The sequence below is a fragment of the Scomber japonicus genome, chromosome 11, assembly GCF_027409825.1.
Source record: "Scomber japonicus isolate fScoJap1 chromosome 11, fScoJap1.pri, whole genome shotgun sequence".
NCBI lineage: Eukaryota > Metazoa > Chordata > Actinopteri > Scombriformes > Scombridae > Scomber > Scomber japonicus.
The window spans coordinates 16,908,091-17,042,336 of NC_070588.1; the positions used below are offsets into that span (position 1 = coordinate 16,908,091).

At 38.4% G+C, this 134,246-nt stretch overlaps 6 protein-coding genes across 6 annotated transcripts; 4 read left to right on the top strand and 2 right to left on the bottom strand.

The window, feature by feature from the left end:
- The first annotated feature begins 25,703 nt into the window (after positions 1–25,703).
- LOC128367718 (potassium voltage-gated channel subfamily H member 7) lies at positions 25,704–60,522 on the top strand. The gene is made up of 17 exons (XM_053328329.1): positions 25,704–25,779; positions 26,159–26,389; positions 36,764–36,919; positions 40,486–40,488; positions 43,540–43,977; positions 44,791–45,002; positions 46,630–47,055; positions 49,304–49,703; positions 49,935–50,134; positions 50,303–50,305; positions 51,701–51,953; positions 54,087–54,292; positions 54,760–54,847; positions 55,015–55,185; positions 56,770–56,926; positions 59,348–59,528; positions 60,232–60,522. Exons 1-17 carry the CDS (start codon positions 25,704–25,706, stop codon positions 60,520–60,522), a joined length of 3,492 nt encoding a protein of 1,163 aa, XP_053184304.1.
- Positions 60,523–65,438: 4,916 nt separating this feature from the next.
- ifih1 (interferon induced with helicase C domain 1) lies at positions 65,439–78,006 on the top strand. Its single transcript, XM_053328509.1, has 16 exons — positions 65,439–65,947; positions 67,313–67,484; positions 68,317–68,424; positions 68,870–68,935; positions 70,758–70,984; positions 71,683–71,893; positions 72,930–73,147; positions 74,218–74,319; positions 74,422–74,545; positions 74,643–74,858; positions 75,551–75,807; positions 75,901–76,050; positions 76,153–76,314; positions 76,407–76,600; positions 76,758–76,851; positions 77,413–78,006. The coding sequence occupies exons 1-16, from the start codon at positions 65,510–65,512 to the stop codon at positions 77,611–77,613; spliced, it is 2,940 nt and encodes a 979-aa protein (XP_053184484.1). The 5' UTR covers positions 65,439–65,509; the 3' UTR covers positions 77,614–78,006.
- Positions 78,007–78,806: 800 nt separating this feature from the next.
- On the top strand, positions 78,807–86,449 carry fap (fibroblast activation protein, alpha). Its single transcript, XM_053329169.1, has 26 exons — positions 78,807–78,840; positions 78,987–79,100; positions 79,546–79,635; positions 79,737–79,831; positions 79,939–80,013; positions 80,130–80,182; positions 80,337–80,409; positions 80,646–80,766; positions 80,868–81,022; positions 81,240–81,337; positions 81,462–81,591; positions 81,729–81,767; positions 81,851–81,949; positions 82,044–82,114; positions 82,237–82,290; positions 82,576–82,700; positions 82,871–82,921; positions 83,672–83,770; positions 84,035–84,104; positions 84,205–84,399; positions 84,514–84,568; positions 84,658–84,757; positions 85,371–85,429; positions 85,515–85,587; positions 85,778–85,851; positions 86,031–86,449. Exons 1-26 carry the CDS (start codon positions 78,807–78,809, stop codon positions 86,130–86,132), a joined length of 2,304 nt encoding a protein of 767 aa, XP_053185144.1. The 3' UTR covers positions 86,133–86,449.
- An 868-nt stretch (positions 86,450–87,317) lies between these two features.
- gcgb (glucagon b) lies at positions 87,318–89,674 on the top strand. The gene is made up of 4 exons (XM_053329250.1): positions 87,318–87,578; positions 87,667–87,772; positions 88,744–88,899; positions 89,135–89,674. Exons 1-4 carry the CDS (start codon positions 87,488–87,490, stop codon positions 89,253–89,255), a joined length of 474 nt encoding a protein of 157 aa, XP_053185225.1. The 5' UTR covers positions 87,318–87,487; the 3' UTR covers positions 89,256–89,674.
- A 3,565-nt stretch (positions 89,675–93,239) lies between these two features.
- Positions 93,240–114,092, bottom strand: slc4a10b (solute carrier family 4 member 10b). The gene is made up of 25 exons (XM_053329170.1): positions 114,045–114,092; positions 112,927–112,968; positions 106,592–106,673; positions 104,383–104,532; positions 104,100–104,238; positions 103,436–103,596; positions 102,999–103,184; positions 101,194–101,279; positions 99,775–99,932; positions 99,529–99,616; positions 98,902–99,048; positions 98,716–98,810; positions 97,697–97,871; positions 97,409–97,542; positions 96,835–97,080; positions 96,592–96,697; positions 96,044–96,205; positions 95,724–95,837; positions 95,459–95,620; positions 95,081–95,332; positions 94,892–94,960; positions 93,918–94,091; positions 93,610–93,729; positions 93,459–93,517; positions 93,240–93,315 (listed from the first exon to the last, which is right to left on the bottom strand). Exons 1-25 carry the CDS (start codon positions 114,090–114,092, stop codon positions 93,240–93,242), a joined length of 3,231 nt encoding a protein of 1,076 aa, XP_053185145.1.
- A 2,985-nt stretch (positions 114,093–117,077) lies between these two features.
- On the bottom strand, positions 117,078–120,878 carry tbr1b (T-box brain transcription factor 1b). The gene is made up of 6 exons (XM_053329249.1): positions 120,187–120,878; positions 119,756–119,910; positions 119,430–119,551; positions 119,067–119,225; positions 118,617–118,678; positions 117,078–117,918 (listed from the first exon to the last, which is right to left on the bottom strand). Exons 1-6 carry the CDS (start codon positions 120,876–120,878, stop codon positions 117,078–117,080), a joined length of 2,031 nt encoding a protein of 676 aa, XP_053185224.1.
- Positions 120,879–134,246: the final 13,368 nt, after the last annotated feature.

Below are 134,246 nucleotides of genomic sequence, written 5' to 3' on the forward strand. Positions count from 1 at the left end.
TATTTACTGTTGTTTATATGTATTTAATGGTTTATAAAATGGGAGAGGAAAAGAATTATGTAGTTGAATTCCTTGTTGTATAATATATAAGAATATATATAGACCAACTCTAGGAATAGGTCACAAAATATATCTTTGGTGCTCACTCTTGAGGGAAGTGGTTATATAGAGAGATTGTTACCCCTTATAAAGCTCTGGGTATTTTGATTGATGACTCCTTCAATTTTACGCCACATGTGCAGTACAAAGTTGTTTTTTTCTTTTAATGTAACATTTTACCTGTGCTGGGCTATGTTGATCTTTTAGGGATACCTCTGTTCAGTGTCTTCATATAGTTGACACAGCTTACCATGCTTCCTTGAGGTTCATTACTAATTGTAAATCTCTGACTCATCACTGTGAGTTATACTCATGGGTAGGATGACCTACTCTGGCCACCCGTATGCTTTTATATCAGTACACCTTTATATAAAAGACAATTCATGCTCTGCTACCATGCTACCTATGTGTTTTTATCAGACAGAAAGTGCCAGACAGTACTATTTGTGTTCTCAGGACTTCTTTATGCTTTCTGTCCCAAGTGCCTGTACGGAAATTGGAAGGGCATATGCGTATTCTGCACCTGTGTAATGGAATACATGAAGAAATTAATCTGATTAAACACATTTAAATCCAAAATGAAAGAATTAGAGGCAGATTTCCCTCACATGTTTTTAATTTATCTGCATTCCCAGAAATTTCTCTTTTTAACTGTGACTTTCCTTCTGCTTGTTTTTCTTATCTTTTTATGCATCTGTCTCCTTTTGTGTTTTCTGTCTGTAACTGTTTTTATTGTCTGTTGTTGCTCGTCTTGTCCATATCTCTTGGCCATATCTCCCGGTCTTAATCTCAATGGGACTCTTTTGCTTAAATAAAGGTTACATAAAAAATATATTTAAGAAATTGCCAAAAAAGTTGCCAAAAAAAGTTCAAGACTGTTATTATTTCCCTTCAATAAAATGCATTCAATTTTCAAATTCATTCATTCCTCCTCTTTAGGCTCACTCGCTTTAAAAAAAAATGCTTACACCTATGCAGCATCTTTAGCAATAACAAACTTCTACTACAGTAAAGAAAACAATCATGACAGGTGTGTTCTCCTCTTATTGAATGCAGTCTTTCTGCACGGTGAAGAGGGAGAATCCAAATATTCACAAAGTTTAGTGATGGAAGTATTTCTTCATGCAAAATAGATTTGGGGTTTAAAATGTAGTTAAGCTGCTTTATTTTAGAGAGTTAATGAAGGCTGGTCATTTTTGACCCTCAGGATAAGGGTTAAGACTACACAAGGGTTAAGTTGGAGCATACAGTGTTACATGTTAAGCACGCTTTCATTGTAGACTCTAGCAATGAACATTCCCACCTTGCATTCTGATACCAACAACCACTCACCACTCTGTCAACAGTTGCTGCAGTTTTGTTTTGTGCCTTAATTACAAATTTAACATCAGCAGTAATTCTTGTGTCAAGTGATGTCTAATATAACTAGCCAAACAACTGCTAATGAGATGCCACAATGTGGAAAAACTGATTAAAATTTACAAGTGATATCCAATGTGGATGATTCAATTTTTTTTAAGGAGCGCTAAATCAGATAGTTATGAATGAAAATCCTCAGAGACACTGGGAAATGAACACCCCCTTCACAAATTGTAGGGCAGAACAAAACCCAGAAATCAAATCGTAATTGGCTCAATCTTATAGTCCATCCTATATGTTGTGTCTTTACACTGACTGTGTGGCTTATTAGACTCTGTCTAGTTCAGTAAACACTGCACACTCCACACAGTAAAGATGGATGAGCAACACTCCTCGGTTACAACAGTCACATTTATTTAGAAACAGTAGGGAGAGAGTTGGAGGTGAGGAATAATTCCAGCCAGCGGTTGGTGCCCAGTTTGAAAAAGAGGAGGAGGACCACCATGGGGCACCTGACAGTGATGAAGAGCATGGGCACATGCTGGCAGATTCATCTTGAGCCACAGTGAGAGAGAGAGGAGGCGAGAGAGAGATAGGGTGGGGGTAAGAAAGAGAGGGAGGGCAGACAATGGCTGAACACAGGTTTAACAATAAAAACAGCATAGAGTGCCGTCTTTGAGGTCTGTTCTTCAGCAGCAACATGCAGGAACGAGTGAGGCAGAGAAGAATAGAAAAAAAAAGACACAGAGAGCTCAAGATTTTATGTGACTTACAAACTGATGCAGCGCTTTCAAAACATTAGCAGTTTCTTGTCTGGTGTTGGTCAATTACTTGTCACTCCACCATTCTTTTATTTCCCATTTCCTCCAGTGTGTCCCCTGTGTGATATTGTGATAGGGTTGATGCTGACTCTCTGTGGTCCTGCCAGCTGACAGACAGGAGTTGAGCGGTAAGCTGGGAATCCAGGGATGTAAACCAGTGCTTGCCTTTGATGACTGAGAGATGCTCCCTTCTAGTTTGTATTTATGTATTTATGTATTCAAGCTGCCCTCTACTGTTCGCTTTTTCAATGACATGAGATGGAACAAAAGGAAATCACTAAGTTTCTTGTCAAATCTCAACTGTTATATTGTAAAATTAGGAGCACAGGCACCCATGTTTGTTCCTTTGTTTGAAATATCCTTGCCGGCATCTCACCATATTTTGTTTTTATTTTCTCTTTTTTTTCATGTTAAGTATAGCTATGTTAAACTTATTTCACCATGCATCATGCTTACATAGTTATTTATAGAGCAATCAAAGCACATGTGAAGGGTCGTTATCGCTGTCTTTTCCAACACATCAGTAACAACAGGAATGAGTGATAATTGTGGTGAGCGGGGGTGGTGGAACTGAAGCTAATAGTATATGTAGCTGATTATGTACCTGTTTATAAAGCATTTAGTTTTTTAATTGAATTCAGCTTCAGTAAATCCTTGTTTCACACATATCATATGTATCTGACAGAAGTTAATAGTAAAATGCTGGACAATAGAACAATACAGTTTTAATGCATTCTGGCAAAGATACAACTGAAGTTTTTATTTTAATTTTTTTCTTTGATTCTTTTTTGTTTGTTTCTTTTTTCTTCTTCCACACGTTCTTTCTTATTTCATTTTATTCATCACTGACATGCACAATAGAAAAACCTTCCACAACCTCATTTATGCATATTTGATTTACAAAGAAGTCTATCTCCCCTCATTTTTTTACCATATCACCCTTTACCTTACTGTATGAAATGTTGCATTTTTTCCCCTATCTGACAATTAGATTATTACTGTGATTTTCAGAAATGTGCAAGCTGAATGATAATAAGTTTCTGAAATGCAAGTGGCCCATATGCTAACTAGGGCAACATATTTTCCCTTCACATTAACATATCATCTGAATTCAGTTACCTGACACAATTGCGGAGATCAACACAGTTGATGTGTCAGCTACATGTATGTGTTGGCTTGTAAAATCGGCTGCACTCAAAGTCAAGTGGATGTTAATGCCCTGCAGACCCGTCAGTCTGATTTCCCTCATAAAGCAGGAGCACTTTTGTGCAATAGCTCTTCTTACATCTTTTAAGAGAAAATTGTGGAATTTAACCTCCCAATATTATCTCTCCTTTTTTTCTTTGTGCAGGGAACAGGCGTATATCCACAAGGAATTTGGTACAGTCCACACAGTCAAGACGCTGATAATCCCAAGTCTTTGACTGCTGATAAGACGGCCAATTTAACATAATTATAAACCAGTATTATGAATAGTAACGATTCATTAATTCAGTACATAGAGGAAGATAATAATTCAAATCAAGCATTTACTCACAATTATCACTCTTGGTAATGATTTCATTAAATCCTGCTCAGTTTTTGGTATTATAAACATAATTGTCACACAGTAAAAAAACAGTTTAATGCAATATAATCGTAGAGTGTAAATTAAAGGATGTCTGTACTACATTAGAGAGGTGAGGCTGGCAAATCCCTCTCTCAAAACAAATGCTGTTGACCAACACTATTATTACCTCCACACTTAATTACTTTTTGCTTTTTGGTTTAATTGCTTCAATAAAAATAATCTATAACGCTTTTTTAATTACACTTTGGGAGTGACCTATGTAAAGAGAATTTTATTATGTGCGCACAATAATTACCCTGTCAGAGTCCAGTTAAGGGCTATTGTCTGGCTATCCTTTGCATAGCTGTTACTGGCATGACCAGCATGCCTAACTACCTATTTACCGAGCTCATAACTTTTTCAATAGTTGCGCAATATTCACAACACAAGCACTTTTAGGTGGTCCTGTTTTGTGTCAGATATTGGAGGAAGAGAACAGGAAGACAAAGTCAAAACTAGAATAGCAGCCTAAACTCAGTTCAAACACATTTGAACACTATTTGTGTGCAATTCTGTTTTTCAAGGTTTATGTAAAGAATTCCAGAAATGAAAGAAATAATGATCACCCATCACAGTATTATTATAGACTAACATACAATAACCGGTCCACACACATGTTTTTGATATAGAGTTTTTCAGCTACTAGATGTTTTTCTGCTTTTACATCATTTATAATTAGGAAATAATGAAATAATTTCATTTAAATGTCTGAGGATATTCTATGTTGTATGTATGTTGCTAATATTGTGCTAATATTTAGAGAATAATTGTGATGATTTGTCAATCTTTGAAATGGCATGCATCCTAAATGTTATCGTGCTTCATGATTGCTATTAGTCCCACTTGGTTGATCATGCAGTTCAAAAGCTGCACATGATCTGCAACTCATTTTCAGCATCTTTTGACAACTGCCCTGTTAGGGCACCACTCCACTATTTCCTCATCAGTGATTATAATAATAAAAACCCTGTCTTTAGCCAGTAACTCATGATAGCATGATAGCATCACTATATTTTGTACACTCTTATATTAAAAAAATAAAGAGGTTATGGGTATTATCATTAGTAAAAGTATATACTATGAACAGAAGCAACACGCAGCAGGTATCAAAGTAATTGTGTGTTTATTATTGTGGCTGTACATGTTCATTGGCCTCCCCTCCCCCGACTGGATGACAGGAGGCTGCCCCTTCCTTTGTATGGGTGGCCTTGTCAGTCCTCATCCAGTTCCCAGCAGCCGCTCCTCTAGCTCTCACTAGTAGGTTAACAGCAGCTCTGTGTACGAAATTGTGTATCTCCAAGACACACACACAAAAACAATTAATTAACAAAGCATGTGTTATTGTTGCTGTTTATGGGTACTTTACATATAGGATCTATTCACAATGTTCAGATTATTACAGTAAATGTCTGTCTAAGAATATCACGGTTACCCCTTTATTCTCTTTATACACTTTACACATATATTTTGGTTTATATCTATATATCATAGTTTCTGTCATGACACATATTTCTAAACACAAATGGATTCAAAACAAATATATATGTTAAAATAAAAAAAATTACAGTATTTTAATTACTATCCAAACATGTACATGATTATTTTGCTGGACCTCCATTCTTAGGATCTCGACTAATGCAGTAAAACTTTTAAACTTGCAAAAGAAACACTAAATACAATTTACAACATGCTTAAGCCGAGAATCATTATGATGATTTGAAGAGTTTGAGATATGACCCTGCTGTAACACCAGCACTGACCATGTTGAAAGCACACTTTCAGAGAAATTCACAATTTCCAGCTGCACTATATGATGGCCTCAGAAACATAAAGCCTCAAAGCAGATATATCGTCCTCAGAATCTCTGAGCAAGGGCTGAGTGGGGAGCAGTGGGACAGCCTAGGGACTGGGGGCCTTCTTCATGCTGGCTTGCCAAAGAGCCGCCCAAAGCATGGACAATTAGAGGGGTCCCTGGTGCCTCTTTGCTCTCTGTGCGCCTGGTGGGCTGTTCTGTAAGGCACCGGGGGGCTTGAGGAACTGACTGGGCTAGCTTGGCGGGCTGGGCCAGAGGCATAGAGCTGGGGGAGGCCTGATCTCAATAATCCCTTTGCCCCAAGAGGCTGTCACACCACTCACACTGCTGGAAGCTAGAATGGAAATGGACCGAGGGCTTTCTGAAGCTTTTACCTGCTAGAAGAACTCATCATTGAGAGACAGACAGACTGGGAGCTCACTGTAGTTCAAACACAGAGACAAGTTGTTTTTATAGAATTGAACCAATGCCTTTGATTTGACATGCAGCACTGTGAAACACAAGCTTCCTCATATTTATTATTTCATACACAAAAATCTGTAAATAGACTTTAAAAGTACATGTCTTCATTTGCACCACCATAAAAACTAAAAAGCATCATCTGTAGTATTTTACCTTCACCTCTCACGAGATGTGAGGCTCTTCTACTTAAAAAATGGAGAGGAAAAGAGCAGTAACCCTGTCGCAATTCTTTTCTCCAGTCATTCTCCACTTTCATTAATGTACAATTTCTTCTTGAAATTCCCTAGACCATGGCACAATCTATTGACCTGGTGGAATATATATAATGTAGAATCACCTTGTTGTACAACTTAAAGTGAGCTGTCCCATATGAATATGGCCACAGTCAAAACCATTGGCCTAATTAGAACGACATGCCTCCGAATGTGAGGGGAAACTTAGTGCAAATGGATAAAGGTCTTTCAGCACTGTGCCACTGGCTGTCTCAGTCCCTTAATGTATTACCACCTGCACCCGCAATCAGCACAGGAACATTAAAATGACTGCGATTCAGAGGAGACCAAGCTCCAAACTGGTGGGAAACACATGAGAGGTGATTTAAGATATTGGCTGTAATGAAGCTGACTGTTGGAAGGTCTGCTCTGAATATGATGGGGGAAATTAGGGGCAGGAACAGGTCATAGACGTACATATACGGGGGGCACAGCAGCAAATGAAATGCAGAGTAGAAGTCTACAGTCCAACGTGCTGTTTACTTCATGTCAGGTAAACATCAACTACGGTGAGCTTAGGGTGTCTGTGAAGATGATATAATCAATGTTTTGTGTTTGTTTTGCAGCAGCTCGAGTATATTGTGATGCTCCCTTCTTATCACCTCTGACTGCTCTCTTCCCCAACATCGGCCCTCCCCTTTATAGACTCCAACAAAAACAGAAACAAACAGCCTTTGGGTTTGAAAATAACACATTTTCTTCTTTAACAGTAGGAATATTTTCCTTTCTATGTTTCTAAGAAATATACTACATAAAAACACAAATGGCATAAAACAATCAGAAGTGTCCAAACATATTAGTTTATAGTGTGTAAAGGTAGAAAGCTCACTAGTGATGGGAAAAGGACAACCTATGAAGGAAGAGATAGAAGACAGGCAACATCTGGGTACGCTTTCTCAGACTGATGGCTGCTAACTGATCCTTGTGATTGTGATTGACAGGCACTGACCACCACTCTACTGGCCCTGGCTTCTCCACACTGCTGAGCACAGCAGGTAGTGTGAAGGCTCGCTGAGATTCCCAATAAAATGGACATTACAGGGATAAACAACAGCCGGCCTCACAGAGGTGAATGTTGGGCACGTAGCACTCCTCCATCACACAATGTACCAGGGTTCACTGACTCTGCACTGTTTCGGGATTGCAGAATATAGAGCCACACTCAGGCAAACATCTTATTGGAAAAGCTAAAATGGCCAGTGGTTCTTTCAAGGTGTGTTCTATGCTCGAACCAAGAGCTCACCGAATCAGAAAGTGCATTAACAGTGCTTCACAATGATGTTAAATATAGTTCTCATGTTTAAATCCACATAGAATTAGGTTAGAAAAAAAGAAGAAAAGCCTCCTTGCTTTAATTGTTTTGATAGGTGCAGCTGTTAAAAGCATGCTTTAAATAAGTGTTTGGTGTTTGTCCTTGAAAATGCTACACCACAATTCATGTGGTTTCCAAAACTAAAAGTGTATGCATAATGTAGGTTACATAAGTGTCGTCTGTATCCGGTAAATATTCCCACGAGCAATGAAAATAAAGGCTCAAAGCCATTTACATCCCTAATTTTCACATCCATTAAAGAGATGGATGCTTTGATACTATTGGAGTGTTTATCTGCGGTCTCTGGAGATTCATTAAAGTGAACACTCCTTGCAAAATATAATCTATTGCTTAATTAAACTTCCCAAATATGAAATTTGAACCCACATGTCTGGAGAGAAGTTACTGCTTTGTTGTTCCCTCATTTGCACAATATTTTAATGAATAAGTTGCTAAGATATATTGCCATTAGCATGTAAATAAAGCTTTTCCTCAAGCACTTAACAGCTTTGATTTGGATTATATGTGGGTTTTTTTGTGCTGGGTGAACCTCCCAAGAATAAGAATTCAAGCTCGCTGACTGCTTAGTAAATTTCACAGCTTCTAGCTCTGAAGCACATCATTACAATGTGTGAAATTTTAATCAGGGATGTTGTGAAGAAACAGCGATCAGCCAACGAACATAATTAATGTCCTCTGTCATAGAGATTATGATGGCAAATTTGAATGTGCAAGTGTTTTAAAGAGCAAGGGGAAATGCATTAACTAAATTACATAGCATGACATGAATGAGCCATCATGCTTTTCTGTCAGTTTATGTATGCACAGATATCCTTTATTATATAGGATGCCATTACTTCCCTTTTAATTGAACAGCATTTTGTTTGGTGCAGGCCTGCTGAACTTTGCATCAGGCATGCATAAATTTTATGCATGACTTACTCATACGTGTCACAATCAAAGCAGATTGGCAAAGAGCAAGATGCAACACATGACATAGCGTATATTAGTATACAGCAGACCAAAACAAGATAAAACAAAAAGCTGCTCAAATTAATACATTTCTAAATCCATCGTAAGTGTTGACAATGGAATTATGATAATAGCTGATCACACAAATGTAGTTGAAAATGTATGGATAAAATATTTGATTGCAATAACAAGCCACAATTTTAGTCTAAGAGTTGCTGTTGCCAGAACAGTTTGTTTTATAATTCTCACTTCCTCATTAAAATGCAAATTGTGCATATGCTTTCATTTTCCAGTACAATAATCCAGACTCAGACTGTTTATCCAATCAACTTCACTATAAAGAAAAGCCGGGGTTTACAGGGTGCTACTGCTAAGACCAGGCGTATGCACAGACACATGCACCCACTTGCCCTTATACGCACACGCACACGCACACCCTCACACAATATCACGATATCACACTCATATTCACATACACACACATGCACACACACATATATATATACACTCAAGGTACTTCAAAACTATACTTCAATGGAGCACAATCTGATACAGGTTTTAATGCAGATCCAGGAATATTTTTGCATTCCAGAAATCCTGTAAAATGGACTGTACTGTAAAAAGCAGTTAATCATTTCAAGAGTTCTAGCTCACAACCTTTCTATCAGTGGAATTCAAGGAAACAAGCAAAACTGGTCCAATACATAATCGCATACAGAGAGATAATGCTGCTAACTTATCCCAGTGGTCACATCGGGGGTGTCGTTAATGCTCCACTAATGTGACTACATGAGAGAGAGAGAGAGAGAGAGAGAGAGAGAGAGAGGGAGAGAGAGAGAGAGAGAGAGCTGTGAGGAAAGACTGCACACCTGGCAATGTGCCCAACAGTTGCCAGGGCCATACTCTCGTTTCTGTCACCAGCGTTTGTTTCACAAGCCTCCTAATCAATTGGAATGCAGCTCCTGAAATAGAGCTTGGCACCAGGCTCAACTCCTCTATTGTGCCTGCTGGTCAATGCTCAGAGAATACCACTTGTCACTCATGTCACTTTCCAATTTCCCTCCTTAAACAGGGTAAGCAGGAGGGGGGACATTAAACAAATTGTACATTCTTGGCCTGCCAGTTCGTAAGAAGAGGATTCCTTCTGTACAATAATTTACTTTGGTGTTGTTTGTGGCAAGTATTCTGCCAGGTGTGTGTCCTTTTGTGTTCAGTTGACAAGAAATGTTAATGAGATCAGAGCTGATGGCAGGGAGAATAAAAAGGACTGGTTGGGTTGGTTAGTGGACACTCCCAGTGAGGACAACTTGAAGAACTGCATTCATTCTAATTTACCTAAGACAGCACTGAGTGGGATCAGCACCCAAGTACACTGTCATTAATTTATTTGATACACTGTCAGGTGCTGGGAAGTAAATTGCCGTTTTCTCTCACAATGGATAAACAGTGGATAAAAAACTCCCAGCAGGAAACCTGGAGACTGATAGGCCATTTCCTCCATGACACGCCACTGCATCAGCCTCTGCATGTTGCCATGTGTTCCCCAACTAATCAAGGGCAGCCTGCCTCTCACAGTCTCTGTCTTGGCCTGCCAACAAATTCATCACTGGCTGGGTTAAACAGGAATAAAAACACATTAGTGTCATGTTAGACTGATAGAGAGAAGTGCCTGGATTGGTGCTCCACAATGGTAAAAGTCTGACTGCGTATTGATTTGTGCAACATAAATCTTGTTTTCTGTCTGCACTAGTGAATCAGTCTGACCCCCAGGGTTAACAAACATTGTAGAGGCTTTCAGCTGGCGTGTGAGCCAACAACGCTCATGCATTGCAATAGCCATGCCCCATCTTGTCATTTCTCAGCCCGCCTGGCTTTACTAATTGCTGGCAATCAACAGACAATATGATGAGGCTGAAAGAGGTGGTGGGTTTCTTGTGGTTTTTGGCTCTAACAAGGAGGTTTAAGGCTCCTGCAGCCAAAAACTATCAACAATGGATGTGAATTGGTCAGCAGGAGTCTGTGAGTTACAACCTGGATTAATTGGCATAAGGGGATCCAGCATGGCTAGCGCCAGATCACATTAAGCTGATGAGATCTGACTCAGTAAACTTTCACAAAGGCAAATCCCTCATTACAGTGACTGAACGACACTAAAGCATATAAACTTATCCACTTATCTATTACTCCACCACTAAATGCACAGTATTATATTATTTTAACTGCTGAACAATATACAATTACTTAGGAGACTTGGGCATAAGGGTTGTATTTATTTTTTACAAGTAGAGTATACTGTTTGCTTTTGTTGAACTGAAAGCAACAAAACAATCTACACAATATGTACTGTAGGTTGAGCAATATCAACACTGCAATATTTTGCTGGTCCCCTGTGACCACTTTTTGTTTTAATAAGTCACGGAGACATCAGGTGTTAAATAGTTTAATCTTTCAGTAGTATATGAAATCCATTTGTTTGTGGGCTTGGAAGATTACCATTGTGAAAGTAATTGCATTATTACAGGTGCTATCATTATCATTTATCTTTCTGACATTTAAAGACTTACTAAATGCCAAACTGTTCCTCAGAGACAGGAGCTTGATCCTACGTAATGCTTAAACACTTTTAATTACAAGATCTTTACATTCTAATGATGGTTAACGTCCATCTGCTAACTAAAGCTTGTGTGAATAACTTTGGATATTGTCTTGACAAAATCTGAAATGGTTTTTATCCTATTTATTTGAGCAATCTGCCTGAACAAGAGATGGAGTTAATTCCATGATATTGGATACACATGGGTCCTGTTGCAAATGCTTTGGAAGTTGTAAATGTTTACGAGTACAACTGGCTAACATTAATCAGTACGCCTGATGGGAGGGAGGTCTGTGTGTGTGTTTGTGTGTGTGTGTGTATGTGTTGGTCAGAGAGGGAAGGAGGGGAGTAGAGTAAGTTAAAGAGAGAGAGGATAACAGAATTAAAAAGCTAGATATAGAAAAGGGGGATGGCGTGTCTCTGGGGGCCTCCACACCAGTGCTCACCCTGCTGCCAGGCACGCTACACACACCAGAGACCTTATTTACCCAGTAGCCCCGAAGAGGCCTGGGCCCCAGATCTTATTTACTCAGAGCCTGGGCAACCATCAGGTGCTGAGGGGATCTGGCCAGCAGCAAAAGCAAATACCCCAGATCAAAACCAACCATGGAGGAAGAAAGGGGCGCTCAGCCAAAGTCCTGGTCAAGCACTAATGTTTACTCTTTGGTTTGAAGGGCTATGGATGGTCTCCATTTGAAGAACTCCAAATTGACACCCCTCTGCCTCACCCCAAACCCTTTGTATAAAAAAAAATCTGATGGCTACCACTGTCTCATATCCATATGTCTAGAGTACCTGCGGTAATATGGACTTCTCTCGTCTTTTAAACCAGCACTGCCACCGGTCTTCAGGATCAGACATGGTGTCGGGGGAAACAGAGATGAAGACGGAAAAAAAGCTCAGCTAATGACTAGCTCTTATGCATCAGTGCACTTACTAATGAGCTTCCAGGGAGAGGCTGGCAGAGCCAGAGCGAAGGCTGAGCCGGGATGTGAGAGGCCTGGGCCATCACTTCCCCGCTGTGATCCCTACCTTCCCACTCACAAGGAGCCCCGGCTCCCAGCCACTAATGAGTGTTAGAGGGAGAGTCCAAGCTCGCGTCCACCTGCCAGCCTTCAGAGCCCAGCCTGCTGCAAGACAGTAGGGGTCAGACGCATTCCTGAGCTCTTAATAATTTACATCATATTGATTTCCTCACTGTTAGACACTCTCACCTGCATGGGCTCTCACTCCCACTTTCTCTCTCTGCCTTTCTCTCCTTGAAATAAGCACATTCCATGATAGAGAGGGGTTAGAATGATACAAAAGCATGTAACTTTGCCCTGACTCCAAACCAGTTAAATACAACATTCAATTTAATAGCTTGTGGACAATGGCTGTGTCAGTAGGGACAGTGGGCACTTTGTGTATGTCAACTGTGGGAGCATGGACCTTAAAAATGGAAGACTTATATTGTACTTAACATTACCAAGTGAATCTGCTATGCATAAAAAAGGCGATGTACATCATTAAGTTTCTTTCACATGCCACACACATATGACACCAATTTTCCCTTATTTGCATGCAGTACATACTATAAATATATCACCATATTTTCAGTTTCAAAGGGACTAACTTCTGCAGAAATAAGTTATCAAACCTACGAAAAGGAGTCAAATCAAAAGGTGCAAAAATGCAAGAATGAAAATAAATTATGCAGTTTGCATTCTGCTTAACCTCTAATCAGACTCAGAGAAACGGACATTAGTATTCTCCCATTGTCGATATGATGATCTGTATACTCAATCCTTTAAATATTCATCAGCTTTGAACATAGGTTTGGCACCATTTTCCCCCCTCAAAAGAACAACTTTCTATCATCAGTGCCACACTTAAGAATGACTTTTAACACTGTCCACCTTCCTTCATTGGAGAGGCAGCTTCAAATTATACTTTCTCTGCTCCCTAACACAGATTTCTCACAGAGAATTAACTCCACTAGGATGATATAATTTACACAGTTATTCAAGTGCTTAGCCAGGCCTGAGGTGCATTTAAAATACATGCTCATGTAGTTGATAACCATCAATCTATGTATCTATTTATCATCTCCATCTGTATGTTTTTGTAACGTTCTGTTTCTGGCTCTGTCTGAATAGTTTTCACCCTGCTTCTGGCAAGCCTAGACAAGCTTATAACCTTCCTTTGTTAATTGTGGCAATCCAACACACACAGTGCCATTGGTTTGGTTTGTTCCAGCTGTTGAGATCAATCTAAAAGCGGCAGTCTGGAGAAACCTGAAATCCTAAAGTTTGAAATGAGTGTCAAGCCATAGAAGAATGCTTTTTTGCATGCATGTGCCATGATGCTTAGCCCTTTCCATGCAAATTGTAGTGAGTTATTTATGAAGGAGTTTGTCAGTTACAATAAAAATGCAAAGTGGTCTTACATTTGAAACGGATGCAATTCATGTAGACCAATAATTAATGCACATTATAGTAGTTAATCATTTTAACTGACAATAAATCAAGTAAAATGGTTTGGCCTGTTTGATACTCCAACTCATTGGTCATATCTTGGTCAGCACTGCCCTCTTCTGTTTAATATGGGCTACAAAAATAACTGCCCAGTTCGATTTGGGAAATCAGCAAAACTCTCTCCACAGATCCATCCAGTTCTTGTAATCTGCTAAAACAATAAAGTTCAACGATAACATCGCTCAGCACAGCACAGATCCCACATAAGAGGGTGTATCAACCAGATTTATTCAGCTCACCATGGGCCTATAAGTCAAACAATTGCACACTCTGTCCAGCACTGTCGTATACACATATACAGTTAACACACTGTATGCACAGATACACAAGTTCTGAACTTAATTATTCAACTTTTAATGTTCAAGTTTTAGTATTTGAATTTATTGTTCATTTTAACATTACCTGTGTTTCTATGAAATATTGTTTTTTTCCTAAAGCACACAAATTGCAGGGGAAGCCTTTATGTACATGTCTATCCAAGGTGTTAAGACCATGAATATGTTAAAAAGTGAATTTATAGAGAGATTTTTTCATGATCAACATTAAATCTTTTAATACCATTCATTTCTATGACAGAGAAATTATACTAAATATCTGTTTTTATGTGTGTGGATGTGCGCCCTATAAAACATTTATGAGGCTTTAAATTGCTTGTCAGTTGCATAAATTTAGAGATATATGTATGACAAATGTTGCTGGTCTACCATTAGGAAAGAAGTGAGGTACATCGTGGACACACACACACACACACACACACACACACACATATAAACTATAATGTGGTAAATTTGTCCATTTTTTATAATAACAAAATATAAGTTAAGAATGAACTTCAGCCAATATTGCTACTATAAGCATCTATTAATCTGGTTTTGCTATATAGTGGTTCAGTAAAAAGTTAAGCATCAAGTCAGGTCACATTAATTCATGATGTCCATGTATGAAGAAGATGGCCCTTCTCTTATACCAACAACTGGTATATGAAAATGTTACTTGTGTCAAATTACATTGTACATTGGCCATAAGACAAAAGTACTAATCACATAAACGCTAATCAAACATTTACCTATGACATGATGCCAGGAAGTGAACAAGTGCCTCCCACTGGCATATTCTGAAAACTGTGGTTGGTTTGATAAGTAACACAAAAGTTAATCTGTTACTCAAGAAATCCAAGACTTAAATCAATAAGAACCTGCACTTAAACAATACTTGTCTTCTTGATTAAACCAGAAATGCAGGTGTAAAATATAACAAAACAGTGCTCAACACAAACAAACCTGGCATAGTATGTGAAAGCAATGCCACAAGAAGTTGTTATACTGACTAAACAAATGACAAGCATGTAAAGAAATACAGTAAAGTGTAACAGGGACAAGGGATGTGGTTTCAGCTGTTTTGTCACCCCATAAAAATCAAAACTATTTCCAACTCACACCAGACCCAAATGTCCACAGGATAAGATGGTTCAAACATTTGCATTAGCTTCACTCTAATTTACAAATGAATAACACACTTTCAATCGGCACAGGCAGGACTCTTGAATTGGCTCTTCAGGCTTGTGCTCATACAGTAGATGTAGGGTTATGATGTGTAACCTTTTTTCTATGAGCAGAGATAAAACCCCTGAACTGGCAGTACAGGCCCTACAATATAAAAGTGTATGGTTATACTTGATCTTACGTGCACAGCCACTACCCATGCCTACACAAAATCAAACGAGATACTGTTACACTCAAACTGCAAGCATCACAGGTCAGAGCAGGACAATCTGAACAACATTGTGAGGCCTTTACTTTAGTGCCACTATTAAATTTATTTTAAAACTGAAGCATGTCATGGCCCAGATATTAACCTTTAAATGAGACATACAATTATCTGGTAAGTCCCCCAGTTAGCCTTAGGAGTCGTGGATATACTTGTGTGTAGTGTAAAATCTTTGTATTGAAAATAGTTCAGGGTTCATTAAATGAGTCAAACTGAAGAGATGTTTTATTGTTTACTATGATGGGAATGCAATCAAAATGAACTGCTTGCTTTCTCATTGAGATCACATGTTTATGTCATGTGCTGTGTGGGTGTTTCAAACTAGGCTCCAGGACAAGTTATGAGACGTCATATTACATTAAAAACGTCATGTGATTTACCTCAGTAACCACATGATGTCAGCACTGAGCTTACTCCTTCATAGACTACAACTCTAAATATTTTGACTCCAGCACTCTTGAATCTTAGCCACAAGGTATTTACTTATTTATTTAGTGCTGGGAGTTATACAATTCATCAGAATTTAAAAAGAAGATTTTTGTTGCTAATTTCCTGTCCCAATATTATCCTGAGCATCATTCAATCCAAAGCACAGAGTTTGGAGTGGATTGTAACTAGTGTGTGACAATACAATTTACAATTAATTGTAAAGTACTGTAGTGGTGGTTTAAACATTGCTAGAGGCTTGTTACTGTGTGTAAGGACCAAGAGGGCCAAAAAAGACAAGAAACTAATATGGATTAATATGGATTAGTTACATTTTGTTGTAACAAAAACATGCCCCAACCAACTGGGACCCTGTAGATACACACGCACTCAAAGACTTGCTCCGTTTATAGAAAGTAATGGATAGGATTAAACTTAGTGTTGGCCTGTGTATAACCGGATATTTCTGTGATTCTGGAGCTATAAACCCTCCTCCTATATCTATGTAACACACAGTATTTGTCTGTGCCACTGAGATTCAATAGCACACAACTCAAAAACCTCTGTATCATACAGACTGTGAACACAAAAAGGGTCATGCCATGTAATACAATTCAATATGTTTCACATGCAGTAAATTCTACCTTCATAATGCTTGAAATGTTCAGATGTTAAACCACAACCAACAATATAATATGCAACACTTCCTCAGAAAATTTCAGAGTTGAACCAGCACAATATAAACATTAAACATTTTTACATTTCATATTGTGATAATTGCACCAACGTTGTATGGAATTCAGATATAATGTAGTTTATGTATGTGTGGCCGAGACCCGCCATAGCTGCAAATAAAAGTAACGCTGCAAACAAAAACAAACGCTGCTGCAAATAAAAAGAAACGCTGCTGCATATAAAAGAAACGCTGCAAATAAAAAGAAACACCGCAGCAAACAAAAAAAAAACACCGCAGCATATAATAAAAAAAAAAACGATGCAAATAAAAAAAGCCACAACGGAAGTGGATTACCGGGGACTGTTTTTGCCGAAACACCGGAAGAAGAAACAACAACAACAACAACAGGACTACGAATTGGAAAACGAACTTGTTGTATTGTTAGCTTCGGCTAACACGGGGAGACCACTAACGAGAGTGGAAACAACTGACGGCTACATAGTTCCGGCAGCTTATTACTGTCGTTGTTGTTGTTGTTTGTACGTGCAGGTCAGGAAAAGACGTAAAAGGGACCGTATATGGTTTGTTATTTGTGTTATTACGTTACGTGTTGGACTAAATACATGGACATATTGAGGGAAGTATTTCGATGTTATGGAAACGGATTTCATATTTCACAAGAATGGATACTTGGCGAGCTGTACAGAAAGTCCTGAGTCATAAAATGATCGTTGTGGATAAAGGGAAGACTTTGAAGGTATGTAGAGATTATAGCTGTTTTTACTTTAGCTGAGTAGCTAGCCGAGCCAATCGCAAATACTATTACGGCTGTGAGCAACCAATATAATTCGTGAGTGGTCTTGAATGAATCAGGGCAACCTATGCTTTCTAACAATGTACGGCATGAATAAATATGTTTAAGGGTTGGTGTTTAAAACATTCAGAAGCACTTGTGGCTACCTCCCAACCTCCGACCCGTCCCGTAGGCGGAACAGCGTGTTTTAAGTGTCTGCAGCCGAAGCTAACAATACACCCGCATTCTCCAGTTCAACTTCAAACATGGGGCTACATCGCCTGTCCAAATAACACATTAAAAAGTACATGTAGCGACATTAAACACTACCATTTTCACTTACTTGCTAGTTCGTTTTCCAATTCATAGTCCTGTTGTTGTTGTTTCCTCTTCCGGTGTTTCGGCAAAAACAGTCCCCGGTAATCCACTTCTGTTGTGGCTTTTTTTATTTGCATCGTTTTTTTATTATATGCTGCGGTGTTTTTTTTGTTTGCTGCGGTGTTTCTTTTATTTGCAGCGGCGTTTGTTTTTATTTGCAGCGTTTTTTTTTTTGTTTGCTGCGGTGTGTCTTTTTATTTGCAGCGTTTCTTTTATATGCAGCTATGGCGGGTCTCGGCCACATATACATAAACTACATTATATCTGAATTCAATGCAACGTTGGTGCAATTATCACAATATGAAATGTAAAAATGTTTAATGTTTATATTGTGCTGGTTCAACTCTGAAATTTTCTGAGGAAGTGTTGCATATTATATTGTTGGTTGTGGTTTAACATCTGAACATTTCAAGCATTATGAAGGTAGAATTTACTGCATGTGAAACATATTCTCGGCCACCGTAGACCTAAACTGAGATGTTCCAGTTCTAGGGCAAGAGAGCTTCCTAATCATTATCTGGACATCAAAAATCGTAAGCCTCCATTTTGTTTTTGATCTGAGCATAATTATCTCCTGATAATACAGGAGATCAGAGAGAAGTACAGTAAGGCGCAGGGGAATATTCATTCAGAAATGCTTAGACTAACAGTATTGCTGAACAAACACAAACTTTCCCCTTTGAGGAAACAGGAAAATATGCCCCCTTTTTCAGCCTTAATGATTTATGATGTTTGCATGCAGAAAAAACTTGCTAGTGTGGTGGTTGTTTATCTCCCCTGTGAAGAGAATGTAGTTGTCTGCCTTCATGATAATATGGACCATAGCTCCTAAACATTAGAAATATTAAAACATTTAAAAAATGCCTGCCTCATATATGAGATATATAAGTGAAGGATGCATAATGCTGTCTGTGTGATGACATCCATGTTTGTTATTATAGTTTGGATGTGGAGAAGCTTTTTTATTATTGGCTGCCCTCCAAAGAAAAGAGCTGTGGAGTCAGACTGCTCACAGTGAGAGTTCCTCATGTGAGCAGTGCCAACTAGACAGAGCAGGAAGAGATGGCTTTTCTCTGCCTATAATCTAAAGCATAATACACACCCTCAAACTAGTACCATCGAGAACACAGTGACAAATAGATCTAAAGCTATAACAGCTCTACATGTTGCTTAAGATACAAGTCAAAGGGCTTTATTTAGCTTTTGCTATATTCAAATCATTTTTTATAGTCAATTCATTCACATAAAGGGCTCAGTAATAATGAAGACTGTTACGAGGGAAAACACCACCACAGAACAATTACATGAATAGTAGCCTACAGAGGGTGAGGAGCAGTTGCACATCAGTGGGGCACATCAGTTTCCATGGAAACCTCTGATCACAGTGGGGATAACTGAAATGAAGTAATCACTGCATTGAGGCTTGCCAGCAGTTTGACAAAAGTGGAAATGCTAAAACTTAGCAAGGATAGCAATGTAAGGTTTTTACATCTTGACATGGCATTTGTTAGCAGAGAGGTCTTTGTGTGCTCACAGGACGTGTTATGATTGATGTTGTGATATAGCTGAATTTTTGAAAGGAGTCTTTTTCTGATATGTCACAGACATATTCCCTTTTTTCTGTTTGCCATTCAGTCTACACACTACATGAAACAAAGAGAGAAAATCCAGAGCAGACATCTCCATACATTTGTCAAGTTAATGGAGTGGATGTGACTCATCAATATCTGCTGCCAATGCAAGTGCTATTAATATCAATGTATAAATACAGCTAATGAATAATTTTCTTCTGGCACAATTACGTCTTTAGCCTCTTTAAGTTTCCCTAAAATATGTGTTTCTGTTTGTTACTGCTGCTGTAACAGCAGTAGCAGAAAACATACAACAGTTGCTGTTTATTTCCTCTTAAATGATTAATCTGCAGTCAGATCAGGAGGTCATCAATGTGACCTGGAACAGTGTTCTTTTCAGCCTCAGATTTTAATTGGCGACAGTTTAATTATTCATAAAGGTAAAGTGTTACTTAGGGGAAAAGTTCAGTGCTGATGCCCTTTGTATGTCATCTAGCAGTATAGTGCCCCTGAATAAATGATCCACAGTATAGTAATGTTTAGCTGTAGCCTCAGATAGCTATTTCCACTGGAGGAAAAAATGATAGTGCTGATGATCTGATGGAAAACTCCTACCATTACAAAAAGATGAAAGGTTAGACTTTAATACCATCACCAATTGTTGTTGTTATGAACACAAATTATTGCAAAGCATTACAGATGATTGATTGGTGAATGGTGGGGTGGATTTAATGGTTTTTCAACTGGAACAAACATTTCCTGTAACCCCAAGAATGTGCATTCTATATAATTTGCCCCCAACAGAATTTCTTGCAAGTTTTATTTATAAGCTCTATTTTACCCTCCACTGCTAGTCTGATAAACAACAATGGATAGATGCCCTACAGTACAGATGATGCTTGGGCTTTGTAATGACTCAGCAGTCACATCCCGGACAAAGACAGGCAGCAAAGCAAGCCACACAGGCGATGGTTCATTGTCAGATGACTTTGCAGCCTATTTGTGGGTGGCAACATATGGTGCTCGTGCCTAGAGACTGCAGCTGCATTCACACAAGGCCTACTTCCCTCACAGTGGGGACACAGGGGATAGGATAGCTGCAATATTTCTGACCGTGCAAATTAATGGAAACTTGTGACACAGGATGGTTCAAAACAATCTTTGTGCACATGGCAACAGGAATAAAAAATAAAAAAAATGTGTTGATTGAGAAACTGTTCCTAAAACACGTTTTTACTGAATGTGGTCACATTTTTTTTTCCACATTTTTAAATAGGGCCTAAAGGATGAAGCATTGACCTCTAGCAGATTAAATGATATTGTTAAGTCACATACTAAGCCAAAAGTGCAGGGTGGCCCTTTTTCTTTTTTTTTTTTTTTTGCTCCCTTTTTTTTTATCATTGAGGACAGATGGTGGAGAACGTGTGCAGTGGCATATGGGGTAAGGCACAGCAGCAAAAGCAGCAATAGCACTCTAGTGTTTTACGCTAGTGGATTATTCTCTGAGACAGGGCAGTAATGGTTTATATGGACAATGAGTAAGCTCTATGTGTTTCATAGACATACGTGTATAGGCTGCAGTAGCAGAGAGAATGGAAGCGGTGAGAGACAGATATAAAGAGAGACAGAGAGAGAGCTACTGCCGTGAGACCTGGATTAGACCACGGACAGTTATGCTGCTGTGGCTGCTGCTGCTGTTTTTCAAATTGCTCTAAATTCCCAGAGATTATGTAGAATGAATGAATGAACTAGTGAATGAATGAATGGCCAAGTGATTTTCAAAACAACCACACCAAGCCAGTAAGCATCAGTGTTGCAGTCATGTATGTGGTGCTATTAAAAAATAAACAAATATCCCATGCTTGTTTAAGAATGTACCTTAGTTTTTAAATGTAATGTGATGTAATGTTGATAATTACACAGAAGCTGTTTTTCCACTTTCTCCCACCACATAGTTGAGCTCAGCCACGAAACAGCAATTGCTTCTGGAGCAGGTAGGAATTCACTTGGCTGCTCAAAAGATGGATGTTTGCTGGCACGAAAGAATGAATCTGGGTGCTCCTTCTTCACTAAAGCCCTGTCCTTCCTTTTGGAATCACTCAAAGTGAAAACTATTGTAACCTGACAGGCCAATTACAACTACTGCAGGCACAGAAAGATAAATGTTGTCATCTAATTCAGTCACAGACACTACCACCTGGCAGCAATGAAAGATTTAATGCGTTCCTGCATCTTGTTTCAGTTACACATCAAGTACTGTGCCATTAGAGTAAATGCTCCCTTAACATCAGCATGATAAGACCTTCATGGTATGGATTTGGAGTTTCATTCACTTAATTTCATTCCTCATAGCAGAGTGGAGTGCTGTCAGTCCATCAGATTGCTTCTATCCTCTTTACTGTAAATTGCGCAACTGTCATCTCAGATACAGTATTTAAAGCTACACTCTATTGCTATGGCTGGATGGCACTTTTAACACTCGCAAACCACTTGGTGCATCAAGTATGCCAGATAATTACTTCAAGTAGAACAACAAGCAGTAGCTAACGACTAATTAAAGGTCAAATCAATACTTACAATGTACAATTTGTCTCAACTACTACGGCTATACAGATGGCAATATATCTTTTTTTTGTGTAATTCACATACACAGGATAGATTGTGCGATAAGTGACCATGCTGGAGTAGCTGTACAGTATGTTTTTACCCAAGGGCACACATCTCTCCATGGGGTATTGGTTCCCTTGTGTGCAGAGCTCAGTAAATATCCCCCCCCCCCTCACCCACCCATTGCTAACCTTTTCTTTTGCCGGTCAGCATATCTGCCAGTATTAATCAAATACATTTCCAGAAGTGAGATGCACACAACAATGCTAATTCTCATATCAGTCACAATACTGTAAGTAATAGTTTGGACACCTAGACAATATATCAAGTGCATTTTCAGCCTAAGATACAAAGACAAACAAACAATGCAAAAGGAAAACATGTCATGGTTTTCTAACTTAATTGCTAGTGAGCAATGGCTGTCCTTTGAGAGGTTCAACTGTAGCTGTGCTGTGAGTAATGGATACAAGCTGCATATTGGCTTAATGCAACTGTGATTTAATAAAATACAACTGACAAAGCACTGTGGCTTGGGGGGATCTGTGTTTATGGGCACAGGAGGAAAAACACTGCAAGATTATTTTATTGGTTACTTGCAAACTCACTAAATTGCTACCCCAGCTGTCTTTTTAAAGTAAACTCTTTTCCCAAAGCAGAGCAAAACAAAAGAGCAGATACTGCCAGAAGTTTTTTGCCCCAATCATCACAATGTGGGTCAATAAAACTGAAATCATGGAGTTTTTTCACCCTAAGACACAAACCTGCAGCTCTACAAAAGTGTGTTTTCTTAATTTCAATTGGCCAGATGGGTGATGAGCTCCATCTGAAATGAAGGTGTTGAGGACTATAAGGGAAATTTAGCAATATGCATACATTTTTGCACCACTTGGCTGTTGGTTGTAGTCTGCTCAGATTAGATCAACTTTTATTTATGTAGTTTTCATGCACCTACTCATGAAAGTCGAATGACTGATCATTTAGGAAAAGTGTGTATGTGCATGTATGCATGTGTGCATGAGTGTGAGCATGCATACATGCACACTAAAATCAGGCAACTGCACATCAGTAGTATATCAGCTTTTCCCCGGCTCCCAGAGGGTACAGAAAGTGGTACTGAAACTGCAGGACCACGGACAGCGCCACAGTCAAACTCATTTCATGCTATGAGTGAGCTTAAATTTTTTTTTCTGGAAACTTAAAGCAACTTGTGAGATCCTCACAATGAATGGAGAGAAAACTGTCCAAAATAAGTTGCTCTTTTCTTGAATAATTGAGCTGCATATTAAAATTCAAAACACGAAATGCTCCATAAGTTTGAAAAAAGTATAGTCAATAAGGAGTACTGGGTACTAAGTTACTTTTATTTGTATTCAGAAGTACCCCCACATTAGTTGTAATTACTGTATTAAAATGTGTTTTTGTAATCTGTAAATATATTGAAATTATAGCGTTTCCATTTAGCAATATTTTTTATATTTCATTGAATCAAAGAGACACTTGCATCAAGGAATTGACCATTCACATGGTTATACAGTTTGCAGTTTGATGAAAAGGCTGTGTTTAAAGGGGGCCCTCAAAGAATTCAATCTTCCTGAGAAAAATACATCATTAGCTTGTTGTTTACCAAAGTTAAGCACTTATTTACTTTAGGATCCTCCATATGATGCAAAGGAGCACTTCAGTTGTATATAGGGGCTCAATGACAGTTGCAGGTACTCACTCATCAAGCCCACTAAGGATTCAACAATTCTGCTTAATGAACATAATAAACAGAAGTGAACATAATGACTAGTTAAATCAATAGAAATGCCACAAAAGGAAGAGGATGGGTGGTGGAGGGAATGAGCCAGTGTTTGTGAAGCATATGGAAAGCAGCTGATGCCATTCTGCCAGCACAAGTGTGACAATGCTTCAGTGTTGCTAGTCCAGCTCACTAAGAATGAACAGTGCAGTCTTTATATCTTTGCAGCTTTTATCTAATTCATCACCAGATCACCAGACCTTGGTGATCTTAATGGTTGAGTACCTGCAACTCTCATTGAGCCCCTGTAAAAAATATATTTTTTGTTCTTTAGCAGCAGGAGGAGCCTGAAGTAAGCAAGTGCTTATCTTGGGTAAACAACAAGCTAATGATTTTTTTTCTTAAGAGCCTGTTACACTTATCCAATGAATCCTGGCCTAAACCAGAACTTAGGGAACAATGAATATTGGTTTTCATTATGTATGGGGTTTCAACTTACCAGTGTAGGAAGCTCTCGACTGTTTAATGCCTGCACTGTCTCTAAAAAGCCCATCACACTTAAACAAGTGTTTTCACTTATTCTGGCTGAATAGACCTCTGTTCAAGCTATGCTGAGAATATGAGGTCACCAAAGTGCATGTGCTTAGAATAGATTAGGTGTAATTTTGTCATTACTGTGTGTGTGAGTCAAGGAGATGTCAGTCAAGTCAAATTTTAGTTATAAAGCCCAATATCTCAAATCACAAATTTGCCTCAAGGGACATTACAATCTGTCCAACATATGCCATCCTCCAAAATAGAAAACATGATATTATGAAACATCAAGATGTAGTATAGTCTGTACACAGTCACTGATAGAAGAGGTTTAGTTTCTATTAAAATAAAAAATATGAATAAATAAGTAGAAAACACTGTATGAGTGTTGTGCTTGTATTCATTGTTTTGATTTTTTTGTAACATACTATAGCCCTATATGAAAAACACTGGGTGACTATACTTTGCAAATGTAGCCTAAAAATTACAGGTACAAAGTAGTTATGGCATTAACACACTATATTATAAAGCAGAAATATAAAATAGTAATTTCAGCATTTTCACTACAGTTTAAGTCAAATAAGCGTGGCTTACATTTCAGAAATATATTAATCAAAATACATTACTTAAAATGAAGACTTAAAAGCAGCTCTATAGACTTTATCCTAGTACAGACATTACAAACACGTTGGACACATTTAAAGATGTACAGTTCTGGTAAATATACCAAAAGTAAACATATATATACAGTATAAATATGTTTTTATGCGTTTACTAAAGATAACAAAAGTGGAACAGTGCTTTCTTCGTGTAACACCACATAAGAAGCACTGGAACTACTACAGTATACAAAGTGTAGCTACTTATCACTGTAACATACCGTCAGAATTGGGAAGATATGCCGTTTTTAACACAGGGCAGTATTGTAGATTATGCAATTTTAAAATAAACGCATATTCCGATTATAGTCGATCTTGGCACAAGGCTGGGAGTTATCCATGACCGAGGTGGAGGGAACTAAGCCCCCTGGGAGCAACGTCACTACCCTTGGCATATCAACCACTGTCCGCTGTATGCGCGCACACACCACTACCGAGTACGTCAGGATCGCATCCATCCCTAAATGCGAAATGCTTTGCGAACTCAATTTAACTCAAGCAATCCTCCCCGATTGTGTGCGTTTCGGAGAGGAGCTATTTTCATGCTCCTGCATACAAGCCGGCTAAAGAACTCCTCGGCGAAGTAGGGAGGTGATTTAAAGTGGAGAGAGTGCTCGCGTCGAGTATGGTTTGGGTTGAAGGAAACATCTCAAAGAGAGTACATCTGTAACTTCGGGGGAAAGGAGCTTTACCGGGAGATCGTGGGATATTCTGTGCATAAACATGCCTGTGAGAAGAGGTCACGTTGCGCCACAAAACACATTCCTTGGAATAATTATTCGGAAATTCGAGGGTCAAAGTAAGTATCATTATGATGTACAGTTACTGCTAGTACAGAAGATAAAGGGATAGTACAAAGTAAATTTGCTGACAAATTAAAATCAAGAAAATAAATATGAATTAATGTTAATTCTGTGATAAATTTGCCCCTCCTCCCGTAAAACCTTTGTAATTTTAGCAAAAAAATATGTGAAAGAAAAAACAGGTTACATTTGTTAAATAAGTTGTTTGTTAAATAAAATGATTAGTAACAGTGATACTGTGTATCAAGTAACAGTGAACTTAATCAGCTTGATTGCTGATTGATTTTATCTGAGAGCTGACAACTTGGTGTAAGCTCCAAGGTCAGATGTGCCACAGCTGGCAGTACACAGTGCATACTTTTTCTTTTCATGCAGACCGGAAATTTGTGATAGCCAATGCCAGGGTGGAGAACTGTGCAATCATCTACTGCAATGATGGCTTCTGTGAGATGACAGGCTTCTCAAGATCAGACATTATGCAGAAGCCATGCACCTGTGACTTCCTCCATGGTGACCTGACCGACAAAGAGGCCATCGGCCAGGTGGCCCAGGCTGTGATGGGGTCCGAGGAGCGAAAGGTGGAGATCAACTACTACCGTAAGGATGGTGAGTCAGTGACCTAGTACAACATTGTGGTTGTCATAGTATGCCCATGAGTCTTTGGTGACGTGTTTCTCCTGAGAGAGAACCTACTGCAGCTCCTCAGTAACACGATGTAGCCTGTCAGTCTGCACCTTACCAACCAGAGTCAGGTACAAGATGTTCATCAGATATTATCCCTGATAGAGGAAAGCAATAAGCACAGTGAGCTCCAAAATACTTCTCGCTGCAGGTTTTTGCTGCTGTAGGTTTATGAAGTAGGTAGTTGTGTACTTTGTGAAAGTAAACTGATTTTTGATTAAATTTGGATCCTTTTCCTGCAAAGACAATATTATATTAACAACAAACATGTAATATCCATACTTAAACAATAATGCATTATAAGTATAGCAATTGTGCCATCTCTGCTTTTAGTGGGATGCTGCTTTTGTGTAAAAATGGTATTTTAGTAATGTGATTATTGTTTGGTTGTATATTAGAGGAGGTATAACTGTCAGTGTGTCTCATAAAACAGTAAATACCTCCATCCATATAACAACAAACTGTAGTGGTAAAATTCTGGGAAAGATCTTTTTGACACCTGCCTTGATTTACAGCATCATGTGCTTGGGTGACATAAAAAAGACTCTGGTACCTAGTTTTATTAATAACATTCATACTACAAAAAGATAACAATTATGATAAAACAGTTGGTGCTATGTCAGCTCATTACAGTTTTTTGCGCTTTGATGAACAGAGTTAGACGTAATAACTGATAGCTCACCTGCTGTCCTGTAAAGTGAGTTTATCATGTTTTCTGACTTCATACATTCACTGTGTATTTGAAATGCATTTAAAAGAGCCATGATGCATTTAGCCATGTTATTGGTATACAGTAGCTTTATTAGTCAGGGGATCAATTCATAGAGCTGCAACATTGCTACACATGATAGGCTATAGCTTTGTCAGCTTTGCATATAAATGCTCTCCATTTAATACTAATACTAATTTTAGTTCCAACAGTCTCACTTATGGTTGTCATTCATTTGTGGCCAATCCTAGTCCTAGTATGAATGGTGTGCTGCAGAGACAGCAATCCTGACTCTGAGAGAATTAATATGATGTTACTGCTCAGTGGCATAAATCCCCAGATTGACCACCTCCTGCCATGCTCTCAAATGAGCTTTTTATGGTCAGCATGACATAGCTGCACAGAGTCAATGCTTATAAAGCTGAAGGTGAACATCCTTTTCCCTTTTTTTATTGTGCACCAGTGTTTGCGCCAACAACATGGTATTTTGTGATATTGCTGTATGTTTTGTGGTAACTTATGAGGCATGTGCAACCAGCGATATATGTGAAGTCTAAACGTGAAAAAAATGCTGTAATATTTTATTTAACCATAAGGAGCCAGGGCTTAAATTTTTAATTGCAAGTTTGATTAGATTCTAGGCCATGAATACATGTTTAATCTACCATCAGCAGCCATGGGTCTAGCCTTTTTTTCTTTTTTTCTTTTTTTTATTGTTTGTTTTTTTGCTAATCAGGAAGAAACCAAGTGCCAGCTGCTACACAGCCAAAATAGATTGTGTCAGAAACCTGCAAGACAATTACACAAAACACTCAAGGGTCTGTTTGTGAGAGCATGAACAGCTTGTTTTTTTGAAGTAAGATTTTAAATCAACTTCACATTTAGTTTCCCATCCTCCATGCATGTACTGTACTCTGTCTAAATGTCATGTGCCTGTAATGTTTAAAGCGTGATGGATGAGAGCCACAGAAACCTTCCGACACAATCGTTGCTCTCTGTCTCTCTTCACAATCCTCCCTGGTGTGCATCACAGCTTCAAGACACAACTCTTAATACTCCTCAGAGGAATTTATAGTGAGCGTGTGTGCTCATGAATAAAGATGTCAGGGCTGTCAGTGCAGTGACTGGGAATGAGCAGCTTACAGAGTAAATGCATTAAACTGGTATGGAGGACACAATCCGCACGCTCCCACAGCTATAGGGGAATGAAAGATTCATGGCATCCTTGAGAGCGATGGCCCTATTGATTCAAGTCGCTCCACAAATTGAAGCTGATGGGTGGAAAGTAGGTGTTTTCCATGTCTTCTCTCCTAACTGTATTTCAAGTTATCAAGCCTCATGCAAATCTGTTAATCCTTTGTATTAAAGCCCTCCATTTTCCATGCACATACTGTATGTCAGAAATCACACCAGTGTGTTACTAAAGAACATAAAATGAATCAACATTCGCTCAGATAGGTTTGAAAACATACTATTACTAACCATCTATTTCTCTGTCTTTGAAACAGGAGATATGGTTACTTGGTTGTATTGTGGCATGCATTAAATGTCTGTGTGAAGGGATTGCAACATGGGATAGGGTAGTCTATTTTCCCTCACCCATCAATAACTACAGTGGGAAGTCTTAAAAAGTAAGGTCAGGATTTGGAGAACAGCAAGAGCAACAAAACTTTGGCTCTTTTCACTGAAAAAGCAAAACATTAAGCTGCTTATGTGTTTGCACAGAAATTAAAAAGTAGTGGGACAATGGGGATCATAGGCACATAGCACACCAGCATTTTCTTTTAAATTGTGTGTATCCTTCTGTGTGAAGGTTTGTGAGAGAAGATACCACACGTGCATTCTTCTTCTGACGATGATGCATAATCAGTGAGATAAATGCTTTCCCTTGATGGCTTCATAAAGCTATCCTATTGCACGGGGTGTAATAATACTTTGTACCCGAATGAGTCTTAACAAAAGGAAGCTGACTCCACACGGCAGAGAGAAGTTAAATGGATAATGGCTACATAACAGAGGCAGCTTAGCTAACCGTGCTGAATGATCCGGGACATGTGGTACGCGTAGGTGCAGGGTTTCATAGGTGACTCCCCATCAAGGGGACTGAATGTCTGTGTACCCCTGCTGAGGGTTTAGTGGCAGGGGAGTAAGGGGGACAGGGGATACGGGGTGCCTAAAGTGCATAAGGTGTGCTGCAGGACACTTGGATGACTACCCTCCAAAAGAGCACATTCATTTTTCATCACGCTCAGCCCTCTTTGGTGTCTCGCAGTATGAGGTGAAACACATTCAGAGCCTTCCTCATCAGGTTTCATTTGTCAGAGTGAAATCAGCTTGTCCAAGTATGTACCTAATTAAAAACAGTGGATGCCTTCCATCCTTGTACTATGGGAAGTGTGGATAATAACTTAAGCACATTGAAAAGAAAAGAAAGGATACTGATAAATATCAGCTTCATTATTGGAAGATGTCTCTATTTAAATAATGGATGGATTGCTACCATTGCTACTGATAATTAGTTTATTGGTAGCGAAAAGGAGCAGATGGAGCTTTGAACACTAACAATACAGGTCTCGCTTTGCATTAGATAGGATGGTTCATTCAGCTTGTATTGGAAGTGGTAATCTAATATTCCTCTCTACCATCTGTGTTTTTCTCTTAATCACTTACTGTATGCTGATTAATTTTTACTATCCATTGCATTCAGTCTGCCAACATTTGTGCTAAATTAAACAGAATAAAAGATCACGTGGAAGAATATCATGAATCAATAAATGTAAACACATATGAAATATAGTCTGAGCTTGAGCTGCTGGTTATTCCTGATGGCTGTGGTGACACTGATTGAAGATGAAATTAGGCCATGTTGTGTGGCTTACAGGAGTTTGCATTGAAGCGAGATATTGCCATAAGGCTCAAAGACTCTAAACAAAGGGTTAGCTTGCATGGCCTCTCCCTCCATGCTCTAGTCCCGATTGGCTACCCCACAGTAATGTTGCGCATTGGCTTAAGCAGAATAGCCTTAAATGACAAACATGTCAGATTTCATTAAACAAGTCTACTACCAGGCTGTAGTCTGAGGCTGTACTATTTAAAAGCTGCAGTTGTGGTTAGTACATTGGTAGAAAGATACAAAAACAAAAAATCAGCGCTCAATAATATTATTCATGTTTCTCCCTAAAGCAGATCAGCTTATGCAGATTAATATGAAGCCTCAATACATCAAAATCAAATGGCGAGGTTCATATAAGAAGAGCTTCTCTTTTTGAAATGAGATTAAAAAATGTATAGCCATAATCACACAACTACATACTGTAGATATGAGCATAACTACTGTCATATTTCTATATATTTAAGACATCTTAAATTTTCAACACAACTCTGTTTGACCTGTGACGATTGTTATAGTGCCTAAATGATCACTTAATTAAGCAGCAATGTTTTAATAATTGATGATGGAAATAGAGTCTACAGTAATGAAATTTCCAAGGGAGCCTGTCTTAATACACCGTCCATTCATTCAAGCAGGTGTAAATAACAGTACTTGGCTTGCAGGGAAACACTCTGTGTAAAGGTCAGAGAATAAATGGATGTTCACTCTCTCGCTGGTATGTGCAAACTGCTGCTTCGTCAATGATGTTAACCATGTCTAGCAGCTATAGAGATGTTTGTGTGGTATATTGTGCTGAGTTGAATGCTGGAGAAGAATAGGAAGGTTGGATAGCCTAAAATCCACATGGTCAGCAGTATTTTGTAACACACAGGCTGTACATGACAGCTCATTTATGTTCTTGTCAGGATCAGATTGACATAATATGTAAAGATAGACAGAGAAATCCAAAACAGTGTTTGAGAGAAGTCAATGCACCACTTCTTTAACAAACACAGAGAGCATTGTCAGCATTTTGACGACATGTATGTTGCATTTACAGTAAAGAAAAAAAAAATTCTTCCACATCCCAAGAGTAATGCAAACATGTTCTTAATGAACTGTGTCGATTCTAAAAAGCAACATGAATGACTTTGAAATGCACTGCCAGATATGTCATAAAATAAAACACAGTGTTGAAGATGAAACAGTAAATGTATTCCCTGTTGATGGTTTGTATCCCCAATACATGCTGTGTTCACAGTCATATAGTATGAATAGCATATTCTACAACTGGACTCTCCAAATGCATTATATTTATTTTATTTTATACTATTTCACTGTTTGTTTGGGGTTTTTTTCTTTGGGAATAATGTATTTCCCCAAGGCTTTCTGTGTTTCTATTACTACTGTTTATGCATCAAATGTAGCACACAGTAGTATAACAATGATTTGAATATGTCAAACTAGAATACCAATGTAATTTTCCTATGAATCTGAATGAGACAATAGCCTCTCATAAGATTGGCTACAATTTTGCTCATCATTGCTCTTCAGCTAAGAACTCAATGTATCAATCAATAGGGGGTAACGTCACAGATCTACCAAATGCTACTTTTCAACTGAGTTCATTTGAGTTATTTCAAATAATATGACATTTGGTTTGGGGTCACATTATATGGTTTACATGTAAATACTAAATATTTTTGAACATACACAAAAATCATTATCCAAGGTCTAAATGTGCCTAAATAATCAAGTAGTATTGCATTAACATATAAAATGACATAATAATATATGACACAATATTTATATAGCACTTTTCTTAATAATGTTAGAGTGCTTTACAAAGGGAAATAAACCCAAACAAGATAGATAAAAAATAAGGCAACAATGAGCACAAAGGTAAAGACACGAGGGGCACAGAAGTCATACATGATGGTTAAAATAATAATAAATGATAAAATGCATAGTAAAATGCAACATGTAATTCTGTAGATTGCTGTAAGTATTGGTAATTATTGATGAACCGAATAAGGTTTCATTGAATAAGAATGTTCAAAAAGAGGGACAAAAGCAAGTTGGCTTTGGGTTAACATAATTTTCCACCAAAGTGCCATCAGTAAACTAGCTTGGCCTTTCTTGTGAGTTAGAAAATAGATGAATAACACAGTTGTTCCCATTCAATGGCTGAGGCCGTCCTCCGTCAGGTCATGAGTAGTTGTGCTGATCACATGGCATACTGCTACTGATTTTAGGTGGAGGGATGAAAAGCACTCCCTGTTGTAATCACAAAAAGTTCCTCTTGTTTATCAGGATGAGAGCACTGTAGGCAAATACATTAAGTTTATAAAATAATATAGTATATAGTAATTAGAACATGTTATCAGATCAAGTACAGTCTGCTGATGTACTATGGTGGCTATAAGGATGCCTTCCTTTGATCCATGTTGGTAGAGATGACATTCAGCAGGAGACCAGATGAGAAGGGACTGCCACGGCTTAGCCTTTAGCCATTGTTTTTCCATCTGGTAAGGCAAACTCTAGCCCACAAATATTTCTGCAGAATTTTCCATTTTGGCTGTACACAGTGCATGGTTGCTGTATTGGATAATATACACTGGATATTAGAATAAAGTATTAAATAATACAAACATTCTGTATATTCAGGCATTTTTGAGACTCAGAATGGTGAAGTTTTGCTTTTTCACGGTATGTCCATTGCATGTATCTGTTCATTGTGTTCTAATATCTTTATAAAAATAAAATGTAATACCTCAATGTCAAGGGATGCAATTACATAACTCCTCTGCAAAGTTTAAGGCAAGCATGCAATGATGTAGAAAGGAGCTCTTAACGCTGGAAGCAAAAGCAGTTTCTAATGTATAGGTTCCCTTCTGCAGTCAGTAAGTAATTTACATTTAATGCACAAGTTATTGCTCTATTCAAAAAACTTTAGAAAACCCCTGACAGATCAGAATGTAGATCAGATTCACTAGCATGTCTGAGCAATGGAGCAACCAGAATATCTGCTTCCTTTTCCACACATAAGGAGCAATGTTGAGATCTCGTATTTTTGCTACATTTTTTATGTCTACATATAAACAGCTCACCTTGCTTCTTTGTTAAATACAAGGAAATCTGCAGCATATGAGTCATGATTTATTTATTAACATAACCACAGTCTTTCCCTAACCTTAACAGGCGTCCCTCTGCTGCCTAAACCTAACCACATATGAAACTCAGAATGGGGGTGGGATCTCAATGTAGTGCTTTATTCAATCCATGTAAACAAGGCCATCAGTTATGTGCTACCAAAATGTAATTGGGAAGACAAATTAGTCAAGTATAAATGTAATTTCTGGGACACAGGGGTTTGTTGTCTTACATAGAATACATAAGGGGTAAACATTTTATAATTTCTAACATTGTGGTATTAGAAGAACTAAGTGTAAGAAATAAGCATCCATACAGAAGCTTATATCTTGGGTTTGGTTTGTCCATTCTAGTCTGTCGAACCATGGTTGTGCAACATGGGGTGCCCCGTGGAAGGGGACCCACTCTACACACTAAGATAAAACATACTTAAACATATTCCATTGCAGTGCACCTTTTTGTATGGAAAAGTTTGAGGCTTTATCTGGCGCTTAACTATTGGGTGGGCATTGGCACTCAGGAAGGGCTGGGTATCGTTCAAAACTATTCTTTACTGATACCAATACCTTAACTTCAATACCAGTTCCTGAATAAAACTATTATTAAATACCAATTTTACAAAATCAATTTAAACAGCCACAGAACTGTCAAACGACAGGCAATATCATCATCTTTAATATTTTAATACTGCTTCATCTTGTCTTACCTGCCTGTTACGTGTTTTGGTCCAACCTCCTGATGAAACTGCTGCAGACAGTGTTGCCACCTCCGCCATTGCTGTTTATGTTGAGAAGCTATAACCGGGTGTTCTGGCCAGCTCCTCTCCTGCTAGGTATCGAAATTTGGTTTGATTCTCTTTAGAATTTAAGCAATTTGGTCTGTGCCATAAAAAAAAGTTTGGTACCCAGCCCTACACTCAGGCTTATTCAATCAGATGGCTTCCTTTCATTCAGTGAGTAACAGTCAATGGATACTGTTTCAATTATCTGACCATGTGTAATAGAACAATTCTTGCTCCTTGTTACCATATGATGATATTGATAGGGCAGATTTTTTGAGTGGAATTACATTTAACAAATGCCAGATTGCAAGCAGTGAGCAGCCCCCCCTCTTTCATTCAGTCTGTAGCTCTACTGTCTGCTGGATAGCTCTTTTTATTGTAGATTAAAATAAAAACCATGGCGATACAAAGTGGTCACAAAAAATAATGACTAGCAGGAGTAAAATAATTCAGTTGAAGTTCAGGCATCTTGCTCACCAAAGACACCTTTTCCTTAACAAGACACATACTGTACATGGCGGCTAATTCATCAGCAATAAGTACTGTTGAAAGACTCAACTGTCAGTGAGATAAAAACCTGCATCAGGGCATCAAGTGATGATGAGAACTGACTGAATCATTGGACTATAATGAAATCATTTCTGTGTTCAGTATCTCCTGCTGTAATCATCAAGCTAATATACAATTTCAAACATTAGTAGCCTATTACCTATAATGCTGATGTTGCTCTGTGTGTGTGTGTGTGTGTGTGTGTGTGTGTGTGTGTGTGTGTGTGTGTGTGTGTGTGTGTGTGTGTGCACCGTTTATGTGGCCACCTTGCCAGGCTATGTTCAGATGTCATTTTTGGTGGTGGTGTACCTCTATCCATACTCTTCATTGTTGCGGCTATGCAGGTCTTGGTACATCTGATGATGTAAGCATGTATGATTAACACATTTAAGCAAGTATAGTTGTAATGGGCTATTTTGGTAAACATATGCATTTCAGAACCTATTAATTATCATTGACAGTGATAGTTAAACGTTAATACTCTTACTCACCTTTTCCCTCACTCTGAAAAATGAGCATACTGTTCAATCAATTAAAATCAAAGTCAAAACCAAAAATATTACATTTTACAATGTAGAATTAGTAGAGGGATTTCTGGGAAATGCAGAAAAGTGCTTATCATGACAAGGGGATTTTCTGCATATGTACTACTCACCGTCCCCCAGCTCTCTAAGCACTGCTTTCCTACTTTACAACCTAACATAATCAGGCACCCATAACACCAGACAAGATGAGGCTGGTCTTATTATACAACACATACACAAAAGTATGCTGCACTATGCTGCACTATTTATTCCCAACAATTTGCATGATTCTGATAAAATATTGAATTGTACCTGTATGCTCAAACTTAATTATACGTTTTGTTTTGCTTGTTTTGATTGTATTAAAATCACATTATCACATTGTCACAGGTGACAATGCAGCATTACATATGGGAGTTTTCATGCAGGGATCCTTCCGAAAGAACTCTGGCATGTTGAGGCAGACCAAGCTCGTTATATTTAGTCAGACAGCAAGTCTACTGCTAATGAATGCTGCTGGCAGGGTGTCTGTGAGCCCTGAGGAGATTACAGTGAACATTGGTAATGTGTGTCCTCTGTGAGTAGGAGCAACACAACAAGCCAGACAGAAGGACAGAGACCTACATAGAGAGAGAGAGAGAGAGAGAGAGAGAGAGAGAGAGAGAGAGAGAGAGAGAGAGAGAGAGAGAGAGAGAGAGAGAGAGAGAGAGAGAGAGAGAGAGAGAGAGAGAGAGAGAGAGAGAGAGAGAGAGAGAGAGAGAGAGAGAGAGATTTAAACATTTTGATTTCATAAACTAGTGCTACTTTCATTATCTTCTCTAAAAAGATTCAACTGTTATTATTTTAAATATATGTAGTGCAGTATTAGATTATGTGCTGAAATATGTTTTAATTTTGGGGGTGACAGAAAAACACTATCTCCTACAGTATACCGAAGATGGTCCCTTTGTTACTGTATGTTTCTCTGCATAGTTGTGTTGTTGTTCAGGGTCCGCTGGGTAAAGAGTGTTATTGGTGGGCAGTTGTGCCTGCTGGCATCAATAGCTTTCGCTAACACAGCTATAACCAGTGGAGTTGAGCAATTGCAATATTCTGGGCTCAATACTAAGTTTAGATCATGGATGGTTTTCTGCTCTATTGCCTCACACGATGCTCAGTTAGAATGATTATTCCTATGAGCACATTGCAATCCTCTAAATTGGCTGTAATCTGTCCTGCCTATTTGATCTATTCTACTGAATCCTGCTATGCACACTATACACAACACTATATTGTGGCTCTTGGAACATATTTGTACAATTTCTGCAAGCTTTGTCATTTTCATGCAATGCATTGCTCATTAAAACACACATGGTACATTTGTATTAGGCATGCACACACATACACACACATAAACTTTGTTTAACCCCTAGGCTTACTTATTTTATCTCAACTACTTCATTTGTTCTGACATGCAGGCATTGACCTTTAAATCGGATCAACTTCTCCTCAGTTTTCACAACATTCATGTGAAACCAGAGGGAGGTGTTAGTCATTTTTAGATCTCAGTTTAATTGACATCCTACTAATGACTGATTGTGACAGTACTTGTTTACACACTTCTCTTAAGCATGTTTATGGGTCATTGTGGAACATACTAACCGTTATATGTCAAGCAGAAGGATAATGCATGGTTCAGTTTTTTGGCATCAACACTTTGTTTCTCTTTCAGGGACTGACTTCCAGTGTAACCTTCACATAATCCCAGTGAAGAATGAGGAGGGCATTGTGATGATGTTCATCTTAAATTTTGATTACATCCTGGATGAAGGAAGTGACAACTCTACTGAGAAGATAAGCCCTACATCACCAACAAAGTCAGATCAAAGTGGGTATTTAATATTCTCTGCTCTCATTACTATAATAGAATGGTACCTATTACCTATTTGTTACTTCATGACAGGAAATGGACATCAGGCTTTCTGTGATTTTCTGTTATTTTTTACTGTTTTAGTGTTTTATGTCTATAGTAAGCATGGTCAAATTTCCAAAACTTCAAGTGAATGTATAAGGCTCCCAGAAAGTAATTTGCGTATGCCCACAAATGACCGTCCATTGCTTAGTCTTTGTTGCTAAGTTTGCTGCTTGTTGCTAAGGTTGTTTTATGTGTTGTTTGTGTTGCCCACTCACATATTTCAGATATGAAATACTTTCAATTTTTCAAAAGTTTCCACTTTGAATAAAAGAACACAAAGCCGTGAAATCATTCTGCTGATGTTTGTTTACATAGCGTCTAGAACCACGAGGTTGTTGACCAATGTCAACAGAACAGAGTTGGCTCATCAGGAGAGGGGTCTTAAAGAGACAGAAATAAAAACAGTCTGTTTCAGACAGAGACTGAACTGAGGGGCTGCAAAAAGAGCTGGTATAAGATGAAAAAGAAACTGTAAATCATGTAAAGATATTCCAATAGAGCCCCAGAATATAAGTACAGACTTGAAAATATGCCTCATCCATCCACTTTAAAAACATCTTAAAAGCTTAATCACGACTTGATGCAGCACCAAAAGATTATGCGTAGCATTTCATCTGCCTTTTTTTTCTTTTTCTTTTTTTAGTAAAATGGCGACATTCCTAAAACAACTAGCTCCTTACTCCTTGAACAAAGGGCAGTTGCATAAGTGGATCACTGTTATTGAGATAATTCATTAAAATACCCCAGTACATCTGCTAGACGCTAATTAAGCACTAGAGATTTTGATTCAGTTCCCTTTCATGCTCACTGTAACTTCCAAACACGTTGCCAGCTTCTATTATTCACATAAACTGTGCATTATTTAGTTTGCCAGTACAGTACAGTTTACATGAACTGTGTATGCAGGGGAGTGAATGGCCTGCTTACATAACCTTAGCTTGTTTAAAATGTTTAATTCTTAATCTGTTTTATGTCTTTTGGGAGAGCAGCATATACAGTGATCATCATTTTTTATTTGGATGTGTGTCAGGAGGTGTAAATGTCAATGAGACATTCATGCTTCCCTCTGATTGGAGGCACTCAGCATCCCTTCTCTGACCGAAGCTCAGCCATCCACTTCACTCAGCATGAATTCCTCCATGACACCGGCATTCAGCTTTTGCTGCAGTATGTGTATGCATGTATGGAAGTGTGTGCTTGCATGCATACTGTATATGTCTGTCCAAGCGCACGTGCACACGTGCGTGTGTGTGTGTATCTGCGTATGTGTGTGCATGAGTGCCTGTGTCTGTTGCTAACATGGTTAGTCAGAGTTGATTGCTTGTGACTGTGCTTCAGCAAGGGGACCTGTGGGTAGATGGGGTAGATAAACATATGATGTGACTTTAGATTAGACTGAGTCTTGACTACAAACACACATAACACTTAAAGTATGACCTTGTCATTGTAATTATCTTTGAGTATGCCCTGAAATAACACTAGGGCACAAAAGAGTAAATTACCCTATACTTGGTTTGACTGTAATGGGATTTTGAAGGCTGTTGCCAATAATTCTATTTTTTTCAGATATTGTGTCTCCCATTGACCATTTCCAACCACAAAATTACATATATTCACAATTCCTTCAGATGTGTGTCAAAAAGCCTCTGAAAAAGCATCAAAAGACATTGATAGTGAAACCATAACAGATGAACTTCCTTATCAGGTCTTAAAAGGAGAATAGCAACTCCATCCTTTTCAATGGCATGAAGATGTTTGATGTGTCACAGCTTCGAAAATAGAAATACATTTCCATAGAATTTAATGAATTTTCAATTCAAATTGTCAGGGAGAACATTTTTATATTTGGAGCTGATAATTTAGCCTGATTTATATCTTTTTAAATTTTGGGTGAATCTTTTTGTCTGAAATCAGTGAAAACCTACACAGCCATTTTAGTGTTGCAGCCTATGAAAAGTCACTTTTATCCATGAGGGGGCTAATAATGATCTAGTGTTGACAGCAGGCAATAAGCCTGCAGGTGTCACAGGAACTCGCACAATATTGAGCCTGGAAGAGAGTAATCCCTCTTTCCCTAAGCTGCCATCTACGCCATCAGCAACTTAAACATGCCTTCGGGGCCCAGACGAAATTACTCAGCAGAAAGATCAGTGCTCAGAGAAGAGTTTTTTTCCCTGCTCAATCAACAAATTAATGCATATCATACATAAAATATATAATTATATGTTTTATATATAGTATTTATAAATATTTGTTCAACACTGCTTCATCTCTTTGAACAATTTGGATTTGGTTTCATACTGAGTTATTCAAAGGGATAGAATACTGCTGCATGGAAAGAAAATTGTTTTTCATGTGGAAACACATTTAAGTTGCAGAGTAAATATGACACTTGCAATTTCATCTGCAGTTTCTTAAAACTTCATTAGCATCTATAGAATCCCAACAGGCCCCTTTCAATATAAATAAGCAGCATTTCTACTTTAAGCTCTTTCAAGAGCTGAGGCATTTATAAATGCATCTTTCTCAGTTTTAGCCCTCCATCCAGATTGAAACAGCATTGTAAGACTTTACTTAGGGTTGAAAAACGGAATCGTCCCTTATTTAGATACAAAATGACGCGTCCCATATTCAGCTGAAAAGGGACGCACTTTGTCCCATATTCCTGTGAGAATCAAAATAGTCTGTAAAATGTCAATGGAATCAATGAATGACAGGGCGCTTTAAATGAAAATTTACGGTAATCTTATTGCCATCCCTCTCCTGCTCTGTGACCAATGAGCTGACAGCACACTCACACACAACAATGACAATGACAATGCAGACTCCGGCTCTTCTCATTGGTCGAGGTATTATGAAAATTCTAAAGGTCTAAATTATGAAATGTCTTGCTCAGAGTTTTACTCTGTAGCACTGAAAGACAAACAACTCCTTACTGCAGCAAAAGCTCAAAAGTAATACAAATGGAAAAAATAGACTGTCTGCATGATGTAGCAAAACTTTTGAGTTCATGAGTTCAATCTTTGTTTTACTTATTTACTACAACTGTTAAAAAAGTTTTTATGTTTACAACTTTTCCACAGACTTTCTGTTTGCACTTTTCTTATTGCACTAAATGTGCACTATTACAGGAATTTTCTGCTTTCTATTGTTTTCTGTTATTTTATACTGTTTTCAGTTAAGCAGGACAGTCCTGATAAAAAAAAATGATTTTATTCTGTTAAATTAAGCCGGACAGATTTCTGTTAAAAATATTTGTTATTTTGCACTAAGAAATAAATAGTTGAATAATAATTTGTTTTCCATGTATTCATATCACTCAAAAACATGCATCAAATTAAATTCAGGTTCGAGTCAAATAATTTAAAAATAGTTTTAAAACACACAAAAAAAGGCAAAAAATTTCACCAAGCTAGGAGGGGTGAACACAATCGGGTCGGCCAGCCCTGCCAACTAGGTGTTCCTTATTTATTTTTCAGGGAGTTGGCAACCCTAACTTTACTGTATGTCAACTCAAACCCTCTCTGTGATCACAAATTTCAAACGTTGACGTGGCTGATGATACAATACAGCTGTTGTCATTAATCTTTGCATCCAAGGAATAGTGATATGGTTCGCTGATCTGTCTGTCTTAATCCATGCCAGATGTTGGGTGTGATGCAGATTTGCTGTTTGCCAACTGAGGGCAAAGATTTAGTTGTTTATGTTCTTCATTGATTCACTGTGGGCAGAGATCTCTGCTAAAATGGCCAAGAAATGCTTGTGTGGATGCTAATGGTTTTCACATGAAAATTGCATTTTAAAATTTAGGCAACAGCCTGTGATGACAGAATAACAGAATAAAATAAATATCTTTCTTTAACAGAACTCAGTCCTAGTTGAATTAACAGAATAAAATAAATCTTTCTTTAACAGAACTGTCCTGCTTAACTGAAAACAGTATAAAATAACAGAAAACAATAGAAAGCAGAAAATCTGCCTGTCGATATCAAGACCCTGACACACTAACCTTTCACTTGAACCAAAAAATAGCTCCCAATTTAAAGGGCCCAATCCAGGGCACACTGGTATTGATGGTGCTTATTGTCATTCTCAGCTGCAAACCCTCCTAGCATAAACATACTGTATATTTTGGAGGAGATATGTTTGCATGTCCAGTATTACGGATTAGGAAGAATCTCAGTCCCTGCTGTAAAGATTCTCAGTCATCCACATAAGCAGGATATTTAGAAGGACTAAATCACAGGCAATTAGACTTGCTGTTTTATTCTTGAAGATGTTTCGTCACTCATCCATGAGATTCCATTAGTGTGCTTGCTAGTAGTAAATCCCAGGTAGCTACTGTAAACCTCTATGGATCTTTCACTCTTAAAAGTCATATGAGCATCATTAAGGTCATATATAATGAGCTGTTAAGATCACATTATGTTCGAGTCATCAGAGTCACATGAATTAAGGTGTGAATTGGAATGAAACCTCCTGTGAGGACAGCAATATAAACTGCTGGTAAGCTCTCTCAAGAAAGCTTTAAGTGCTTGTGGCTACCCAGTGTAGGCTTTTCTAAAAATAGCAAGAAGGTATAAAAACTCCAGTTTGAGCAGATTCATTAAAACAGTCATAGCAGACATAGATGGAGTGTCCAGGAAACTGAGGAGGATCTTCAATAAACACAGCATCCCAGTGTTTTTCAAACCCTGCAACACATCAAGGCAGACCATTCAGCCAAATATAGACAAAACTATATAATATGCAGATCTATGCAAGGAGGACTGCACAGACCTATATATCTGTTCGAAGATATAGCTGCTGAACAAGCATATTGCCCAGTATACTGAGAGCAAACTGCTCTGATCAAGTCTCAGCAGTCTACCCATATATACACAACAATAATAATGGAACAACCATTCCTGAGGAGAGGCAGGTGAACTGTATCACCACTCATCAGCAACTTCCAATGCAATCCTGACATTCCTTCTGAGGCTGCTCCACACCTTTTTTACATGTAACTCTGACAACTATCATCTGACTCTACCCATGTGATACTGAAGTGTGCAAACCAAGATGTTGCAAAGCCTTGGAGGCACCAACAGTCAATATAACTGACAAAGCCTCCTGTATGAGTAGTGACACATCTTATAAATTAATGAATCTACTATATAATTATTATAATAAGTCTAATTGGTATATGTTCATGTAGATATCAGCCCTCCCTTCAAATGTGTATAATGCATTTTCACTCACTCCATAACTTAATGAATGCAGTTTTACTCAAGCTTAAGTGACTGGCTCTGGTTGTGAGCTCAGATGCCCTTTTCTTTTAAACAATTAAAGCTATTCTCTTAGTTGTTCTCCAATAATCCATGTGGGAATGTTGTGAAAATACATTTCCAAATTCTCTCATGGGATGAAGTGAAATTGACCCAATCAAATCCGGAATTCAGTACTTAAAAAAATACTGTTTGTTTGCTGATTATGATAAGAAGGAACCACTGATGCTGCTTTTTTAATGCATATTTGAGAAATAATAAAATACTAAATTGCAAAGATGTCATTTTTTGTTTGGAAAACTCAGATTAGAGTATCGAATGTGGAGTCACTTGTATTATGTTATGAAAAAAACTTCTTTACACATAAATATAGGTTTAATGGGACAACTCCCAATTTCTTCTCCTTTGTTTTTCTAATAACTTTGTTATAATAACACAACAACAAAAACTACAGGATGACTTTTTTGTTTGCTTTAACTTAGAAAAGCTCTTAAATATTCTATATGTGGAATTGAATGTGGTAATATAGTATATTTGTATATTAAATATACTATAGACATACAAGCATTCAGCAACAGTTAAAAGCATCCTCAGTTCAGATGACTTCCCTGCAGGAAGGTTGTTCGTATCTCCTGCCAGCACAGACTGTCATTATGTTCCTCTCCACTTGAAACTTGTTAAGTGTCATAGCTGTATTGTAAGCTGTTATAGTTGTAACATCAGCACATTTGGCCATGGAATGGAAACAGATGGCAGTGGTGTTATGTAAGGACAGTGCTGAGCGATGGGTGCCTCTCAAGCGAAGCAGGGTTCACTTTCATCCTTGTTCTATTGTTACTGAGCCACAACTTTCACTCTGTCCTAAGAGGTCATTAACATATGTGACAGTGCGTCCGTTCTGAGTATGTGACTCCAAACACAAATTGGATACCTGATCAATGAAGCAAAAGGGATATTTAACACTGCTGCATAAAATGTGTGTGTCCTGTTCTGTAAATTTAAAGATGTGAAGCTTCAGTTGCAGAAATTCTATGATCTGTTTGACTTGGGATGAATACAGCTTGGAAGATATGTATACATAATCCCATAGGGTTGAGAAACCAGAGCACAAATCCATTTATTTCATTATCAATTTGCGAACTTGTTCCATCACCTGCTGTTCTTAATGTTGGGCCTCCATGTACCTTTTTAATGTCGCAAATCATTTTCCAGCACTGTACACTGAAAACTTAACAAGGCTTCTAATGATTTTCTCCCATTTTTTAGGGAGTCGATTCTTCCGCTTCCGGCAAGCTGCTTTGAGCTTAATGAATACAAACAAGCAATCTCTTCCACAAGAGGACCCAGATGCTGTGATGGTGGACTCGCCCAAAGAGAACGCGGACTCAGTGGCCCTGCAGAGCTTCCCCTCACCCACCAAGAGCATTTGCAGCCCCATTGAGGCCAATGACACGCATGCCCTCATAAGCTCAAGCCACCACTCTTCCCAGGCTAGCATGGGTCCCGAACCACTTGACCATTCATCCCCTAAACTCCCCTGGGAGAAGCTGTATCAGTCAGAGCTGCATCCGTCCTCTACCTCCCTGTCAAATACCTTCCCCAGAGGCAGCATCAGCAGCATGAGGCGAGCCTCGTCCGTCCATGAAATTGAGGGCTATAGCTCCAATTCTAAAAGCGTATTCAGGGATCGTCATACAGGTGAAGGTATGTCCTACAGTACTTATAAATAAAGCTGATTACAGATTGAAGCTGTGGTTGGATCACCCATCACTTCATGATGGAATTTGCATTGGACTTCAGACAGTTATTTTTTTAAGCTCTTAACAAATATCATCTATCTTCTATTTCTTCTTCTCTTAAATATGTAGGGTTTTTTTTAAAATTCAAATATAATTTACAAAAGAATTATCCTCATTCACAGTTACGTTTCTGCTTCATTTGATATGTCCACATAATGCTGCTTCTAGATAATGGTAGCGATGTCAGCTAATCATTTATTTCTGTCTATAATTTCATTGCTCAATGCTGTTTTAGTGCGTGACTATCAGGCAAGACAATCCGCACAATCAGGCTCATTACAGACCCACTTTTGGTGGATAGGCTGAGTGGGATTACTGCATTTAATTATGTGAAATGATTATATACTTAGACCAATGTGATGATTTTGTCACATCTTTAAAGACATATGATGTGATCACATGAGGTTAATTTCTGCTCTCATCAACGACTCAAGGCATTGCTTTTAAATAACCCTGCATGAACATAATTGTATTATGTGATACTGTAATGGCTCTGTTAACTGGCTGTTATTACAAGCTACACTAGCCATTAAACATACAGTTTCAGCAAGGGATACACTTGCTCCGCTCTACCATACTCTATGTGCATTGATGAAAAGAGAGGAAAAGTATATTAAAACTATTCATCAATGATTTTTAAATGACCAATTTCTACAGAATATAGTTTACCAAGGTTCCTGTCGTTCTTTTATGACTGCTTCTTATTTTAAACCACCAGGCCCTTTTAATCACGTGAAGTCCAGCCTGCTTGGCTCTACCTCTGATTCAAACATCAACAGATATAGCACCATCAACAGGATCCCCCTAATTGCTCTCAACTTTTCTGAGGGGACTGAAAAGAAAACTCATTCTCCACCAACATCTGAGAAAACCATCATAGCACCAAAGGTCAAAGACAGAACTCATAATGTCACGGAAAAAGTCACACAGGTGAGTCAGTACATTCCACTATCTTTGATATTGAAGTGTCTACTGTGGAGTGCTTCTCTCTTTGACAGTGAACCTTGTGAATGGTACCTGGCTTAGCCGTGCGATCCATCGCAGCAGTGTTTGTGGGTGGGAAGCTGCAAAAGGGATTACCCCCTGGTCACTATACTACTCCTATTGATTGGTTAGGGTGCCATCACCTAGCTAGCATGGAAAAGAATGCAGCTGGTGACCCCATGTGTCACAAAAGTATCACATGGCTGTCTACATCCTACACAGGTTAATAGTGAAGCATTAACATTAGGGAGAGGAATGAGATAATTAGATATTCCTGGAGAAAGTGCGGATAATATTGAGAAATAAATTAAGGAAAGTCCTAGAGGACGTCCATCTTTTTAATTGTAAGTCAAAAGGCAGGTTCATAACACTTCTGCGGATAGCAGAGATTCAGTTTCTTGCTCAAGGACAATGCAGAAGGTCCATCACTCCCTGTCATATGACTGAAACTAAGCAGCTGATTCCAATAGTGCAAGCATTTGTCACAATTCTTGCTCTTAACTGATTAATACTTAATACTATTTCATCCAATTAAATTAAATAGAAAGACAAAATATATGTGCCTATATATGAATCTTCTTTTGACAAATCATAACATGGGTCATGCACAGCAAATGTATTTATGTACAGGTCGCTCCGCCACAGAAAAACAATACTGCTAGAACCTTCGGACAATGTCAGCACCCCCCACAGCAGAGAAGAGGCACAGAAACCCTATATTTAAACTTCTTTCAACAGAGCTTTCTCCTTCATAAATGAAGACAAGCCATCAACATGATTAAATGCTCTCCCTCCACGCTGACTTTAGTTTGAAGTTTGGAGACACCGCTGAGATGTTAACACAGCATCTACTTCCTGACTGCTAGCATGGGGGCATCTATAATTCATGTGTTGAAGATAGGGGAATCTGAAATGAATAGAAAGACCCTCCGCCCTCATCCTCACTCCTGCACTATTTTCTGCCGTAAGAGAGCCCTCTCTTTGTCTGCCACAGCTTATTAATACAAAAACAGGGGAACATGTTGGCCTTCCTGAACACACTGAATAATTTATAGTCTAACTAGAGTTCATTCATTGAGAAAATTAAAACAAATGTTTGCTTTCTAAAATATTTTTCAAGAATAGAAAGATGATCATATGAGGCTTTTCTCCACTTCATCAAATTATATAACACATTGAGTGCATATATAGTTTTTACCAAGAGTACAGAATGTACTTCTTGCAAATGTGGAACAAGTCAGTAGCAGTCACATTATTCATGTTGCTGGGTCACAGACAATCTTCCTGTCATACTAGAGTGGCTGACTTAACCTAATGCTGTTTGACTGCAGAGCACTTATGTTGGGGAGTCACAGATATAGTTTCTGTCAAATCAAGGCTTAAAGTCCTTGAGGTGGATAAATTACCCAGTGGGCTTTAGCAATAACTATGAACAGATGACAGAAAATCAAATTTTCATATTATCAGCGATTTTAGGTAACTAAAAGATATCCCCAAACCAAAGTGTCCTGAAATATGATCAAAGAGGAGTTTAATCCTCAGACATTCTGACCCTCTCTCACCACTCCTCCAGGTCCTGTCACTCGGAGCTGATGTCTTGCCAGAATACAAACTCCAGACAGCCCGCATTGACAAGTTCACCATCCTCCATTACAGCCCCTTCAAAGCTGTATGGGACTGGCTGATCCTGTTGCTGGTCATCTACACAGCAATCCTCACTCCGTACTCGGCTGCTTTTCTTCTCAACGACCAAGAGGAGCAGAAGAGGCGCGAATGTGGATACTCCTGCAGCCCTCTTAATGTGGTGGATTTAATGGTGGACATCATGTTCATTATTGACATCCTCATTAACTTCAGGACCACTTACGTAAACCTGAATGAGGAGGTGGTCAGCCATCCAGCAAAGATAGCAATCCATTACTTTAAAGGATGGTTCCTTATAGACATGGTGGCAGCGATCCCCTTTGACCTTCTTATCTTTGGCTCAGGATCAGATGAGGTATGTTTTCCCTAATGCATGTATTTTTTACCTGTTTTTTTATTTTTTATAAGGGAGCTTTACTGCACATCACCACAGTCATACATGCACCGTTATCCATTGACTAAGTCCAGACTTGCGCCCCTGGGCCATTACTTAAAGCCTGAATCTTTCTGTCTCGGCTCTGAAAGGATTACTTTAAATTGCATGTTTTTTTCTGAATGGTCCTCATTCTAGAATCCATTTACATGGATTAATGGCTTACCAAATGGCAATCAATGATGCATTTATGTGAGGAGCTGGCCAACAGTGCTGTGTGCACAGCTTACATGCAGATGTGAGATGGCCATTGGTAGGCTGGCTGCCAGGCCTGCTGGCTTGTTTGTTGGTAGGATATGTCCCCTCAGGCTCTGGATCCACTTCAGTGCTTTATCGTGCTTTGTAGGCACTCCATTACACCAGAAAAGCTCCTGATTATAAGCCATAATCATCTTTTCGACCACTGCTGCTGCTATTGCTGAGTCAGTTCAGTGAGTAATAACAAATCAAAAAGAAAATGGACGTTTGTATGGTAACAAACAATAAATAAAACAGTCCTGGCAAATTAGCATAATGAGTTGCAAGTACTTGCAAGTAAAACATCAGTGAAATCAATGCAAACAAGACAAACCATGCAACCCATATTAACTCTTTATTAATTAGCTGAACATATACAAATAGTTTTTAAACTCCATTCAATTTGTTAATAGGATACATAGCATGTATTTATATGCCAGTTCTATGTTTATAATTTTCTGACTAAGCATGTAAAGTCCCACTCATCTGCATTCTCATGAGACAGTGGCAGATGGCTTTCACAAACCATATTTAAATCAACAACATAATACATGTGTGTGGGTTAAAACCATTTGATAAGATATATTTGAAATAGATTTCAATCAATGTCTTGCTGTTTTCAGAACAACTTGCCAGAGGTTTGTATGTTCTGTGAGCAGTTTTATGCATGGCACCATGCAGTGCAATTGTTAATTGCAATTTACAGATAAACAAAAACAAATTATTCATTTTAAGCTGTTTACCCGTGAAAATGGAGGAAAGAAGTTGACTGCCCAAACTGAACCCCTTAAATGTTGATCCCATTAGAGAGAAACAAAGAGAGGGAGAGTGGGGTGTGCTGTGCAGATATATTATATAATTGCTTGTGCAGGTACATTTGAGACTTAATTAGATTAGAGTGCAGTGTGCTTATAGGTTCAACAGACATGGGATTGAAAAAGGTCAATTGTAAAATTTAGTTTCAAATATTGGTTGTTTACTTTTTCTACATAATTATTTTTATGGTGTTAATAAATCTAGCAGTAAATCAAGCTTACATTATGATCACACAAAATGCAGATTTCAAGGATTTTTGTACATAAGCACACTGACTGGTCTATAATAAAATACTGCAAACAGCACAAAAACCTCAAATTGCGTTTTGCATTTAATTAGCAGAGATGTACACACACTTTTACTTCTCTTGTATTTCACATCTATAACAAATTCTACTGTAATGTCAAAATGTAAAATGTCTGACAGGTCTAAAACATGTTATTATTGTCTGAAGCAGTTTGCTTAGCAGTGCAGTTTGTGGTATATTTCACCTTTTGCTTGTGCTTTGTGAATTACACTTTTGTTTCTATGTAATTTGCGAAGGTTTAGTAACTTCAAAAGCTGCACAATCCTTTTGTGAATTTGCCCTGAAGTGGTTAGGAATGAGTCTCTGGTGTATAGACTTTTAACTTTATTTTCAAAGGTCATTGAGTAATTGTCAGAGAGATAAATGACCATGTTAATGGGAATGGTGGTTTGTGTTTCTAAAACCTTTCTTGATGAACAAAAACAACCACCCAGGGATCCAATCACAGTCTGTTCACTCCTCAGTAAATGAGAATTTATCTGGGGGCTGCTGTGATGTCTTCACTTCTGTGTTATTTTGCCTTTCAACTGTGGGGAGCTGCCACAACACAGTCTTTGCCTTTTTCTTGTTAAGAAAACTTCAATCAATCAATCAATATCTTTGGTTGTATCCTGGTTGGAACTTTAAATGTGTTGTTAAAACATGTCAGAGCACACGGCTGAAGTAGATATACAACAAATAGGATTGATTCTTAATAAAAGGATTGTATGAAAGATGAAATGATATGTAATTATGAGTAGTCTGACCCACTAACATTCAAATTACCAATTGTTTTTACTAATAAACTGCTCTACTGTACATTTTGTTTAGACTACCACTCTGATCGGACTGTTGAAGACAGCTAGGCTCCTGCGATTGGTGCGTGTAGCCAGGAAGCTGGACCGCTACTCTGAGTATGGAGCTGCAGTTCTCATGTTGCTCATGTGCATCTTCGCCCTCATTGCCCACTGGCTCGCTTGTATATGGTATGCCATTGGCAATGTAGAGAAGCCATACTTGGAGCACAAGATTGGCTGGCTAGACAATCTGGGAGTGTCCATAGGAAAGAGATACAACTACAGTGACCCTAGCTCTGGTCCATCTATCAAGGACAAGTATGTCACAGCACTTTACTTCACCTTCAGCAGCCTAACCAGTGTGGGCTTTGGGAACGTTTCCCCAAACACCAACTCGGAAAAGATCTTTTCCATCTGTGTCATGTTAATTGGCTGTGAGTATGTTATCTTTGATAGCATTTATTTTCTTTGATCATTACTTTATTCTGTTTTTATCTAGCACAGCACTTGAAATGGTTTAAGGCATAAACTTGTTATTCTTTTGTCTTCTTTGATCAGATCCTAGACCACAGATTGTCTGTTTATAGCAGTTAATAGTCTCAATGGATAAAGGAAATCATACCAAGCAATCTGTGTAACTCAACTCTCATATGTCTATATTTCAGCTCTCATGTATGCCAGTATCTTTGGAAACGTCTCTGCCATCATCCAGAGATTGTACTCGGGCACAGCACGCTACCATGCACAAATGTTGCGGGTCAAGGAGTTCATTCGCTTTCACCAGATTCCCAACCCACTGAGGCAGAGGCTGGAGGAGTACTTCCAACACTCCTGGACCTACACCAATGGCATTGATATGAACACGGTAAATAATAACAATAAGCACATCTACCTTCCACTGTTCCTGGAGGGGATACACAACAAAATTAACTGAGCTTGTTGAATGATTGTCACATTATATACAATATTTTAAAAACAACTTTCTGTCTCTTCTTTGCTTTCTGGATTCACATCTCTTCACTGGTAAGAGCAGGAGGTACATATTTTTATTTTTTTTGTCATAGTAATGGCTAAATAGGTCATTTGCATCCTAGCATGAGAAATGCAGTCATGCATATATATGTATATGTATGTATGTATAAATGTGTGTGTATATATGTATGTATGTATATATATGTATATATATATACATACATACATACATACATGCCAACTGTAATATGTGTAATGCTTTATAAAGAGCAGAATATAGCATAAAGGATTATTAAATGTGGTTACTGGTCATAGTATAATGATAATGTTATGTACAGTCAGTGCTTTCCCATAAGGTAGGTGCATGCAACAAAAGTATGAATTGAATGGTGTCTGCTCTGAGGAATGGCCCCGGTCTATAAGATTGTTGGCTTATTTGTTGTTCACACTTTTCATACAATACACTTCATCCTCACTCTGATATCATGTGTTACAAATTTAAAAAAATAAGAAATGGGCATGAAGTCAGAGTTGATTGTGCACTGTACTATTTATTCAGCTAAGAAACATACATAATAAGAAACATAATAGTGTATGCCTTTTGTATTTGATCATTTTCTTACTATACAATCAAGTATTTGATTGTGTTTAAATGGTCTATGAATCTGTGAAGTGTTTGCTTTCATCACATTCTTATCTCTGTGCTGTTGTCAAGCTTAAAGGTATACGATGCAGGATTTGCCGGTTGGTGTTTGTAAACTAAGCATTCAAAGCTGGCCCTTCCTTCCTGGCTCGACTGCTCGACTAGCAGCAGTCAGGCAAGCTAGACAGTGAGAGAGCATTGGCAGGAACAAAGTCGCGAATCAGATACATTGAATGTTTTCTGATTGTTTCATGGTGGTTATATTCTTAAGTAAATAAAAAAATAAATAAACACATCCACACAACCCTGTGGGAAGGTGCTGCCTTGCCACATTTTACTGTGGCCTCTCTGCTCTGTGTGTGTGTGTTTGGTGGAGCCCAACACTCTGTGTCTAGCAGACACAGAGTGCAGAGTGGAGTGGAGTATAGAGATGGATAAAGCGATATAACCTGGAGTCCCAATCTCAGACACTGCGTGCTGTTAATGATTGGGAGCTACACACCCACTGCCCAAAGGTTGATGCCTAGAAGTGTCCCACACAGCAAAATAATAAGAAAATACAGGTAGAGGGCAGGATCTCTTTAGATAAATACACCACTACACAATTCTAGTGAGTCATAAGTGCTGATTGAGAAGGATTATTTTATACATTGTTTTTTAGAAAAATCCTGCACAGTATACCTTTAATTACAACTTCTCTTTGTAAAAGCACTCATCTTCACACAGTTTCGGCATTTGTCTGTAAAACTATTGTCTAAATGGATCTCATTTGAGAATATCAAACCATTTTACTCACTGTTTTTCTCTGCATCATAGGTGCTAAAAGGTTTTCCTGAGTGCCTGCAGGCAGATATCTGCCTTCACCTCAATGATAATCTTCTTCACAATTGCAAAGCGTTTGAAGGAGCCACCAAAGGCTGCCTAAGAGCCTTGGCCATGCACTTTAAAACCACTCATGCCCCTCCTGGAGACACCCTGGTCCACGGTGGTGATGTGCTCACTGCTCTCTACTTTCTGTCCCGCGGCTCCATTGAGATCCTTAAAGATGACATTGTGGTAGCTATCCTGGGTAAATACAGTCTCTTATTGATTGTGTGTCACTGTTGTGTTGTAAGAGGAAATACTTAAGTTAATGGGAGTGTTGCTTCAAGTGTAATAATGAGCAACATGGGTGGCAGATGCTAAATTAATAAGAAAATGTAAAAAAAAGTTTTTTTAGTCTCCCCTAGATACGTTGTTTTTTGTTTGACCTTTTGCCACTGTCCATCACCAGTATCATGAATGTAATAGCAGTCTGTTGGCCTCAAAACCTGACGATCTCTCAGCTGATGGTGTGTTGAATGTTAGTGTCAAACCAGTTGAGACAAAGAAAAAAATAAGTTTGATCATGAAGTGGGATTCAAGGTGATATAATTCTGTTTGTTTTGTGACTTTGCACCAGTAGATCTTTTGTCAAGTGCTAGATTTTGCATATTATGGTGACACCTGTTTAAACACAGTAATACTTACAAAAATGTTCATTATGACTTCTCCGCATATCATCATAGTCCTTCTAACATGAATAATTTTGAAGTCATTAAAACAGCTAAACCACATTGTGTTCACACATTTTGACAAGAATAGCAAGGTGTGCCTGCAATCTCCCATTTTTGTCCTCTGGGCAATAGGGCTGTTCATGTGACAGGTTTGAGACTCTGACATTTCTATTAAGTGGCTTCATGAAAGGTTGTTTGGCAATTTCAAAGAACACTGGGAAATAGCTGCCACTTTTATGACACCACAGGAAATGATGGATTATTAAAAAGGGCAGTAAAAAACAGTTCTGCTTAAACAATTGTCAAGTTGAAATTTTAAATAATATTTTGCCTTAGTAACATAGTGATACTGAATACTCATTACTCTTGTTAGAATAATAACTTTTTTATTCTTCCTCACGCATGAATCACAACCAGGTGCTACAGGCCAAGCCTGGATTAATCTTGCCATTATTCATGAGATGAATGCTTTCCAAAGCTGCACCTGACAGAATGGGGTTTAAGCTTAGCAAAAGCTGCTGAATCACACAAAACCCATTATTAACAATCATACTGAAAAAGTCACTGATCTCATAGATCAGCACATTTACATTTACAGTCCCTTTACACCTTTCATCTAAATGCTTCTCGTATCCAGATTGTATCTAGATATGATTCAACCTGATTACATTTAGACCTGGTATTATTATCCACATTGCGATCCAATTGAGATCTGTTTGCTCTGTCCAGCTCAAACCACCATACATCACATCCTCCTATCCTACCTTTGCGCAGTGCCAAAAAAACAACAAAAAAGATTTTGCTTGTATACTTTCATCAGACCAAATAGAAAGCAGACACTTGGTCTTGTCTTGTCTCAACCCACAAGTGTCTTGAATATCCATAGCTTTCTTGCTGATTTCTTTCTAGTAGCTTAGCTCACTAACTGGCTAATGACTGCTACATCCCTAGTTTGGAACATATTTCTATCCATGTAATTGTTGTTTGCGGATAAGTGACGAATAAGTCTCTTCCACTGCTGTCTAGGCTAATGACTGTCTAAATCCTGGTGATGAGGGCTCTATGTCAGGGAGAGATACAACACTCTGAGTGAGGTTGTCATCTGTGGCAGAATGCTGACTGGTTCATGCTGTGAAATGCACACTGGCAACTAACGGATCATATCCTTTCTCAAGAACCCCTGCTTACAGTGTTGGCATTTAGTGAACCCCAGGTACAACAAAGAGATTTTTCATGATGGCCTTTAAACTAGACCTCTCGTCCTCTGCAAAATGGACCCTTATTCTAACAGAGGAAAGATTAAAAAGGTTTGCTGAAGAACAATCATTATGTGATTGTCATTTTAAACACATATTGTTTATTTGAACTAAACAACACACAAAGGATGTCAATGAAATAACTCGAGCAAAAGCAAGTAAAAAGACAATTGATGCACAGGCCTTGAGAGAACATCTACACAGAGAGGAAAAGCTGATTGATTTTCACTACCCACAAAAACAAACACCACTGCTGGCTTTTTGTCAGCCTGTGGAATAGTTAGATAAGTAATCCCCACAGCAAGCGTGACCGACTCTACTCGTTCAAGTCATTGCAGGTAAAGTTGAAAAATTTCCCTATTGCCAGTAAACCTTTTGTGAAGTTTTCTTGTCTGTTTGTGTCACAACCAGGAAAAAATGACATCTTTGGAGAAATGATCCATCTATATGCCAAGCCTGGAAAGTCCAATGCTGATGTGCGAGCTCTGAGTTACTGTGACCTGAGCACCATTCAGAGGGAAGATCTGCTAGAAGTGTTAGACATGTACCCAGAGTTTGCTGACTGCTTCTTCAACAACCTGGAGCTTACCTTCAATCTCAGAGATGAGTCTCCTAAGGTAGACAATTATATTGCAATGATTTATGAGACCTATAGGTTAAGTTAATGGCATTTAACAAGTATGTAAATTATCACAACTATGGATATGATAATAACAAGATAAAAGCCTCACAGCAATGTGGGATTGTGTGGATTACATGTTTTCCATGTGCAGACAATCAGTTTAGGTTTATTGGTGACTGTAAATTGCCTGTAGGTGTGACTCTTGAGTGTGAGTAGACATCTGTCTCCATGTATCAGCACTGTGACTGACTGGTAACAGGTGTACCCCACCTCTCACCCAATGTCAGCTTGGATCAGCTGCAGTTTCCTGTGACTCCCTAAAGAGCTAATGGATATAGAATAGATAAATGGATGACTATGGACGTTCACCATGATACTTAATAGAATATAAAATTAATAAATCAAATAAATTAGATTTGATTCCTATTGTAGCAATTGATTCCAATGCTCACATTGTTGCAGTCCTCCAGTTCCAATGATTGTGATTCAGATGGCGAGGGCACTAAGAACACTAAGAGAAGGATCTCCTTCACTCCAGATCTGTCTAAAGGTAAGTAGAAATGAATCAGCGCAGGTCCAGGAGAGCCTTTTTCAGCATGCTTTGTGGTTGCAAAATTGTTCTTTGTTATTGTTTACTGATCTCCCTGTGAGCCACTATTCTCTGTGGAATAGAGTACAGTGTTATTCCACTGACTCCTGTTGATTGCTGTTCTACAGGGGAAAACAAGGAAGTGGTTACAGACTTGGGGAGGGAGAGGGAGTCAAATGCGTGCCTAAAGAGATGTTCTGTCTTGGGTCCCTCTTCACACAATGCCCCAGTCTTGGACTCGGATCTTATTGGACACATCCAGGTCAGAGGCAACTTGGAGAGAGGTCCATCTTTTGAAGGTAATATATCTTGCTTTACTGATGTACAGGTAATTAATAGTTTTGACAAGACACTCAAAACAGTGTTGCTAGGAGTTTTTGGGTGGTACAAAGCAGAAACATCATTAGCCATGGTGAGAAGTCAGTGATCTTGATCTTGTTGCTGTGCTCCTATTGGGTGGTTGGAGCAAATGGGTGGAGGGGGTTGGGATCTTCCCAGGCATGCAAGGCTGGTTTGAGTAATAGATGAGTAAAACACTGCACTGCCATTTGTATTAGTATAAGACGTTAAGGATTTTTATATCTGCATTCTCAACGAACACAAGGTCAACTGTAAACATTTAATTTTCATTACAATCTAATATATTTATACATTTGTATTCTAATTGGCAGTAGTCTCATGGAAATGAACAAGGAAGCTGCTTTTTCATGTTCAATGTGGGCTTAATTATATCATCAAGAATGACAAGGACCACACAGTGCAAGGTAGTTGGCCTTTCCAAATTGGGGATAAAATGGGGAAATTTTGTTTTGTTTTTTAAATCAGTGGTTGTTTGAGTTAAATCCTATCAGTAGCCTAATGATAAATATCATCCAATTAATGTACACAGTCAACAAAAGTTGAACATTACAAGCTTCACAATGGCATTTTTTGTTGCATAGTTTGTGCACAAGATAGTATCTTTTTTACTGATGTTCATGTTGTTGTGTCCACCCTTACACATGTCAGAATCAGCCAATCCAGCAACCTCTTATTGTACACTAGATATGACTATAACGTAGAAATGCATGTACAGCAAGAGATGCAATTTATTTCCTCTTTTTAGTTTATTGTCCAGTATTCACACCTTTATAAGTGGGTCAAGCTTTACATTCATTTACAATGATGAAAACTATACAGTATTTCTTACTGAAGCAGTGTGCTTGAAATGTATCTGCATCTTAATCACGCTACAGTAGCACAAACTGCAAATGTGCTGTATGCTTATTTTTCTCATAGGAGTCTTATAGTTGACAGATCCAAATTAAACAACACTTCTTGCAAAAATCTCTCTAGCCAAGTAGTACAAGACAGACAGTGGGGGAAATGAAGGGGGAAAAGTTGGATGACTGACTGCAGCTCTTGTTATCTCCACTGATGGAAGGGTGCTGAAAATAAGGCAGCATGAGGGCAAACCTGAGTGCCATTCACGCTGAAGGCACACACGACAGCCAACTAAGATCCTCATATCTGTATGGCTCACCTTGGTAGTGCAAAGCCACCTGCACAGACTGCTGCACCAGATAATGACAGAACTAACAATCTCTCTGTTTAAAATCACAAAAGGGTCTCAACACATATTGCTAGACAGCCAGCTGAATACTAACAGGTGCCCAGCAGAGATAACAACGGGTTTAGTTAGCTACTTGAAAACATTGCATTAACAATTCTCCCAGTACAAGGGCTTGATGAATTACAACAAAGCACCTACACGCAGCTCTTCTGTAGAGATTAATTACATTCTATTTTAGTGAGGGTTTTTTTTTTTTGTGTGTGTGTAGTGATGACGTTGTTCTGACCCACATGTGAGGATGTAAAGAATGTGTGTCGTTTTGGCTCTCCAGATTTGTGCTGTGATAAATGGGTCTGTAAAAAGCCTACGGACTACCTGGATGAGTCAGCACAGTTCCAGGACCTGAGAGAGGACGATAATTCTGCCAGTGAAATCACATATGGAGAGGTGGAACAGCGCTTAGGTCAGCTACAAGAGCATTTAAACAGGTACATATTTTTAGAGACAGCATACACTTGTTTGATCCTCATTTAATTGTCATAAACTATGCATTACCCAAGAATGTGAACCAGTCTATATCAGAGGGTTTTTTTTTTCTTTTCAAGTAATATTTGTCCCTTTCATTATAGTTTAAGGTTTAGTATGTCAGTCACATTGGTTAAAATTACAGAATACTGGGTGTCTTTGATGCCCACTCCCTACAGTTGCAACAGATGATAATCAATATATGATGAGTGCAGGTTTAACCCCTTAAAACCCACTTACCAGTCAATAAAATCACATGCTGTGCAGTCACACATTGCTTAAACCTACAGAGCTTTCTCCTATGGTATAACTGAGATTCCTCAGTTATCAAAGATACCAATATGTGGGGCTGAATTGTATATGACATAATACCAAGACATCTACTATAGAATATTACCATTAGTTTGAATTGTGCATTCATAAAAATATGAAACCTTAGGTTTGAATATTTCAGTCATTGTGAACATCACATAACATTTATCTCACTGAGGAGTTGGAAAATAGAAACAGAGTCCATAAATGTGTCAATGTCAGGCACATTAGACTAAGATGATAATTCCAGCCTTAATACCACTTAAAGAAATGGGTAGGCATAAGTAAAACTGTGTTATGGGATTAAATTAAATATAAATAAAGGATACAGCAGCTGCTTTTTACAAAATCCCAAAACTAAATCTGATCTATAAACAACCCATTACTACTGCTCTGAAGCCTGCTGTTGAATCATCTGATGTGCGCTGCCACTGGGGGGCACCAAGGTTGCAAATTACCATATTTGACTCACAGTGGCTTGCCTAAAGACATTTAGCAAGGTTTATTGTCAAGGTTGCTTATTTAACAGCTAAGCAATAGTATTAGCATTTTTAGATAGTAAATGTAAAACCATTTTCAGACGACATGAGGCATTTTGGTCGCATTCTGAGGAAGTAACGCTATTAAGAATGCGATTATTCTTATCAATAATCCTACCATTTCTTTTCGGTTGGTGACTCAATAATTATTATGTGCTTCATTTTTTAAAGCTGTCACCTCCCACACTGGTAAAAGTAAGCTACACTTCCACTGCGATCGCTGGCAGCATGTAGTTCATTTGCTAATATACATGAGTAGGTGGAGGAAGGCAAACTGCCTGGCAGAAGCTGTTGCAGGACTCAGAGTGGGAGGCTGGATCTACTGGAAGCAGGATGTACCGCTGTAGAATCAGAACATATCAAGCCCAAGAATTAATTGGTACAAAGGCTTTATGTGTACCATTCAGCAGAGTAACACTCAGAATCCAAAACTGTCAAGTGAGAACAAAGTATGACTGATATATCTTGGAAACATCTCTCCAGCTAAGCCACTTTTAGCTTAACTCATCTTGATTTAAACAATAAAAATGCAAGTAAGTACACCCACCTTCCAGAATTAATAGATTTTGTTTTATTCTCAATGTTTCCTGTCAAGGAGAAAGACATAAACCAGTGACCGTAGTTTTAACAACGCACCTGCAGCCAGCAGGCAACCTGAAATAGACACACAAATGAACAGCAGGTGGTATTTTTGGCTCGAATTATCACAGAGAATTAGATACAGCATTGGGGTGCCTGGAATACTGGGCTGGCTCATTTTATTTAGCACAAATAAGACATTTTTATTCATTGCACGCCACCTGACCTTGTTTTCCACTAATGCTAGCTGGCTACAGGATGAGCAGCACTTTTCTGTCACTTTGTGTTTCTGTGGCTTTGACTAGAGATATTACTGGTGAAAAAAGTATTGATGTAGCATTCTTTTCAACACATACATATAAATAGCCACAAAAAAATAAGTTTTCTGCACCTGCAATGATTGTCTACAGTGTCACTGCTTCTACTGTAACCCTCATCAATTATTATCTAGTAAACAAATGTTGCTTCATGATTCACAGTGAAAGAGTGTCACAGTAAACCAAGAACATAACAAATGTTACACATCAAGTATTCAAATGCATGCTGCCTATTAGATGGGATACGAGTAATTAAAAGGTCATTAAACATTCATCAATTTTGCTGATTTGATAAAGAAGTTGGATGAAATCTAGTCATAATTAGATTGACCAAATAAGTGTGATACACCTATCTCCACAGTAAACTCTAAATTCATACCCCCCTCAAACAAATCTCATTATCACTTCTAGCAAGACCATCGTCTTTTGACTACTTCTCTGGCAGTGTGTTGCCACACCTCTGCCATTTCTTCATTTGTACACTGTTTAGGAGCACAAGCTCCATCTAGTGCTCAGTGAAGTAACTGAACTAGTCCTCAATTACTACATAATCTGATGTTTTAGAATTATGCATTTGTTGCTACTTATCTGCAATTGGCTCATTCCCTCATTCTTTTGTTTTCCTGTTCTTGTTGAGGCTGGAGTCTCAGCTGGTGTCAGATATTCAGACCATCCTGCAGCTGCTGCAGAGACAGCCGACCCTGGGACCTCCAGCCTACAGCACTGTGACTGCCAGTCCGGACTATCACAGACCTGCCGTGAAGGTTCAGCCAGTTGCTTTGACTGCAAGCCATTTTTTCAGCCATACGGGGACACAAGTAAGGATATTCAAGAGATCTTTTTTAGCAAAATGAAGTCTGGTATGTATGTACAGTATGGTATGAAGCATAGCATTTTTTTCTGGCAGAACACAGAAGCCATGCATCAGCTGACTGTTGAAATCACCATATTCATATCCATCATATTCACACCAGCTCGTCAGTGATGTTCAAGGACAAAATGAGGCAGGCTTTATATTCTGACAAGATTCCACTCTTTCTTAACGCAGCTGCTGCTCGCTATGCTTTGCTTCACACTGTTACTGATGAATGTCTGAATTGATTGGATTGTCTGCCACAGCATGTGCCAGAAAGTTTAGACAATCACAAGAAAGTATCTGAGCCATCTGAGGCAGTCTATCTATGATAACTTACCTGTCACCATCTGAATAGTTTTGACATGAAACACCATATGGAAGTCATCCTATTTTACACAATTGAAATTTTGGTTTCAAGTTTCATTTTTTGTGTTGTTAAAAAATATGTTTTTAAAGTTTCTATTTAGTTTTTCTAATATTACAAATATAGCTTTTGTCTGGAATTTCTATTTTGATATTTGACCATTGTCATTCAATTATCAACCTCTGTTGCTAAAAATAGGTTACCAGGCTCAATCAAAATGTTGGAGGAATATACTCTCTTCACTTTCATTTATGCAGGTAGCTAGAATGAACTGTATATTTTCTGCCACTCTCCTACTCAGGGTCCCAACCACAAACTGGAGAAGGCCATTCAGGAATCCAAAGACTCTCTGTCGAGCTTGTCCAACATGAATGCACCCAGTGAGGACAGCCTTACAGCATTGCTTGTACAAAGACATACAGAGCCACAACAACAGCAACAAGAGATCACAGGCCGTCAACAGTCTGCGTTGATCCTTCTTCCAACTGAAACCTCTTCCTCCTCCTCTTCCTCCCCACCCCCCTCTGACTCCAACTTTAACACCACTGGACTCCATAGACCTGCCTCAGACACACAGTTTCCAAGGCCATAAACCTTCCAGCAGCACAGTGTTCTAATATCTGTGTTGTAATGCTGTAATTACTAAGTAGCAGCTTTTTTATCAGCATGCTGGCACAGACATCTGTATTGTTGATTTGCAGTTGCTTGGTGATAAATAAGATGGGTTTTTTTCATTATGCATGTGGATAAAATACTGTTCTCTGCAGTCAATGGTGTATTAACCGGCAGTTTCTGCAGTTATCAGTATAATAACAATGGTTACATATTGTAACAACAGTTCCATCAACACAGGAGCCCTCTGATGGCCTCCTTAATTATCATCACTTGTTTTTGTAGATCCATTCACTGAAGATTTATGTGTAGATGCCCAAACAATCAGGAAGAACTTTTTTAATCCAGTGCAGACTGACCACATTTCCTCATCTGTGAACTCAACAGTTTCTTAACTATATTATACTTAATCAGCAGGGATGCTGGTTAAATGGCGCCACCTGGTTGTGATAGAAGTAGCACAACAACACCTATCCAACTTTATGTTTTCCCCAGGCTTTGTGCTCTAATGGACTCTCTATATCCCTTCCTGCATCTCTGCTGCAACACTTAATATCCTGAAACACTGACTGACATACATAATTCTAGACTGGTTCAAATGTGTAGCATTCCAGGACACACACATCAATCCATCACATCATATAGGTGTCTTCGTTGTGTCAGCAGCAGAGCCTCTAAGACTGGCTCCCCAACACTCACCAGTCTGTGAACCAGGTGGAGGATGGCCAAACATGCCTGTAAGTGTAGTGCCCCAGCACAGTAGTATTCAAGCCAACAGCTTTGAAACGCCCTAGGTAAAGTAGCATGATTGGCAAGGATCGTGGTTCAGACCAAAACACAGGGACTTACGGAAAAGGCAGGCACAGAAAAATAATTCTCCAGCCTCCTCTTAGTGCAGGGCATATGCCAAGAGAAAAAACAGTGACCTTTAGGCAGAAAGCAAAGGAGAAGAGCAGTCCACATATGCTACATACTATAGGTCACTCAAGTGTATGTTAGAGAGATCTGAGGGACATTAATCTAGAATAAATGCTCAAATGTTGTGGCAAAACAGGAAATATGAAGAGGCCATCACATCACACATGTTGTTTACCAGTTGTAAAAACTAGTCCTAAGCACAGATGTTTGGAAAGACCAAGACACATAAAATGCAGGTCAGGCAGAGCATTGACCAAGACCTGTCTATGGTCTTTGTAGAAATAGCATGAGCTGCCAGGAGAACTCCGTGGACAGATAGGAACAGTAGATTTTCCCACCCCACATTTTTTCTGTTTTTAATGAACACATTTAGACCTAGAAGCGTACAAACACAAATGGATCTGTTGGGCATTGAGCAGTCACTAAAGCAGTTTTGGATCCAGTGCCTTCTTCACTGCTGGTGCTGTCCAACCCGGATTTATCCTGCTAGTGCAGGGATCTAAGCACCTGTTTTCAAGCCTGGTCCTACCACCTTTAGCTATCACTGCCCCTTATCAGATTTTCTACAGAGGGCAGCTTACTGTCACCACTCACTGCCAAATTGACCCTAGACTAGAAAAGAAAAGTAGGGACAAATGATGCGACTTAAGATTGTACATGTAAATGGTGGCTAGATGCAACTCACCACTGTTAACATGGCAGGCTGTGTGGACATAGACTTGTCTAGGCAGTTGGCTACCACAGCATGGCACTTGGAAGCAACCCTGCATTGCCTTTTTTCCTCATTGCTATTGTACAGGTATGATCACCTGAGCAAGCTTTGTAAATTTTACAACCAAATCCTTTTCCACTTGCTGAAAACTTTGCATAGCACCCAACAGTAAGGCACTGACATGGCCCTATGTGGAAAAGAGGTAATCTTGTTTTAGATCAGTTTGTTTAAATTGAGCTAGACCTACTGTACTGCGACAGTAGCTTCTAGCCAGAATCATGACATGGCACACCCTACAAAACGTTTTTCATTTACTTAATTTAACAAAGAAATGCATCATTTTCAAAAGGTTTTCCCTGATGCTAGTGTACAGTGAACACATTGCTGTTAGAGCCCATTTGAGTCTGAAGCCTGCGGGGGACATACATCAGCCTGAGACTATATGATAATGAATGGACTATGTAAACTATTTTCTGCAGCTATTCATGTAATACAGCATCATTACAAAGGTGTGAGAACAGTTTTCTTATCCTTAGTTGTATGCCTGTTTTCTCTGAAGTGTGACTCAGGGGTTATGGACAATTGCACTGCAATATACAGTACAGTATCAAGTATACTGTAGTTTTCCTCTTTAAACAATGTGCATTATTACTGTGGTCACTGACGTGCACCTACTATATAACGCTACGCCAACAGAACACAGCATACATGCTTGTCCAGGCAGATAATATAACATGCAGATTTGAGAGTATTCTGCTGTTATCCCAGAGCTACTGTAGGCCTCTGACAAACAGGTATGATGTAGGCATTTCTACAGGGCAGTGCATGTGTTTTATATCTATATATTAACTGTTTTGCACCGCTTATGAGCCCAAAGTAGCACATTACAATATTAAATGATGTCAGCATACCTATCTCTTTTTAGGATACACTTGGAAGGGGGGAACAGGGATTTGAAACACACGGAAAGTTATTACTTGCGCATAAACAGGCCCGGAAGAGGGTCTTGTGCCTATACAATCAATCCAAATACTAAGTCAGCATCTTCATATATAACTATCTATATATACAGATCATATCATTTCCCTGTACTGTTTTGGTGGCAATGTACATTAAATATAAAATGTTGTTAGATTCTAGAAAATAAATACATCATATTGCCAGATGTAAAAAAAATATTTTTTTTAACTGAGTAAATTATTTTAGAAAATCTCTTGCAAAACAGTAGTACATGTTTGTTTTGAAGCTGTGGGAGCAATAAATGAAAACACACTTATCACTGAGTGACTGGCTTTCCCATTTTTTAAGCCCACATGGACATATGTGTGTACTGTAATAGATTAGACTTGATATGAATTGTCCTGGTGGCTTGGTGAACAGGTGTCCTGTCCTGTCCAGGCCAGGGATTACTCTGTAATATATTATTTTTGCTTTAGCAGTTGATCAGTTGTTGGGTGGTATTTGAGGATAAGTTGTTGTCAAGGGACCCAGAATTTCTAGCTGTACCCCTGACCATGTACTAACCCCACAATAATTGATATCACCACTGCAGAATTAACCTTTTGTATGAATTGAGAGAACAACATATAATTATTTATCAAAATTAGATACAAATTAGGCTATGTGTGGTATAATACAGGGTGTCCACAAAGTCTCTTTACAATTTAAAAAATTAATTACAAAAGAAATTGATGAGATATGTTAATCAGATGTGTTCTATATACTCAGTGGTCAAAGTTTTTAATCACATTGCATTTGTGTATTGTGTATCGAACAAAGATATGGGACATCAACGACCTGTAAGCAAAAGATCACTGATGCCATTGCCACCATTGATGAGGCTATGCTACAGCAAGCATGGCAAGAAATCGAGTACCGTCTTGATGTGCTTCATGCAACTAATGGTGCCCATATAGAGGTGTATTAAATTATTACATTTCCACAGATTTGTCTATTCATTTGCTTTTGTAATACATGTGTTAAATTGTAAAGAGACTTTATGGACACCCTGTATAAACATAACTAAAATCATTTGTACTTTGTACTCTAGCTTAGGGGTGTAGCATGTAGAGTCTATCTCAAGGATTTGTTCACAGGAGTTTTGAGCTTCACCATGGTACAGTACATCAGTAAGAATGTAGAAGGGACAACTGATGTGTCTGTTCAAGCCATTTATTGCCATACATGTAACAGGAAATGAGGAATGTGATGTTCATGGTTTTCTGAAAATGATACACAGAAAAACACAATAATTACAATTTGCAGTTAACCAATATAACATCACACAATTAGGTACCTAACAAAAAGTGAATAGGCTATTGGTACTCAGAGGTGAGGGGTAGGCCTAGCACTGCTAAAATTACATCATAGTGAAACATTACATTTAACAATTATACAACAAATTCTAAATGTTCTTGTATTAGGTGATGATGAATTAACCACTACAGAGAATGAATCTTGTGCATTGTACACTTACAATACTATAAATCTGTAAGCTCAAGGCAAACAAGGCAAACAGACAAAGTCATCATTATAGCATCTACCAATATACTGGCCAAGCATTTGATCACATTCAAGCTACATTAATCTATAAATAACCATTAAACTACAACATATGAAGACCGTAATAAACTCACTTGAGTCATGCACAACCATAGATGTGTATCTGAAGCACAAGTACACACCTATGCTAAGCCCTCACATGTTGTTAGTGCTGATACCAGGCAGAACAGAGGTCAATGGGCGGGATATATGGCCATGATTAGGAGTGAGTGAGCTCGGGTAAGAAGAGGTGAATCCACACCAAGGATGTAAGCAGAGGACTGCTTAATAGTATGGCTCTATTCTATTAAGCATATCAAACACATCAGACATACAATAAAAGCAGGGCGTGAAAGAGTTGAGGTGAGACCTTTGTACTAAAGCCACAATCAGAATTCACAATTACAATTTTTGCATTGACCATTTTTAAACTAAAATATATTACTGATTTAAAATATATAAATAGAAAACATGCATACAAACAACATCAAAAGGGAAGTTGTATTCCCTTCCTATATTGATGTTTGATGTCTCAATATGTCTTTTTGTGTTTATCAATAGAAATAAGCTGTAAATGCCTCAGATTGCATGAAAATGGTTGTAGGGTTTCAGATCGTCTCTGTTCCGATGCTGACATCTAGTGGGCCTTTTCATTTTCTACTTTCGAGTTCTAGAGAAACGAAACTGAAAGTTACATACACAAACAGTGAGTCAGTCTAGGTTTTTAACAACAGCGGGTCCGGACTGTAGTTCGTGTAGTAGGTTAGTTGTATCGGTCTGATCGGTTGGGCGAGAAATGGAAGATGATAAACAAAGTACCGTGTATGAAAATCTCATTGAAGATTTTAGGCCTAGGCTGCGAAGACTTATACAGGTGGATCAGGTCCTAGATCACGTGCATTTCATTAAAGAAGACCAAAAGGATAAGATCCGTCAAAAGGCTAAGAACGAGAGTGAATATGCGGCTGCGAATCTCCTCATTGACGCAGTCATCAAGAGGCCACACGAAGAGGGCAGGTTCGCTGCGTTTATTGACGCATTGAAACAAGCAGGTTGTCTGCTGGCAGCGGACTACGTTCAGGCCAAACTCCCAGAGCCAGAAGAGGAGGCCGAGAATGACTGCTGCGTGCGACTTATTCACTTACTGTCTCCCAGTCTTATTGACATGCAGACAGATATGGTGTGCCTACATTGTCAGCAAAACGAACTACTCACCCAGGAAGACGCCGACATTGTAAGTAGGCCTACGTAGTTGTAAAAAAAAAAAAAAAAAAAAAAAATACACAGCTTACATATTTAATTTGAAGTTCATCACGATCCAATGAGGATATAATGACGTCTCAAATGGCCAAAATATGAAATTAGTGTAATGGGTATCACCTGTGGTTCATGTGTTTTTCAGTTCATCATTAAAGGGCGGTTTTTCAAGTTTGTTTTAACAATTGTGAAGTGCTCAAATGAATACTAGGTAGGTAGTCATTCTACCTGGCCATTAGAGGATCCTTTCACAACGCACTTTCAATGTAAATGATGAAGGACAAAATTCACAAGCCTCCTTTATTCTATTCTGTAATGTATTTAAAAGCAGAGTTGTAAAGTAACTAATTATTACATTTACTTGCCTTACTGTAATTGAGTAGTTTTTTGTGTACTTGTAGCTATTTAAAAATCTGTAATTTTACTTTTACTTTATGTTTTGTTTGAAGTATACTTAAATCACATCGGTTACTGAGTAAAAAACAATGTTGGCATGATTCAGTAAGTTACCGTTTATAAACTATTACAGCCTATAACAACCTATAAATAAACTCTAATAGAACATAACAAACTCACATATTTATGGACGAACACTAAAGAAATGTCCATCAGACATATTGCCGTCATCTGTCTCATTACAGAGGTGTGTCTCACTCTGCTGGCACAGGCAAGCAGTGAGCATGATGCATTCATGTGCACAGGACAGCGTCGGACATGAGAGAATTAAGCGAATGGTGCACAGGGGCACAGACAGGTGTACTGCACAGTATACAGGTATATTTAGTTATACCACCCACCCCCCGTTAAAAAAGTAACTAAGTAACATTTACTCTGAGTTTAAACAAGCTACTTTTTACTTTGACTTGACTACGTTTTTAGACCAGTACTTTTACTTTACTTTACTTAAAATGTCATCAAAGTAGTGCTACTTTTACTTGAGTAGAATATTTCAGTACTCTTTCCACCACTGTTAAAAGTTTATCTGAAGCTAACTTGAAGCTTCAACAGTCCAAATGGGACACATCAAGTAGTCAAATCAAAGTATTTCTTTTTGTTACTATTCTTCCACCACAGCTCAACAGGGAAACACTGTCTGAGAAAGTACAAAGAGGTAAATACTGCTAAAAGGACTTTAAATCTGGCAGATAGGCTATAGCCAGTATGAACAGGAGGAATCAGTTCAGACAGACTTGAATAATGGTGAACCTATCCTCTAAGTCATGAGAACTGATTTTCTGATCATTGACCACAAGATGGCAGACAAGTGCACTAATTGTTTTTGCAGAGCACAGAGCTTGACTCTGAATACATGACCAATTTACTCATAATGTTCATCTTCTAGGTTAACACTGAATCAAGAAACAGAGGATCCAGGAACGGAGCTCGTGAACTTCTGAGAAGAATCGTGAGAAATCGACCAGGATGGTTCTCTAAATTTCTCGATATTCTGCGAGTAACTGAACACAAGGACCTTTACCAGCTGACTGGAGGGCCACCTGACAGTGACATGCAAGGTGACTGACAGGAGCACATACCCATCACAGGGAATACCATTAAGCAGTCTTGAGGCACATATAGGCCCTCTGTACCTACTGCTCTGTAGTGCTTACAGTGTCTTTATTACAGCTGTATTAGATTATAAATTTAGGAGACATTCAGAGTTTGAAGTAGTACTCTAAGTACCAATTCAGCAATGTTAAAAATACTCCATTGCAAATTGATGTCATTAGCATTAAAGTATTAGCAGCAAAATGCTCTTAAAGTATTGTAGTAAAAGTAGTGGTTTGGTCCCTGCGGCTGAAAAATTACATAATTAGATTATTAATACTGAGGCATCAGTGTGTAAGCAGCATCTAATTGTAGTAGCGGCTGGAGATGACACGGGTTTGAACTGCTCTATATAAAGTTAGGTAGCTTAGTCCATTGGTTCCCAACCTAGGGGTCAGGCCCCTCTAAAGCATCACCAGATAACTCTGAGGGATTGTAAGATGATTGATGAGAGAGGGAAGAAGTTCTGATACACAAATCTTTATTCAGTTTTTTGACTTTTTCTCTGATCTTTGATTTTTGGTGAAAGCCAAAAATATTGGAAACCACTGATTTCATTTTTGTAATGTGTTGTTATATTATCTATGGTGTCAAGTACTAGTGGAGTAGACAATACAATATTTCTCTAAATATAGTGAAAGAGAAGTTAAAGTAATATAAGTTGAGTACCTCACCACTGGAGATATTAATTAATTAATTAATTAACTATAATTTTATGAGCAATTATAAGTACAAGCTACAGATCTTACTGTGGGTTTGGTTAACTGTGTCATTTTTCTTCTGTTTTTTATCTGACAGATGAGCCTTCAGGAAGTAGTTCTGCCTCAAAGGAGAGTACAGCAAGAGTTGAACGCTCTAGTAGTCCAGAATCTATGGACACCAGCATGACCACGGAGGAAACCACAGGTCTTACAGAGCAACTCTGTTTTAATGATCAGTAAAATATATTCATATGGATGTCAGTGATACTAGCAGACAGCAATGAAGGAAGATCCAGATTCACTAGTGAACAAATTAAGTCAAATAACTGAATTTGGAGGTTTATACTGTGCAGTAGGAGACTAAAAGATCAGTTATCACATACACCCATTTCTCTCTTGCTCTTAGTGATGTCTTTCCATTTTTCAGATCATATGCAGAAAAAACTGCCCATAGCGATGTCTATGGACTATATTTATCCTGAATAACTTGGATGTTGCTACTGGAAAGAATTTCTCAAATAAAGGGAATGAGTGTTAAAATAGGCCTTTTGTGTGTACAGTGTACAAGGTTAAGATGTATTTCCTTTCCTTTCCTTGTCTGTTTTACTTTTCCAGTGATTTTTTAAATATTTTGTTTGATGTCTTCCCAGACCTCTACAATGGAGAAAACTCTGACTCCAAACAACTGCCAAACAGCTCTGAGCCCTCACAGCCAGGTGGGGCTGATTCACCCTTGACCACCCCTTGATACTGTTGATGTTGTTCAAGTATTTAAAGCATGTTACTTATCTGCAGTAGGTATTTGTAGCTTGTTCTTGTTATCCCCTAGTCAGCTGCACACAAAAACCAAAATCAAGTCATAGCAATAAAGATGTACATCGGATTCGTAGATGCCTTATAGTATGGTAAAGCAAAAATGAGTGTGTTGCAAGTGGAAAATTTCTCCATCCTGCCTGCATGACACCAAAGAATATGTTCCATGTGTGTACAGTGATGAACCACACAGAGGTTAAAGAAAGTATGGCACAGCCAGTGTTTCAAATGAAAACCACATGTTGACTGTAAAGAAATGTAAAGGAAAGGTTTAATTGAAGCCATTGCGCATTGAAACCTTCCTCTACATCTCTAGGCTTATATAATGCCTCTTAGTATTTCAGTAGCTAATGCATCAGCTTTATCTCTCTTTGCATTGTTATCACATCAAGTGCCTTGCTGACATTGCAGACACATAATAAAGGATTATTTTGTGGATAATCACACCAAAATAGAGACGTTGCACGAAGGTTGATGCATGTGGACTAGTAAGACAGTTAAAATGATTATGTGAAATGAGGAACTACAGGAAGTATAATTTATTTTCTCCTAAATGAAAGCCCTAAAATTAGTTGCATGTGTTGAGTTATTTGTGGGTCTTCTGAAATGAATCACTGAGTCAAAAAGAAAAGTAGGCCTGTTGGTTTATTGTTCTTATTGGAGCATGGCTGATTGTTGACTTCTCTAATACCTTTAGCGTCTGGGAACTGCTGGTAAAAGTTCAAGGGGCTTTACAAACCATAATTTACTTCTTGCTGTTGTTGAAGCTCTATCTTGCCATCAGCTCAGACTTGTATTTACTCACGTTAGTCCATGAAGTTGTTTAAAACAGCACTTTAACCTCTGACATACAAAGTCTGAGAAGGAAAATTAAAAGTTGTCTACACTGAGAAAAATAACTTTCTGGGGGTTTGAACTCATAACTGTGAGAAATTTAGAGCTGAAGGGAAAGGGTAGCAGAGAGGGGCTTATGTGCACATTGTGCGATTGTGTGTTATCCCCACCCTAGACACAGCAAATCAGTCATAGCCAGCAACTTCAAGTCAGATTAAAGTGGATCATAGTAAGTCTGCTGTCCGTGAACACAGCAAAGTAAGAGAAAATGCTGCCATAATACAGACCAGGGACACAACAGCATTATCAAAATGACGTGATCAAAATATACACTTCCAATGAGCTGAGAAAATAGAGATGATTTATACAGCAGATGTTAGCTTGTGCGAAGAAATATAGTGCCTGATGTTTGATTATGTTTTTGGAAAATATGGCCTGTATTCCTGTTTTATTAATCTGTTAATTTCAGTGTTAGATTAGTAACATTTATTTATTTGTATTTGTACAATAACATATGTTGTGCATACTGACATTTAGTTTTTTGGACATTATGGTTTGGATTAAGATTCAGAGACAAGATTTATAGTGCACAGTGTTCCCATTTTAACTGCCAAAGACGGTCTTATACAGTAGGTGCTCTACTCAGTGCTTATGTCTGGTGGTTTTAACAATGGAATTGCAAAAAAGAAAAGAAAAACTGCTCAGTGTTTATAAAACACGAATTCCACAAATTCGGTGTGAATGTTTTGTTTTTTTGATAGCAGCATTAAGAAGACATTCCACTTAAAGACCAAACCACACACAATGACAAGCCCAGTCTTTTCCTGCTGGTTATGCCTGTAATTGTGGGTTGCTGACATGGACTGAAGTTTTATCTGCTCTGCATTACAGAAGGAACTGACTCAGTAGCGGCAGCCGGAGGCTCAGAAAAAGCTGATATTGTTCTTCGAGATTATCAGATGGAAGTAGCTAGACCTGCCCTGGAGGGGAAAAACATCATCATATGCCTCCCGACAGGAAGTGGTAAAACCAGAGTTGCAGTTTATATTACCAAAAAACATCTGGACTGCAGGAGGACTGCAGGGCAATCAGGAAAAGTGGTCATCCTGGTGAACAAGGTACTACAGCCCAAGTCTGGTACAGTATACTCCAACGTATAGCTATGCACTGTTATATTGACCTACTTCTGTCCTTTTCATATCCAAAGGAAACATTCTATCTTTCAATTTGCACATGTGGGTCAGCTCACCACAAATTACATGCCATAAGGTTTAGATATTCCCCCGCACTTTGTTACAATTTGGCATGTATGGGATCTGCTCTGCACTGGAAAAAATCACTACTCCTTTTCGGAATAAAGGTTTTCCAGCTATAAAACTGTACTGCTGAGTTTTAAAACAGCGTGAGAATAAGTGATAATCATCATAGTGATTCATTCTTTAGTACTGGAAAGACCAGCATCATAACCTTGTTAGCCATGTCCCTGCAGAAAGAGGAGTGTCTTCCCTGATTCTTGAACAATGAACAACAAAATATTCAAAATTCTTACACAACTTATTTGAAACCTTGCCGCAACCAGAGTGAAAAACAAGTCAAGGATGTATTTATCTGTGCCAGATGATGTATGACAATAAAGTCATAACACTGCAATTATCGTGATCATGAACAAACTCTACATTAAGCTCAAGCATTAGGAGCAGTGTAGTAATAGAAGTAATGCAGACATTTCTTCATTTCTTATTGCCAGTTTTTTCAAAATATTCTTGACTCTCTAGCTTCCGCATTATAACACTGAATGTGCTCTGGTGTCCTACAGATTCCTCTTGTTGAGCAGCATTATTCCGCAGAGTTCCTTCCATTTCTGAAGCAGACATATAAAGTGGAGAGAGTGAGCGGAGACTCCCAGCTCAAAATCTCTTTCACAGAAATTGTGAAGAACAATGATGTCATCATTTGTACAGCCCAGATTCTGGAGAACTACTTGGAGAGGTCCAACAAAGGAGACGACGAAGGAGTGGACTTAAAAGGTTTGATTTTTCTTGTGAGTTGTCCCACACTAGAGTAAAAAGAATCCAACATGACAACACAAGAGTGTAAATACATTTTATTTTCTCAATAATGTCGTCTTCTTGAACAAATAATCATTGAAAATAAAATAAAGTCATAAAACCTGTACATTAAAAGAAAAAGTCTTCATAAAATCTTAAGCTAAAATCCATCCAGGCTTAAACCACACACACTGACAGGTTTTGTAATAGAAAGCCACCCAGAGGACACGTAGCATCTCCCTTGATGATACCTGACAGGATCTTGTCAAAGTCTTCCGGCTCTGCTGTTCACTCTTGTTGGCACTCACCGGTCCAAGGTGGAATAGCCACCTCAGTGGAACATATGCTGTTTGTTGAAACGCCTGAAAGCGCGTGCTTCTTGTTTTTTTCCTATCTCTTGCTTTCCAGGCCACACGTCTGTTCAAGCCATCAGTGTGTGGCTGATCAAATTCACATGAGAGCTTCTATCACCAACAGGCCATCAAGCTGCTCCTCTCCATATTCTACTCCTCCAGGGACACATTTGTATCACTCTAGTTAAACTTGTAGATGTGAATGACTATAATTCACACTTCTGTAAAATACAAAATTAGTCGAAGGTATTTTTATAAGTAAACAGTTTTCCAGCATATGTCATTGTGTGGCTTAAACTGCTGTGTCAGGTTCCTAGAAAAGTGCAGGTTTATGTGGGAGGAACAGGGGGATGCTATAATCTGTGACTGAAAATCCTATCTATTTATTCAAGAAACATAAATAGCATGAAAGTAGCACTGCTTGGTAGAGAAAATTGTAGTCTTTGTCTCTGGCAATAATGGTACAGTGGGAAAAGCAGAAATGTAAATATTATAGCAAGTCACATCTTTACTAAATATTCTTACTAAAGAAGAACTGTACAATCACTTATTATTTATTCTCCTTTTTTTCCTCCACGCTGTTTTCTACCTTATTATCCATAGTCTAATTTGCATCACGTACATTCATTTAAAGTTTGTTGTCCTGTCTTGTCCTCATTTAGATCTGACACTGATCGTAATAGATGAGTGTCACCACACTCAGAAGGGAGGAGTCTACAACCACATAATGATGCGCTACCTGAAACAGAAGCATAAGAACAACAGGCTGAGGAAGGAGCAGAAGACGCCTGTGCCTCTCCCTCAGATCCTGGGCCTGACTGCGTCACCTGGGGTTGGAGGAGCCACAAAAATGGATAAAGCTGAGGATCACATTCTGCGTGTAAATACCATTCTCAGCTTTTCATACACATCGACAGTATGTTGAAGAAAGATTATAGTACATATCAGTGTATGTGGACAAAATATTATCTAATGCAATCTAATATGACAACAACAGAAACTGTGGTCTTAAAATCCCAGAAGAGATGGATATATATCCTCCTTGACACAGTCTGAACACAAACTACACTAAATTATCCCAGAGCATTTTTAAGGGACTGGCACTTTGGTTGTGTTCATGTCTAGTATTTCGATCAGGAGACCAGAGAATGAAGCAAAAGAGTTGTTTGTTATACAGATGATTAACGATTAAGTATTGTCTGAAGTCTTTGGCGCTTGGACTCCGCAGGGAGATTTTAAATCGAATGATCAGGCTAATGAGTTTGATGAAGTGATGCACTGATGAATCTGCAAAGTCTGGGCGGTGATAGGGAGATGGTGGTTCGCACAAAACAGCATTGAGAAAGCACTAAAGCAGAGAGGGAGAAAACATATTTAAAAAAGGACGGCTGCAATATGACAGGCTGACAAAGAATGTGTGTAACTCGTGCTATTGGTTAGATGTGACCAGGCGATGTGAACAGCTGACGTCTGAATTGATGACCCAGACATAACAGCAAGGAAATGATGAGCTGTGAGAGGGATCAGAATGACTGAGGGATGAGACATAAAACTATAGACATGAGCATGCAAAAAGATGGTCTTCCTGACTAAACTTTTGCTAAGCTTCATAATCATATCACAAGCAAAACATGTTATTCTTTAGTTCTACTATTTCATGGAACTTGTTCATCATTTGTCCATCTACATCCTGCTACAGTTTCTCCGTCTTAGTCATCTAGGACCCTGCTGACCCAGCTGAAGCTGTTTCTAATGTTCCACACTGTCCCGGCACAAGCCACAGCCATAAACTTTCCTACTGCCATAGACGTTAAAAAAATGAAAAGGTTTTGGTTTTAACACTGTGTTGGACATGTAGAGATTTGATACAAATAGTGCATGTCATTCAGATAGTAATGGATGCTTATGATTAATTCACTGTAACACTGTATATCTGTGTCTCTTTCACAGATTTGTGCAAACTTGGATGCTTCCAAAATCATGACAAGGAGCCTTGGAAAACACAAAAAGGAGATAGACAAGATAATTGTAACAGTTGAAGACAGAAAAGAGGTACATTTGTTTACTGGTAACTTTTAAACACAGTTTGGACATTCCACTGAAGGGGTGGCATTAAGAGTGTTATATGTTTGTTCTGCCAAATGTGTTTTTTAGGATCCTTTTGGGGATGTAATCAAAAAAATTATGAATGCCATTCATACCCATGCTGAGCTGTTCCCCACTTGTGAACTTGGCTCTCAGACTTATGACGGGTGGGTTGTTCAAAAAGAGCGAACAGGTGAGCACAAATTTTTATCTTTGTGCTTTTTTGTTTTTCCTATAACAAACTGCCTGGCTTGTAGGGATCTAACAAAAATGTGTTTCAATCATTTTAGCTGCAAAGGAGGAAGATCAGAAAGTTCGGGTTTGTGCAGAGCACCTCAGACAGTACAGCGAGGGTCTGCAACTCAGCAACACCATTCGCATGTGTGATGCCTTCAGTTGCCTGAACAAATACCACGAGGAGGAGAAGAAGAGAAAAACAACCCCGGATGATGAGATTGCCATAAAAATTACAGACACCGAGAGATTCCTCGTCAAATTGTTTGACGGTATTCTAGTATTTGTACAAGCCCATTGAATATTTATACTACTGAGAAAATAATTGAAACTAAGTAGTTCTTGACTTAATTATCAATACTGTTACATGCCCTATAGCTAACATTTTTGCTTATTCGATAATCCTGCTGAGAGTTAGAAGATCCATTCCACATTCAGTGAGGCTACAGCCGGCAGCTGCTAAGCTTAGCACAGAGACTGGAATTTGGGTGAAACTGTCCAAATGTAACTAAATCCACCTACTAGCACCTTAACACATTGTATTTCATGTGTTTAATTCTGAATCGTAGAAGAGGAAAGTTTCTGTTTTACAGTATCAAGTTGAAGGGTTAGGGTTGTCTTTCATTTTATTCCTGTTCACGGCCAAGAAAAAGACCAAGTCTGCCCATAAATCCCCAGGCTTTTTTGTTTTTACACTTCAGTTTTTGGACAGATTTTTAAAAATGACATATCGTGATTTAAACAGCTTTAAAGGATGCAGTTAGGCAGATTTTGGCTCACCCTTTTTGCTAAGCTTAGCTAACAGGTTTTTGGCTTTAGCCATGTATTTAATGGACAGATTATGAAAAGGTTGAATCAATCTTCTCTCCTAACTCCTATGTCAATAAGCACATTTCCCAGAACTATTCCTTTAACGTTTAAAATGATACACAGTATTCACTCATTTGAAAACTATGTCTTGCAGAGAACAAGGAAGAGCTGAAGAAGCTTGCAGAGAATCCGGAGTATGAAAATGACAGCCTGTCAAAACTAAGAGCAAAAATTCTGCATGAGTTCAGCAGCAGGGATCAAGCCAGAGGGATCATTTTCACCAAGACACGTCGCAGTGCCATTGCTCTAAGTCAGTGGGTGCAGGAAAACCCCAAGTTTGCTGACATTGGAGTGAAAGCTGCACATGTCATTGGAGGAGGAGACCAGAGTGTAGTTAAACCAATGACAGCTGTGAGTACACATTTCAGGAACTACAGTTTCTCACTCTCCCTCTAAGCATCCAATTTACACTGAACCTTCTCGTTGTAAATGTGTGTTAATCAGGCAGAGCAGAAGGATGTGTTGAGCAAATTCGGCAGTGGCGACGTCAACTTGCTGATTGCTACCACAGTGGCAGAGGAAGGTTTGGACATACCAGCATGCAACTTTGTTATCCGATATGGCCTTGTGACCAATGAGATCGCTATGATTCAGGTCAGTGATGTCACACAATTACTGGTATGTTCAGTAATTAACGTACTATTATACTGCATTAAAGCAAACATTAAACATCCACACTATCATTACCTTCTGCAGGCTCAAGGCAGAGGAAGAGCTGAGGACAGCAGTTACACTGTGGTGGAGGTGAAGGGGACTGGGGTGGCTGAAAGGGAGTGTGTCAATGAGTACCGCACAAAGATGATGCACAAAGCCATTGACAAAATCAGAGTTTTAAATCAAGCAGACTATGACAAAAAGGTATGTTCACTTTAGGCTTTTCTAACTGAAACCCACATCGCTGTAAGACTGTTTTAAGTTATGTTTTTTTGTTTTGTTTTTTATTTCATCAGATCACAGAGTTTCAAATTCAAGCTATAATGGAGGAGAAAGTCAGAATGATCAAGCAAAAACAAAAAGACATGAAGAGTGAGAACCCGTCTGAACTGAGGTTCAGCTGTCGAGGCTGCAGCAAATACGTCTGCAGTGGTGAAGACATCCAGATCATTGAAAATATGCACAGAGTCAATGTTTCACCACAGTTCAGGTATTACAATTAAGAGTTAACTAATATATAATTTCTAATTCTTCCTGTGTATTGGTATAAAAACTGCACTGTTGATGTATAGTATGGTACTCTTGCTGTGATTTACTGTACAGTAAATTTGTCAAAAGTCAAATATAACACAAGTTTCCTTTTACAGTAAACTTTTCATTCAAAGAGAAAACACTACTCTTCAAGAGCGACTTCTAGATTATGAGACCAACGGCTTCATCGCATGCAAGGAGTGTGGGCAGGTAAATGTATACCAAGCGTTTTGATTAGTTGAAAGAGCAGTCCTTCTTTTTTAGTTCAATAATGAGTGGATGGTTAGTATTTAGAGGGAGTTTGGAGAGGCTGTAGCTCTAGCAATGATAATGACCTGTCAGTCCAGTACGTTGATCCAGGGTGTTATCCCAATAACAATAATTGCCCAGAAATTTGTTTGAGATATTCATTGTTCCCAGAAGATAACACCTAATGACCTTAATATTACCATGACTTTTCATTGAGCACTCAAACTCAATTTTTTACTCATCAAATCCAGCAAAATATCTACTTGACTGATTGGTACTAATATTGACACCCCCTCAGGGTTAATTGTAATAACTCCCTGACTTTTCATAAAAAATTAAAAATCATATAACTTTGTATATTTTTATTTAACAGCATGGCTCTAAAATGTAATTAAATCATATTGCCACTTTGCCTCCCAAATCATAATTCAGCCAAGGGCACAAAATGGCACATATCTGAGCATTCTTTTGTGTAGAGAACCACATCAATCCTGTCATGTTTTTATCTGTTTTCGTTTGCAGAGATGGGGTTCAATGATGCTTTACCGCGGGATAGAGTGCCCTTCCCTACATGTGAAAAACTTTGTGGTGGCTACCAATGCAAAGAAGATTAGCAAATGTACCAAGTGGAATGAGCTTCCCGTCAAGTTTTCAGCTTTTGACTACGCTGAGCATGCCAGCCGGATGGCTGAGAGCTCAGATGATGAAGAAGAAACAGAATGAATTAACACTCAGTAGAACTACAGGCTATTTTCTGTTATATTTTCATCACAATTTTGCAACTTGCAGAGTATGAATTCCTGTAGCCATCACAATGGCAAATGCAGTATAAATGTCAGTATATCATGACAACTGCTGTTTATTGATGTTTTACACCTCTGTCCAGAGAATGAATATTTTCATCATTTTATTGATTACTTCATATGTGTATCTAATATATTACGTAAGATGTATTGGATTGTCACAATACAAATTTGCACTTACTGCACTGGAGGTTGATTGTTGGTGTATCTATTGCTATATATGTTTAAATTACTGTTGAAATCTTCAACGGACATGAAAATTTAAGTCTGTATGATTGTTAGATAAATGAACGGCAATGTGTGGAAGTGAAACTGAACAAAATAAATAATTTAAAAACAAATTTTTCCTCTCAAGCCTCTGTGGTCTCATGAGGTGGGAGCTGCTGAGCCTATGATAGCCCCTCAGAGCCCACCTGTCAACACAAAGCCAAACAGGTGCTGGTGATTTTCCATTAAATGCAACTGCTAGTGAGTCACTACTATTGAGCCAGACAGATCTGCTATTTTTAGATTTTTTTTCTTTTCTTTGTACATTACTTTCCTTACAGACACCTAAGTGTGACCTGATTGGGACAAACGCATGCAAGTTGTATGGACCAGAAAGTGTTAAGAGTTTGTTTCCTAACTGGCCACTGATGCTCCTTTGTACATTTATTGAATATATCTAAATGTATACTCTAAATAAGTACTGCCTTTGACTGTTATCATTGTTGCTTTAAGAGCTGGAAAAGATTAAAAAATCACTTTTCCAGTATTCATACATTGGTTGACTGGGTGACTTGCACCCTTGGTGAAAAAGCCACTTCCCAAAAATCAGCAAGTTGTGCGCTCCAAAGTTGAGCAGGCTGCTGACTTCAGGGAGGCATCTCTGTCTGGTTACAGACTCCTCTCAGGAATGCAGCGGGAAGTGTGAGAAGGCTGCTTCAACTCGAGGACGGAGCTCAGTTTTCTTATGTTGCCACATGTAATAGTTTGGAGTCATTTTTACAAGGTTTTTGTAGTGAGAGTATGTTAGCCAGACTGAATGGCCAAGAAGTATCTTTAAACCTCACCTGATCGACTGTTAAGGATTATCAAAGACTTGAGAGACTGCACGTCGACTTCAACCGCATCATGGTCAGTAATCGATCTACGTTCACCAACTTCAGTAGTGGAAAAAAAAAGCTTTCAAACGAAAAGAAAATATTTGTAAATACAAGTTGACTCACAGTAGATGCTGCTCACTGTTTGGATAAATAAATAGGATTTCATAATTAAGAACCTGCAGCGTCAACTTGTCTTGTGTGATTTCAGAGGATGTTTTTGCAACTTTTTTCTGTCACCTTTCACAGGGCAAGGTGGTGTGGGGGGTGGTGGGGGCGGCTGTCGTCATCACGTTAATAACTGTCCCAGCAGTTTATTTCAGCAGTAAGTGAAAGCTCAGGCCTCCTGTGCTTATTATTCTCTTTGTTAGTTGTGCTTGTTGGAAATCAGTGTAAAATATATAACCCCAAAAAAGAGGATCTATAGCCACTAAAGCTTTCACGCATCATTTTTTTCCGTTTGATTGATAGCCTGCATTTCAAGCAGATGTTCTAGTTTTTTTGTTGTTGTTTTTTAGCCTTTTAGCCTTTTGTTGTGAACTTCTGAAAGCATAGAAAAACGTTTAAGATGATTTATTGCTCTGTATTGAGTGTAATCAGTGTAATAGCATGCAACTGGAAGTGGACATTCATATAGCGCCACCGCGTGACGCAAAGAGTGTTTTCCTTTTTTCATGTCACATTTAACTGCATGTACCAGCCGGTGTGTGATTTTGTTATAGAGAATGCATCATGTTGCAAACTAATACAGGTGGTGCCTTTCATCTCAGAATCTGCTGCTTCCAAAAGGCCATTCACCCTTGATGATTATTTCAATGACACAATCAGGTGGAAATCCTACAATTTGTATTGGATATCAGGTATCGTCACCAGTCACATCACCTTTGTTATACAGACTACTCTTTTAGCCAATATAATATATTAATCTTGTAAGCATATTTATTGTCTTTTATATTTGCAGATAAGGAGTATTTGCACAAAGCAAGTGATGGGAATATATTCCTCCACAATGCTGAAACAAATGAGGAGTCACTATATTTGAGCAATTCAACCTTTGTAATATAAATATATTTTCAATTTTATATCATAAAACACAATTTTTGTCATTTCTGAGTAATAACTCATGTTTTATACTAATATTTCTCTAATATTCTTCATCGTAGGCCCAAGTGGATGCCACAGATTACCTGCTGTCAGGAGATTATAAATACATAGCTTTTGAAAGCAACTTTACAAAGGTGAAAAATAAAGTGAATGTTCTCCAGTACTTTATATGTCTGTTTGCACAACAGATTAACTTTTCAATCCTGATCACAAAAGTCTTAAAATAAGTTGTGTGTTTGCAATCCAACAGCAATGGAGACATTCATTCACAGCATCTTACTCAATCTACAACAGGGAGAGCTCGTAAGTAGCTATGATTCATTGTCACACTACATCTCAGGGATTTTCAGAGACTCAAACAAATGAAAAACAGATTGCATATTTCTCCAGTGATAATCTACTGAATTATTTGGTGGTGACCTCAAACTGATAAGCAGTGTATCATATTTCATTGCAGAACATTTGTTACACCTGTGAATCTTCCATCTGTTGTGCAGTATTTTACTTGGGCCCCAACAGGAAACAAATATGTGAGTTTACACCATGTTATCATGCACACTTGTCTTCACATTCAAATTAACAATATTGTAGCTACTTCAGCATCACTTGTTTTGAGGTATGCTGTCTTGAGGTGAGGCAACATGGGGCTAATTGCATTTGGCAAAGAGACTGCAAGACTGTTATTCAATGTGTCCTTGATTAATCTTGTCATGGATTTCTACTATAATTGAATCACTGAAAACGACTAAATTGTTTTGTTTTACAGGCTTACGTCTCAGACTTCAACATTTTTTTAAAATCTAATGTCAATGCTGAAGCTGTACAAGTGACCCAGAATGGGAAAAAGAATGAAATCCTTAATGGTGTCCCTGACTGGGTGTATGAAGGTAAGTAAGATTCACTTTTTCAGAAGTGTGCATCTGTGTGTCTATGTAGAAGATAGTCACTGATTTGTATGTTTGTTTGCCTGTTTGTCAAACAATTTCAGAGGAAGTGCTTGTATCAAATGGGGCAATATGGTGGTCATCCACCGGAAGATTCTTGGCCTATATAGAGTTCAATGATACAGAGGTTCAAAAAGTGGAGTTTTCTTGGTATGGAGCTGAACAATATCCTCAAACAGTGGCTGTACCGTACCCAAAGGTAAGATTTTCATGTGCCCTTCTCAATCATGGAATATAAGAGATCAATTGCAATATTCTTCACTTTAAGTAAACATTTATTTAAATAGTACAAAGCATATGGATAATTCTCTGTTATCATTGTCATGGTTTACCCTCCATACACGTTCATTATCTCAAAACATATACTGTATATCATTATTTATCAGGAATATTTCATTTTATTGTGTTTGGCGCAGGCTGGATCAACCATTACCAAGGCCAAACTGTTTGTGGTTGATACCACGAATCCATCCCACCGCACACAGGTGGTCCCCCCTGCTTCTATTGCATCTGGGTCTGTATATTCTTTAGTTTATAGCATCACTTAAAGCATACTACACAAAGAACTGATGCAAATTCAGCATTTTATGGTCTATTCTAATGTGAAAATCTTGTCACTTTCTGTTGCCTTGACTCAGTGATCACATTTTGTGCTCAGTGACTTGGGTTACAGATGAACGCATTGCTGTGCAGTGGCTCATAAGAAAACAGAATTACGTGGTTGTACAGATTTATGACTTAAATGGAAGCAGCTGGGAAGAAAAACAGGTATATGTCACCTCTCTGGTAACCTGTCAGATCAAAAATCACTGACTAATTTCTCATCTAATTACACTTAGATGCTCTTGAGATGTTCATGTGACTAAATGCTAATAAAGTGCAATACATGTCTCTACTCTGTGTAGAAATTTGAACAAACAAGCAAGACAGGCTGGGTCGGTCATGTAAGTTTCCAAAAAGTTACCACAATTGTTTTAATTAATAGTTTTATTTTGTGTTTGATTATGAAATCTTGCCTTTTTTTCAGTACGTGCCTCTCCCTCTTTTCTTTGCTGAAGATAAGATCAGTTTCTACAAAGTGATGAGTGACACTAATGGCTATAAACATATTCATTATGTAAAAGATGTAAGTGTTACTATGTTATTTATGCTAAATATACAGTGGCTTTCATGCTGTCTTTGGTGTTGAGTGTTGTACTCACTATTGATGTCTTGTTAAGGGCAAAGCAACACCTGTTACCTCTGGGAAGTGGGAAGTCATTTACATATCCAAATTAACAAAAGATGCCATGTGAGTGATGACTCTATACATTTCTGAGAAAACTAAATGATACATTCAATTTCCTTATTATTAAAGAATATTAAAAGGTTAGTGCTTCATGTAAATCTGACTTGTGTAAAACTCCTCCACAGATATTATGTGAGCAATGAGTACCAAGGAATACCTGTAAAGAGAAATCTTTACAAGTAAGGAATTCTTTTTATGTGTAATTTCTAAACAAAAGTGTTTAATTACTTCTTTTTAAATAACATATTTAATTATGCAGCACTCTATATGATTTTTGGTACTTTCAATTGATCTTTCAATTTCTGCTCAATATTTGTATATTCATCAACCCCAGGAGGACATGATAGCTGAAGCTAACTGAGATGCTATAAACAATTAACAAGAGCAAAGATATTATTTTACAAGCTGGAACTTGAATGACCTCAGTGATGTAATTGGTGAGTTCCCATGTGTTTGTTTATCAGGGTTATAATTGGAAGCAGCCCTTCAGCCCCTCAGTGCCTCACCTGCGACCTTGATGAGGACAGGTGTCAGTACAACTCAGCTTACTTCAGCTTTGACGCCTCATACTACCGAATGGACTGCTACGGTTAGTTACCCATCCACATTTCTTCTTAAGCAATAAATCATCTATGGTCACCGTTTAGCGATTATCTGTGGTCAAGGAGCATCTGAGCTAAAGCACTCACTTCCAAAGTTATACAGAAGACTTGATGTGTAATCAGCTGTCTGATTATTTTCTATTTTTGTTTCAACCAGGACCTGGACTGCCCCTCTACACACTTGTGGACAACCGGGGCTCAGGTGCACGTACGTATACTTGTGAAATTGGCTAAATTTGACTTACTAACCTAGAGCCCATTGCTAGATAATTTATTGTAACTGTTTATTGCAACTTAAAATTGTATAAGTACATATATTATTTTTCTCATAAAATAACACAATTCTGTACTTACTATTATTTGTTGCACATGATTGATTGTGTGCCAGCTTAGTATCTGTTTTTGTAGCGTAGCAAAAAAATGACACATATCTTCGTCATTTTTCGTTTATTTCGTTATTCAGGACTGACACAACCCTTCAGTGTCAGTTCTTCAGTGGTAAAGGCCTCTATTGTGGTATAGTGGTACTTGTCTTTTGTTTTCTTTTTGATATTTAGATATATCAAGATTTATTATGGTGAACTTGAGTCTCTTTGGCTCTCTCTTAGAAGGTTCTTGCTTTTGGAGTTTCTTTTGATAATAGAGCTGATTCTGTGCATCTACAGCCCTACCATTTTCATGCCTTTGCCCTTTGTAGGCACATGTACAGATTGGTGCAGATCGAATTAATCTACTTTCAGCCTTGGAAACACAGTTAGGCTATGAAAAAATGTTTTGGTGATTGGGGGCCCTAGGCCCTGGTCTCTGTTTGTGATGATGCTCTGAGTTGCATAACATTGAAACGGACATGACAATGTTCTAAACCTTTTATGATTAAGTTAAAATATTTGTATTATATTTGTATAATTTTTTTCATGTGCACATCACTAAATTCCAGTATCACCTTATGTTTCTTCAGAGCTCTCCATTCTTCAAGACAACAAGGAATTGGAAAATATTCTGAAAGAATTCCAAATGCCAACCATGCAGTATGGTACCTTAAAGGTTGCAGGATTTGGTGAGACAATACACATTTAGCTTCGGATAAGCTAAATTTCAGACCATTTAACAAGTGACTTTTTACTTTATTGACTTTTTGTATGAAATGTAATTAGTGTATTGATATTGAAGTATTACTCATCTTAAGACATCTGAGGACAAAAACATTGATGTTAAGTAGATATCTGAGTAATGTCCATTAGCAGATAGATGTATTAGATTTATCTTAAATGTCTTGAATATCAATTTGTCTCTTGACATTTTAACTTTTTCTTGCCAACAGACCTTTGGTATCAAATGATGTTACCACCAAATTTCACAAGGTCTAAAAAGTATCCTCTTCTTATTAATGTGTAAGTGAACAACAGAGAATGCTGCAGAAGTGCTGCATCCCAATATAATTCAGTGAACCTTCATCAACATGATGATACATGCTGTTGCTATCTCATTCAGATATGCTGGCCCCTGTAGTCAGATGGTGGACTATCGCTTCAAGCTGAATTGGGGTACCTATCTCTCCAGCTCACATGGGATCATCATTGCTAGCTTTGATGGAAGGGGAAGTGGTTACCAAGGTGATGAAATAATGCATGCAATATACCAGCGCCTTGGGACGTTTGAAGTGGAGGATCAGTTAACAGCTGTGAGGTAAAGTGTGTGTGTCAACCATTTTCAAAGTACAGCACTCTTTTTTTGTTTGTTTTGCTTGTTTGTTTGTTTTTCATGACACCCATGTGGCATCATGTAATTTCTTTATTACAGGAAATTCATCGACATGGGTTTTATTGACAAAGACAGAATAGCAATATGGGGCTGGGTAAGTTGAATATTGTCTTGTGACACACTCGTTTTTCACTTGTTTTGTATGTTTTTGCATTCACTAAAACTCTTAATCATGAATTTCAGTCATATGGTGGTTATGTCACCTCAATGGCCTTGGGTGCTGGAACTGGTCTTCTCAAGTGTGGAATAGCAGTTGCCCCAGTAGCTAAGTGGGAATACTATGGTGGGTATCCATACATTCAGCAGTATATTTCTCCAGTCTAATCTGAGAACACGGTATTCCTCCCTTGACACTGGGAAGTGTACTTAAAGTAAATACAGCTGGCGATTTATCTGTATTCTTCTTACCTTCAACAAATGTCATGTGTAAAAACAAAACCAGCAATGACTTGTTCCCAGTCACAAGTATTGTGTGTTTATCCAAGCCTAATTTATATATATGTTATTGTCCAAAAACTGTGTCAGTGAGTGACTCTGTTTCACTGGGTGATATGTTCCTTCACCATGAAGAGTTTTGGGGAGGGTAGCTTGTTTAGAAATGTCAATAAACACTTTTGATAGCAATCATCTTTTTAGTCTCCAGAGAGTCAATCTTTTTAAGACTGGCGCCACAGTTGTTTACAGAGCTATGCTAGCTTTTTATGAAACATATCACTGCCCCTTCACTTTGTGCTACACTGTAAATTTCTCAAAGAACACATTACACAGAACTACATGGGACTACTATCTGCATATTGAAAACATGGTCACTGTTTTTAGCCTTTGGAGAAGTCTCAAAACAAACTACACTATGTACAATATGTTGATAGTGATATTAACTAAGTTTTCTTTTGTAGATGCAGTGTACACTGAACGCTACATGGGCAAGCCCACAGAGAATTCAGACTCTTACAAAGTGAGCATCATTACAGTTGGTTCTATTATAATAGTCTGGTCAAACCGCTGACTTACTAACAATGAATGTCTCTTTTATTTAACAGAATTCAACAGTGACGGCCAGAGCAAAGAACTTCAAGACAGTTGACTATCTATTGGTTCATGGCACAGCAGATGGTATGATCATTCTTTTTATTCAGATATTCTTCTTTCTGTTTTTGCTAAGAACTGAACATGTGGTAGCCCAAGTGCCACATGCTCAAAGTCTTGCACAAATAGACTCTATTTGCTTTGATGGAAACTTAACATGACCAGTATGTGAGCTTTGATGTTCAGTCACGTAGTGACAGCACTGTCTTTCCTGTAGACAATGTCCATTTCCAGCAAGCAGCACAGATCTCCAAAGCTCTTGTGGATGAGCGGGTGGACTTTGAGGCGATGGTAAATATTGGCTCAGGGAAGTGGGTTGATGGTGTTGATCTAATGAAGGTTTCAAATGGAAACTTGCCTTTTATTATTATGCTACACAATCTAAAATCTGTTAAATTGTAAATGTTTAGTTTGATGATGTTCAGAATGTTAGGGACAATGCACTAATCTAATTTTGGGCTTTATTCCAGTGGTACACTGACAGGGACCACGGGCTCCGAGGATCAGCCTTCCGTCATACATACACCCTCATGAGTAACTTCCTGCAGAAATGCCTCGTTAAACCCAAATAGATGTGAAGAATGTGACAGCATTTATAGTAAACATTATCACAGCTTTTTTTTATTTGTTTATTTTTAAATTTTACTGATATTAAGTGTCAGGTGAAACCATGTACATTTTGTAGACGTTTTTATGTGCAATGAATATTTGATTGCTTGTACAAATGAGCATTGGTATTTTTTGTGGAATTATGAAACTTCTAAATATGTGGCATTTAAGACATACTAAAAGTCATTGCATGCATTTATGGTTGAAAACATTTCTCTATGAATATGGAATAACATGATAGCTAAATTGCACTGCACTGATTTATTGTGGAGCGTTTCATATGTGTTGCAGTCATGTTCTGAAGTGAAATAAACATTGTTTTTGAAATATTTCTTTCAGCAGTTTCATTATTTTAAGTTGATTTAATTTTCATTCCGACCATATACCTGTATTTATATATTTGTGTATAAAAATGAGTCGTTCTTTACAAGTATAGGTAATAAAAAAGTAAAATACAATAAAAATAAATACAATACAACAGAGGACACAAAAGCAAAATACATTTCAAGTGTGTAGTTCATAAATAAAGAAAGTGAGCTGAATTACTTAAAATAAAATTCTAAAATAGCTGTGTAAAACTCTATAACCAATCAAACTTATAATGTATTCGCATACATAAAGTGACATGTACATATAATCAGAATCAGAAACAGGTTTATTGCTACGTAGGTTTGCACATACAAGTAACAGATTAAAAAAAATGACAAAAGTCAGAAAAAAAAATAAACAAATAAAAATATATTCCATTATTATCTATTTAGATTTTAAATAATATTGTGCAAGGCATTGGCCAAGGATGTTCACAATATGAACAGTACATAGAGCCTATACATGAATATATATATATATATATATATATATATATACACACGTCTGTTTACTGTTCCAGATCCAGATCATTTTTCCACATGCGCTTATAATATAAACATACAGTACAATGAAAAAGAATTAAGTAATGCATATTTGTGAGACTCAATAAACACCAACCTTCTTTTTTCCTAATATGTTTGTAAGAATGGTCGTATCAAGTCACACTGTACAAAGTTCTAAATCTTCCCTTCAAGTTATGTGGACAAACTGCTGAACAAATACATACACACATTTTATCAGGGTAGAGGTTATGTTTGATTTTGATACCTAAAATAGCAGCTTTTACCACCCGGAAAACAAAGTCAAACACATTCAATGGACTGAGACGGAAGCTGATTAATGGGTTGAGAGTAACAGAGAATGTGCTGAGGTTTCTGTGACGGAGAAGTCACCTGGGAGAGTGCTCCTCGCCTCAACTATATAAGACTGAGCAGACCAAGAGGGGACCATGAAGCAGCTTGAGAAGCCAGGGAGAAGAAGGGCACCCATCAACGCACTCAACAATCCCTTTCTCAGACGCTCAACAGAAAAGAGCAAAGGTGAGAAGATTTTCTTCAATTCTACTGGATTTATTGAAATAGTGACATTCTCAAACCATCTTTCTTTCCATATTTGCTTGTCTTTTAGAAGCTCAAAAAATGAAAAACATTCACTCTTTCGCTGGACTCCTGCTCCTCATCATCATCCAAAGCAGTTGGCAGGTGCCTGACAGGGACACAGACCGGAACTCAATGTAAGATCAGCTCTCAGCTTTTTGTCATTCATGCTGACTTTAACCTCCATTCAGAGAAGATCAGTTATGAAAGGGTATAGCAGGTTTCACAACAGCAGGTATCTAGTGGCACCATCTCTAGCTGAAGTGCAAATCCAGAATATACTTATGGCTCTGTTATTAGAATGTGTTTCTCAGTGTTGTAGTATGGTTCATCTGAGTAGGCTTTTTTATCTGTTGTTATTGTTTGTTCTTTGGTTGAGAGAGCTCTAGTCAACCAAACATTTTCTAAAGCAGTACTGACACAGAATATGTGTGCTGGCAGACTGCATTACCATTGACAGCTCCATGTGTTGCACTCAGCTGTTGCCATTAGAGGAAAAGGATTCACAGTGTTATCTTCATAGTGTATTTTAAAGCCTTTGTTGTTGTGATTTAGTTTTATTTAAGTTATAATGTCTTTCCATCTGTTGTTCATCAGGGACAGTGACACTAATGTATAAATGAGACACAAGAACATCAATTAGCTCCCATGAACAGTGATGAATAGTGATTATGAAAACATATGAATGGTGGGTGGATTAGAATAGCGGTTCTCAAAGTAGGGTCCAGGGATCCTCAGGGGTTCTTGAGGGGATTCTGGGGGTTCCCCACAAATAAGGGGGGACAATTTATTTTCACTATAATCTCATCTATAAGTAACACAATGGAAGAATGTTTTAGGGGTACTTGATGTGAAACATTTTAGAACCACTGGATTAGAAAGATGGAGGAGAAAAACAGCTGTGTTGTGGGAGAGTCTTCATTGTAGCTCTACTGTAGCTTCTGAGCTCAGCAGACACCTGATAGAGAGAGTAATGGGAAAACTTGAAAATAAAAAATGCGAACAAACATGTAGGAAGGTATAGACAAATGGCTGGAAGTCTGAGGTGAGATCATGTCACCTTAAGTTTAATTATGTCCTTAATTCGTTTTGGGGGGATTTTTTCTAGGCTATTGACTGAAAACTCCGTGCTGACCGAACCCACTGAGCTTTCAAACATGAAGAGACATTCTGAGGGGACATTTTCCAATGACTACAGTAAATATCTGGAGACAAGAAGAGCTCAAGACTTTGTCCAGTGGCTAAAGAACTCAAAAAGAAATGGGTGAGTGTCTTTTTAATCTCTTCAGTGACACACTATGAATTATCTCAAATATAGGCCTGCTCTCTGATACAATGAAAACCCGTAAGTCTGTTGAAACATTAAGCATTAATATTGTAGATTGCTGTATACTTGTGATGTAAAGTCAAATCAAGTCAAACTTTTCTAAATATTTCTTCAGTCTTTGCAGTTATATACACAGCTACCGTGTATCATCTAATGGAATCACTTTTAACAGGGGTCTATTTAGACGCCACGCTGATGGCACCTACACCAGTGACGTGAGTTCCTACCTGCAGGACCAGGCGGCCAAGGAGTTTGTGTCCTGGCTGAAGACCGGCCGTGGCAGAAGAGAGTAGACTCAACCAGAGCGCCTGCCAGCACCCCCCAAAAATAATGCAACAACCCACACTGACTCTCTGTGCTTTTATATGTTTCACAATCTGTACTCGCCTTTTCCTTGGTATTGCTATTAAATTCACCTCATAAGAAGCTCTGTTGGCCTTAAGTGGTTGAAGGAAATGTTGTCAAAATGCAAAATATTTCAGTATGTTTGAAATGTGTCTCGACCATTAATGCTGTGTGATTTTTTTTAAACCAAGCATTCACATCATGATTCATTTCTTTCATATTTTTCATCTTCCTTCCAACATGAGTATGTAAGAGTATGTCAAAGTTACATTATTGATCTGAATTGCAACCATGATAATTCATCTGTAGATAGTTTCTTATTATTCAGATGAAAGTCATATTTAGTTTTCAATAAAGAAATGTGTACAATCTACGACTTCCCTCTTTAAAACATTTAAAAACTGCAAAATATTGGTGGACACTCGTGGCAAGCATCTGACTTTCTAAATATGCTCATCCTTTAGCACTAGATCCACCAGTTACCATGACCATCAACTGTGCAATAAAATAAAAAATAAAAAAGTCATTTTAAATACACTTACATAATCCACTACTAAATGAGAATATAAAAGCTGCTGAGGGTCTTCATCCATTATTATTATTTACATGAGTCCAGTGTTCGGCCATGAGATATAATTCCAAAGTGTGCACCACTGGTTTTCCTGTCATGCTCTCTCTAGTCCCTCTGTTTATGGAGGCAGAACAAAAATCCTGGAAGAAATGCGCTTTGGGATTTCTACCAGGTAACAGGATGATGTGTGTCACCTGTCAGCTGTTCACTGGAGAGGGGTGGCCCACTGATGCTGTGACAGCAAGCCAAGGAGGGTTAATGAAAGAGAAGGAAATCATGTCAATCAACTCAGATTTATCGGGAACAAAGCCTGGGTCGACACTCTTGAGTTCCTCCTGGCAAAGAGACAAAACAGTAATTCACATGAGCCAGCAGCTTGACATGCTTTGGGATGTGCCACCTCTCTAAGCTGTCATCAATAGCACATCAAACCATCTGCTGATTAAAAAAACCTCTGCCCACTCCAAGCTATTTGTAGACCCAATCTCTCAGGATTATTATTAAATTAAATTGGGCATTTATGATTTAAAACATTGATATTGGATGTTTCCATAAGACATTGCAACAATGCAGATGGTATGCATACCCACTGCACATACAAAATCTGACCACTTATCTGATATGAGGATTGTGTTTGTCAAGGATTTTTTGATTACTGATCAAACACCTGTTGGTAATGATAAGGGTGCAATGACACATGAGTCCTGATTTAATTACTGCATGCATTAATGTGGGATGTATCAGGAATTCTTGTTGCTCACCATTAAGAAATGAAAGGCACTCTGAGTTTATGTGAGTGGTTTACACCCAAAAAATGCAGATCTTTATTGTTTCTGTGACAATGACAAGACAAACAACAGTGCTCTTAGAAATGTATTAAGCTAAAATAACACTGACAAGATATACATAGGTAATAAAATGCTGTCTCTTAAGGTTTTCTGAAAGGAGACACCTACCCCACAGGTTTTTTTTTTTTAATTTAACGTGTTTTTAAACATTATAAATTCATTGTAATCCTCCGATCTGTTACAAAAATACATATTTGAATATTTATTAGGGTCAATTCATGAATTAAAATATAGTATGGGATTGTTAAAATATATAAATTACATATGTTAGCAAAGATGTGCTATTGCATTTGGTTCTTATGTGGTGTACATTTGCCCTTTATTAACCACTTTAAAGCACCCATTGACATCTTAGGTTTGTCAGTCACAATCATTGATTGGAAAGTTTCTCCTCCCAAAAATAGACATCAGAAATTTGGAATGGAAACTTTTCATCTAAAATACTGTGTGCCCATTTATGTGTGGCTTTTCAAATATTCTATGGTCTAGAATGACCTTATTTCACATCATACTGAATGTCTACAGAGAACTATTTGGAAATAATGTGTAAATAAAGAAAGAACTAAAGGAGAAATTGATATGGAGGCATTTCAAAATAAGTATATTACATAAATACATACTGGTTGAAAAAAAATGAAAATGGTCTACATTTTTTGCAGTTTACATTCAGAATAACAACATTTACAGTATCTAGATTCAGTACGATCTGACATGAACATCACAAGAAGATGGCAAAAGTGCCATTTGGGTTTCACTGGTTCTTGAAGAGACAGAAAATCTGTGACACATCAGATAACATGGTTATTCACTTACGCACAGAGATTTACAATATTAGACATGGGGATCGGTAAACAGAAACAAAGATCAATTTATAAACACAGAAAAGGAACAGTGACAAAGGCTCACAACACCGACCACACTGTCCTCCATCTTCTCCACCTCACAGTCATCATCATGCACTCCAGTCTTGTGGGGAAATACTTGAATAACTAATAATTGTATAACCGCCTGCATAAAAAAAGAGACAAATGTATAATTAGTGGATATAGATAGACATTTATTAATTATTACTTATCAACAGATCAAGAGTGATCATCATCATCATTATCATCATCATCATCATCATCATCATCATCATCATCATCATCATCATCATTATTATCATTATTATCATAATTATTACACATTGTATAAGCAACATATTAATGTTGTAGCTAATCATGGCGGAACTATTTTGAACTATTTTATATCCTATTATATAAAATTAAAATACTGAATAAAATACTGTTATATACTTTATATACTGTTTTAGTTTAATCTCTAAAAATGTATTATAGTTTTAAAAATTGATCATATACTGATTGTAAAATCTGTAAAGTAACTTCAGTTGTAAACCGAATGTTGTTGAGTAGAAGAAAAAAAATAGTACAATAACATCAGAAATAAGGCGTAATTGAATAAATTAACTTTTTCAACACTGGAAACCTGAAGAATTTAATTATGCAGAACTATTGCTACTAGCTGTGGCACAGCTAGCGATGAATTAACATTAACCATTTATATATCATATAGTTATTTTCTTCACCTTGCAAATGCCCTTTATCACTCTAAAGGTTACGTTTCATACTGACAGTCTGTGAGCATGAGAATGTTGTCTATTTAAAGGAATAGTTTAATTGTTTTAACTATTCAAAAATAGTTCACTTTTATTTTACTCAGATTTAGATGAGAAGATTGGTATCTGATCTTTCAATTTAAGAAAGGGAATAAGCATATTTCCCAAAATGTCAAACTATTCTTTTAAATCTTAAAATACAAAAATCTACATCAATCTACATCAATGCAAAGGTCGGTTTATTTTTTCATCATTTATTTTAGAAACAATGCACACAGGACAGTAGGGGTAATATATGATTTACCATTGTTTAGTCATTCTATTAAATTTACATTATATTGATTGTGACAACTGGTATTTTTAGCAAAGCTGAGGAAAATAATAACCTTTCCAGATGAGGTGATTATAATATACGATATAGTAAACACTAGTGTGCTGTTGTTTTTTATTTGTATAACGCCTGGATTGTGTGTTTCTTGTTTTATTGAGAAACAAGACACACACAGAAACAAGAAACTTTTTAAAGACATTTTTATAAAGCAGGCAGCATGTGAATTTTAAATTCTTTTACATTTATGTTGTGCTCCAATTAACTGTCACTTTGTCTTTTTAATACCAGTTATTAATAACATAGTGCACCTCACATTATATTATTATTGAATACACTGAATGTATATGATATACAAAATACTATTCTCTTCCTTCAGTGTCTCCTTTAGCTTGACAAATAAAATGCTTGTAGTGCTTGAGATGACTATTTTTACTGCTGTGTTTATTTAAAACCCAGCATATGAGTAACCATTACATCAGCTACCTAAACTATGAGAGTAACAGTATATTCAATGAAGCTAAAAGTGTTACCATAATGTCTTGAGGTCTCAATTCTTTCTCAAGTGTCTTAGCCGTTGGCATTCCACGTATTTCCAAAAGAACCTTTTGACATTTCATCTGTGATATTTATGATGGGTAGTCCTCTGTGGAAAGAGCAGGCATATAACAATTTACCATTTCATCTTTCTGCAACAATTCATGTATTCTTTACATGAAATGACATTTAGAAACAACAGGAAACATTTACACAAAGTTACTTAAAACGTTGCAATTATATGTAACTTACTTGAACCCTTCTAATGGCACTGCTCCGTCATCTTCTGCCAGTATACTCTGCTCTTCCTCCTGAAGGAATAATAAGATTAAATACATGCATTAAAAAAAATCATAAAATACATTGAAATTGACATGCATGTTGTGATGAAAAGGTACAGCACCTCTTCAAGATCCTCAAGCTTCTTCTTCTTGCTCTCTGGCATAAGGTCATCCAGCCAGCTCATCTCTCTCTTGGAGAAGACGCAGTCCATTAGCTTTCTGATAAACACCAAAGCCAACACCTGTGGCATTGAAAAAACATATGAATTCAGGTATTAGTGGAATCAGCAAAAATTTGCAGTACTGAGTAGTGGAGTATGGAGGTGGAAATGAGACCCAAATCAGATTTATTGTGCTATTTTTTTTTGTTTGAGTATGACACATTTGTTTACAAAGTCCTGCAGATAGAATAATTGGACTGTTTACACACCATCATGGGAAAGACAATGGCAGCCTTGGAGGTCTTGATAACCCAGAGAAGAATCAAACAAGTGAGTTGGACGATGGTGAAGAGGTGCACCTTCCTCAGAGGTACATGTCGCAGGTAGATGAAGTCTGGCTGGTGCTTGGTTGGCATACCGAACAGTGTAAGACGGTCAAAGAACTGCAGAGGATGAAGGATACACAGCGCTTCAATTATCGTATTTTGGATAATTATATATATATATATGTATGTATAGAGAGAGAAGAGAGAGAGAGAGAGAGAGAGAGAGAGAGAGAGAGAGAGAGAGAGAGAGAGAGAGAGAGAGAGAGAGAGAGAGAGAGAGAGAGAGAGAAATGAATGTGCAGTAAGAGACTTTTATTTATAAAGATAATAATAATACATGTCATACTTTTAAACATGCTTCCATTACCAAAAATAGAAAGTACTTCAAAGTGAAGAAAACAAAAAGAAAACAGGGCAATTAAATAACAGTCAGGTGTTCTGAGAATGGTGGGAACACACTAGAGGCCAATTAACACCTTATCTGGGCAGCCAGACAATATGGAGGCGATCCCCTATCATGGCTTGGTGAGAATCACAGATAATCTGGTAGAACGGTCTTACGAATTGAAATTTAAAACCACTGATCAGCTCTCTGTCTGATTTCAGCAGATAATCTGAAAAAAGTTTCATATTTCATAATGCAGCTTCTGCACAGCTCTTCAAGTGTGTGATAATCGCATTTTTCATTTTAAAAGTGCAGACCACTGTTTTCCTGCCTGACATGACCATGAAGTCTAACAAAAATCTGTCAGATAAATCTGCAATTAACTTTCAACATGAGCTAAATTATTTATTTTACTAACATTACATACAATTACAGAGTCAGTCATCTCAAATGTTTTATCAGGAAAGCATAGCATCTTTGTGGTTCTACATATAGAGAGCAAAAAAAGTTGTATAACATATAGACAGCTTACCTGTATGCCTCTGAGAGAAGATGCTCCCATATAAAGGAATACACCGTACAACACAGGCATAGGAATTAACTGACGGACAAAAAAAAAACATTACTCAGTAAGACCATTATATACTGTATGTCAGTAACTGCTATATTTAAACAGACTTAATGCACAAGAATCAAAATAGACAAAAAGACAGACACTTACCCTAAGTACAGATGTCATGAAGACAGAGGAGCCCATGAGGGTGAAGATCATGAGGCCAGTAATCCGTTGCTCTCTGATGCCGAGGAACTTGGGCTGCTCCCCAGGAGCAGAGCACTCTGACTCGAGCTTCAGGCTGTTGACGTGGGTGATGGAGAGCACAGTAGCTGCTACAAACCATGGCAAACCCATCAGAGAGCACACACCAAGCATCACTCCAACCATGAACAGATCCAGGTGGTACCCACAGCCTTTCTGAAAGGGAAAACACCAGTAAATTAAGCTGCAGTTAAATAATTTTCATGCACTCAGGCATGCTGAGTTCAAATACTCAGCACATCTCCAAGATGCTACATCAGTCCTCTGCTTAAAAAAAAGCACCTTTAGTTTGTGTTCCTTTCTGTTAATGATAACAGCTGTAATCTGCTGGTCCATGAAGATGAGGATGGTGCAAAGCAGAGCTGGAACCACTGTTATGACTGCCGTCCACCAGGGGTTGGGCCCCAGCGGGTTAACGAACCAACCTCTGTCATCTCTGGTTGGCTGATAAGAAATTATTAACACTGGTTAGACATAATTAGTGCATGAAAAATGATTATGTTACTGGAAAAACTGTTGAACATTTTATTTTGTGGTCTTGTCTCACCTTAAATACACTTGGAACCTGTAGTTTTGGAGAGGGGACCCCTAAGGCATAGTCAACCGAAACCATGATGAAGATGGCGAAGAAAACAGCAAAGTCACTGATGATGGACCTCACCTAATAAAGAGGCAAATGTGTTTCAATCTTATTTAGTAGTAAACAGAAATGTTCTCCTTTTTTATCATGCAGTAGCGGTATGACACCACTAGAGTGTATCACTGCACCATCCTATACAACCAAAGCCTGGTTAAACAGAGGTTGTAGCTTTGTCTTCAGTTTAGATCATAATGCATACTGTTGTGATAATGAATGTTGCACAATACCTTTGTGGGAAAATAATTGCTGAACTTGAACTCCTTGAGGAAGGCAGACAGGAGCACAGTACAAAAGAAGAGAATGACACACCAGAAGAGAACATCGGGAACGTATGGTCCATGAGGGCTGCAGGCGCTGCCCACAAACTCCCCTTGCTTTTCAATACAGTCCTGCAAAGATATAGATAGAGGACAGAGTCATTCATGTTTATCATATGATTAGCAGTACATCCGCATCAACAGACTACAAAAACCGGGTGTATGACCATCCGGCACAAAAAAGAGTACAAAAATGTGCTTTTATAGCGATTTGCTATGAGTAATCCAATATAATCCAGCCCACATGGCCTTAATCTCTGCTGTCTCTGTTCCCCATCTGGGAGAGCATGCCACTTAAAATTGGACAACCTATGTACCTAACCTATGTTACACAATGTACTTTGTGTAACTCAACAATTCCTGCTGATGTGTGCATTTAAAATCTCTATGAATGACAGATTCCGATTTTGCTTTTGTTTCTTTTTTTTCTTCTTTTTTGATACTTTTAGTAGCAGTACCTTGACCTCCAGGGCTTCCCAGTAGATTTCCGAAGCAGTGATGTTGTTGGTCTCCCAATACTTTAGGGTGCCATTGGTCGGGTCAGAAGGTTCAACGCATGAACATCTGCGGAAGCACATGAACATCTGGGTGACTGAATAATCCCTCATCTGTCAGGGATTTACAGTACCTCCAAGAAACAGATTTAGTCTTTTTTTCATTATTTTAAACAATATATTTTGTGGGAATTAATGTCCACATACGAGTACAAGGAGAGTTTCTCCAGGTTGTTGTTCTTGTTAAAGGGATAGTGGTCTCCTAAGTGGATAAGTTTCTCCAAGGCCTCGTAGATGAAGATGATGCAGATGAGCGAGGCAAAGGCTTCCTCTGTGAAACGTGTGATGTAACAAACAAGGGAGCTAGCATCTGTGGCCACCAGCACTATACATAGGAAAGCTGTCCACAGACCGATACAGGCTCTCAGTGACAGATAGGACAAGCCATACTCTCTGTGTGGAGACAGGGGGAAAAAGATAAAACCACATCATACATGGAATATTTACTGTTAGTAATACAGTGATTTGGAGGAAGATTATCAGAATGAAATGCAATCCATTTGTCTATATTATCAGGTGATTTAATGGTCTGTAGGAGTCAAGATGTTTGAGAGATGGTACATTCATATCATATTCATATTCTGTATATTCATATACAGAATTTAACCTAGAGCAATCCAATAAAATATCAGACAAATCACTAAATTATGCAATGTATAGATGACATGTATTTCAAGTGATTGACTATTTAAGTGAGCAGTGAGATTAAATTAAAACATACTTGCAGAATTTGAACAATATCTTTTCAAAGACCAGCACTGGCCCTGTGCTGCCCAGAATGGTAAGAGGCTGCCCAGCAAACAAGGAGTAGGCTATTCCGGTCAGTGAGGCTCCAAACAGTGACTCAATTGCACTCTGGAAGATGGAAAAGAGGAGCAGGAAATGATTGACAGAACATTGCCTGGAGCAAAACAGAATTGCTGGTTTAATACACTGAAATTCTACTGCAATGCACAGTTAATCTTGGCAGTATGTTTTGAACATCTATAACAAATAGCAGGTGTTTTACTATGCGTCCTTCTGTTGCCTCGCCCAGAAGTCCTCCAAAGGTGATGACTGGGGACATGCAGGCACAGTAGAGGAATAGGAAAGAGGCCACACACTGCAAACTAAAAGCGTCATAGTAGTCGGACAGGTAGTGAGGTGCTTTGCGCTTGATGTCTAGAAAGAGACCACCAAACCACCTAAAAATACAAAGATAACTGTCAGTTATACACAAGTCAAATTCTCATTTTAAAACAGAAAAGATAATCTACAATATAAATTTAGTTAAAATGAATAGATTTCAGTTTGACAAACCTATTTTTGAAAGGTGTATAAGATTGTGTGTTCCTTCTACTGCTTTCTTCCCAATGTTCAACTCTTGAGTATGGTTTAAAGCTTACTGTGCTATGTCCCTGTGATATAAAAGTCTAGCTACAAATAGAAATCCCAAAGCTGTATTGTTTCTATGGAAACCACTTTGACTGCAAACTACACACCAACTTTACCTAGAAATAGATAGTCAGCATTACAATTAACATATTGTAGAAAAGTGGTGTTTTGGAGTACAATGGCTTTATTGTTTTTATCTGCAAATTTTAGAAAACCTTTAATAAATAAAGACTGTTGAAAAATGAGTGTTCTGAGCAGGAGCCAGCCAGACAATATTTTCTGGTAGAGACATAAGACCAATTATTATGAACAACTACAAAACACATCTGAGCACCAAAAACACAAATGTCAGTCATTTAACTCATAACGCGGTCTCAGAAGCAGATCAACAAATATCTTTATCTATCGACAACTGTACTTTAAGTTCCACTTACTTCTTCAAAAAGCCCTGTCCAACAAATAAACAGCAAATGTAACAAAATGAATGCATTGCATTGTGTAAATCTGGCAACTTTAAATTATATGGTGAGAATTTTCTGGTCTCTGCACTGGAAGCTCAAGAGCTACATATGGGGCACCCTAAAGACTTTTTAAAAATATATTTTTGTAGACAGGTCTACTTGTGACACCACATGACATCTGTGACTCACTCACCTTCCAGTGCGCTGCAGTTCTGGACCCCCATGACCACCAGGTTCTTCTTCCTCATCACCTTCTGCTAATGCGTTGTTACTTTTCTTTCTCTTCTCCTGTTTAACAAACAATGCACAGAAGCTATCTTATTTTTCATGTCTGAAATCCAAAGAAGGAGAAAAGCAGGCAACTAACAGCCTAACTCACCTGAGAAGGTACATTTTTTGGTGGCTCTATCCGTATGGATGGGTCCCATTCTCCTGGAGGCAGGACTGTCACTTGATCGAGGAATTCATCAATCCCAGCGATCAGATCATTACGGTCTTTAGCTTTATAAGCAACATCATGGAAAACCTGGAAGTTGAAAAGTACAGTACAGAAGATTTATAACTGGAAAAAAAGCACAGACAGAACCAAATCTAGGATATTAAAACATATACACTATGAAACAAAACCCACTGGCTCACTGTTCTCCCCTGTAAACTATCCAGTTTCATCAAATCTACTCATTCCAAAGAATTTCTAACAGTGAGTTTGGACTTTGTCAAAGCCCATCTTTTCCTCTATGATGATGGATGGCAGCCTAAATCCTGGACAAAAAGGAGGACAGGAGGGCTGACTAATCGCCAAAAGCTTGTCATAAAAGCTCTGAGCTGTGTTTCATGCTGAGAAATGTTCCATCACTTTAGGAATTTGTTAAGTTCTGCTGGACTGTGAATTTATGCAAACTGCTTGCAGAAAATCTAAATACGGCATCTGGTTGACATTCAAACTATTCCAGCCTCTTTTCCCCAAACATTAAGGAATTAATAAAATCTATAAACTAATCCTTACCTCATCTGTCATAAGTGTGGCCATAGACCTTCCAATCTCATGATACTGAGGCGCTCTACCCATGGGCCCCAAGAGAATAAACAGAAACCTAAAGGCAAAAACAGATAAAAGATTTTAATGCATTGCCAAATCAAACCTAAATCACAACCAACACAGCTGCACATTTACTGAAAAGGTCAGATTGGGCTCAGAAGGTTTATTTATAGAAGGGATTGAGTGGGTGTAGTTGAATCAACCTATTATGACCTTGTGGCGATGGGGACCTCAGCCATCCCACTGAGCAGGACTGCCGGTGAAAGGCGGACAAACGCCACCACTGGCTTGTCCAGAAGTTCCACCTCTCCCACTAAGACATTACACGTCTCTGCTCCTATCGGGATCTTCTTCATGAAATGCAGGTCTGCCTGAAAAGGGCAAAAAGAGGTCTTTACAGTATCATATAAAAGGTCTTGACACCCTTTCTGGCTAGCTTATCATCTAAGCGGCTTTGACTGAGAGCATGCTTTGACAAGAAAAATAATAATAATTGATGTTGAAAAGTGCATTCTACAAATCATTTATAATTTTTTATAATTTATCCTCACATTAAGCCCCCAATAAAATGGTTTGACTGGATTCTGGTCTAAATATAGTCCATCTATCAAGGCTTTATATCTCAACAGATGTAACACAGATGTGCTACAATAATATAATACAAGATTATTCAAATGTAGATGTTAGCATGATTCGTTACATAATACTTCATAAGGACGGAGTTATCTATTGTTGTATACATTTATAATGCCTAGAAGTATATAAAAGCCGACCCTAAATAAGAAACTTAGATCTGCTTTCTAGTCTTTGGTGTATTGGAAAAAATATTGTGCAACCAATTTTGGAATATTAAAGGTGTTGATTCTTCAGTGATAATTATGTGAGGTTGCCTAGTTTTGACTAGCTCCAAAGTGGCTGTTCAGAACTATCCAAAAGATTTTTGATACACTGATGGGTCATGACTTACATAAATCCTGCTGATTCCTAAACTCTTTCAAGTAATATTGATTATTATGCTTTGTGCATCGAGTAGATAATATTCTGCAGCTGCTGCAGAGGTACAATTCTAGTAGGATCATTGCCCTGAAGTGTATAACTTGTAAGAGAAGTTCTATATTTAAGTAAAAAAGCTACTGTTAATGATTTGGTACATTCAGTTCAGCAGTTCCAAAACCACATTCAATGTAAGCAAAGCACATTTTGTAATTGTCTCAGTGAACAGGACAAAGCACATGTAAAGTCAAAACCATATACATTACGCAAAAGGCTTTAACAATTTTATCGTTGTCTTTGCTGTGTGCATTTGTCACAGGGTTATCATCTAGGGTTAATGACTTTTATCATACTTAACATGGTTATAATCCTAATCCCTTACTAGATTACCTTTCCATTGTAAATACCAACAAGGACCTCCTGTTCATAGTTGAAAAAACACAAATCTGCTCATATTCATTAAATATAACATACTAATAAAAGTTTGCTGTATCCCGACAGATCCACACTGTAATTCTCACTCTGATCAAAATGTGATCAGTCCCATTGTTCAGAGACATCATGGTAATCACAATGTATTCTGACATTAAGCCTATATCTTGAGAAACACAGTATGCATTGCAGTGCAACTACACTTACCTTACTAAGCTCCACAGCACTGTCTCTGTGGCTGTCTCCTTTCCCATCATGACCAGCTAACTGAGGCTGGGATGATGACATCTGACCTGGACAATCCAGACAATGAAGTGAGAAATTAGTTACAAAGATCTTGGAACAAAAGTTAGTTTAATTTCCACAGCTGATAACACCATCAAATGCTTACTTGGCTGACCAGAAGCAGATCGACTGTCAGAGCTGCTAGCAGAGATGAGAAGTGGGCTACAGAGCTAGGTCTGATAAGCCCATCCCTGTCAGTTAACTGTAACTTTTTTCTTTTGAAACTTGTAGTTTTCAGGCCCAACTAACATCAAATATTGTGCAGCTCCCTGCACAGCGACACATTTATCTAAACCAGTAAACAGACCTTAATAGGTCAAATCCTGTTGTGATTCTGTGACTTACTGACAAAGAGTGGCAGAGGTTACAATGATGGGGTTGTTTCCTTGCCCATAGGTTTGCCTTTACAATGACATGTGTACAGACATTCAGGGACCTCTCCGCGGGATATAGACACAATGAGGCCACAGCCACAGGTCTTGGTTTCATGCAGTCCAAATTTGGAGTCAAAAGACCAAAAGATTAATTTTTCAGAGTTATTTTTCAACAGGTATGTCCATGCGTTTTCCTCAGGTCCTTTTTGGAGACTCCAAATGGACACTTGGTTACCAAAGCTGTATAACCACAATCAAACACCTATAACTTCACAACCCCTTTGCCTACAATCAAAATATTGGTCTCTAATGAAAGCTGACACCATATTATTATTATTATATATTATATTATTATATAATCATATTTTTTTTGTTTGGCCATATCTATCTATCTATCTATCTATCTATCTATCTGTTTATTTTGCTATAAGTCATATGTCAAGTCCAAGAAGAACCAACCGTGATGACCAAAATGCAGAGTGCGTAATGATATATGGTTCAACTCTTTTACGCACCGGGCGCACGCCGGTTACGCTTGGAGTTTGTTTATGGACAGCCTAGTTTAGTGTCACCGAATATTTCCATAGGCTGGAACAGCTGTCAATCAAAGTAATGTCGTCATTGTCGTCGGTCACATGTCCTCATTGGATTTGGAGACATGTATTGCCTAATCCTAAACACCGATTGGCTTGTGTGTGGTGTCGTCAGAAGCAGGAGAGGCTCACGGTCGTAAATATCTAGTCACGTGTACTCTGAGATGGACGCGCAGGTCAGGAAATGACGTAAACGGACCGCATATGGTTTGTTATTTGTGTTATTACGTTACGTGTTGGACTAAATACATGGACATATTGAGGAAAGTATTTCGGTTTTATGGAAACGGATTTCATATTTCAGCAGAATGGATACTTGGCGAGCTGTACAGAAAGTCCTGAGTCATAAGATGATCGTTGTGGATAAAGGGAAGACTTTGAAGGTATGTAGCATTATAGCTTTTCTCACTTAGCTAAGTGGCTAGCCGAGCTAATCGCTAATACTATTACGGCTGTGAGCAACCATATAATTCGTGAGTGGTCTTGAATGAATCAGGGCAATCTAAGCTTTCCAACAATGTACGGCATGAGTATATATGTTTAAGGGTTGGTGTGTAACACATTCAGAAGAACGTGTTGCTACCTCCTAACATCCGTCCCGTCCCATAGACGGAACAGCGTGCGTTAAGAGGTTAAAACTAGAAATATGTTTTTCCGCTTTGCTATCCTGATCTCATGACCCATCAGATGTATCTTTCAACTCCCATGTTAAGAAACCATTATGAAAGACTACATTATCACAGCCCTCTGGTTTCCTCACCATTCTTGTCCAGGTGGTTTTCAGATGCCCGTCGACCCATGTCAGCAATGGACCGTACAATTGGCAGGCGTTTAGCCAGCTTCTTCTGCGTCTGGTGATGATGCTTCTTCAGCAGTGTTTCACGTACTTTCTTTCTGAGCACATCTCCCAATGGCGCATACAACTCCTGGTGGTCCAGCACCATTCCTACACAAGATGCAGATGAGCTGTGCATTAATGTTTCAGGGTTCTAGCTGAAGCGTTTGTCCTGTGTGGCTTAAATTTAGTGCAAGAGTGATAAGTTTGTGATAAGCTTCCCACAAAGGTAAAATGAGAGTCAACTTATCAAATAAGGAACTTTCCAAATGTGTTAATGGTAACTAAGACATCCTTTTCTGAGTTCAGGGGCCTTTAGTAGACTAAACAACTGTTGGACTTGGCACCAGCACAAGAGTTACCTGCAATCTCTTCAATGGTATTAGCCCTCATGTCAAGCAGCACACTGCCGTTGATAATACAGCTGCGCAGCTCAAACAGGCTATGTAGAGATAGAGTGGCTACATAGGGTTTACTCCATCGCTCTCCTCCGTCCTCAACATCCTCCTCAAACTTCAGCCACCTGTAACAGGAGTGAGAGTTGGAGTCAGGAGAGGCCAGCAGATGGCAAACTGGCCTGCCATCCACTCTAGCTGCATTTCCAAGGCTCATTTATCTTAGTTGCTCTCTTCCCTCATATAGCTCTCGTATCTCTTTTTTTCTCTTTCAGTTTTACTCTTTTTTTATTTTTTTATTTTACTTTTCTTTTCTTCCTTATTGCATCTTATCAGGATATCACTATAAATACTGTCTGATTTACCGTGGTAACATCACACCGTCATTTTGTAAAGTCATAATACTATACTAACAATTACCATAGAAAGAAAGTAATAAATTAATGCCACGGCCATTACAACATTGAATTGCAATTACTTAATGTAGAAGCAGTAACACATAGCTACATCTCTCATCAGTATAAGTGGGATGACCAGTATGACCGGTTCATTCAATCAGAGCTCTCAGTAATGACATGTATTTAGTTACTGTGTGTATTTGCCATGTTAATAACATGATGGTCTGCAATACCTGGCGCTTTCCCTCCACTCAGAATCCTCTCCCTCCCTCACACAGATTTCATCCATCTCTGTGAAGAGGTCATGAGGAATATGCTCCTCGTCATCATCCTCTGTCCCCAGCAGGAACTGCACTCTCTGGGAGGGAGTGTCTGGGTACACAAAGAATTATAATGAGTGATCTAAACTGAAATGGTCATATCAAGTCTTAAGTTAGTAAGACACAGTGGAAAAAAGGTACAACTATTGTGTTTGCACACTAAAATATAAGCAAGTAAGAGGATTGTGGCCAGTACCATAAACAGGAGATTCTCTATCCTCCATGAAGGACCGATCTCTGCCCCTCCGCTTGTGTTTGATTGTATGGTGACGTGAATGCCTGCGATGGCTGCGATGTCTCGTACTGCCCAAAGGGACATGGACCCCAATGTAGAGAGTCCTGTGACCTGGAAATATATTGCACACAGAGGTTAGAGGAGGATCATCAGCAGTGTGTGTGTGTGTGTGTGTGTGTGTGTGTGTGTTTACTTTCAGAAGCTTTACAGATAATCACAATGATTTCACAGATCATGGTTAAGCACTACTTCTTTGTGTTACTCCATTAAGCTTTATATATTTCCCCATGAATTTCTGCTATATCCAGAGCATGTTTACTGTAATGTGCATTGCTCAAATAGTCAATATGTAATAATATAATTCTGCTGCTATATATGATGCAACATTCAGCATAAATACCACCTGTTCTGGCTGTACAATGAACCATTATCTAAATCACTGTGCCATTATAGGTTTGTGAAGTGGTTTCTAGAAGTGAGTTTTGGTTCTGGGAAAACTCAAGTGGGATAAGATACCTCTTGAGGGTAAAAGGCTCAAAAATGAAAATCCACATGCATGTACACATGTACAACCAGGCACAATAATCCACTGTGCCATCTTGATGGAAAAGCCCTCATGTCTATGTTATCTTTAGGGTCCATTGTATGAGTATTATGTAATCTGTCATCAGTTGTGAATGTTAAAAAAATGTAGTGTCAGCAGTGGCAAATTACTTGAATTATTAATGAAAGTATAAATGCAGCATATCTGATAAACATTTAAATACCTAGAATGAAAGTATAGTGTATACTGTATAATATACTACAGTAGTTATAAATAGTTTCATGTTTTCAAGCATACTTATAGCTGCTTTGACAAAGAAAGAGTAAATTCACAGCTTAGTCACTTGATGTGTCAAATGTAGTTATGTTATGTAGCACTTATCAAATATTGAGGGAGTTCATGTTTGCATACTGTTATTATTGCAAATTACGTAGCTACTTACGGCCCACGGTTGTGCAAATTTGTGTTGTTAACACATGTTTCTAGTCATGTTTAAGTGTCTTTAAAACTATGTGTCTATGTTTGTTTTTGTGCAGGTATGAGCAGAGCGTATTTGCACTCGTAAGTCAGCCCACTTATCTCTCTACAGTATGGCATGAAGACTCAGACAATACAGTACAGAGAGTGTTATACATAATGAGTCATAATGATTGGATTGGTAATTAATGATAACACTTAGTTTAAGTGCCCCTATTTGGCATTTATGAGTAGTATACAAGCATTTAATATGTTATAATTAAGCAGATATAAGGACACTTATTTTTCAACAATTATAACTTTTATAACAGGAAATAGCCTGTTTTTCTGCTCTGTTCATTATTGACACCTTCTGAACTTTTTTTTTTTTTAAATGTTCATTAAATTCAATATGAATGTTATACACAGAATGATCTTTTGTGCTGATGTCCCAAGAGCATCCCAATGTATTCTGTAGCATCAAGATGGAAAGAAATCACAAAGAGGAGCCCAACGATGAACCTGACAACCACTGTGTAGAGCCCTTGAAAGCTTTTACATGTCAAATATGTTTTCAGTTAAAGTGTAGTCCTAATATCCTGAGGATAATCCTGTTTCCAAACTCACTGGTGAAACATGATTAGCACACACACACACAACAACCAAGCATTATATTCACAGTAACCTACCTGCGCTTGCATTCCACTCTGTAGATATAGGCTACCTGCATTATGGCCATGTGCCATAACTGAACATACTATAGTGGCTTGCGATTTCCATGAAGCTATAAGTGACACAAAAGGCTTGTTTTTTTATTACAGCCTATGACTACTTACTAAACTAAAAAGATGAAGCCTTTTAAATTCACTGAATTCTGTGTTTTGTTATTTTCACAGAAGAGGAAAGCTTCTGGCATTTAGCTGACCAAAGTGTCTCATATTGATTGTATCTTTGTTGTGCTTTACCACATTTTCAGTGATTATGAAATTGCCAATCTAAACTCAGCTCACCCACAGCTTCTACCTCCCACTCTGCTCTTATCTTTTAACTATGAAATATCTGTCAAGAGAAAAGCAGCAGTGTTGAGGGCAGGGTGGGCGGACTCAGCTGCAGTCTTTTGCTTCTTGAGGCTTTTTGTATTCCAGATGCATCGCATGTCCGTCCAGGTACCTTCAAGATCTTCATCCTCCAAGTCAGCTCTCTGTTGGCACCGTGTTCCTCCTCTGTCCACCACAGCCTCATCATCATTCCTCTGTTGAACACATAGATACAAACAGTTGCACATATTCAGTCTTATAAAATTATAAACATTACTGAGGAGCTCAGTTATATAATATCTTACCGACATCACATATTAAATTGGAATTTGAATAACATATCTTCCAGTATACTTCTGTAGTACTCTGAACTTTGCATGAATTAAAATGTTTGTTGACTTGGTGTTCCCTAGCAGTCGAGGACATTATGAACAAACACATTATCCAACTGAATAGCACAGTTGCCACAGAAACTAATTGCACATGCCATCTAGAAGAGGAAAGAGTTACATCCTACCCCCCAAAAGAAAGCTTTTGGGAACATTAAATTACCTTCCAACAATGAAAGTTTTCCTTCTGTTCAAGACACTTTCTTCACAGACAACTGCAACGCTTTGCTAATAGGAACCAAGCTCAAAAGGTAAATTAATGCTTGGCTTCATTTTTTAAAAGTTAAATGAAATAAATTGGCATTCTCCATAACAAGCAGTTTTTTGTTTTCTTCAATTAATTTTGATTTGTCCACATTTTACTAACACCCACACTTGTCCTTAATTGGTGGAGAGAGACAAAACAATTTGTCAGGCTATAATGCAAATGAAATGACACTGTTTCATTATGATTGCCATAATATTCTGTTAACTTTTCATTGCAACATGCACATTAGCAGGGTGCTGCATAGAGATTATCCAAACCACATTTTCCATCTTATTTTAATAGATTACAAATATTCAAACACTGAAGTGACAGACAGCAAGCATTGCAAAAAGAACATAATCCTCAGTGCAGAGCTTTTGTCAGATTACAAGAGAGAATACTGAATGACCGCTGAAAATGTCATTGAGGCTGTTTGAGCTTACTGTTCTATGGCACCACCAAGCTGATACCACCCTCATAAGTCCTCCACATCCTTTCAACATGTGACAGAGGTTAATAGGCAGATAACCACTTCCAGTGACTTTTTTTTTTTTTTTGACAGCTTGACTCGTGAAATTCAGCAGGACAGGCAGTCATTGTCATAGCATGTGGTAGCTCAGTGCACTTAAATCTAGTTGATTAGAGTCAGATCACTGAGAACACCAACAGTCTGTGATGTTAATGCTGGCCTGCTTATGTAACACTCGAGAAAGAAGATAAGAGGGACGAGGTGGGAAGAGGAAATTAGAATTACTCACAAAGAGCATTATCTGGCATGTAACATTCTAGGATAAAAACTCAACTCACCTGCTTTTACCTATATTTTAAAAACGATTTGTCCGTCATTATATTGCAGTTTTGCAACATTACACAGATGTTTTCTGAGTCTGAACATCAACACTTGACTCAACACAAACATTCAAAGAGTGTATCTTCAAACAGTGAATGAGACACCAGACAACACCAGACAGCCAAGAGTGGGGACAGAAGCTGCTGTGAAGTGAGGTGACGATAATCAACACAACTGAGGAAAACCAATGGCCCACTTAGCTTTCTAGTAGTGAAATTTGTGCCTGTGAAGACTTTAGGAAAAAATCTAAGCTATTTATAAATGATCCATTGAAATCACAGTTACGTTGCAATATGTACCTCTGATCAAATTCTGGTTGTATGTGAGGAAATAATTAAAATAATTTTCTCATTCATTAATTTTTTGACATCGATGTGTGCTTTTATTTCGAAGGGCAGATTTTTCTGCCCTTCGAAATGCTCTTCATTTGAAAAACTCCTAAGGCATGAGTTTTGTATACTATGAGAAATGTGGTAATACTTTGCACACGTAAAATTGTTGTGCATTTACTTGTTTGAGAGGGTTTCAGCTACTAGCCTTGCAGCTTTTATAAAAGTAATCTAATGCAAACCGTTGTGGATGTTCTTGTGAGAATTTCCATTTTGTTTGTAATGTGTAGCATGGGCTAACTTCTATGGTTGATGGTTGATTGTTTGTTTTGTACTTATAAGTAGATGTATGGATAGTCTAGCCAACTTGAATGTTACAGCTTCCTGGTGTACACTACCTTGCTTTTTCAAACAACATGAACTTGGACTGGTCTCATCATGTTTTAATAATGAAGCAAATAGACTGCATGATACTAACTTATGAACATTTTTTACCCATTGACTAATTATTTTGTTTCAGTTCATTATGAATGGTTAAGGTTAATTAAGATTAAATTGAAGTTTATTGTCTTTTTCTTGTGTACTTGCATACACAAAAAAACTAAAATGCTGTACCTCCTAACTCACAACAGTGCATTGAATTGCATTTGGGGAGAAAGTGCATGTCCCAGCTTGATGTTTACAGCTGGTACACATCGACAAGTGACTGGCACTGATGAGGCAGCATTTAGAAGGGTCGGCACCCTACAGTCATCAGCTCCACGTGTACAGAGTAGTGAGTAGAAACCACCACAGCATCCTGGTATCATGATATCACGGTATTGCCAGCCTTTATTGAGCCGTTTATTCATGGATCCCTTTTTTAGCTGTTTTGATCCTCACTAGATCTACAAAAATGCCTGGCTCTAGCTTGGTATATGAAACACTTTATATAAGAGCTAGTCGTTATGTTTGTGGTGGTGTCAAAAGGATTTATGTACAGTGACCATTTTCGACTACTCTCAGACTGTCATATTTGGTTGAACTCATCAGTCTCAGCTATAGTCAGGCTATATCATACACAGCTCATTTTAGTGTTAATGGTAGTATTTGCATTCCATTAATACTGCTGTATGGAGTTTGTAACATGCTGACATCAAAAAGCAGCATATTAGCATGCTAACATTAGTATGTTGGCATGCGTAGAGTTTGCATTCTAATATAGCTAATGGCAGTCCTCTATGACTCATGAATTCCTGTACAAATTGTCAAGGAAATCCAGTAGTCCATTTGACTGGATTTTTTAAGAGCTGCTCTCTCACTCAGCCATTAAAGTATATGGGTCAAGTGGGAACCTGCAGGTAGGGCCAGCAAGTGAGATACATATTCAGGGGCTCCACACAACATGAAAGCAAACCTGGAAGCTAAAAACTTTTGTGGCATATGCACCAGCTGAGCAATTCTTATTGGACTGCATACTATTTCCAGTCAGGTATCCAACTCTTGTAATACATATATGCCAAAGTGTTGGACTAGCAGACTGAATGCTATGGGATGACCAACAGAGCAAGGTGCTCAGTAGCATGGTTAAAAACAAAATGCATCCTTTTAAATATCATTTTTCAATATGTGGCAATTCACTGATACATTTATAAACAGAAACATCGACATACACTTTGTTTAAATTCAAGAAACACCACCATTTGATTGTAAGCCCTCATTCAGAGATGCACTACAATGTCTGTTGAACAAACTGTGAAATACACTATATTGCCAAAAGTATAGGCTCACCTGCCTTGACTCGCATATGAATTTAAGTGACATCCCATTCTTAATCCATAGGGATTAATATGACGTCGGTCAACCCTTTGCAGCTATAACAGCTTCAACTCTTCTGGGAAGGCTTTCTATAAGGTTTAGGAGTGTGTTTATGGGAACTGGCTCTCAGTCTCTGCTCTAATTCATCCTAAAGGTGTTCGATCGGATTGAGGTCAGGACTCTGTGCAGGTCAGTCAAGTTCATCCACACCAGACTCTCTCATTCATGTCTTTATGGACCTTGCTTTGTGCACTGGTGCACAGTCATGTTGGAACAGGAAGGGGCCATCCCCAAACTGTTCCCACAAAGTTGGGAGCATGGAATTGTCCAAAATCTCTTGGTATGCTGAAGCATTCAGAGTTCCTTTCACTGGAACTAAGGGGCCAAGCCCAGCTCCTGAAAAACATCCCCACACCATAATCCCTCGTCCACCAAACTTTACATTTGGCACAATGCAGTCAGACAAGTACCGTTCTCCTGGCAACCGCCAAACCCAGACTCATCCATCAGATCACCAGACAGTGAAGCGCGATTCCTCACTCCAGAGAACACTTTTCCACTGCTCTAGAGTCCAGTGGCGGCGTGCTTTACACCACTGCATCTGATGCTTTGCATTGCACTTGGTGATGTATGGCTTGGATGCAGCTGCTCGGCCATGGAAACCTATTCCATGTTCCTGTTCTTGAGCTAATTTGAAGGCCACATGAAGTTTGGAGGTCTGTAGCAATCGACTCTGCAGAAAGTTGGCGACCTCTGCGCACTATGCACCTCAGCATCCGCTGACCCTGCTCCGTCATTTAATGTGGCCTACCACTTAGTGGCTGAGTTGTTGTCGTTCCCAATAGCTTCGACTTTGTTATAATACCACTGATAGTTGACTGTGGAATATTTAGGAGCAAGGAAATTTCACGACTGGACTTGTTGCACAGGTGGCATCCTATCACTGTACCACGCTGGAATTCACTGAACTCCTGAGAGCGACCCATTCTTTCACAAATGTTTGTAGAAACAGTCTGCATGCCTTGGTGCTTGATTTTATACACCTGTGGCCATGGAAGTGATTGGAACACTTGATTTAACTTATTTGGATGGGTGAGTGAATACTTTTGACTTTTTAGTGTATGTGACTAATGACCACTGCCAATAATCATGATTTTCTGAGCTGGGAACCCTTCTGTGTTGATTAGAGACAGCAACACACATCTGCTTTACCAATTCACAAATACTGGCTGTTCCTAAACGCAGCCAAACTGAGTCAAGCATTTATTAGGTTGTTTTATCCTGAAAGCTTGCTTGATATCAGCTTTTCCCTGAGCGATATTGACCATCAGTTGGCCATCAAGGCATTATGATAATGAAGGGTACTGCTGTTCACAGCTGCAGTGCCACATGGGCTGGCTAGGCCACAGGGCTGATGTTGATAATCTGTCTACAAATACACAGGGCATGGATCAACTCCCTGCTCAGATTAAACTGCCAGTATGTGATACTAAAACACCAACCCACATTAGCTCATACTAAATATACACTGTGTTATATTCAATGGTGGCATTTCTAAAAGCTATTACTGTCCAATGCCTAAACTACAAATTAATAGGTGCACCAAATCAGTGCAGCAATCTGGAAGGTCTACTTGAAGCAGCTCCTTGATAGTTCTGTAAAAGAAAAAAGAACTGCTGTTTTGTGGGTGAGCTGTTGAAAGGGATTGACTTGACAAATGGATGCTAGGATGTTTCAAAATGTAACATAAAGCAGAATAGGCCCAGAAGAAGACTTTGTGGGAAAGTAACAGTCAGCTACTCACAAAATCAGATTACAGGACTGTCACACCACACAGCTGAAGTGATATGATAGGATGTGGCACACACTTGGATCTGATCCCTACAGATGGCTGTGACAATTTTGGAACCATCAGTGGCAGCAATATTATTAACTGCATCAGCTTTTAGATTGCACAAAATGCACTATAATCCTTAAATGTTTCTTCTGTAAACTTCAAGAACATCCTGTAAGAGGACATATTAGTACTACATTTCTTTTATTTTTTTTTGTGTCTGACCACTTTGAGACCTAATTTTGGCAGATTTAATATCCGCAAGCCAAAAGATGGATCAGTAGTGGTCATCAGGGTAAAGCTCTTTTTTACTTATGCACTTTATCAGGCTTTTACACTAATTTTGGATGCTTAGAGAGAAGGGTCTCTATCTACAGAATGTCCTCAATTCAGTTCTATGCATCTTGCTCTCTGTAAAACACAAAACAATTTCAATGTCCTTTGCATCAATAAAAGGCATCAAGCCTCGTCCTACCAGATAGGTGAAGCTCCAAGGAGCCTCCAAGTTTTCAGAATGCATGAGCTCTCCCTCTGTGTCTCCTGCTCTGTAATCAGGTCAGTCAGAGTGCAACACACTCTGTTCCAGCTCCTTTACCCTGCTTCACACCATCCCTGACAGACGCTGATGCCGTTCTGTCATGTTAAACAGCTGTAATTTATAATCGAGCATCTATCGACACAGCCATCATGGTGCTCATGAGATTACAGTGGTGACGTCATCACTGCAGCCCAGCAGCAACTTATCAAAGACAGAGCTTGATTCATACTATGCCATCTCTTTCCTAAATAGATAAACTGGTCATAGTGCATCAAATCAACTTGGTTACTCCAAACAAGGTGTGTTCCTGTGGCTCCACTAGTGAGTCTGTTTCACCTCTATTTAAACTAAAGAATTTGACCCAAGAAAATGCAACAAAAATAAATATTTTCATATAGAAATTAAACCTGGCAGATTCTCTATTTTGACTTTGATCCTCATAATGAAAGTTGTGAAGTTGTGATAATCAAGGAATCTAACTCACCAAACTTCTACTCCCAACTGATGAGCCAAATGGAGGGTGGGCCTGAAAGACAATAAATCACCACTTTAGTTTGTAAAAGGTGAGCAGGTTTATGTCTATTTCAGTATTTAGTACAATTTAACAAGTACAGGAATAATCAAACACTTTTATATTTGAACATTTTTTCTCAAAATCAGATGAAAGATTAACTCTAAAATGCTTTTTGTTTTTAGCTTCTCAAATGTTTGCTGACTTCTAAGGTCAGGATGTGACCTCATATACCAAAGCCACACAGCTCTCAAAGTAGAGCAAAGAAACTCTTAGCCAAAAGCCTGTCTGTCTAAAGCCTTCAGCCTAATGGAAAAATCTGTTTTGATATGAACAGCAAATGGATAATGACAACAAATCTCCTTCAAAATCATCAGCAAAGACCAGAATGGAAGAACCCAGAGACTTTATTTCCTTTTATCTGGATAGTGTTTTATCATTTCTCCAATATACATGTTGCTTTGTGAGGATATTTCTGTGTGAGTTGGTCACCTAAATATGCATTTGTGCAGCTTTAGTGTCAGAGCAGCATCACCTCGCGCCACATTCCCTGCATTTTATGTAAAGCTTAATCTATGCCACCGTGTATTCACATACTAGGATAGCACTAGGTCAACTCTGTCTGAATTTACTATTTTAAAAGCACATCTGGCTCAAGGGGGATTTGCAATATAAAATGATATAGGCCTAGCACAAACTGATGGGACATCACTTATATATACAGTTGGGTTTTTTTTTAAAGTAGCCTAGCTCTCCCATCATGTATAAATATTAAGTAACATGTTGGCTAACTAACTGATTAAAAGTGGTCAACATTGTGAAGTAGCATACTTTCAATTCTCTTGGTTAGAAAAACAAAGTCATTTTCTATCACTATGTTCTGCACCTGTAACTGCTTTCAGTCCCACAGGTTGCTACTGTATTTCAAAACCCAGAAAGATGACGACTTAACACATCAGTTGCAATTACACCATTAGTCTCCACATAGCACACACTGATTGAGCTTGACAGTCTGGACGAAAAAAAAAGGCGTCCTGAAATATTCATCTACATAAGTAAATATTTGTCCCAAAGGGATCAGAGCTCTTTACCGTTGGCAGCAGCGGCTCTATCTGAGCCCCTTGGTCTTTCGGATCCATCCTCTTGTCCCCGCGGTTCACTGGCACCAGAGAGATGGAGCAGAGTGTGTAGTCCCGTCAGGTGTAGCAGTGACTGAGCGACCACACAGCGGTCACATGTTTATATTCATGGTCGGTCAGCAGTTCGTCCTCCCCGTTCATAAAAACATGCGCGCTGGTTATAACTTGGACGTGCCAGCCCCCAAATTAAGCCTCTAAGACCAAAGCATTAGTGAAAACCGCAGGTATCACATGTTTAATGTTTTGTGAGATATATGCTCTCATTGCAGATTATATAACTATTTTACTGCGTATGGGTTTTTTTTTTATTAGACTCGGATTCATGGTGCATGTTTATCCACCAGCACTATTTTGCAGAAAGATCCAACCTTGCTTTTGCCCATTTCATATCTCACTCGTTCTAAATGGAAATCCCACCATAAAAAGGCGCCCAGCACCAGGTAAGAAAGTTGGAGTTGAGCTAGTATATTTACTTGTCTTGCCTTGAATGGCACTGAAACTGCTCTTCTCCTCCAAAACCATCAAATGAACTAAATGGCAATGCCGTCTCTCTTGATGCATAACAACATAACATAAAACAGTGAATCCCAGTCAAGGATTGGTTGCTACAACTGAATAATACCCATAATAAAAACAATTTTAATATACGTTTTGTAGATGCTTTGGTGTGGTTAGTGGTGGAGCACTGAGAGCACTGAGTAGTAGTATTTAGGGGCATGAAGGAAGCGCGCTAAAAAATTCACCTGACAACGTTGGCACATTTCCACCCTGCTGAAATGCCTGTGAGCACGACTATAAACACACAAACACATCCAGAGACGCTTCCCTATTTCTCTCTGAAGATGTATCAAATTATAATTAAAAGCTTCCACTTTGTATTAAAGTAATTGAACATTAGGATAAACTTCATCCTATATGCTACCAGTACTGATACGTACAGTGTAGCCTATAGGTGTGTGTAGGGGGGGGGGGGGGGGGGGGGGGGGTTCAGTTGTGACTTTGAGTTCTTTGTTGATTTCCTGAAATTATTGTAGTTTAAACTTGTGTTTGTCATTGGGGAAAGCTTTTACCAGCCTATTTGTAGTTTTCATTTGTGTATGGGGATTGCTGCTGAGAATATTTTTGGCACTGCAGTTTGAGTCCTGTTAACATCAAAGATTCCTTTAATAATATCGCCATCTGGTGTGAATCGCAATCCATGTGTAGCTGAATCCAGAAGAAAACCAAACAGCAATTAATTTATTAATAAGTAGCCATTTTTAAAGCATCCGTGTGCTTCAGTTTTCTCACAGGCTCGGCTGGCCCGCGGACTGACCTCATAAGAGCTCCGGGCCACATACTGAAGAGCGGTTTGAGTACAGGACCTGCATTCAGTTATCGCCATCTGCTGTTTATCACTGGGAAGGCCTATCACTGACTGTCAGAGGGAGCGTTCACACACACACACACACACACAAGCTAAAGCCACACCTCTCATTGACAGCTGCGAGCATTTCCTTCACACTGACATTCCAATTAAGTGCACATTGAGTTTATTATTCAGCCATTTTAATTGCATACCTACATTCTTAAAGCATTAATGTGATATTCCTGTTCAATATTTATTTTTCAAATGATGCAATTTAACTCAAGTGATTAAGGCAAAACAATCAACCAAACAATCTGCAATCAGTTACAGGTTTGTTTTTAAAAAAGTGAGGTTTTATCTTTATGGTTTGTGCTGGTCCTTCACACATTTTCACACGGGTAATGTTTCACTTTGGTCAGTTCCGCTGGAAGTAGATTAGAAACCTTACCACAGTTTTAAGTGCATTTAACTAAACCAAAAGAAAGTTTTCACCCTTCTAAACAGGCAAACTAAATGGTAAAGTAACCCCAATTTTTGTTTAGTTGTTGTTTGTTTGTTTAGGTTTTTACTGTGGCATTATATTATATATAATGTCAGGTCCTTTTACAACGGATATAAAAGTAACACGTCGACCAGCTCCAATTTAAAGAAACTGTCACATAGGACCTATGTACGGATAGACGACAAAGAGGACTCCGTTACGCTTAATCTTGATTTCAAATGAATCACAGTGAGTTTCAAATATTTTTCATTTGTTTAATTTTGTTTGGAGCCCTCTTATTGACAAAACAGCTCTGTGTTTCTCTAAAAAAAATGCTCCACATGATGCGTTCATTAAAAAAAAATCAAATCAATTTCAAGACAACTGAAATTCAAACGGGCTTTTTTTAAGTAAAAAAAATCTTACATGTCCTGGTGATAACATCATTTATTATGTTTAAATCACATTACAGCAGAGACAGAGATTTTCACAACAGCATAGTATACAGGCTATAAAAAATAGCCGGCTTAAATAAATCAAATTTAATAAATTAAAAAAAGACTCTAAGTCTACATTACCAACATTTACAACTTCTTCAACTACATGTATCATGAATGTAGCAGTGATCGGTAACGTCATAAATTTTCGGTAGCCTACAGTTTTGATAAAGTACAAAATACATATATGTTTTTTTTTTTTACTGACAGGGATTATTATGCCAGTATATGCTACACAAGAACATTTCATGTACAGATCCTCAATATCGTTTTTTTTTTAACTAACAGTTTAGGCTACTTAACAGAAACACTACTTATGAATGGGATTTAATCTATTGTGTGTACATCCGATCACTATCACCAAATGTGTAATATTATATACATTATATTCATAATTACAGTGTTTCTGACTTATCGAAGCAAAGCGCCCATCCCATGAAAGAACTGAGATGTCAGTCAGTAGTGGAAGAATTTACACTTTGGCCATTAACTGTGGAGGTGAGAGTCACAACTTTTTTTTTTAACCTTTGTTATTATTAACCTGTTGAGATAGATAGATAGATAGATAGATAGATAGATAGATAGATAGATAGATAGATAGATAGATAGATAGATAGATAGATAGATAGATAGATAGATAGATTCAGTTTTCTTTTGTTTTAACTGTGAGGATAGAAACTGTAATAACCAATGTCCTTTGTGCAGTTTTTCTCACACTCTCTCGGGGGCAGCAGCTCAGATTTTAACGGGGACACTGTCTCTGAAACCGGCGTGGCAGAAGGTGAAATTCTTCTCCTCTTGGCCTGTTCAAAGATACCAGAATCGCTTGAATCAATGGACTTAATGGAGGAAGGCGTCTCTATCCAGCTCGACTCTGATGTCATGTCTTTGGGTTTGGTCTCCTCAGAGCCGATGGGTGACCTCTCCGTCGGGATGGAGTCTCCTTCCTCGGCCAGGTAGTTGGTGCCTGCTCTGCCACCGATAGAGTTAGCGGGCCAACAGGAAAACACCGAGCTGGATTTGCTATTTACGCCACAGTACTGCGGCGGCGTGCGTCCTCCCCAGCCTGACGGGTCTGCGTAATAGCCAAGAGGCCGGTTGGAGCAGCCTGCAGTCGGCAGGGGAAGAGCTTTCACTCCGGCCGCTGCGTAGGACAGCAAGGTGGCCGCGTTACCGGCGAAATCAGCGGCGTCGTATGCCGAGGCAGCAAAGTCCAGTCGGTTGTTGGCAGGGGTGACAAACCATCGCTGCGGGGGGGTGGCAACACTGGGCTCCTCGGTTTGCTGCGGGGATAGCAAGCTGTTGCCGAGTGGGACGCTGCGCTCCGTGCCAGGACCAGTCCCCACGCCAGGGTGAAAGCGAGATTTGGCATAAGTGCTGACAAATTGGTCCTGCAGGAAAGAGCTATGCATGGCATATCTCGCACCCGGCACGATCTGTGAACGCGGAGAGTCACCCGGTGATGGAGTTAGGCGGTCGATGTCGCAGCCTGTGTAGACACTGAAAAGATGGAGAGACAAACACAGAGACAATTCAGAGACTAATGTCGGCCAGAATCCTTTTCACCAAATGCATTATTTAGTAGGCTGTATATATCACACCTCTTAAAAGATAAAATGTGCCTGTCTAGAAAGGAGATAACTGCATGGTTTCAAGTGTAGTATGTTATTTGGAAATAGTGCAACTGCCTTACAAAGAAAGACATTCAATCATGTGAAGCTGCGTTGCCAAAGTTATCTACTCTGTTAGTTCAGTCTTCATGTCTGGATTTTATGGTTCAGTATTAAAATCACTCATCAATAAGCATGTTTGCAGTCCAAGACAAACCCAACTCAAACGAAAGATAAACATGGTCATCTATTGACTAAACCGGCATGAATATTTTGACAGAAATATTGTATGATAGATATTCTATAGCAGACAATTCAAAAGTAGAAAACGCTCATTTTTAACAGGCCCATGTTTGGTTCATTTAAAAAAAAACATTGCTTCCAATTTGGATTCAAATATAATAAACATTCAGCAGAATTATAAAAGTGGATGCTATTATTTTTAACAGGTGGCAAGTTTCGATCAGACCTTTCATTTCTGTAAATGACAGCAACATGTAATAAAATGCATAGGTGACAATGAACATGAATACAATGGAATTAAAGTTGTTTTTTTATCCTTAAAAAAAGGAAAACAAATAGTCTTACGTGTCATAGTTGTCCCGAAATCCTTTAGCAAACGGATTGTGGTCGATTTTCAGTTGCGTAATCTGTGGGGAAATAACACATTGATTAGCTGACAAAGGCGTGTGCACAGGATCATCCAGCATTATCAGTTATAAATATACATTTTGTATTGAGTCCATTTTTTCTTTAAAAAAAGAGAGAGAGTGAGAGACAGAGACAGAGACAGAGACAGAGAGAGGAATTCTGCCAATGGTAAAATAATTCCCTATCATCCTCTCTCAAGAATTTGAATCTTCTTTATTAAATTCAGCACTGTTCTGCTGTGTTTCCAGATTTTTTTTTTTAAAAAGTAAAATAATTTCCTTTTTAAAATGAATAAAATGATGTCCCCTGGAATTATTGAAACGGATGAGAGATGGACTCGTGTGGGTGGAAATGCGCAGTGTATTGGTGAATGTTGAGCGTTCGTACATCGGTATTCTGATAAGCTGTGACTGCGATGAATTGCGTTTCTGTGAAGGTGAAAGTCTGGACTCTCCCTGGTTGGCTGGTGTCCTCTGTCCCATCCTCGTTTACTTCCACCACATGGAGCCTTGGTTGGTACTTGTGGAGAGACTGTAGAACCACCATCTGGAGATTCAATTAAAGACCCAACGTCAGAAATTCACTTTCAAACTTGACGATTAAAACAGGATATAAAACTGTTCCAGCTCCATGTATTAATTGTTATAATAAAACTGAAAACATTATTGTATTTTTTTTATTGTTATTATATCAGGTGTTTCACAAATTATCAAAAAATATCTGTCACTTAAACATTGAATATGATGTTACCTGTCCGGTGTTGTTGGAGGCACCTTTATTGTTTGTAAGCTTTAGCTTTCCAAATGATATTTCTTGACGCATCCAGTGCGCACCGGTATTTGGTGAGTCCGGGTGCATGTAAACCCTATTTCCTACAAACATGTGCAAAAAACAGAAATATTAAACAAATGATAATGCTTTTTTAAAAAGAAAAAAAAATAGTCTTTTAGATAGATTTTTAAAATCAGAATTTTAACCATATACTCTGGTGTTAAAAAAAAAAGAAGAAAAAAAAAAGACTTTTATTCAAAATATGAAATTGTGCAATATATATATGTATCAATAAATTAGAATACCTATTACATTTGTGTCAGCTTTTCCACATGGCACCCACTTGCCTCCTTGAAATCGCCAGTGATTTGGATCAGCAAGTATAACATCCACAAATATATTGTAGTGAGCAGTTGGGTCAAGGCCAGAAATGTTGAAGCTTAAAAATGGGAACATTCGTCTGTTGAAAATAAAGAAAGGCACATTTAGAGAACGTCATATTATGAAGTGGCAGCGTCTCCTATAAGAACAAGACGCGTTAAATTCAGTTTAAATTCCCGTCTGGCTCTTCTGGGAAATTTACTGAGAATGATGCTGTGTCCGTTATCCTTTTCTATGTGGGAATAATTTGATGTTAATACACGAACTTTGGATTCAAAAGCTTCACAGTGATGTGGCCGTGCATATATTAATTTTACAGGCGTTTGACAGGTAAGTCTGTTTGCGCAATACTTACCGCCCTTGCTTTGTGATGATCATCTCTGTTTGGTGTCTGTGAAACTTCAGCCACAGGGCCCTGTTGCACAGATACACCTGCGCTTTTCCCGGAACCAGTCCAGCCTGTGCCGAGGAGAACTGGTAAAAAGCCCCTCCTTGGTAAGTGTGTCCATACTGTTGAGCGTACGGGTAGCCAGCCGCTGGGTAGCCTTGAGGAGAAGTGTTGGTCAGAAGGCTGTTGTAAGCTCCATTAGTTATGACCGGGTGATGGGCCATGTAGCGGCTGGGACTTCCAATAGAAAAAGCCGGGTGCGCTGGTCCATGCTGGCTCGGATAAGGAAACATGGCACTGGGAGCTGCTGAGACAGACTGTGGCTGGGTAGATGGAGAAAAGATGCACCTTTCTCCTGCAGATCCATCGAAATTATGACGGATGTCAGAGACTCCGTGAAGATCAGGAGAGAGTTTGCCCCTCTGTACGTCCCCTGATGCGTCCTTGGAGTCGGGAAAATTGTCTGCCTCTGACTGATTCGTCATCTCCCTGGAGTTTTTTTTCAGAGGTGAACTTCTCTCCAGGTTGTCACTTGCAGATATACTAGGATGGTCCTGCAACGAAAGCTCTGATCCATCGGAGCTCGAAAAGCCACTGCCCACATTCATAAATTTCTTGGAGAGATTACTCGCAGGCGAGATGCAATTCTCGACTTGCATTTCTCAATAGGAAGCCCTTGTTAGCTCAACCTATAGCTATCACAAGCCTTTGCACACGTCTTTCCCTAATCTAACACCACGAAAACGCCTCGCTATGACTTGAGGCACCGAACGCAGCAAATTAACCAATTGACACCATCCTGCAATCAGGAAGGATTTTCTTTCCATCACTCTCCCTGCTTTGCTAATGAAACAAGTATTATCATTGGTTAACTCAGGGCTGTAATTTAATTAGCCCGCACTTAATTAGGACAATCTGAGGAGCGCTGTGAGCAAAGTGATTTGTTTGTAGTGTCACATAAGCTCACATTTGATTGACACCTATATGGACTCAGACTATTTCTTGAGATTTACATGAACGGTAATAGCACACACACAAAAAGTAAATAAATGAAATACAGTGGTTATAAAGATTGATTTCTGCTGTCAGCTGGAACGTCAGCTGCGTTATTTACCTATTTATCTGCGTTATTTACCTATTTATGTGCTGAGTGCCAAAGTATGTCTACCGAAGAAACCAAGATATATTATTAACACACCAAAAATGACAGTCCATGACAGGCAGTGCATCTGATGCCTTAAAATGTTTGTGATATAGCGTGAAATCATGGCGTCCCACTGAAGATGTGTTTATGAGTCCCAGAGCTGGTAAATATTTGATGCCTTAAAGTTATGAACCAATGCACTGATAGCAGGGCTGCTGCTGTGCCAAACGCACCTCACAGAAAGTAAGGGCAAAAATCTTCAAACACCAAATATTTGATTTTAAATTAATTTAACGTGGTTTGATTAGATTTGTTTTGTGTCTTGGAGAATTCATTATAGGAATGATCATCACAAGCCAATTAAAATTCATTTTAGGTTTGACTGATGAATAATCAGATCTGAAAAAGGAATGCACTTCCCTAAACAATGAAGTACAAATTAAGATCAAATTTGATACCAGCAGGTTGGACATCACTTATCACTCTATAATTGTGATTTATCTCAATAAGATAAGTCACAAAGGACTGAGTTTATTGTTAGTATACAGTAGCTCACAGTTCAGTATATTTAAAAAAAAGGGAATGAAAATTGCATGGGTGGAAATATTACATCATTGAATTAGATCTTTAATATTACACCTGCAATCCTCTTTGTAGTATAATAAAACTGATTGGGATTATATTGATTCAGAAGGTGAAATGAAGTATAACGATGGCTATAAATTGCAGTGGCTCAGTCCCCTGTGCTGAGAGCGGCTGCAGCTGTGGCGCGCATCTTAAAACCTTCTTGCTCAACTTTCTATCAAGATTATTACCAAGCTAACACGCCCTGATGTTTAAATGGGATTGGTGTGACTGTAAGGCTTTTTAAAATTGCACAGGATGTAAAAGTTAACAACTCATTAGGTAAAAATGAGCAATAATATACTTTTACGCAATAAGAAAGGTATAGTGATTCAACAATATGGTATTTTAACTGTATGGAGAAGTATTACATTGAAGTATATTAAAAGGTGTTTCCCTCATAAATAAAAAAAATATATATATATATATAAAACATCTTTCAATATATTAAAACAAGTCCAGTTCAGCATCTCTACATCTACAATAATTTCAAATTCACTGACATCACGTTTGGTTCAGATAAACCGCAATTTCATAAACCAGCAAATGTGTCTGCGTTATGTGAGTCAGATAGGATTAAGAGAGACCGATCTAGGCTAATTTTATTGTTGAGTATCATCCACGAGTGTGTGTCTCTAATGAACAGCCATGAATCTCTGAAGCTAACAACAGGGGTCATTACAGTAGGGCTGCAGGGTCCAGCAATCTATTCCTGTGAAACAAGCAAGCACAGGCTTGTCTGTGCCCAAGCAGAAGAGGCCACTCTCCGCTCTCCTCATTACAGGATTATGGTTCACTTCCATCGCTGATCTTTAATAAGCAAAATGGGCTTGTCCCCCCCCACCCCACCCCCCCGAACAAACCAATTGTTGAATCACCCGTGCAGCAACTCAGTTTGTTTCCCCAGGTGCTCCGCTGCCCGTCCTGTCTTCCTATTGGCTCAGTTATCGCTAGTGGACATAACCAAGAAGAGAAGGGGGGCTGGTTTGTTATGCCGGTGGCCAGCCTTTGTCCCCAGGGGAGACAGTATACTGCAGGTTAGGAACTCTGCCTCCTGCTTTGCACAAACCCTCCATTGACCAGCTGAGCTTAATGACTCCATGTGAACAGTGTTTATGGCTGTTTTTTATTATTTTAAAATAAATATATTTTATTATAACATATTTGTCAAATAGGTCGTTCCCAATCATTGTGAGTAAAGTGTAAAAATAGATCTGAGCCTGAATTACACATTTGAAACAGCTCCATTATAAACACGTGAACAATTAACAAAACACAGAAATAGATCACAATTAAAATGCTATAAATAATGATAATAATAGTATAATAATAAAAGCAGTTCAGGATGTTCAGTTGAGCGTAACACAACGTGCTTTTTTTCCAGAAGCTGTATCACCTTTTTTTTTTTATTGTTGTGCCAAAGGAATCTGCTTGCCACCTGGGTCTAATCTAATCAATGTGAATGACAAGGAGAGAAAAAGCCTGAAAGTGAGCACCAGCTTAGGGACTTTACCTAATGCCCAGCACTGTCACTTCAATGATATGATCACAGCACACAAAATGACAACAAAATTATAGCCAGCAAGGATATGGGGACATAGTGTGCTACTCTAGTCAGGTGAAATTGCTTTTTTCCGACTATGAAATGGCTTGTCTCTTGTCGGATGGGTAAACATTTCCTTGTCAGCCCAGTAATAAGGAATGAGGCACACTGGGCTGAACTAAGAGGATAGAGCCAAGGTTATTTGGGATTCATGACAGGTAGTGGCTTATATTACAGCGGCACTAAAAATTTCATGGGAATGCATTTAAGATGGCCCTTAAGTTATTTATATGTTGTTTGCCAGAAGTCACATTGCAATTTCCATCAATAAATCAAAGTGAAGTATTTCCTTTTCTTTAAAAAAACCTGGCTCTTTGATTTCAATTTGAAAAAAAAGGCAAAACCTGTATTTACCTTAAGTCTCTAATGAACGAGTATGACTAATCTGATCAAGTGCTTTGCGCAACGCTAAGATAACTATTGCCCCCTGTGGATATCTGCCACCAGTGATCTGCTCTGTCAGAGGGAATCAGGGTGCTCTCTGACAGAAAAGACAGCTGGAGGCCTGCTAAGGGGCGGGAGTGGACAGTTGTGGCTTTTAAACCCTTATTAGCCGTCCTCCCTGGACACACCAAGACACGCGTCTAGGCAGAAGTGCACTCCTACACCTGCTCATTACTGATGTCCTTTAAGGGCTCGCCCAGCTACACTAGACCCATGGTCATGATTCTTTACCACAAAGCTCACAGCAAATTAACCTCGGGACAGGTGATCAGGATGTTTAGTGGAAATACAGCGGACGGACATCATGGCTCCATATGCTAATGCCATACCTTAACCTACACTGGAGGAAATATTCACACATTCTTTTTCTTCTTTATCTGAAGCAGCTGTGATTGTACGTTATTAAAAGCCTTCAATTCAAGACACTTTTCACACTGCTTCACTTCATCTGACTTTTCTTGTTTACTCATATAAATACATTCTCCAATTACTCTCTTATTATAGGGACAATTTACACAATTGTCCCCATGTAATTTAGGTGTCATGACAGTTTGCAGAAATATAAATGATATAATAACAGATACATAAAGATGATCAGTGGTGCAGGAATAATTGACTTACCTGTATTAAATTGATTTGTTGCAGGGTTTTTTAACTTTATTGGAATCAGTTTTATTGTGCATTTATTGACATTTCAGCAGTTATTACTGTGGGGTTTTGTTTTCTTTTTAATTAATCAACCTGTCAATATTGTGTGAAAGATACCAAACAATGACATTCATTGCAGTTCTGTACCATATTTATTTATCTCTTGAATTAGGCAGAGGGTAAAGCACATATTATTGTAATTTAATTTATCGCTTTCTGTCTCTTGCTTCTACATCACAGGACAATGATGGTGTGGTAATTACAGTAACACACTCTTATGGATATAAAGTATAGTATCTATATGGTAATGAACCATGAGCTATTCACACTGTTAAGTAGAGCAAAGATGGTATGTTAATTCATGCATAATTATAACAGCGTGAATTTTGTCTCATACCTGTTCTGAACATGTAATCCTGTGGGTACGACAATCCTTGAGAGCAATGCTTTAGGAACGACTTTGCTATCTCTGATGTGTATGATTCGGTTTAACAAATGGTGAGGATATAATGTCAGGAATCACAAAGTTAGTGGTGGGGCTAATGTCCCTATGAAAACTTCTTTTATCACCTGCTACTGACCTGTTATCAACTGTTTGGTTTTGTTGCTAGTCTCTTTAAAATTTAAAGAGCCTGTGTGACCCGGGGAGTGCAGTTGGGGTTTGTGACCATTTTGTTATTTCTGCTGCCATGCACTGTCAGACGTCTGTGAGTGAAGAACATGGCCACTGTTCCCAGTAAGCCCATGCCATAAAAAATTCAGTCTAACTCTACTTTTTAAGCCATTTCTGATGAAAAGCACGCTGAAATGAAACTGACTTATGCCAAATGAATATCACTGAATTGCTGTGATTGTGAGGCTGATGTTTGTAACTTTGAAATTATTTATAAAACACCAGTTCCATTTTAAGAGTGGCCATGCCATGAAGTGTGCACTTACTCCTGTGAAGGTCCTCTGAGGTTTCTCATGCACTATCAGCCTAAACCTGAACAATAGAAAACAGAAGGCTCCATTCCAGGAACTTAAGCTTTTTTTTGATGCAAGCCTACATTGCTTAGACAGGATGAAAATAAGTACTAATTACCAAGTCACAGCTGTGTCTGCCAGTGCATTGTTTAATCGATAACTAGGTTGACACAATGATGAATGTTAAATCTAAAAACACCAACTCAAAAATCTGTTATCTGATTAATCAACATTAATATTTTGCTAACTAAAATGTTTTAATTACATAAACCTGTGATTGACCTGCAACAGAAATACTTCTGAAATAAAAGACAAATCCTGTGCAGATCCCTTGAAAGAACATAAAATTCTCACTTCAATGAGAAAATATTTTGGGGAGAATAGGAGCAAACAGGCGACTGTCGTGTTACAAGAATAATCTTCATTAAAATCACAGGCAACAACACCAGGCCAACACACAGCTCATTGGGAATGCAGTGTGAAAAGAGAGGCCCACAGATTATCACTCTACGTAACTCATGTTTAATTTATCCAGGAGCAATATTGTCAAGAGCCCTACCATTCCAAAGAACTAGACACTGATAAAAGCTGGAATAAGACTTAGGGATACCCAAAAATAACACAGGCTTCGAGTAAAATGTCGCAAAATGGAGGGAACACACTTGAGAGTGAAAGCATCCTCGATATGTTTTGCACAGCTTCACAGCACTGTAATATAACTGCTTTAGGATTGTTAATATTTCAAAAGATGACTCCTAAATGGAGGTTGACGATAAAGTGTTCACACAACAACCAGGCATGATACACAGCACTTAACCTTTTCTCTGATTTGGAAGAATTCTACAGAAACCTTCACAACAGACATTGTATATTCTTCAAAACGAAGGAAAATGAGTAGAAAAGTAAAAGAGTCTTACATTTCAAATATAAGAAGTAACCCTAAACCAATTTTTGTGTGCTATATAGTGTGCTTTTTCCCTTCCTCCTCCTCCTCCTCCTCCTCCTCCTCCTCCTCCTCCCCATGGCTGAGTGAAATGGAATTGCCTCTCACATTCAAAGACAGCTCTAGGAAGGTGATAATAGAGCTACTCCCTGCTGTCTGCAGGCAGGAAATAGGAAAGTGGCATATGGGGCCAGGAACCAAATAGAGAGGAAATGTGACCAGGCAAGGGAAGAAACTAAAGGAAAGGTTAATGATCAGTTCTGAATTCTACAGGGAAGAGAACCATGTTCCAAGTTGAGAGGAAAAATAAATGTGACATGATTTACGTCTTCACCACTCACATCTGCGCTGTCACAAACAAACATGTGGTAACCAGTTTATCTCTTGACAAACTTTGCCAGAGTCTTAGGATGACCCTCCCATTTTTTATCATTATTCTTACTATTATTTTTGCAATATAAATGCTTAATTCATACTGCTGTAAATGTTATACAGGACAGAAAAGAATTTATTCCACATCGCCATTATTTCATACTGACTTGAAAGATGAGAAATAACAGACACTACCGTATAATGAAGAAAGAATCCATCTTCACAGCCTCACCAGTATGCTCCAACAAGTGTGAACTATTGGCTAGTGTCCTACTGTTGCCTTTATAGCAGCCCAACACGCTCTCCGGTCTGCAAATATCTCCAAGAGCCTTTAGGAACTGATCCACTCTACAAATGCGGGAAACTAGGTAATACATTGGGACTAAATTAGACATTGGAAACCGTACACTGACTAGTGAATGAGAAAAGGGGGGAAAAAGGAGGAGATAAAACATGGAATGACTCAAAACATTTGCAGCCGACATAGTGAAAACATGAAAATTACTGCAGTGTGTGTGCGTTATCATTGGAAGTGATGTAGGATACATTAGCAAGGAGTGAATTTGCTTTCAAATTTATCATCCTGTTTCCACACCTTGGTGGATAGAGTTTGTACCCTTTCACCACAAGGTTGGATTCCTACCCTTTAACTATCATGTACATCAGCTGTGAAGAAGGAATTCATTTTAAACCAGTTTGCACTTGGTTTTGCTGCCACTGAGCTTCTGATAACATTGACTGTAAGTTGTCTTTTTAATTAACTGAGGGAGTGGGTGACAATGGTGGAAGGAACAAATGAGAAGAAAACTGACTTCTACTTAGAAATCTGCTGTCATGTGTAAGTGTGTTAAAAGCATTACACATACAGTGCTGACACAGGTCCACAGATACAAAATCACATGTTAATATTATACAGACACACAATATCTAGGTCATAAAATATTAGCAGATTAAGCAATAAAACACAATGTATTTAAATATCCTGCTGGTACAGACTGTTGTGGTAACAGCTGGGCATTAGAGAACAAGCAACATCACACAAGCCGGCTTCTTCCAGATCTGACAGCTAGATCATTTGAAGCTGACAAGATAACACTTAAATGCAAAGGTGACATGACAGTGTCTTCAGAGCCAGATGGATCAATACTCGGCCTGGCTCGTCAGAATCTGAGCAGTGGTTCTGCAGCCATGTTTTTTTTATGCTGCCGTTTTGAAATAGGCTATCGTTGTCTGGCACAATGTCTGGTACGTTATCAATGAGCAGATTTCCTTTCTTATGTTGCTAACTGAAATATTGATGCATTCAATTTAACAAAACAGCCCAGGAGTAAATTGTGGATTAACATTTTAATAGAAGCACAAGCTCTTAATGATCTGTAAGGACAGCCGTAAAAACAAGATATCCAGGTAACTAAAAAGCTCTATGCAAGGTTTTACAAAATTATAAACTAATTAGTGGTCATAATTATCAGACTAAAATGATCAATGATCTGTCAACTCATAGTTGCAGTCAAAAGGTGCTCGAAGAAGCCCACTTTTCCAAAACGTCCTCCCAGTGCGACAGCCAAGAAGTCCCGTAGATCAGTTAGAAAAACTCGGCAAGTTGCCTTGGTGACCATCCAGTCTGCACCGACTGGCACTATCTCTATATTTTTTTCCCTCTCCCATCTTCATCTATACACTTAAATAAAAAATCAAATCTATCTTTCAAATATTCAACAGTCCCTTTTGCCTGGAGAGAGGTAAGGAGTATTGTTGAATAATGCAGCCAGACAGGGATCTCCCAGAGATGGTCTCTACAGGCATCACTGAGTAGGTCTGATCCCACTTGAATAGCATCTATCACCGTGACATCATCGTTCACACAAGGAGATATGATAAGACAGTAGTACACTACTCTACTACTTGAGCCAACTCTAAAGCAGGCAGTGGTGTTACTCATTTAAACCAATCAACTGGCCATCTGTTGATGCTAAAATCATGGTCTGACTGCCATTTCTAAATCAAACACCATCGGTTTGTCTTTATTGCTTTCTATTGAAAGCTAACATGTTTTTGATTGGGGGGGTGGGGGGGGAGGCGTGGTAGCTTGCGAGATACTCGCATATTCTTTTACCTTGTGTGATTGTGGTGGGTGTGTAAATGTAAAAACCACAGGGACAAGCAGCTAAGGAAGAAGAAAACAACATGTACATGCAGAAGCAGCAGCAGGTCTCTGCCTTGCAGATTAGGGCACTGGGAGCACTTTGCAGGTTGTTGTCACAGGTATGACGAGGGAGAATTGTGCTTGCTATCCCCAGGTTACACAAGGTGTGAACAAAATATGCAGCCAATTTGTTTTGTGCAGAGGAGAAAAAACATTTCAGGAACATGCTTTTCATGCTTCATCTCTGTTTCCCATTTGCTTTGCACTACCTGCTTATGATACTCTAATTTAGTGTTGTTATTATTTCAGCTTTCTTTACTGCTTTGACTATCATTGACTGATTATAGCAACTGTGCTTGGAGGCACATCTGAACACGTATGTTCTGGTTCAAATGGTTATTTTAACCGGACTGCGAGTGACATCAAATCAACAACTAAACACCAGACACAGCTTCAAAAAGAGACACATCCAACCCAACAAGCTCAATCAAATCACAAGGACAAAGAGAGAGTGTGAGCATTGGCACAGGAATTCCTGATCTTGGGGGAATTGGCAAGACCAACAGCAAGCAAGTGTATTACATATGGCGTGTCATTTTCACAGCTTCCACAAAGAGAACACAAAAAGTGTTATATCTCACTATGTAAGACTAATAAACAACAACCCAGACATGATGAATCTGTCTAACGCTGTGACAAAGACTTAAGGTAAACGGGACTCACAGAAGAATTGATATTTGAGCTTTAGAGTACAGCGTGATGAGCCACGGAGTCTGATCTGTGCAAAGACAGTAAATGAAGCCGTCCTCCCACTAATTCTATGAGGTGTCAGTCAGGAAACTGGTCTGCCAGGATGACTTTCAGCTCTAATCAAGCCAGATGGTTTCTTAACACTGAATAAATGAATTGATTGTATGTAGCACCTCTAACAAGGTTCATATTCTTCTACACATGGCACAAAGGTGGTCAGCATGAGAATAAGAGAGCTATGATGTGCTAAACCCAACGAGGTGCATATTGGATCTCGTCTGCCCCACTAACATTAATATGACTAACATCTTTGCAGTGTTTGTATCTGTTATGTTGACAAAGTGTTAGGACAAGGCCTTTGTCATCACAACTGTACACTGCTCAACCCTCAAGTGTTATCTTCTTTATGCTAAACCACTACACTTTATTACTATCATTAGATGGATCGCTGCACTTTTCTTTTGGTGTGAACTACTATCAATTATGCAGCCATCTTTCAATTATTGTATATTGTTAAAGCACCTGCTAATGAATTGTGAAACTACTGTGTTATGGTGTGATTTAACTGGGCAATAACCAGCTACTGTACACTAAGGCGCCTTTTTCAATTAGATCTGGGTGGTGATTTTTCAGTCATTAAGCACATTTGGTGATAGGATGTCCACCTTGCACTTACCCAAGGTGTTTCTGCAGTTGCTGTTAGCCAGTCGCATCAGGGCCCCAATGCAAAGCCACTGCTGCATGTAAGAGGACTCTGAGGACAACATGAGAGTACCCACTGTGATTTTCACTGGGGATTTTGATATTCACACCTGTACTAGGTGTTGTTTGGGAGTCTGATAAGCATGTGTGAAACCAGAGGGGTGACTGGCATGGGGACCTTATTTGAAGGGACAGATCTCTTCAGATATATGTATTGAACACAGTGCTGTTATTTTGTATTTTCATGTACAACAATAAGAGGGGACAAAGCTAATCAAGCACAGTGTATCTTAGATACGTGTGTCTAATTGAAGCTGCACATGGCCATATGGGTATGTGCGAAAAATAGAATTTCCAACAAGTACATAAGGATTAATGCGGCACATGGAAAAATAAAAGATTTCCAACATCATTGCCAGTCGTATAGTTAATGACCACATAGCTCGTAAACTGAAGAATTATCTCAAACCTAGTGCAACTATTCAGACATAATTCTTCTATGAAAGAAATATTACCAATCAGCGAATAAGGCAAAATAATTTTCAGTGTATGAAGATATCACAGACCTTATCATTACAGGATCAGAGGCTGAAAAACAAAGTGCATGAGAGTTGCTCCTCCTCTCTCTACATTGGTGATGTTCAGAGGCAGCCTGTTATTGGAGGTGTTAATTGGCAAATTCAGTACAAGTCAAGAGCATGTTCCCTGTCGTCCTTGCCCAGCAAGGCTAGGTCATTAAACCGAGAATGGATTCTTTCATGCTGTCTTAACCCTTGAATTGCAAGTTCCCATTCTGCAAACATCCCCATGCTCCAACCCACCCCCATGTGTCAAAAAGAAAAACAACCTACACTGATTTAACAGCGACAATAAAATAACAGGATGGTGACATCTTGAGAGCCAGACTTTCAGTCTTTACAATTATTTCAAATTGGCAGCCAAATGTCTTCAAAAAGTTCAGAAGTTTATTAATGTCCAACACGCCAACCCTCCCCAAGTAAACATTTAAAAGTAGTCTTCACCATGGTGGCTGAACAATGTGATTTTCAGAACAATGGCATCATCAAAACACTGATCAGTGCTTTTGCGTTCTGTGTATTGAACAAGCCTCTTATGCGCCTGAAATGTGAGCCTCCTTTGGGGTTCTGGGTGCGATATCACCACTGCCTCTGTCATCACTTGCTGTGACTGCCAAATCTCTGCTCCAGAAATCAGGGCTCTCAGACCAGCGCTGAAAGAAACACAATGGAGAGGGGCTGTTCTGAGACTTTGCACAGGCAGCGATAGCTTCAACACATTTAATCGAACACAAAGTCAGCTCCACCACTTCTGCACAGGGAGCACGAGGAGCCCAACGCATGGCAAGACAACTGTGAGGTGATACTCTCAGCTCACAACGCCATGAGAGTTGGCAGTCTCTCATGCCAACGGTGACCAGTGCACAGACAGTTGAATATGCTTCTCTCCTAAGTTGTTAATTATCTAAATGACATTGATGTGAAGAGGGCATTCTAGCCAGGTGACCTTAATCCACTTGCTATCTCTCTGTTTTATTTCCATTTGATTAAACCCTTTAACAATCTCTTTTTTTTCTCACTTGTGTTATATCTTTTTTTGACAATGGCACGATCTGATAAACATTGTTTAAATATTTAGAAGAGTAATTGTTGAAACTAATGACTCAGTGGAATGGTGTATCATGGCTACTGCAATTACAACCCAATTACAGGCTAATTAAGAAAAAGGTATGTTTGTTTAATAGGGTTCAGATATTTCTTATGTTATTGTATGTTTAAAATTATATTATATGCCATAAATGCTTGATATTAATTAAAGTCAGTATGTAAATCTAATCCAATCCAAAAAAGAAAGCAAACAGAATTACTGTGGAGAGGTATGGGGCAATACTACAAGCTATTTTTCAAGTCATGCATTTTGAAGTTTGGTAATCTGGTGGAATTTAAGACACAAATAATCTACAAAGCAAGAAAAAATTTACTTCCTGGTAACACCCAAAAAATGTGCAAGATAAGACAAGCATGCCTTAGAAAACCAATAACAATGTCACCATTAGCGAAAGTTACATTCCTGTTCCTCATTTCTGTACCTTGCACACACAAAAAAATGTAAATCTTTGTAAATTGGTTTGAATACAGTGTTTCTTCAAATAAATATTAACTCTTCAGTCATAACCCATCTCTCTTTATGTCTCTGTCTCTAGAACATTTTCTATATCTTGCTAGAAAGTAAATTATTTCCGGCTTTGTTTTTTGCTCAAAACAGACATTCACAGCTGTGTTCTTCATCTTTAAACATTATTGTTGTGTAGTGGCCCTGTGTGTAGACATTATATGACTTCACCCTGAAAACAGCTGGATATAAATAACTAAGACATATAAGACGATGACCCCCTGAGAAATGTTGATCCATACAGTATGTGTAGCATACATATAAATCGGTTCCGTGTGTACATATTAAATTTGATTCAATAATAATGTTGAATCCTATTTGTATTTTTTTTTTAATTTTGCAATACATGAACTCCCTACAACTTCAAAACAGATGCCAATTACAGCATCTCTTCTAAAAATATGTTTTCATTCTTAAAAATGTGATTTTAAAGTGGTGTGTTATTTTCTATCTGATGTTTACATAATCAGTTTGTGTTCCCTTTATTACTGATCTATTGCTTTTTCCTATTTGCTCATTATTTACTTGTATTCATATTTTACTGTTATTTAATTTTAGGTCAATTTGCATTTATAAACAGAAGGTGTTTTTCACATGTCATGGAAATGCGGGTACATGGGGGGCATTTGAATTATACTGTCACTGTCTAAAATCTCAAAACCAATTTTACTGATTGCCATTGATTATTTAAACTTTTAATGACATGAACAATATATCTTGCTTTACATATGGTAACCAATTATTCCACTCCATCCACTTAAAAACACTGATACATTCAGCTCATGTTGCATTAACACGATAATAACACAGATATCGGCCTTTACATAGGATAACCTACAAGTTCAAATAAGCAATGGGAGAGTGCCAACCCATATATACTGTGTGTCAGTTTCCTCCCTCTCCTTTCTACTTGGAAATGACTGTGGTCCCCTGAAGCCGGTGACTTCCCTGTCTCCCCGAACTATCTGCAGCACCGACTGGTGGTGCACAAGCACTGCTGATTAGCATGCAGTAATGATGGTGAGCTGGGCTCCATTGTTCTAACACCTCCCCTCTCCTCCGCACCAATCTGTCACCATTCAGTGGGCTAGAGCTGCCTCAAATGCTTCTCTCCACAAATGAGATGGATAATTAGTTGCCCCTCACGAATGCTGCACTCTTCTCACCCCTGATTGCTTTCACCTTCTTGCTCCTGGCAATTTTGACACCTTGTAATCAGCCTGCTACTTCTCCGTGTCAATCCATATCTTCCTCCCTTTTTGTCCTCTTTCATTTTTATATATATATATATATATATTTATATATATATATCTTAAATCTCTTTCAAATCTGCTGCCTGTAATCATAAATGTCCCAAGGATAAGGATGGCACATCAGACCAGACAATGCCAATAACCATGTCTTAAAGCTAACATGGACTTTTCTAAAACAGCTCAAATTCATGTATACACATAAGCAAGTAAAGATACAGTGCAGTGTACAAAAATACACACAA

What these genes read in the sequence shown, in the direction of transcription:
- LOC128367718 (XM_053328329.1), top strand. Translation starts at nt 25,704, where the DNA reads ATGCCTGTGAGAAGAGGTCACGTTGCGCCACAAAACACATTCCTTGGA. An exon ending in CAACTACTACCGTAAGGATG is followed by an intron (nt 26,390 to 36,763) that starts GTGAGTCAGTGA and finishes TTTCTCTTTCAG; the next exon opens with GGACTGACTTCCAGTGTAAC. An exon ending in CATTGTGGTAGCTATCCTGG is followed by an intron (nt 51,954 to 54,086) that starts GTAAATACAGTC and finishes TGTCACAACCAG; the next exon opens with GAAAAAATGACATCTTTGGA.
- gcgb (XM_053329250.1), top strand. Translation starts at nt 87,488, where the DNA reads ATGAAGCAGCTTGAGAAGCCAGGGAGAAGAAGGGCACCCATCAACGCA. An exon ending in GACACAGACCGGAACTCAAT is followed by an intron (nt 87,773 to 88,743) that starts GTAAGATCAGCT and finishes GATTTTTTCTAG; the next exon opens with GCTATTGACTGAAAACTCCG. An exon ending in AAGAACTCAAAAAGAAATGG is followed by an intron (nt 88,900 to 89,134) that starts GTGAGTGTCTTT and finishes CACTTTTAACAG; the next exon opens with GGGTCTATTTAGACGCCACG.
- slc4a10b (XM_053329170.1), bottom strand. Translation starts at nt 114,092, where the DNA reads ATGGATCCGAAAGACCAAGGGGCTCAGATAGAGCCGCTGCTGCCAACG. An exon ending in TAGAGCCGCTGCTGCCAACG is followed by an intron (nt 112,969 to 114,044) that starts GTAAAGAGCTCT and finishes ATTGTCTTTCAG; the next exon opens with GCCCACCCTCCATTTGGCTC. An exon ending in AGCTTGAGGATCTTGAAGAG is followed by an intron (nt 93,518 to 93,609) that starts GTGCTGTACCTT and finishes TTATTCCTTCAG; the next exon opens with GAGGAAGAGCAGAGTATACT.
- ifih1 (XM_053328509.1), top strand. Translation starts at nt 65,510, where the DNA reads ATGGAAGATGATAAACAAAGTACCGTGTATGAAAATCTCATTGAAGAT. An exon ending in TAGTTAAACCAATGACAGCT is followed by an intron (nt 75,808 to 75,900) that starts GTGAGTACACAT and finishes TGTGTTAATCAG; the next exon opens with GCAGAGCAGAAGGATGTGTT. An exon ending in AATGTTTCACCACAGTTCAG is followed by an intron (nt 76,601 to 76,757) that starts GTATTACAATTA and finishes TTCCTTTTACAG; the next exon opens with TAAACTTTTCATTCAAAGAG.
- fap (XM_053329169.1), top strand. Translation starts at nt 78,807, where the DNA reads ATGGTCAGTAATCGATCTACGTTCACCAACTTCA. An exon ending in GAATAGCAATATGGGGCTGG is followed by an intron (nt 84,569 to 84,657) that starts GTAAGTTGAATA and finishes CATGAATTTCAG; the next exon opens with TCATATGGTGGTTATGTCAC. An exon ending in AGAATTCAGACTCTTACAAA is followed by an intron (nt 85,430 to 85,514) that starts GTGAGCATCATT and finishes TTTATTTAACAG; the next exon opens with AATTCAACAGTGACGGCCAG.
- tbr1b (XM_053329249.1), bottom strand. Translation starts at nt 120,878, where the DNA reads ATGCAAGTCGAGAATTGCATCTCGCCTGCGAGTAATCTCTCCAAGAAA. An exon ending in AGCTGACACAAATGTAATAG is followed by an intron (nt 119,552 to 119,755) that starts GTATTCTAATTT and finishes ACATGTTTGTAG; the next exon opens with GAAATAGGGTTTACATGCAC. An exon ending in CAGCTTATCAGAATACCGAT is followed by an intron (nt 118,679 to 119,066) that starts GTACGAACGCTC and finishes ATTTCCCCACAG; the next exon opens with ATTACGCAACTGAAAATCGA.